The sequence below is a fragment of the Talpa europaea genome, assembly GCF_964194135.1.
Source record: "Talpa europaea genome assembly, chromosome: 3".
NCBI classification, from domain to species: Eukaryota; Metazoa; Chordata; class Mammalia; order Eulipotyphla; family Talpidae; genus Talpa; species Talpa europaea.
Genome location: NC_140069.1, coordinates 29700360 through 29804586, shown reverse-complemented (window position 1 = coordinate 29804586; position 104227 = coordinate 29700360). Strand labels below are relative to the sequence as shown.

Below are 104227 nucleotides of genomic sequence, written 5' to 3'. Positions count from 1 at the left end.
ATAAGAAGTCATTTTCATTTGTTGAGCTAAACTGTCCTGATTTAGTTTACAATTTTTAAAGAGTTCTTAATCAAAACATTGAAAATGCAGTTGACACTAGTATGGCTTATGAAATTATTTTTGATAGTCTTACATTACTTGAATTGTTCGAAGTGCAGTATATTTTAAATTAAGAGAAAGGTAAACTATGATTTGTTTTTATACTTTTAAGGTTCAGACAGACTCACAAATAATTGCTCTTGTTTATGATTTGAAAACTCAAAATCCAACTTACATTTTTCTTTTCTGTAGCAATTACTTTTTTCCAGTGTCAACTATTCTTCGTTACTAATACTTTTTGACTTTAAAAATGAAATTTTTCACAAACTAGTTATACAGACAGAATTTTGAGTATATGATGGAGAGTGAAAAACTAGAGTCAGACAGCTTTAATTGACATTGTCAAGACCTCCAGTTATCAGGAATACATTTTTTTACTGCCTTAACCTGTAGTGCGTAGAATATGCATCAATTTCTTGAAGGGGATTCGTGTTTTTATAAGAATTTTCATGTAATTATTGCAATTGTGGTCAAATAAGGAACGTTTCCTGCTTGAAACTGTATTGATTTAAATGATGTGTGAGATGTTCCACCATTTTCAGGCACTGTGTAATTCTATTGTAATAAACTGGCAGGTATCTTTGTAACTATAAATAGTGCATGCTCAGCCATGTACACTGTAAATAGCCTTTACCAAACGTGTTTGACATGGACCATAATTAACATCACTTAGTGAGTTGTGAAAAAAGAAAAAAAAGCCATGATTTATTTGATGTGATTGGCTTAATTGTTTTTATGTGGCGCCAAGAATGAAACTGTTTAACAGCTGTAACCAATGGTACTGATCTATCCATCCAATGTCATCTTTATTATCTTTGTGGTTTGATAGTATTGCATTGTGAGACTAGGAAAGCTAAAGGAACAAAATAGTTTTGGTTTTGCTGAAAACTGGCCTTATTAATGGACAGCTTTCCTAATAGGTGATTATTATCAGGTGTTAACATCTGTTTCAGGAACATGGCAGTATGTTTACATGTCAGAAGTTTCGTTTAATTCTATGATATTTCTAAATTGATTTGTTTAAATAAATTCAGCAAATGGATAGCATTGTTTTGATCTGCTTCAATATTGGGGTAAATAAGCTGAAGTGCCAGGAACAGATTTCTTCAAATGATTTTTTTTTTTTGTTAGCTTTTCATAGTGATTTCCTAAATAGACCCAAGCATTCTAAGTTGCCAGCACTTTGTAAGGGTATCATAAAGGAGAATTTGATAGGGAGTCTGTAATTTTAGAATGTGCCAAAAGGTCTGTGCTCAAAAAATAATTGAACTCTCTCAACTCTACCTCACCATTTCTTTATCTTAGAATTGTGTTGGCTATGTCAAATGTTGGACTTTATTTTTCCAGCTTAGCATCTCCCATTCAGCCACCTCTGCTGGGTGATAAGAAACACCACCTATCAAAGAGAGATGTAGTTGAAGATTGAGAAGAGTGTTGCTTAGTTGGGGTGGATCCAGCATGGAGATACCTTAGTCCCTTCTCTCTGCCTCAAGAGCTAGGACATGGATTTTGTTTTAAGAGATGGCAGCTGTGAGTGATAAGATCAGTGCATTCATTGTTCTTTACCTGTTCCAGAAGACCTTTATGTCACCTTAAAGCATTTTCTGGCATCTGAACAGATGAACTGCTTCCATCACCAATTCAGAGTGCACTAAAATCAAAGTAATGATTCTGGGAGGTTTGGAGTAAATTGTGCTCAACGTAGGGAGATAATTGATCCCTTTAGCCTTCACCAAGTCTGGAGGGGAACCTTGTTCTGATTAGCAAACAAGGCCACTAGAGAAACTGTTCAAAACTCTAATCCTGACCTGTCTCCATATACCTAATGAAAATCCTCCCGTCTTCCGGAGCAAAGAGTAGTAGTTTAGGATTTCCCAGACTGGAATCCTACTTATCTATATCCTGGATTAAACAGAACAATAAATAGTTGAGAGAGTCCAAAAAAAGGCATTGAATTAAAATGTCATTAATGTAATTTACTATTGTTTACTTTGTGCATGCGTTTTATTGGGGAGGGTGGAAATGACTCATCCAAATCTAACAGTATTATTTCATAGACTAATTTGGTTTGTACTTGGGTAAAAGATATTTAAGAGCAATATTTAACTACAGAGTTTAGTTTTTCTTAATTAAAAGCAGTCCTCTATTATAGTGTGAACTATCTTTTGAAATTTAGAATTTAGGTTTAAGATGTCTGATAGATGTCTTAAGACTTACCTGTAAACTCATTGCACAAACTGGAATTACTTTCCAAAAGACTTAGGGAATGCAAATATGTTATTTGTAAAATGCATTGAGTATTGTAAATAAAAAAAAACATTTTTGTTTTGTTAAATTGCTCTTTATAGTTCTCTTGCGGGAAGGGACTTCTCAGTCATTGTGTATTCTAAGGTAGTCTAAAGGCAATTCTTTGTGTTCTTGTTGTTTTTCTGAATCCATAGGTCCACGTGTAGGCTTTAGCACTGGGAGAATCGGTTATTTAAGCATTCTTACAATATCCCTGTTTGTGACACACAGTGTTCTCTGTGGGAGACATCTTCGCAATAGATGTAACTGCCGCCACGTGCAATATTATGATTTGTGTCAACTTTTTAAATTAAGAAAATTAGATTCAAGTTTGGCACTAATGCGTTTGTATATAATACTTGAGCTGTGTCCCAAACTGACTTAAACAAGAGAGTTTATTTCTCTTGCATGTAAAAGCCTGGGAAGAGAGTCCAGGGTTACTATGCCACTTGCTGCAGAGTGTGGGGTCCAGGTTCCTGCTTTATTGCACCTCCCCGTTCTGAACCTGTGGCTTTCACATGGTTGCCGAAGTTTGCTCCATCTAGAAACTTCATATCAGCATTTCTACCAGCTGGAAAAAGGCATACCCCCTTCCTTTAATACAAGTTATTCGCACCACTTAGGCTTACCAACCCAAACTCAAATCATTTGATCCTACTAACCACAAGAGGGGATGGGAAGGAAATAAGTCTTTACTGTAGGCTCTCATGAGCCAAATTAACATTTTAGGATTTACTACTGAGGAAGCAGTGACGAATTGGATATCAGGCACAGATAAAAAGTCTGTCACAGGGTTGACATACGCTGTATAAATAGTACCCAAGCATCATTTCTAAGGTCGGGTTTTAGCTTTTCTAGATGACCAGAAATTTTGAAATCACTTGAATGCTGCTCAAAGTAACAGATAATAATGTTCCAATTTACAGATTATCCAATTTACATGTAATATAGATTCTGGAAGAAATTTCTGTCACTCAGTTACTGCTTTAAATTCTAGAGATGGGCTAAAGGAAACTTCCCCCCACACACACAAGAGTCTAGATGATAACGGATTTTAGTAGAATTACCCTGTGTATAAAGTGATCTTTTAAAAACTATTTAAAAGGCGCTACTACTATTCTTTTTCAAATACTTTAACAGAACAATGATTTCTAATCCTAGCATCAAGCCAGCCTATAAAGTACATTATAAGATGTTTGCTAACTAATAATAGTTATATAATTGAGGTTTATAAGTTGACTAATATGAAGAGAAATATAAGTAGATTCAAGGTCATCCCCATGATAATGGCATTCTTATTTGTATATTGTGTTTTCCTTTATTGTATCAGACATTCAAAATGAATATATGTAACATGTACATAAATTAAAGCATAATAAAATGAACACCTCTGAAACCACCATTCTGCTTAAGAAATAGAACATTACCAGCAGGAGGATCTACTGGGGGCAAACCTGACTTTCATTGTTCTTATTCTGATTTGGTAATAGGTTGGTGGGGAGAGGGGCCAGTGTTGGGGAGGGCATGGATGAAAATTGCTGCTCTCAAATGTGCTAACTTGACAGAGGTCCTTTTTGGTGCCAGAACTGGCTAAGGGCTCCAGGTAATATCTAGCCTGGTCTTGGGACTGTGTCACGGCTGCTGCACTGTAGCTCTTTTCTCAGGTTTTTCCACTGACATCTGCTGGGAAATTGTGACAAATACACAGAGGCACGATAGTTCTGTGTGCATGCCGTCCCCAGAGTTGTGTAGTGCATGCTAAGTGGCAGCCTTTCCAGGAGGAAGGATGCCAAGGCTTTCTAGTAGGCAGGAGCTTCTGGGATTCAGGAAAGCAGCACCTGCTCCGCTTAGGGGAAGAGTTTCTTTTTTTTGCTTTAATTTATTTTATTTATTTATGCATACAAGAGCTGGGGTATAGGCCAGAGGTACAGGGGGTGAGAGGATTCACCAAAGACAAAGTGGGGAGCAGAACAAGTGGTTTGACTGAAATATACTGCTGAGGGGAGCTGTGGGTGAGGCAGGAGACATTTGCTGAGGGGAAGGGTTTCTTGAGTTGTTACCAGGCTGGAAACTGACAAACACCTCAGGGGGGGAGGGGTGGCAAAACAGTATGAGTTATCAGTACCTGAAGAGAGTGGAATTATAAATTTCTTTGCCTTATAAATTGTCTAAGGTAATTAAAAATATTATGGGTTTATCTGGAAAAGTTACCTATTTCCATTTCCAATCAAAATTCAAATGACCACAATAATGAAAACTGGGGAAAAAACTTAAACCCAAACCAGGAAAAGGGTACATCCAAATGTCAGAAATCTGTGGGTCTTTCTTTTATTAGGTAATAAAATCCAGCAATTTCTCAAAAGAAGAAAATACCAATCAAAGATGCAAGTGTGGACTGAGGTAAGGAAAGAATTAGCATTTCATCATAAAATAAAATTACAGCAGATTCTGCTGAAGGGGTATTTTACAAAGTCAACAGCCATTCCCGATTTAGGGTTTTAAAAAAAGTGAATTATTAAGGACTTCTTAATTAAAATCAAAGTAAGGGAAAGTTAACTGCTAGTCAACATGGTCTTGGAAAGGTATTGATGCAATAAGAAAATTAAAAACTAGTGTAACAGAAAAGACATTCCTTTTATTTTCTGCTTGTTTCCTGGAAAACCCAAACGATTCTAATAAAAAGCTATGAGCACTAGGAAGAGAATGCATTAAGGTGTCCACAAAAATCAATAGAATTTTCTGTACTAGAATAAGCAACCAGGGAAGGAAATGGGGAAAAAATTTCAATAACATCACAACTGGAAATTCATACCTAAAAATAAATTTTCATGAACAATACAACCAGGTGAAAACTGTCTGAAGTCTTATTGAAGGACAGAAAACAATCAGCTGAAAAGCTGCATCGTTACTTTGGAAAACAAAAACATCAATTCTTCAAAAATTAACAGAAATTGAGTTCAGTTCCAACTAGACTGCAACAGATTTTTTTTTAAAGTCCACCACCAGCTGAGTGTTCCGCAGGCGTCTCTGCCCCACTGGAGGCCACCCCACCACCTGTGGGTGTGCAGCTGGCTTCTGCTCGGCCTCCTCTTATGTCCTTGCTTAGTCAACTCGTAGCAGAGACTAGATCATAGCCGTGTGTGACAAGCAGCCAGAGGTACTGGAAAATGAATTCTGTCTATTTGGGGGATTGATTTATTAACAGCCAAACCTGATTACTGTCCCTGACTGTTTCTGCTGCCTGCTCCACCTAGAGTATCCTTCCCATCTCCAGATAGACCAGTTCTAAGAAAGAGCCACTATAGAACCTTGTCCATGATGGAACTGTCCCTGCTGTCTGATATGGAAGCCATTAGCCACAGGAGGCTATTGAATACTTACGATGTGGGTGTTGCCATGAGGAGCTAACTGTGTCATTCAGTTGTATTGTGCTGTATTGGAAGAGTCACGTAGGCAAACACTTCAAGATCAGTTTAAATACAATCTGCTGGAATTATTGTCTGACAACTCAGTACTCATTCCTGTCTCTCTCTGTCTCTCTGTGTCTCTTTGTCTCTTATACACACACACACACACACATTTAAGGACACAGTCACCCCGCACCCCAGCCCACGGTGCAGCCCTGACCTGCCTCTGTAGCACTATTGATTTTACTCCATTGTACTTATTGTTGCCCGATCTTCCACACTTTCCTCCAGTGAGGAAGGTCTTCTACATCTATTATTCTTCTGTACCCTTAAGAGTGTCCCTCACACAGCAGGACTGGAAGAGCCATCTGTTAGACTGAGGGTTTTTAAGTATCACAAGAATAATCATTAACATTTAAACATACAAATTGGCCTGTGTGCAAATGTCAGTCTGCACCTGCATAAGTTCAGATTTTATCTAGGTTACTTTCATTTTATGCTGTTCTTCTCCTCACATCAACTTCTAGGAGCTACTGATACCAAATTGCTTTCTTGATAACAGAAGCAATTTCTATCTTTCCTGAGGCCTGCAGTTATATTTTGCAGTGCATGCCTTTTGTTCTTTGCGACCAATAAAAACTTTTCTTGCTCTGTAATAGTTTATTGAATTTAAGCTGCAGTATCTTTAAAAGCAAACTTTTTTTAATTAAACTTTTATTTTTGAGATAATTATAGATTATATGCAGTTGAAAGAAATAATATAGACCCCTTTACCAGTTTCCCTCAAAGGTATTATTTTGCAAACTATAGAACAATATCACTAGCAGGAAACTGAAAAGAGAAAAATATATTTATTCCAATAAAAAACTGAATGTGAACCTGTTTTCTCAGCGTTCAGGAGTAGGGGAAAATGTCTTTGACGAATCCGTGCAGAGTGAAGATGGTAACTGGGGCCTTCCAGGCCATCCCAGACCTTTAAGTTGGGACCAGAAAAGGTTACACTAAGGGATGCTGTGTACATCAATTCATTCTAAAAAGTTATTCGGCATAAATTTCTGCAAAAGCCAAAGTTCAATGGAAAATAGTACATAGTGTTACAAAGATACATTCCAAGAAGGAAAATAGAATTTATATCCAGTCCTTATTACGCAATTGTTCACTTCTTTGGGGCTATAAAACTTAAAAGGGAAGGATGATCAAGTAACAATTTTAAAGAGGAAATTGGAATGATAATGACAGATATTTAAATCCCCCACTCTGTCCTTCTTGTTTGAACCAACAGCTGAATTGAGATTTACTGAATACTTACTGTAAAAGGCACAGAATTAAATTTGCCTGAAGGAAAAAGGAAGGTGAACCCAGCAAGGCTGAGATCTGCTGCCAGGAATTTATTCTAAACATAGTACTGAATAAAAGACCTTGCCTGTTTAGCTCACCCCTGTCTCTCTGGCACTTCTAACCAGTAATGAACCTGATTTAGGTATTAAAAATATATTTGTATGTTCACTGACTCCATAAATAACCAAACCCATATCCACTGTATTGACTATTTTGTAAAGAAGGTGCACTTAACAATGTCACCTCTTTCCCAAGTTAACAGTTAACAAACTAGGTTTTCTTTCACAGTATTGAGTAAATACTGTGTTCAATGCTCTGTGTTAGGTGCAGGACACAACAGTCAACAAGGAAATACGACCAATCAGTCCCTCATCTGACCAATTTGCCTTTAGCGAGATGACAAATAAGATAGCAGGGAATCATGGGACATGAAGAGAATGCCAGCACAGGAAGTGTGGGGTACCGGCCACACCCTGGTTTATTTGGCAAAATAAGGCACCCTCCTGGCTTCTCCTGGAAGCTAGTTGTCAAGAGGACACTAGTTATCACTGTGTGCTGCAATGTCCTGTGGCCCAAATAGCAATGCTGCCCAAAGGGCTAGAGCTCACTTGGTGATTTGTGTTCATTCCTAAAGGAGAATGAGTGGTGATGTGGACAGGCCAGTACCATTGAAAAGAAAATTTGTTATGATGGTTCCTGAGAGCAGCACGGGCAACCAGCCACGCAGGGCCACGTGGGGAGCGCCAGATTCCATCAGGAAGCATGAGCAGGAGCAAGAGGAAAGTGTAGGTCATGATCTTAATTGTGTTTTCTGGGGACAGGCACGATTAGGATTCGCTAGTTTGTATAATTCCAGCAGGCTTTGAGACACGGGGACTGTCTTCACTTGTCTGCTATCCAATCCCAGGATGATTTAGGGCAGGGGAAATATTGACTTGCTGTGTGAGAGTTAAGTAAAAGAGATGGTTCAGAGTATAAACCATCAGGATTCCAAGGTAGATGTCATTTGGCCCTAGAATTAATGGATACTAATTAAACAAACACAGCATGTAAAACACTTTGCCTGTACTGTGGACATAATGGCTGAAACAGTCAGCCTAGACCAGGAGGTGACCCACACTAGGATCTGGATACAGAAAGACAGGCCTCTGGGCTCCTGATGACTGCACAGCTGCCCCACCACTCTGGACCAGCTCCCTGTAGGGTAAATGATTGTCAGGCTTTTCTGCCCTCCAGCCATCAGGATAGATGATGGATCCCTCGGTCCTGAATGCATGCCTGATGGCGGGCACCTGGAGCAGGGTGTGGGCAGACGTAGGTGGGTACACCTGGGCGGAGACTAGGGCGGCATCACAACAAAAGGAAGTGAGAGGAGAACAAGCAAGAGATGGAAGAGAACCAGTGGAGAAGGAGAGACCACGAGAGAACCCCGGAGAGCCCAGAAAGAGTGAAGACTTGCTGGGGGCTGGGAGGCCTGCCAGCCCCCCGGCCCCCCAGCACCCCTGCCTGCCGCGTACCTGGTAAAATCCCAATAAAAGCCTGCAAAAGCCACCGAGGGCTCCAGGACTCTCCTTCAACCACCTGCAGAGGATCATAAAGATCCTGCCCTGTGCCCTTCCCGCCCCCACACTCCCCTTGATGCCGGCGTGTGTAACAACTGCTGCCGTTTTACCACGAGTTCTTGTCTCGTGAAACCGGAGAAAGGAATTCACAGACTTTTTGAAGTAAGTAAGCAGAGAGAGACAAATCTTGTCTTTGAAAGAAAAGTTTATTTAGGAAGAAAAGAGACAAAGGAGAAAGACTCCCAGGTATAAGGTACCTGGGAGGGGCCAAGATGAGCCGGTACGGGATATTATGTTGGCAATATATACTTTCTCTCCCTCATTATGTTTAAGTTTTACTTTTTCTCTCCCTGATTGGATAATTCCCAGAGGGTCTCACACTTACTAAGTGAGAGATTTCACATTCCTTATCTAACAGCTTTCCCTTTCCCCATTTGTCATGCTTGTCACTCTATCTTTATGGCCTAGTCCTCTGGGTGAGCATCTCTACACTTTATCTCTACACTTTATCTTTATGGCCTAGTCCTCCTGGTGAGCATCTCTACATTGAAGTTAAACAGCTGCCCTCCTAAGTTGTCCATAAATTAAACCACTCTCCATTTTGCTAGTCTCCACCTCCCTTTATCACCTGAAGAAAACCAGGACCATCGTTAACAGCATTAATATTGTCTGTGGTTCTGGGGTATTTGTTTTTCCTAATGGAATTGGTTATATCTCTGAAGCCTCCCTAAATTCTTCAGAGGTCCCCTCCTGCACTGTCCCTAAAGCTGCCTAATAACCCTAGCTTGCCCTGTGTCTCACCCTCACAGTTACTTTACTTGAAAAAGCATTGAAGTTGTACCGTGTTGAGCCAAAGCAGTCATGTCTCTTAAGGGTAACCAAAGAAGTCATCCTATAGCTGGAGTTCCCTAACTCAAGTAGTGTCAATCAGAGCAGAGCAGCCTGAGAAGGTGATTGATGTCAAAGGGAGACCGTGGCAGACAAGTGGATGGAGCAGTGTTTCAGTGAGAGGGACTGATGTGAGTGGAGATGTCTGGGGACCAGCGCACCTTCTGCCCAGGCAGGGGAACTGGCGTGGCTGTGAGCGCAGGACAGCTGCCTGGGATTGGGGTGGCAGGGAGGAGAGTGTTGATATGCGATGAAACCAAGGAGACGGCAGAGGATGACTCATGAAGACCTTGAATGCTCTGTTAAGACACTTAGCTTTAATAACAGGCAATAAGGAGACCATCAAAGGGTTTCTAGGGGGAGAGTGACATGACCAAATTTGTCTGATCTTTCTGGCTTTTCTCTGGAGAAAGATCAGAAGGGGAATTTGATGATGCAGGGACACCGGGTAGGAGGCTGCTCAGAGTAACCAGTTTGTTGCTATTTGCCCAGACTTTCCTAGTTTTAGTAATGGAGGTTCTGCATTATGAGAAATCGCTCCTCCCACCTCCACCCTGAGTCCCGGGACAAGCAGAGACAGCTGGTCCCCCTAAGACGGCTGCAGGAGTCAATGGTGGTGGGATGAAGGATGCCGAGAAAGTTCCAGGTACCGCACAGCAAGGCACACACTCCTCACCTGCTAGCCTCCAACAGTGCTCCCTTGCTCACAAATCATTCCAGGGAACTGGGATGAGCAGGAGGCTGAGCAGGCCAGAACTACGGGGCCATGGAACTCCAGGAGGGGGGCAAATAATGATGCTCAAGATCTAAGAAATTCTACTCTCAAAAAAAATATCATTTTGCTTTGGATGCAAACAATCTGGTGTCCTAGTCTCTATTATTCTTGCCTTTTCATGACAATGATCTTCCTTTGACATCATTTGACCTGCTCATGACCAGGATACTAATTGATGAATAAAGCACAGCAGATGCTGATCTCTTGTCCTAATGTAACCCATGCCTGAAGCCAAAGACTGCTAATGGGTGGGGCCCCCTAGAGGGGTGTGTTGGTGAGGATGGATAGGCCCAGGAATGCTGGAGGCTGGCAGGTAGTGGAGACTGATAAGAAATCTAAAGGACTGCAGAAGCAGCCCTGAGCATTTAGTGTTTGGGATTCAGGGTTTGAGATTTCAGCATTTTCAAATGTTCAGGGATTCCAGGCTCAGCTATTTCTGCCCCCACCATGCTGAGGCTGTGGTGGGCCTCTGAAGAATGTGGAGAGGTTTCCAGCAGCCAACCTCAAAGGCTTTGCAGGTAGCCGAGCAGCTAAAACCGTTCCTGCTTTTGCAGCTGTTACAGCCTGGCAGGGAGCAGACCTGGAGGGTCTCACTGAGCTGCGTGAGTGTGGCCTTTTGTCGGGTCCTTCGGCCACGGCAGCTGCTATTTTGAGTGTTGCTTTTCTGGTGGTGTGCTAGGGCATCTTGGCAGCTCCAGAGAGCATCTCCTGTTGTGTCTTCTGTCTTGGTGAGCTGAAAACTGGCCTATAGTCTCGCTGCTACATGTCTGCAGGGGTGGGAAGAACCATCTTGAAAGTGTGGCCTTTTGTCCGGGATAGGAGCTCCGTGTCCTCAGGGCACGAAGACACCATCTTGAAGCATTTGTGTTTAGGATTTTAACACGGACACTGCTTCAGGTGAGGTAAATGGCCATTTTTGGCCTCAGTAACGCTTTATTTTTCCTGGTTTGTTAAGTACATCCCATTATTGTTGTTCTCTGAACCTAAGTAGTCTTGCAATTGCATGCACGGATAAAAAACTCAGGTGGTGACCGGTAAGCTATTCAGGCAGTGTCCTTGGCCAGGTTTAGTGCCCCTTGCTGCCCTGTATCACTAATACCACATTTTAAGGTCCATCTTTTAAATAAAGAAAAAATGGATATGCGAGCCTCCAAACACTTGGGAATTCTGTCTGAGTACAAATGTGTTTGTTAAGCTCTCATCTCATATTCTACAACCCTTCCCTGGAGCTGTCTGGGCTTCTTGAGGAAAGCTGTACTCAGATGAGCAGTGTCTAATTATTCTTTTTTATTACAAATTTTATACATCCCCTGGAATACAACAAAAAGTAACTGCAATAGTTGATCTGAGAATTAGAGCACAGGGGAAAAACTAGCTCAAGGTCATAGGAAGTTTTGCTATGTGACCAAATGCTTTATGGGGCTAATAATGGTTTGCTGTCAAGTAACCAAATATATTACCCAGAGCACAGAAGAAATATTTGAATTATGATTGGACTAAGACTTCAGTAAACTATTTTGGAATTGTGTTGCTAGAAAAGGAATAGATAATGAAGGGGGGAGTTGATTTAATAGGAGACCAATGAAACTTAGGAATATTTAGGAATTTTATTTCAATCATCACTTAGTTAGCCCAACTCTAAAAATGTGTTTTGGAGGGAATTCAATATGAAAAGTGCTAATTCAAGTTCAATCTTCCCCACAATGGCTACCCAGTAGGTCTTTTCCAAGTGTTATCAATGAGAGAATTCTCTTTTTTTTTTTTTTTAAAGAGGCATGCTTTATTTATTTATTTTATTTGTTTGTTTGTTCTGTTTATACATGCACTGGGTACAGTCAGAAGCGCGGGAGGGTGAGAGAATTCACCAGAGCCAGAGCCGGGAGCAGAGCAGGCAGAAAGACCGAAGTACACTGCTGAGGGGAGCAGCGGGCGGCAGGAGAGGTCTGCGCGCCATGTGGGACCCTCCTCCGGTGGCCGGGGAGCAGCCGGGGATCGAACCGGTGCTGCAGAGGCTGCGGGCAGCTTCGTAACCCAGCGCTCAACCGCTGCGCCACCGGGGAGGCCCTGAGAGAATTCTCTTTTGGTCAAACGCTTAGTTGGGGACTTGAAGAAGGGAGAGACCCCAGAAGAAGCAAGAGCAGGAGCTGGGGAAGAGTGTTCTCGCTGGGACTCACAAGTGGGTCTCACTGTGAGAATATTCTAGTCTATGGCTCTTCCCCTGTCTGATTCCAACTCAGGGAAGGGAGCGCCTGCATCCTAATCACTACATGTCCCACGGTGGAATACAAAGCCATTACCAACAAATGCTATGGACATGAACTGAAAGACCCCCAATAACTAACTGGGATCCCCAGCGCCATTCACATGAGGCAGTGCTCCTTGCTTAGTCTCGGGTCAACTGAAGTGCTACATTGGCATTTTAAACATTAGAATTGGCAAATTTACTGCATTTTTGCATTGAAATCATTTCCTAATTTGTACAGAACATTGGGGAGCTCTCATTCCTGTATGCTTAGCACCAAACCTAGACCCAAAAGTCTCATGAAATATTCTCCATTATTCATCTATCAAATAACAATGTAGACTGCTCTTAACTGCTTAACGTTGCCTGTATTTTTCTTTTTTTTTTTTAAAGATTTAATTATTTATACAAGCACTGGGTACAGTCAGAAGCGCGGGAGGGTGAGAGAATTCATCAGGGCCAGAGCGGGGAGCAGAGCAGGCAGAAGGACCGAAGTACACTGCTGAGGGGAGCAGCGGGCGGCAGGAGAGGTCTGCGCGCCATGTGGGACCCTCACCAGTGGCCGGGGATTGAACCGCCACTGCTGAGGCTGCAGGCAGCCCCACAGCCCAGCGCTCAACCGCTGTGCCACCAGGGGAGGCCCTGCCTGTATTTTTCTTTGTCAAACAGTATGATATATTTATTAACTGTCAATTTCTGAAATATTTTGTAATATCCCCCAAATTTGCATTATAAGTATCAAGACCTTGAGAGATCATAGTCAAGAATACATTGATTTAACTGTAAAAGATTTTAAGTAAGGGGTGACAAGGGAACTGTTATCAAAACACAATTTCAAGAAAAGTATAAAATTAAGTAAACTATAAAGCAAAAACACAAAGGGCATTCTTGGCAGAACAATAAAGGCTTAAGGAAAAGGAAGCAAAGATCAGGGTTAAATGAGAAAAACATTTTAAGTAGAAAATGGCATATTTCTTTGCTTTAAATCCCTTAGCCAATAAAAACTTTTTTTTCATTAAGTGCCAGGAATTCAAAGAGGGCATTTCCAAAATGAGCGCATAATGCACTTTCCGGAGTATTACAGGTTCATTTAACTTATTAAAATATTGATTTATCAATTTTGCATTAACTCAGAAAACATCCTTTCTCCTCTGTAAGGATGATGTTGATGCTAAATTACTTGGCATAGGCGGTACCACAGCAAATCAAGAAGTCTCCAAAAATTTTTGTTTTTAACAATTGCACATTTTAAAATGTGTCTAATGATGTCTTAAAATAATTGTGCTCGTTCCTTATTACAGCAGTTATTTTTTGTCTTTTTTAATGGCCTTTATTTTTAGAACAGTTCAGATTTATAGAGAAGTTATGGATACACCACAGAGTTCTCATACACCCCACACTCAGTTTTACCTATTATTATTAGCATGGGACATTAGTATGATATGTCAACACAATGAACTGAACCAATGTTGACATGTTACTATTAATGAAAGTACATATTTTATTTAGGTAGCTTTTCCCTAGTGTTCTGTTTCTGTTCCAGCTAAGATCCCACCCAGGATGTCACATTATTATATGCCCTTAGGTTCTTCTTAGCTGTGACAGTTTTCGCTGATCTTGACAGTTTTGAGGATTACCTGTTAGATATTTTGTAGACTGTCTCTCAATTGGGATTTGTTGATTTTTTTTTTTTCCCAATGAAATTGGAAGAAGATCACTGCAGCTGGATGCCTTTCTATCACATCCTATCAAAGGTACATACTATCAAATGACTTACCACTGTTGATGTTGACCTGGATACTAGGCTCAGATCCTTCAAATCAGACTTTTTCAAGGTATTCTTTTCTCCCACTTTCTGTGCAGTGCTCCTGGGAAGGAAGTCACTATGTGTAGTCCACTCAGAGAGTGGGGAGTGATGTCCAACTTCTTGCTGGCAAAGGAGCTACATAAATTATTTGGAATTTTTCTGCACCAGGGATTTATCTTTTCTTCCCCATTCATTTGTTTATTCAATCATTTGTTTATATCAGTAAAGACTCCTGGATCTTAGCACTGTTCATTTTTAAAAGTGCAATATTTTTGTCCATGGGGAAAACGGGAGAGGCTGCCAAACATTTCCATAAACAAAGTGCCCACAGTCTTTTTCAAACACATGTTGGGAATGTATGAAATCCTCTGTGTAGCAAGGGACTTGGCATAGGTAAAGAGGGATTGCTTCATGCCATCTAAAATGGTTGACTCACTAAATTAAAATACTCATGAAAACTTCCCTGTAGTGACTTAATCTAAGTTCCTCATTTCTTTTTTTTTTTTAAAGAGGCATGTATTTTTATTTATTTGTTTGTTTGTACATGCACTGGGTACAGTCAGAAGCGCGGGAGGGTGAGAGAATTCACCAGAGCCAGAGCTGGGAGCAGAGCAGGCAGAAGGACCGAAGTACACTGCTGAGGGGAGCAGCGGGCGGCAGGAGAGGTCTGCGTGCCATGCAGGACCCTCCTCCGGTGGCCGGGGAGCAGCCAGGGATCGAACCGGCGCCGCAAAGGCCGCGGGCAGCTTCGCAACCCAGAGCTCAACCGCTGCGCCACCGGGGAGGCCCTTTTTTTTTTTTTTTTTTTAAGATTTATTTTTTATTTATACAATAGCCTGTGGTACAGGCCAGAGGTGCAGGAGGGTGAGAGGATTCACCAGAGACAGAGTGGAGAGCACAACAGGCAGAGGGACTGAAAGCACTGCTGAGGGGAGCTGTGGGCGCTACAGGGGAGATCTGCTTCGCATGTGAGACTCTCCTTGGCTGGCCAGGAATTGAACCTATGCTGCAGAGGCTGCAGACAGCTTCAAAGCGCTGTGCTCAACCCACTGTGCCACCAGGGGGGCCCCTAAGTTCCTCATTTCTAGAGGGAAACAAAATGTAAATGTATTCATTTCTGAACATTATTTAAACAACAACAAAATAGAAATGAATAAATTTTTAAAAAAAGAAGACAGAAAATCTCCTCCAAACTATAAAAACAAAACCTACACAAACAACAATGCCCGTGGGTAATATGGTGAGAGGGAGAGAAAAGAAGCAGCCTTGCCCTTGGCACCTCACAGCTTTCCAGAGCTTCAGGCCCTGACACCTCAGTTTCACTGAAGGTTTTACTGAGCCCTAAGGTCAGCTCAGCATTCTGGTGATGCTCCTGGTCATCAGGGTGACCCGGCAGCAGCAGCACTTGCCTCCCAACAACCACTGCAAGCCAGGGCCTCAGGGTGCAGGCACCAGGCATCACCTGGGAAGGAAACCTGCTCCCCTCTCCCACAGTGACCTCCAGCACCTCAGCATGGTTCATACACCTCATGTACTCTCTGCGCGTAGAGCTGGCCTTCCCCTCCCAGTTGCTCTTCCCTACTATACAGTTCTGGAAAGTGACACTGTGTGTGGTTGAAGCTCCAGCTCTGACTTTGGGCGGGGTGTTTTGCCTCTCTCAATCTCAGTTTCTCATGTAAAATGAAGACACTGGTTCAAGTGGACTCCAAGTGCTTCCTACTTCTGAAATGCCAACACGCTCTTTTAACCCTAAGGACTAGAATAATACTGTTCCCCGATTCTGTGCAAGCATAGCTGGGTAAAACAGCAATGAGGCCATTAAATATTGTCTAAATATTGTCTTCCCTCAGTTCATCCTCTGACTGACTGGCATTATTAGTGTTTATCATATGTTTACATCTAGATATGTTAAATTGTGTTTCTTGTTTTTTTTTCTTTTTTAAAGATTTATTTATTTATTTATACAAGCACTGGGTACAGTCAGAAGCGCGGGAGGGCGAGAGAATTCACCAGAGCCAGAGCAGGGAGCAGGGAGCAGAGCAGGCAGAGGGACCTAAGTACATGGCTGAGGGAGCAGCAGGCGGCAGGAGAGGTCTGCGCGCCACGTGGGACCCTCCTCTGGTGGCCAGGGAGCAGCCAGGGATCGAACCGGCGATGCAGAGGCTGCGGGCAGCTTCGCAACCCAGTGCTCAACCGCTGCGCCACCGGGGAGGCCCAGTGTGTTTCTTGTTTTTAAACGTGCTTCTCAATTTTGCCATCAAAAGTGTGGTTTTTTTTTCTCCAAAGTGGGATTTTCATTTTTATGGTTTCTAGTTTTTTTCAGTGATAAAATATCTGAATTATAAATGTAGACTTTCAGAGGGAAGTAGATCAGGGAGGGATAGGGAGAAGCCTGAACTAATTGCATTGGTACGATTTTATTTCTTTAAAAAAACCAGGAAACCAAAAGGGCAAAATCCTAATAGGTGGTGAAATCTTTGTGATGGATACAAAAATTGCTTATTATATTACTGAATATTTTTCACTTTATTCAAATCACTTATTTAAGAATAAAAGCTTAATTCTCATATTTTTTCCTGACCATTTATTAAGTCATCTGGCATTTAAATATGCATAAAGAAACCATGAAAATAGGACAAAAGAGACAAGCATGCCACTCCATCTAAGCTCCTCTCCATTCGTAGCTTCTGTTGGGTGCTATGAAGTCTTTCTGCTCGCCCCAGTCTCCCATGGAAACTTTCAGCCAGTTTCCTGGTGGCTTTGCTGTAGATGCCACTTTGGGGCATTTACCCTGCTGCTTTTTAATGCTCTGTTTGGGCACCAACCACATTTTCACGTGTGACGCAGGCACCCTGTATCATCAGGACAGGCAATGTCACTATGCTAGGAACCATCCCACACGTCATTTCTTGCCGACACTCCATGTCTCAAATGGATGGTGGTGGCAGGATCCACATTGTCTTCACCCTGGTGCTGCTGATGGAGCCATCTTCCCTGACATCAGGCCTGTTTCTAAGTAGAGCAGGCAAAGGCTTGGTCTTATCAAGTGACTCCTAAAAACTCCACCCACCTGGCTTGTAGCCATAATATTAACCCATCAAGGGGGAGGGTGGGGGGGACACTGGAGTATGAGAGGACAGGGATGTCTAATCTTCCTGCTGGGAAGAGCACCACAGAGAGGAGCGAGAGGATTTGGTGAACAGGTCAGTAATACAATCTCCCACACACTCTTAGGAAATGTAGTTTCTTTGGTTGAATTTGAACTTTTATCTCTCAGTTGACGAACAACCACTCTGTGACCTCACCTGTCAGTACTGCCAATTTCAGCATCATTGCCCTCGGAAGAAACTATTTATGCAAGCACTTAAATGTTTTATTGCATTTTAGCCCTTATTAATCTATAACCATGAATGGAAAATGGAAAATTAAAGTGCTGAGATGAGTCATGAGAAACTTAGGTCTCATAAAGTTAAAACCCTTAAGAGGAATCTTTGTGCCAGAAGCTGTGAAAATCTCAATCAGAGGATCCCTGGACAATCCAAGCTAATAGACTCTGCTCATTTGTGAAGAAAGTACATTAAGAAACTTATATAAAAAAAAAAAAGCTAGAGCAATGTCATCAAAGCTTGTGGTTAAAAGTTGGGGTGTAATTAGAAAGATTTTTAACTCCCCAGGAACAGAAAGTATTACCTCAACTTTTGAACTTTCTAGTTTCTTTCTTTCTTTCTTTTTTTTTTAACCTGGTGACAATTTGTGTAATTTAATGAACCACTTCTAGTTTCTTATATATATATTTTAGGAACATATTGTTCAGGGGCTAACTGACATAACTGACATTTTTATTTAGTGCTTTGTGCATGTGCTTTGTTTCATTACATTGTAAATACCCGAGGAGGATCTTAAGTGGCAGCTTGAAGGACAACTTGAACTCAGGCTCTATAGTGAGACCGTCCTCGGTCCAAATCCCAGCCCTGGCACTGCTAAGCAGCAAGACTCAGGACAAGTGTCCTAAGGGCACCAACCCTCAGTTTCCTCATCTGGAAAAAGGGGCTTTTAACACCTAACTCACAGGTTTGTTATGAACCTTACCTGATACATGTAAAACACTAGCATGTTCATCTAAATCTACCATTTATTACACTTACTGTGTACAAGCATGTAACATGCTGTACTCTATAATAACTTCCCAACAATAAAAATAGGGTTAGTATCCCCATTTTATAAAATCCAGAGATTGATTTTTCCAAAGACAGAATCATTGCCAATTTGAACTCGTATCTTTTTCCTATAACTCACAAATTGACAAGGGGGGAGATTAACTGGTCTTCTGTTCATGCTAAGGCACTGTAAGAGTCTGTCTTTCTAGAAATGCAAATGATCAATAAGTATGAAAAAAAGGTTCAACATCACTAGTTAGGGGGAAATGCAAATCAAAACCACCTCACTCCAGTAAGAATGAGCCACATTAAAAAAAAAAACAAACGGAAACAACAAATGCTAGAGAGGATGTAGAGAAAAAGGTACCCTCTTACACTGCTGATGGGAACGTAAACTGGTCCAGCCACTATGGAAAGTTGTGTGGATGTTCCTCAGAATACTGAAAATGGATCGACTATATGATCCAGTGATTCCACATCTAGGAATATACCCAAAGGTACAAAAACACTAATTTGAAAGGAACTGCACTCCTATGTTAACTGCAGCACTACCTACAATAGCCAAGATAAAGAAACTACCAAATGCACCAAAATGGACAGTTGGAGCAATAAATTGTGGTATATTTATACAATGGAATATTACTCAGTAATCAAAAAAGACAAACTCATGCCATTTGCAGCAATGTGGATAGAACTGGAAGGGATTACGCAAACCAAAATTAGTCAGAACCAAAAGTAAATACTGGATGGGTATCACTTATATGTGGAATATAGGGAAGCCAAACAAAAGGTCAAGAAAAAGTCAAAACTAGCAAGATGACCACAGACCTGAGGCAGACAGCAAAGGAGGGGGAGGAAGAGGGGGGGTCAAAACAAGGGAGGGAAGAACACAAGGGAATATGGTGATGGTTCATGGGTGATATGGTAGCAAGAGAACTATGGAGACTACAATGATGCAAGGAAAAATATTAATAACAAAAGAATGAAGTCAACGTAGGTCCAGCTCCATAACTTTTTCATCATCCCAAGGGGAAACTTTGCACTCATTAAACAGTAACTACTCATCCTCTCCTCCCCCTAACCTCTAGTAACCTCTGCTCTACTTTCCACCTCTATGAATTTCCCCACTCTAGGTACTTCATATAAGTGGAATCATACAGAACTTGTCCTTTTATAACTGGTTCATTTCACTTTATAGTGTTTCCAGGTTTATCCATGTTGTGGCATGTATTAGAATTTTATACCTTTATTTTTTTAAGATTTATTTATGTATACAAGAACTGGGATATGCATAAAGATTTATTTATGCATAAAGATTTATTTATGCATTCAGAGACAGAGTGGGGAACAGAACAGGCAGATTGACTGAAGTACACTGCTGAGGGGAGCAGTGGGCAAGACAGGAGAGGTCTGCTGCGTCCTGTAGGTAGCTCCTCGGCAGGGGATCGAACTTATGCTGCAGTGGCTGTGAATAACTTCATAGGTTGCATCTTAACCTCTTGTGCCACCAGAGAGGCCCAGAATTTTATACCTTTAAAAATATTTTTATTATTGTAAGAAGCACATAAAATCTACCATTTTACCTAATTTAACAGTTTAGTAATGTTAAGTATATTCACACTGTTGTGACACAGACTTCCATGAAAAACATATATGGAGGGCGTCCCTGGTGACCTTGGGGTTAAGTCTCAGTGCTATCACCACTGCGGCCTGATTCGATCCTTGGCCAGGGAGCTACCCACATGGCATGGCAGACCTCTCCTGACTTTCTCGCTACTCCCCTCAGCAGTGTATTTCAGTGGATCTATGTGTTCTGTTCCCCACTCTGTCGCTGGTGAGTCCTCTCACACACACACCCCCCCATACTACCCCACCCTATTGGCCTATACCAATTGGCCTATACTCTTCTACATAAAAAAAAAAAAAAGGAAAAAGAAAACCACATATATGGACAGTATCTCCTCTTTCCCCCTCCTCCAGCTCCTAGCAACCACCATTCTACTTTCTATGAACTTGATGACTTTAGGTTCCTCATGTAAATGGAATCAGGCTCTCTATTCCGGATGGATCGATAGCAGCCTCCTCTCGTGCCATGCCTGAGACACCATGGTGAATGTCAGAGTGAACAGATTTGACTGAACTGGGCAACTGGTCACCAGGGCTGCCTGATGTCATGGAAAGTGGCCATCAAGGACTACTTCATTGACTTCAGCTATGTGGTCTAGTGTGAGTCACCCATGGCAATCTCAATGGCAAAGTCAAGGCTGAGAACGGGAAAGTTTCCATCAATGGAAAGTTCATCTCCATCTTCTAGAAGCGAGATCCTGCCCAACATCAATGGGGAGTCCTTCCCCAATCATCCAATATACTGGGAATCTCCTGACTGTCATGGTTCCATCCAGATCCCCTAGAAAAGGGCAGGAGCTTAGAGCGCCCTGCCTTATCAATCAAGTACGCTGTACCCAGCCAATCAGTAAATAAAAGTGGAATCAGAAAGTGTTTGCCTTTTTTGGTAACTGGTTTATTTCACTTAGCACAATGTCTTCACAGTGCATCCATGTAGCGTTGCCACAGGGCAAACCTGGGGGAAAGGGGCTGTCCCAGTTCATGAGGACTCACCCACATACTTAAGACTAGAGGACAAAAGCCAATTGATATCAAGAATGAGAAAAGGGAGAGAGAATGAGAAGAAAATGAGTTAGCCCACATGTGGCAGGATGTCTGTCCTACCAGCGCAGAGCCTCAGCTAGCAGAGACCAGTGTGCAAGTGGAAGTTAAAGAAAGCAAGCAGCCCGCCTGTGTTCAGTCTTCTTAAATTCCACCTGGTAGCTGCCCTCTCCCCCTGGGTCCCAACAGCCCCCATTCAGGGAGTCAGGGGGTGGAATCTGGAAAGCTCCACCTTTTGTCATCAAGCTGGCTGTGAGCACCACCTACTGGCTGGGAGATTGCGCCTCATTATTTTCTTCCAGCATGTTACATGAGTTCCTGCCTTTTGTAAGGCTGAGTAATGTTCCACTACACCTATGTTAACTGGAGTAAAAGTCTTTTTTTTTTTTAAGATTTATTTATACAAGAACTGGGGTACAGGCCAGAGGCACAGGAGGGTGAGAGGATTCACCAGAGACAGAGCGGGGAGCAGAACAGGCAGACAGACGGAAATACACTGCTGAGGAGAGCCGCCCTTCCCAGCAGGTCTCACCCCTGGCCAGGGGGGTGGTGGCAGTTTTATTCCTGCTTTTGCCAGCCGTTAAGTTATCTTTCTCTCATACCTGTCTTCTTGTCTGTCTGCCACAATGGTAAGAGTTAAAGATTTCCTTCGATGGTGAGACACAACACTAGGACACCCCAGTAGATGGAATGCAGCTTTCATTGTTCTTCCTGCTCCAAAGGAGGGAAGGTTGCACCTAGGGATGGAGTGACAGCAAGCTGGAACTGCAGGAGGCGGCTCGCAGAGCAAGCTGGGTGTGGTTAGCCGGGTTTCCAGGCTTACTGGGGATGGGATAGTTTGAATAATTGTTCAGACCCCAGGAAAAAAGGACATCCTGTGTGTTAGGTATTGGCTCTCTGATCTGGGATGAGTACTTTGTAATCTAGGCGTGTGAGAGCCTGATAAAGGAAGTAGTTGGATGAGTTTAGCCAACTGTCAGGAGGATTTGGGTTTTTAAGCAATGACTTCAAAACTGGGTCAAGAAAGTACTTGTGAAATATTTTATTATACCAATTTCCTGTATTATGCCTCTCCCCCTTGAAATATCGAGAGCAGTTTCTACTTTCCTGACTGGACTCTGACTGATATCGATGCATTTGATTGCATTCTAAGTTTTTATACATTAGATAGAGTGCATCTTAATATCACTATTAATCAGAATACTCTTGCTTTATTGTTAGCTGCACTATCCAGCACTAATAACTCCTTCTGTCCCTCTTTGTCCCTTTCTTTATTTTAGGAGGAGGCAAGAATTTGTCTTATACACATATAACCTCCAGTCCAGAACCTGACCAACCCCCAAATGGGTGCTTTAATAAATATATGACTAATTACATGGGTCTCTGAGAGCGTACCAATCATAATTTTTGACTTCCACCTTGGCAGCCATTCAGCACTGGAGGCAGCTCCACGTTCTGACCTTCACAGTCCTGACCCCAGACTGGGACAAGTTCCAGATTCTTTAATGAATCATCCGGCATCCTACTTATTTTCTTCCACACACTCCTATGAAATTGGCATTTATCACAACTTTCATGAAGCAGTTCTTTGTTATCTGACAGAAACAAGAGGCAGCTATTGCCTTTTTTTTTTCTGTTTAGTTTTGTTTTTAGTTTCTGACAGAGATATGGGCCTTATCTTCAGGGCCAGCTTCATGGGCACGGGACCCGGGCAGGACAGGGTCCTGCACTTAGGAAGGCTCATGCTTAGATTAACATTCCACTGTGGCCATCTTGAAATTCCTCATACATTTCAAACAAGAAGCTCCACCTTTCCATTTTGCACTGAACCCCACATAGGATATATATGGCTCTGCCACTTTCATTTGTATGTACCTTAAACTGGTGAGGTTAATTTACTATCGATTCACATGGGTTTGATATTTAAGAAACCCTCTGTGATTCAGAGTTCCTCATTTTCCACAGGAAATATACTTCAAACCTCTCAGTGCAGGATGGCGTGAAAAACTTCTCATCTCGTTACCTCCTTCACCTACATGGACACCCCTAGTGCTTCTTTAGCCTCATCTTTAGCCTCATCTCTGTCCCTCTCCTTTTTAAATGTTAACTCCTAGCTATTGTAATACTGTGGTTCCTAAACTTGTGAGCTTCTTGCAGGGGAAGACTACTTACCTCAAGTTCTCTGAGGTAGTAGCCAGACTCAGCTCCAAGGAGTACTCAGTAAGTTCCTGTTCATTGAATGAATGAATGAATGAACAAATGAACAAATGAACAGATGCCTGGTTTATTTGGAGAATGTATGAGAGCTATAAGGTTTTCTTTTGTCTCACCTAGAGATAGCAGTACTTTCATTATTGAAGAAGAGATTCAACAGTACCCGCTGACATGGGCACATGGATTCTTTTTGCAAAGCATTAAAGAAGGCATTGCCTCCCTTTTTTCCTTTCCAGGAAAGTTAAATTACAATCGCTTTTTGAGTTTTTCATCCTTTGAGAGGGGCCCCCGGGTCTCCCTTGGGATAAACTCCTACCCATGTCATGGAAGTAGCTCAAGTGAAATCTTCCCTACTCTTACCAACTGCCTGGCCCTTTGCAACTCCCTGGGGCAAGACACTCTCCTTCACCTTTTCTAGTCTATGTTCTGGTCACTGTTTACAAAACCCAACCGAAACACTAACTCCTTATAGTTACAATGTAATTAATCCCTCTCTGCTTTCCCACTGAATTGTATTTTCATCTGCAGCGCACTTGCATACATTCTGACTGCCCTAGTAACCGTGGCCACTGGACTAGATTACAGTATTTGAGGGATTGAATAAAATGTTCTTGTCTTTGTAGCCTCTAAGTCTTTATGTTTTATACCAACTCATTACTCAAATTAACATTGGGTAATCTGAATTTCTAACAAAAAGATAGAAATATTAGTTATAGAAAAAAAAAGAGCTTTGAAAAGGGAAGGAGAGTGATTTTATCCAATGGGGAAAAAATTTCCCCCAACTCATTGGAAAATACCTGAACGTGGAGGAAAGGAGTCAGGGATAGATATAGGGAGAGAAAAGGTGGAAAAAAGAAGACAAGGGAGGGCCTCCCCAGTGGCGCAGCGGTTGAGCGCTGGGTTGCCGGGCTGCCCGCAGCCTCTGCAGCCCCAGTTTGATCCCTGGCCACCGGTGAGGGTCCCATATGGCGCGCAGACCTCTCCTGCTGCCCGCTGCTCCCCTCAGCAGTGTACTTTGGTCCTTCTGCCTGCTCTGCTCCCTGCTCTGGCTCTGGTGAATTCTCTCACCCTCCCGCGCTTCTGACTGTACCCAGTGCTTGTATAAATAAATAAATAAATAAATAAATAAATAAATAAATAAATATTAAAAAGAAAAAAAGACAAGTCATAAAGGTACAAAGCTTTTAAAATTTGGTAACGAAGGCACCATGGAGACAGTGAAGAATGGGAGAAGTGTGAGTAGATGCAGGGCAAACTGATCAAGGTCATGGAGGCTGTCTGTCCTCTGCTCCAGCAGAAATGGCACAAGCGTAGTCCTAGAAGTTGAGGCTTCCCAGGATGAAAACAAGGCCGTTTTTTGTCTTAAAAAACGTACTATTGCAATCAGTATTCCATCTAAATATGTTGCTGTTGAAAACGAGTAACCCAGGTGTGACTAAGTTCCTTGAGAAATCTGTTCTTCTTTTGGAAGCCAATCCCCATATTTCCTTGCATCCAAATAAATACTACTCAAGACACTGACCTTGGTTTACTTAAACTTTGTCTGCAGATGTATTATTTCTCTCTTTCTACCTTTTTCTAGCCATGTTTCCTCTGCTTTCTTTTTTAGCTAGAGTGATCTGGCAACTGCCTGTAAGTTCAGATCATGAATAGCAAGCTTTCTGAAATGTAGAATTCCCTTGAATCAACAAGTCATTTGCTTAATGAATATGAAATTTTGGTGGGGAGCTGTAGGGGCAGGAAGGACCACTGAGCAGGTTTTCTAAGATCCCATGCAGACAGGGTAAAGGAAGAAAGAGTCCTGGAGACCTCGGTGGTTTTTGCAGGTCTTTTATTTAGATTTACCAGGCATATGGCAGGCAGGGGTGCTGGGGGGGCGGGAGGCTGGCAGTCCTCCCAGCCCCCAGCAAATCCTCACTCTATCTGGGCTCTCTGGCATTCTCTCTGCTTCTCTCGGTTTCCTTTCTTTTTTGGCTTCTGCTGGCATCCCGGTGATGCCGCCCTTATAAACTCAGTCTCTCAGCCCAGGTGTACCCACTTCAGATGCCCGCCATCAAGCATGCATTCAGGGCCACAGGGTTCCCTCATCTATCCTAATGGTGGGAGGGCAGAAAAGCCTGATACTTTTTACCTTACCCTACACATGCCCATCCTGATTTTCATATCTCTGTTCCTTCTGCAAGCATTAATGCTTGTCCTCTAGTTGGTTTAAAGTAGCTCTGGATATAATTATATATTAAATGGAAGATCCCAGAGAGAAAATTATCTGTAATGTGAAAAGAAACAACCTTGTTATGAGAACACAAAACAAAAACTGAGACTTTTTCATCAGTATTTCTGAGGAATTCCACACTGATATTCCTTGTTCTGAATGGGGCTTGGTGTCCAGGAGCTGGTCCCCAGGGGGCTCTTGGCTCTTGTTTCAGCATGGAAAGAATTCCCATTAAGACCGGAGTTAGGCAGAAAAGCAAGAGGTTTATTGTCAGTAAGAAGTAGGACAGGAAAGCTCTCTGAGCAGAGAGGGGTCGTGAGTGGGCAGCAGCTGAGGGGTCAGGAAGCAGGTTTATGTAGGTATGTGAGCAGGGGGTGGAGGTTCTGAATTTGGGTCCCTGGTGTATGTCTTGTTGAGGCCTGCTGGGTCTCCCAGGTTACTTAGTCTGTTTTCCCCATAAAGAGCTTTGGTTTGTTGCTTTGGCGTTGTGTGGGTTTTCTTAACACTGAGTTTTTACTGGGTTGGGGCACCCTGACCCTACCCTGCTGCCTATACCCAGGCTTACTTCCTCATTCAGATCTTTCTGATTAAGGATCCTCACCTGACATCTCTGGGGATAACGCAGGTACCTTTAGATTCCAGTTTAAACTACACAGTAAGATTGTGACAACTTTATGACCACGTAAAACTAACCACCCCTGCACTTAAATAGTCTTACCTAGCATTCCTTTCTTCTAATAGAACACATCCAGAATTCAAATCCAACCAGTTTTTCTCTTCTTCAAGTCTGAAATGAAACTCTGACATGTGCTGATAACCTAAAATTTGCTTTAACTGTTACTAGAGGCCAATCTAGGGCAAGAGCGCTGGGAGACAAAACACCAGATGGCAGGAAATAACTCCAACCTGGAGTCAGCTCATCTTTCAGTATCTCTTTAGCTGTGACTTGTGTCTTCCAGAGACCTTGAGGCAATATTGACTTGATTGTTTCTGTAGAGCCGCCGTCAGCGATTAAAAATGCCCCTGAAGGCCGAAGGCTAGCGGGATGTCCTTGACACACATCCTATTTTCTGGGAAGAGATCACCACCAAGTAATCTCGCTGGGCAGCCGAGACAGAGAGCTCTGGGCTACTTCGGCAGTGATTCAAAGAACTGCATCTGACCGGAACCACAACCTGCAATTTACCCTCCTCCAGTTTTCAAGATAAAAGCAGTGATAGCATTGCACCTGCAGCCTACCTGCAAGACAGAAGTGGCACGGGAGAAAACTCACAACCACACAACAATCTCAAACTCCTGATAGAGGAACACAAATGCTGGAGCTGCACAATGAGCCGGACTCTGGGATCTGCCAGGGTGCCAGAAGGCGGACTTACTCGCACGGGGCTCGCAGCTGCCCGGACCCCCCCAGCTGGCTGGGGTCCCCCGGCTGACATCACCGCCCGAGGCGCGGGTCACGTGGCCCGCGGGCCCCTCCGCGGGCTCCACCTCCTGCCCGCGCCCTCGGAGCGCCAGGTCCGGCCGTAGCGGCCGCGGGAGCTCACCGGGGAGACGCGGGGCGCGGGGCGCGGGCGCGGGAACAGCGCGCAAAGGGAGCGGGGCAGCCGCGGGCGGGCCGGGGCCAAGCGACCAACCGTCCTGCAAACTTGGGCTGCGGCCGGAGCGATGGAGATGGTCGCGCCCCGGACGCCGTCTCACTCCAAGCCCTGCTGCCTGTGCCGCCTTGCGCACACCCGCACCGTCCTGCTCGGCGTCTGGTACCTGGTGAGCGCGGCACCTGGGGCGGGCGCGGGGCCCCCGAGGCTTTCACGCCCCCTGCTTCGGCCTCTGGGTCGGGTGGCGCGGCCGCTAATCCGCTTAGAGTTGTATTGTTAGAAACTTCATTCTCCGGGCAAGCCTGTCCGCGAGCCACCCCCTGGCCCTCCGATCCGCCAGCCTGTGGGGGGTCGGGTCAGGGCTGGAGTTAGGGACATTTGTGGGGTGCCGGGTGGGCGGGGGCGCGCGAAGCCCGAGCGCTTCTGCAGCTCTTTGGCTGCGGCCGCGGGGAGAAGCCGCGGTGGGCGGTGAAAAGTGCCCTCGGTGGCCGGAGAAGTCTGGTGGTATCTGCGGAGCACGTGCGTCTTCCTTTCTGCTTTCCACCCCTGGGAGTGTGTGTTTCCACAGGTGACCGGCACGTTTTGCAACCCCTGCGGTTGGGACTCCGCAGCCCCGACCCCGGCATACCCAAGCTCCCGGCCCACCAGACTTGACTTTGCTGCCCAGATCCCCGCACACGTTTGTTTGCATCCCGAATTGGAATGGGGTAGGAGACATTATGGGACTGATTCCCCGCACACACACACATATGTAAAACCCCTACCTAGGAAGGGATTTGCTAGGCTGCGTTTCAGTCTGCATTTGATACCCGCTTATTTCCTGGGCATTGACAGAAGATCCGGACTTCTCTGGACAGACACCCGCAGGCAAATCTGATGATTTTTGTTGTTGTTATTTTATTTACTTATTTTAGTCTGGAGCTTTTAAGATCTTGTGGTTATCTGGGGCAGTGAGGCAACCTGAGGAATCCTGCCCTATGCCTGTTTCACGTTGATTGTTGGCACCGCTAGATTGCACCAGTATGACTGATTCCTCTGCATTTTGGGTTTTGTGACATCATGAGGAAGAGTAAGACCCAAGCCACTTTGCAGTCAGTATCACTGAATCATGAGGAAATACTTATAAAATGGTAATAGGAGGGCATGTAAAACTTTCTAGTGAAAATGCATTTTTTAAAAAAGATTATTTATTTATACAAGCACTGGGTACAGTCAGAAGCGTGGGAGGGTAAGAGAATTCATCAGAGCTAGATCGGAGAGCAGAACAGGCAGACTGACGAAGTATACTGCCGGCGCAGCAGGAGAGGTCTGTCTTGCCATGTGGGACCCTCAACCGGAGGCCGGGGATCGAACCAGTGCTGAAGAGGCTGCGGGCAGCTTCACAGCCCAGCGCTCAACCACTGTGCCACCAGGGGAGGCCCTGAAAATGCATTCTTAATCATCAGGTTTTTGTTGCTTTATATTTAATTTTTTTGATGTAATATGAACATTATGTCAAATTATGAACTCTGTTGTGCCATTTTTAGCAAAACATCCCTCCCATATGGTATTCTCTGCTACTTATAGTTTAAAGTTTCCTTTGCCTATTCACAGGCTGTATAATAGAAATTTTTGGTCTTAAAACTTTCAAACAGATCTTTGCTACCTGTGACTTCTTACTGTGCAGTGTGAATGCAGATAAAACATCACCATATTGGCTCACCCCTGACTTTGCTAAAAGTCAAGAAATCTTTTACAGAAATTTTGAATTATAGCAAAGGGATAGCAGAAAAATAGGGCTTTTTATTGATCTTCAACACAATTTTATACAAATGTTTTATGTCCTCCCTGAAAATGTTCAAATCTGCAGACTTGCAAGCACATCAGTGAATTGTAATTTGTAAAATCTAGGACACTGCATTAGGCAAATGCACTACATGATCTACTGAAAAGATAAATCTACTTGAGCCCTGTTGTTGGCTGTAATCCAATCAGACAGGACTGGTGTGTTAAAAGGAGAGTACTCTGCATGCTTTGTCTACTGTCTGAGCATGCTGCTGTGGAAAGTACTTTACTGCTGTGCATGTTTTAGCCTTTAGAACTATACGGCCTTTTGAAAGATAATTAGAATGTTCTTTAGCTGATATGAATAGGATCGCCACTTTGGGCAAATCTAATATATGGGAAATAGTGTAAGTATGGGTAATGTATAAAAATTCCTTTGCTTTTCATAAAATTTAGACTTTAAATGTTGAATTTAAAAACAACTGAGTTTCCTTCATACCTTTAAATATAATTTGGTTATTAAAACTTTGGTTTACATGAACATTTTATTTTTTTTTTAATTTTTTAAAGATTTATTTATTTATGCATACAAGAGCTGGGGTTTAGGCCAGAGGTGTGGGGGTGAGAGGGTTCACCAGAGACAGAGTGGGGAGCAGAACAGGCAGACTGACCCAAGTACACTGTTGAGAGGAGCAGCAGGCGAGTCAGGAGAGGTCTGCTGTGCCTTGTGGGCAACTGCTCCTGGCGGTAGAGGATCCAACTTGTGTTGGAGAGGCTGCAGACAGCTTCATAGGTTGCGTCTTAACCACTTGTGCCACCAGGGAGGCCCTGCATGAACATTTTAAAGATGAGGGAACCAGAGTCACTGAAAAACACGGCACCCTCCTTTCCTGTCCCCCTCATCCTACCAACCTGGATGAAATGGGGTCATTTATCAGAAATGGGAGAGTTTTCCAAAGAAAAGGATAGGGTTATGGGCAGTTATTCAAGTAAGAGTCTCCTAGAACTCTTCCTTAAATTAGTAAGTTGTTTGTAATGCCAGATGGCAGTAAGTGGACCTTTTAAATGTGTTTTCTCATGTTTGTTGATACCACTACCATTTTTACTAAGTTCTATGTGCCAGGTAATCTACTGGATACTTTTCATAAGCTTATTTTTTACATACTCCTGATGAGGTAGAGTTTTTATTCTCAATTTACTCCTGAGAAAACAGACTAACAGTTCAGTTGAGTTATTAGGTCACATAGTTGGTTTGTGAACTGAGTGATGTTTTAGTCTGTCCAATTTCTGTTTTATCTTTTGAAAGTGATGTGTTTTGGGGCCTCCCCGGTGGCGCAGCAATTGAGCGCTGGGTTGCGAAGCTGCCCGCAGCCTCTGCAGCGCCAGTTCGATCCCCGGCTGCTCCCCAGCCGCTACCCGGCCACCAGAGGAGGGTCCCACATGGCGCGCAGACCTCTCCTGCCGCCCGCTGCTCCCCTCAGCAGTGTACTTTGGTCCTTCTGCCTGCTCTGCTCCCCGCTCTGGTGAATTCTCTCACCCTCCCGCGCTTCTGACTGTACCCAGTGCTTGTATAAATAAATAAATAAATCTTTAAAAAAAAAAAAGAAAGTGATGCATTTTGTTTATGCCTTGGAGTAAGTAATAAAGGTATCCTTTAGTCCAGTAGCAAAGTACCTGGTTTCAGGTATTTATATTAGAATTTGTTTTTTGTTCTATTACTCTTTGTATTATTTTTCCTTTTTTTATAGGCATAATTTACATATGGTGTAAATTTACATAATTTACAGATATTAAGCCTGCAGTTCTTTGAGTTGAGAAATGCATCGCCTATTTAACATACACCTTAAAGAACATTTCCAAAACCCAGAAATGTTTCCTGTGTCTCTTACCAGTTAATCCCTTGTATACATAACCTCACCCTATAGTGCATTTTATCTGTTTGTAGATACATGGAATTATATTGGATATATTCTTTTGTATCGGTTTTTAGAATAAAGTCTTTCAGATTCATTCATTTTATTGGAGTGCTTCAATAGCTTGTTTCTTTTTAATTGCTTGAGTATTACTTTGTTGTATGAATATAACACAATCTGTTTTTTCATTTGCCAAATGTTTTCAGTTTGGATTTATGATAGATTAAGCAACTCTGAACTGTTTTACATAAGAATTATTGTGGATGTAAGTTTTTCTCTTCCTTGAGTAAAATCCTAGGTATGATTGCTGGTTGTTGGGTAGAAATATGTTTAACTTATGGAAAACTACCAATCAGTTTTGTAAAGGAATTCTTCTATTTTACATTCCAATTAGCAATGTGTGAAGTTCTAGTTTCTCCATAACCTTGTTATCTTTTAGTGTTACTAGACTTTTTAATTTCAGCCTTTCTAGTAACTCTTAATGGCTTTAGTTAGCTTTTCCTTTTGACTAATGATGTGGATTAGTTTATCTTTGCTTATTGGCTAATCAGATAACTTCTAAGCCCCACTTCATATGGAATAGGGCTTATCATCAGGACCCGAATTTCTCTCATCACACTCAAGCATACTTTTTCCTTTGTATTATATTTAATTGCTTTGTCATGTGACTTTCTTAGTATGCTTTAAGAAGTGGTAGTGATGTTTGGAAACATCTGTCATATCCACCTGGGATGGCTCCCCCTTTATGTATATAATACTTTTTATCATTATCAAGTGTATCTTAGGAACAGTCTTTCAGCAGATACATGGAATGCCTCTAAGAGTTGGACACTACTCATGGCGTAGTTGGCCGTATGTCAGATTATAAAGGATGAGAGGAGTCACAGTGTCTGACCACATTCACTCTATGACCTAACCTTTCAAATGATCAATTAGTTCACTTTGAACATCATGGCTTGCTTGTGTACATAGACCTGATGGATTCTTTTTGTATCCTGAGAAGTTCTGGTGTGATAGCTATTGATTTTTTGTCTGGGGAGTAATACTGGATAGCAAGACTGACATATTTGCAGAATGACTGATAGTTTTCTTTTTTTAAAGATTTATTTATTTATTTAAACAAGCACTGGGTACAGTCAGAAGCGCGGGAGGGTGAGAGAATTCACCAGAGCCAGAGCGGGGAACAGAACAGAGAGAAGGACCGAAGTACACTGCTGAGGGGAGCAGCGGGTGGCAGGAGAGGTCTGTGCGCCATGTGGGACCCTCCTCTGGTGGCCAGGGAGCAGCCGGGGATCGAACCGGCGCTGCAGAGGCTGCGGGCAGCTTCGCAACCCAGCGCTCAACCGCTGCGCCACTGGGGAGGCCCATGACTGATAGTTTTCAATGGACTTTCTCATTTGCTCTTATTTAGACTTCAAAGAAACCTTGTGATCAGGCCTGGTTGACGGTGGTATGCTTATTTAAGATTAATAGTTTATTTTTAGCTGTCGGATTTTTTTAAAAAAGATTTATTTACTTTTTAAAAAAGATTTATTTACTTATTTACTTACTTTTAAAAGATTTATTTATTTATTTATGTAGCTTTACTACATACAAGAGCTGGGGTGTAGGCCAGAGGAGCAGCGGGCAGGATAGGAGAGGTCTGCTTCACCATGTGGGTATTTCCCTGGCCTGCTGGGAATCGAACCAGCACTGCAGAGGATGCAGGCAGCTTCACAGCGCTGCGCTCAACCCCCTGCGCCACCAGGGGAGCCCTATTCTTGTTTTCTTGAGGAGTCTCCATACTATTTACCATAGTGGCCACATGAGATTACATTCCCACCAACAGTGGATGAGGGTTCCTTTTTCTCCGCACCCCCATCAGCATTTTTTGTTTCTTGTCTCAGAGGTGTGAGGTGAAATCTCATTGTGGTTTTCATTAGCATTTCCATAATAATAAATAATGATGAATATCTTTTCATCCGTGGTCCATCTGTGATTTTTCTTTGGATAAGTGTCTATTCAACTCCATTGTCCTTTTGTTGTTGTATGAGTTCTTTATGTATTTTGCATATTAACCTCTTTTATGATTTGCAAATATCTTTTCCCATGGAGCAGGTTACCTTTTTGTTTGATGATGACTTCTTTCACTGTGCAGAAAGTTTTTGGTTTGTCCCATTTCTTCATTTCTGCTTTTGTTTCCCTTGCCATTGGAGACAAGTCCAAAAAGATTGCTGACTAAAATCTGGTTCTTGCTCTCTAGGGAAGAATTTACTGGAAGTGCTAGTTCTAGTTGAACTAGGCATGGGTTCAACTCATGCATGAGGAAACCAGCTTGGGAAAGGAGAGTATCACCTTGCTTTTGGAAGGAAGTTAGGATGAGGTATGTAAAGTGGGGAAGAGAACAGCAACATAGCTTGTTAGGGTTGGGCTACGTCAGGGCACGCACAGTTTGGTAACATTCCAACTACCTGCATGCGTGTGGGCTCTCCTCCTTCTGGAGACTGTGGGATTATCATTATTCAGATCTAATGCTTTGTCTTATCAAGGTGCCTCATGGTCAGTGTAGTGGGCTGGGTTGTTCGGACAGGGCTTGCAAGATGATGATTTAGTCCGCCTGTTCTAACGGGATGGGACCACTCCACTTATGGGCTTGCAATTTCTCTTACCTGGGCTTTCTCCAAAGGAAACCCTCTGTTAATGTGTGGTAGCAGCAATGGAGGAAGGTTACATAGGAAAGAAAAGAACTCAGGGACTTGTGGAGCGTGGCACGTTTCTTCCAGCAGGTCCGGAAGGTGGCCAGGAGTCTAGGGACAGTCAACCACAAGACTCTTGATACATTTCTGGAATATTTACTTTCTTATGCTATTATCAATTTAAAATGACCCGAGGGTATCAGGCACTGATGTTATCAGCATCCTGTGACAGAACAGAAGTATTTCCTTAAGCATTAGGCAACCCATCATCTGGCCCCAAGGAATGTAGCACAAGGGTCAAGTTATTCTTTGTTCAGGCCTGACCACAGTTTGGGTGCTTAAAAGCTTTTCCTGAGGATAGTCTGGTGAGTCCACAGAAGAGATAAGATTGAGGACTAAACAGATCAAGTCTCTGGGCCTGGAAAATGCATTTTCTTCCAGCTGTGCTTAAAGAGAAGGGTTTGCCTTACGGATAGTCCTTTGTTGAGGTCTCAGTTTTAATTACCCTGCCCTTAATTGGAATGCATATATCTATGCAATTAATTACCCCTGATCTAAGAGTCTTTTTTCCCCCTTGTCATAGTTTTTAAAATGGCACTGGATTCTTGAAAACATTATTTTTTTTCTTTTTCATAAACGTCTGCTTTCACCTATATATTTATGGTTTAGATAAAGCTGTTGTAATATATGCAAAAATGTAGTGTTTACCTAAGACTGAAGTTTATTTCTCTCTTGTTAGCTGACCAGGGAGGTTAGCAGACTTTTTCCCATGAGGCCATTTATAGGCCAGGCTGGTGGTGTAGTTGTGCCATCCTAACTGCAGACTCCTCTAGTTCTAAGAAAGCTGCTTCCTTTATCCTGGTCTTCATGGCTTAACAGCTCAATGGCACCATGTTTATGTTCTGGCCTGTGGGAAGGGGAATAGGGTACCTGGAGGACAAGCAACTTTATTTTTTTAGCATGAGAAGTGGAACTTGCACACAGTGCTTTCTCTTATATCCTAGTAAGCAAAAATAGGACATTTGACTTAGCTGCAAGGGAGGCTAGAACATGTTATCTTTTTTTTCCTTTTCTTTTTGCACACTAGTATTAAATGGGACATGTTATCTTTAACTGGGCGTTTGTATATTCAGAGAAGCCTATTGCTGTGAAAGCAGTGGAAAATAGACTGGGGGTGTGTGACAGGGGCATGTACAATTCTAAGGGCAACCTAAATAAATAATTATTAAAAAGTATCCCAAAACAGTAAAAACAAGTCATAAAAAGTTATGACTATGAATAAAACTAGTATCCAAATGAGAATGCATTTTTCCCCATGTGTGCTCCATTAATGGAGTTTTTAATGGGATGTTTTAGGAATTTTCAAAAAGATAAAATGAGGATCACACGAATTGTAATTTCTGTATGGAACACATGTGTATAAGACACAAAATGCTGCTAGCTTACGGATCTGGAAACCATAGCCATGCTTATGAGACAGGGCAAGCTAGGGTTATTAGGCAGTTTTAGGGATAGTGCAGGAGGGGACCTCTGAAGAATTTAGGGAGGCTTCAGAGATAAGGACAACCAAAGAAATATAACCAATTCCATTAGGAAAACAAACACCCCAGGACCACGAATAATATTAATACTGTTAATGATGGTCCTGGTTTTCTTCAGGTGATAAAGGGAGGTGGAGACTGGAGAAATGAAGAGTGGTTTAATTTATGGACACATTAGAAGGGCAGCTGTTTAACTTCAATGCAGGGATGCCCATCCAGAGGACTGGGCCATAAATTTAAAGATGCAACTAATGGGGAAAGAAAAAGCTGTTAAATAAGGAATGTGAAGATCCCGCACTCAGTAGCAAATTAAGTAAGACAGCTGAGAACTAACCAATCACAAAGAGACTGGTGAAGTTTTAGAATAATGAGGGAAAAAAGGTATATATTCCCTAAGACACGACTCTACTTTGGCTTCCTTGCCCCTCCCAGGCCTGGTTCCCTGGCCTGGGAGTCCCACTTTATTTCTGCTCTTTTTCTCCTCAATAAACTTTTTCTTCTAAACAAACCTGCCTCTTCTCGCTTGCTTGCCTGAGCGTCTGCGAAGTTCCTGCTGCGGCTTCGTGAGACACCAACCCGTGGGGGTCTAGTGGCTGGGGCTCAGCACTGCCCCTGCAGCCTGGAATCCGTTCCTGGCTGGGAGACTAGACCTGACAATTCCGGTATCACTTATGAATCAGGACTTTCCTGCTAAGAAGATAATAATTATGGAAAATTTAACCTAGAGGGAATGCTGATACTTGTCCAGCTTTTCTCTTCCTCTAACCCTCCTTCCTTTCATTCCTCCTTTTCAAAATCAGTTTTATTGAGAAGATTTGTGTGTTAGGAACCTGTATTAGGCTTGATAAAAGTCAGAATCTAATTTTAAGTACAGTATATAAATATAGTCGCAAGGAACATGTTTCAAATAACAGAAATACTGCAGAACTTTTGTGAAAATGTTTAAAAAATTTAAGTTAGTCAATTACAACAGGTGCTTTCTCTGTGTGGTTTTTATTTTTTTTTGGGTTATTTTTATCTGAGAATATTTCTTTGCCTAGTTTTCTTTTCTCCCAGCAGTTCCATAATCTTACTTTTTGTTCTTATATAAGCATGTAAACAGGAATAGAATCTTAAAAACAATGATGTTTATACTAGTAACATAATTAATGAATTTGCTAGATTATCTTTTCATTAGTTTACTTTGAGAATCCTTAAGAACAATGGTCTTTACAGATTATTTACTTTTGAAGTATTCTGATATTGTTTTAAGTAAAAGTAGCAAAGTCAGATAGTGACGTCACCTGCAAGAATCTTGTCACTTAGATTCATAATAATGAATATTTTTCACATACACTTTATGCACAAAAGAGAAGAACACGCAACAATTCAGCATTATGATGATGAAACATTTATTTGTCTAAGAGATGGTTAGAGAGCAATGTATCATTGCGTTTAATTTTTTTTAAAGATTCATTTATTTTTATACAAGAACTGGAGTACAGGCCAGAGGCACAGGAGGGTGAGAGGATTAACCAGAGACAGAGCAGGGAACAGAACAGGCAGATGGACCGAAATACACTGCTGAGGGGGGCAGCGGGCGCGACAGGAGAGGTCTGCTGCACCATGTGGGTATCTCCCTGGCAGGCCAGGAATCGAACCCGCACTGCAGAGGCTGCAGACAGCTTCACAGCACTGCGCTCAACCCGCTGTGCCACCGGGGAGGCCCTCATTTCATTAATTTGGCAATTAAGGCCTTTGAAAACTTAGTTATGCTGGGCCTTCCCTGTGGTGCAAGGGGTTAAGATGCAGCCTGTGAAGCTGTCCGCAGCCATTGCAGCATAAGTTCAATCCCTTGCCAGGGAGGTGACCCGAATGGCCCAGCAGACGTCTCCTGTCTTGCCCGCTGCTGCCCTCAGTAGTGTGCTTTGGTCGATCTGCCTGTTTTGATCCCCGCTCTGTCTCTGGTCTGTGCCCTAGCTCTTGTATGCATAAATAAATAAATCTTTAAAAAAAAAAAAAACTTTAAAAACTTAGTTATGCAATTTTACTCTAACATCTTTTCTAGACTTGCAAGACTGTTTGATTCTAGAAGTTTTTGTTTTTTATTTAACAGGAAGCAGTAATATCTCTTCAAATGGTCTGTCAAAACAGATTTTATGATAATTCGTTTGTTGGAATAGGATGGTTACAGATACAATAGACCTAAGAATAGAGCACGTTAGAATACAAAGCCCCATCTCTGTTGTATTAAAAAGTAAATTTAGCCACTTTGCACTTCAGATTTTCTCTACATTTTTTTAGACGCCAGCTTTCTAAACTTCTAGTACTTGAGTCATTTTTTTTTTTTACTACAGTTTAAATCTCCACACCTCATCCTAAAACTTGGCTCTGGACTAGGCCTATCACTTCATAATTCAGTGATCCAGAATGTTCTCTAAGATATAAAAGAGAACATGTTTTTTCTCTACTTGGACACACCTGACTTCTGGGTCTCCCAGTGGCTCTCAGTAATTCCTCTTTCTGGAATTACAGTAATTCCTCTTCCTGGATTTTGTAAAGAGAGAATCTGTTGCCTTTGTCCAGCGTCCAGACATCTTTCTTGGTAATCATGTTGGTTTTGTGTTGGAAGAGCATGTAATGGTGCCTGAGAGTGAAGGTCAAAACCCAATCTAGTCCATTCAGAGAAATTTGGGGTTATTTCTGCTTGGGTGGCAATCGGGTTCATTTTGCTTGCAGACCTTGTGTGATAATTGAGAATGACTGTTTGGAACATTCCCTTGAAAAGAATTCCCAATCTGCTGCCAGAGCATTGGTTAACACATTGGCCAGGGCTTGCAGCAGGGTGTGGTAACTTTGGGGAGGAACCTGGGAACCTTGCTGGAAAGAACATTTATATTCAAAGGACCAATGATTGGGGCACAGTTGAAAACAGATAGGATTTCCTCTAGAGTCAGTTTTTATCTGTAGGCTGTTGTAATTATAATCACTCTTCATAGGGGAGGCAACGTTGCTTTTATATATAATATGGTATTTGTAGTGTTGCAGAAATAAATTCTAGCCTTTTACCCAGGCAAGGGAAGAACAAGCAGTACTTCAGGAATGGTGAGGTCAGAAGCTTTATTACTCATGCATGAGGTCTTAGACCTGGGTAGCCCCCCCCCTCCCCCTGTAAGGTCTGAGCACTGGTCTAGAGACAAAGAGTTTCTTTTATACACAACCACTTTACATTGATAACATTGGTTAGTTAGCATACAAATTCTTGACACAGGAAAAGGGGAAGGATGCAGACTTTTGAGGATGGCCTGGGAGATCCATCAGCCTAGCAGGCTGCCAGGCCTTGTTTAGATATTCTTATTAAAGAGGCAAATTGTTATTTACTTTACATTTCCAGGTCTATGACTCTTTAACAGGGAAAGATTTCCTTTTCTTCTGCTGTTCCCTTTCAGTAGTGGTGGTGAATTCTTAATTCCTCTCTCATGCGGAAGACTTGGTAAAAAGAATGGCACTGTAGATTACACAGGTGAATGAGAATGATCTCATTGAATTTGCAAGAAACAAATCCCTACCATACATTTTCTAATTTGCCTATGCCTACTCTAATAAAAGATAAAAACTTCCACTTTACTGCTTAAACAAACCTAGAGACTGCCTTTTGATTTGTAGCTTCCAACATCAAAACATTGCCTGTAATTTAAATCTAACTCAAATGACTGCCAAGAGGGGCTCATTTTTATGTTTTTATTTCCTTGGCTTTTTTGCTTAACATTTCATTCTTAGTCACTTAGTCTGATACCCTAAAATTATTTGTGTTCTACTCTTTGTCTCTCAAGGTTTCCAGAAGTCTGTTACTTTCTGGTGTGAAGAAAGTCATCTTCCTGTGAAGTTTTTCAATTGTATCCCCTTCTGCCCAAATTATTAGAATACCAGAATACCTTTCACTCTGATGGAACTTGTATTGAACTGTCTTTCCTGTTAGACAATAGGCTACCCTGAGGGGTTTGCCACCATGTAGGTGATATTTACCATAATGCCTGGCTTATATTTGTTGCCTAATTTTGAACAATAGAATTAATGGCTTAGCATTTATTCTACATTTTATTTGCCTGTTGATGTGTGTTTATCCTGCTGGCTACTAATCCTGAGTGTGGGGACCAGGTCTCATTCATATTTATTTATTTTAAAAGATTTATTTATTTATGCATACAAGAGTGGGGTACAGGCCAGAGGTGTGGGCGGTGAGAGGATTCACCAGAGACAGTGGGGAACAGAACAGGCAGATTGATCGAAGTACAGTGCTTAGGGGAGCAGTGGGCGAGTCAGGAGATGTCTGCTGGGCCATATGGGTTGCTCCCTGGCCAGCTGGGGATCGAACTCGTGCTGTGGTGGCTGCGCACAGCTTCATAGGTTGTGTCTTAACCCCTTGCGCCACCAGGGAGTCCTCTTATTCGTATTTATGTAACTCAGTTCTAAGCAGAGCATTGGGCACATAGTGGGTGAACCAATTATTCAATTTCTTAGGCAAATAGGGTTTTATGGTAGAGCTATTTTACCCCCAGACTATATTAGCCATACTTGTTTGAATTGAGTAGCAAGTGTCCAGAATTTATTATCAGAACAGGATCATATAGACTGAGGCTTATTTGAATAAGAGAGCATATTTGGATTAGAATTCTAAAATTTGGTTTAAAGAAATGTCAGGAAAACTCTTGTACTCCAGCTCTTGATTCTGTTACGAAGCAGCCCCGATATAAAAACGGGTTGCCTGGCTGTGGGTCCTCACCTGCACACTTAAAAGGGACTTATTTATACTCCACTACAGGCACATACAAAAGGTTAATAAAAGGTTTATTTACAAGGGAAAGGGAAATGAGGAAATGTACAACTCTGGGAGAAAATAGAGAAATAAAGTCTTTAATGCGTCCTACCCGATCCGCCGACCTGGAAACCCAAAGGCACTCTCAGAGCTGGCCTTGCTCTGCGAGCTGGAGGGGAGCCAAAATGGGGAATCCCCCAAAGCCCACATGTCTGGTTTTATACCAAACCTGGCTGCTTAACCCCACCCTCAGGTCCTAGCCACCTTCCCTTTGGTGGTGATGGGATTTGGAGTTCCCAGTGTCTTTGGCTTTGACCTGGGGTGGGGGTGGAGTCCACAAAGCCTGTATGGAATTAGCTTTAGGACATCCTTTTCCCCCTAACAATTCCACGGCCCTGTAAGACTTCAAGGGTGCTGCTCAAGCTCTTAGTTCTCATTCATTTATTTTAGAATCAACAAATGCACCCAAGGGATCTCCTGGATCTTAGCCCAGTAATTCTTCACTGTGTTGTTAGTTCTCTGTCTTTGTATATTGTTTATATTTTGTCCAGATTTTCTAGTTGTCCTCAGCCAGAGGATTGTTTTCTATTACCTAGTTCACCATTGTTAGTTATTAGTATTTTATTTTATTTTACTCTGATTTTTCTCCCTTGATTGACCTATTTCCAAATTTTGACTTGATGCCTGCTCATATTTGCTTGTTTTGGGTCTTCTTACTATTGTTTCTCGCTAAAGAGTCAGACTTAATAATATCCTATAACATATTTTATATTAAATATATCTTTGAAATTTTCCCTGACTATAAAAGCAATTATACGCATAGGATACCATGGGAAAATGTTAATACAATAAGGGTATAATGATACTTAAAGTACAAGCCTTCTGCAAATCTGGCATCTTTTATTTCGATACAGAATCACTCTATTTCTTTCCTGTTTTCAAAATAATTTAGAATAATTTAGAGCACTTTTAAGTTCACAGCAATATTTATCAAAAGGCACAGATTTCGCATATGCCTCCTGTCCCCAACACATGTTTAAATATCCCATTTTCCAAGTCCCTTACCAGGGTGGAATTTTTATTATAGTTGATGAACCTACACTGGCACATTATTATCACCCCAAGTCCATGGTTTACATTCAGGCTCATGTTTGGTATTATAAATTCTGTGGATTTGGAAAAAATCATATTGAAATTTATCTACCAGTATAGTGTCAGACAGGGTAGTTTTGTTACAGAGCAGCCCCGGTATAAAACAGGTTACCTGGCTGTGGGACGTCACCTGCGCTCTTAAAAGGGACTTGTTAATACTCCACTGCATGCACACACAAAAGGTTAATAAAAGGTTTATTTACGGGCCTCCCTGGTGGCACATCGGTTGAGCGCTGGGTTGCGAAGCTGCCCGCGGCCTCTGCGGCGCCGGTTCGATCCCCGGCTGCTCCCCGGCCTCTGGAGGAGGGTCCCACATGGTGCGCAGACCTCTCCTGCCGCCCGCTGCTCCCCTCAGCAGTGCACTTCGGTCCCTCTGCCTGCTCTGCTCCCCGCTCTGGCTCTGGTGAATTCTCTCACCCTCCCGCACTTCTAACTGTACCCAGTGCTTGTATAAACAAAACAAACAAATAAATAAATAAACAAACATGACTCTATAAAAAAAAAAAAGGTTTATTTACAAGGGACGGGGAAATGAGGAAATGTACAACTTAGGGAGAAAATAGGGAAATAAAATCTTAAATGCGTCCTACCCAATCCGCCAACCTGGAAACCCAATGGCACTCTGAGAGCTGGCTGAGAGCAGCGAGCTGGCGGAGAGCCAAAAGGGCACCCCTCAAGGCCCACGTGTCTGGTTTTATACCAAACCTGGCTGCTTAACTCCACCCTCAGGTTCCAGCCACCTTCCCTTTGGTGGTGACGGGATTTGTCTTTCCCAATGTCTTTTGGTTTTGGTCTGGGGTGGGGGTGGCGTCCACAAAGCCTGTATGGAATTAGCTCAGGGCATCCTTTTCCCCCTAACAGTTTCACTGCTCTGAAAATCCTCTGTGCTCTGCCAATTTATTCCTTCTTCCCCCAGTATTAGTAACCACTGATCTTTTACTTTCTTATACTTTTGCTTTTCCAAATTGCCTTCTAGTTGGAATAGCCTTTTCAGATTGGCTTATTTCACTTGGAAGAGTTACATTTACTCAGTGATTAATATGAGGAAACAAGTAGTATGCACCCTGCATTCTGGGTTATCTGATGTTATATAATTTAGTGTTTTTAGTCTAGTTTATATAAGTGACCATCTATAAACATAAACAATAAAGTTGGAATCATGTAACATTTTTATGCAGCACTTTTATTTACTATTATTATACTGTGCAAAATTTCTTGTCATTAATATTTAAATAGGAGTTTTAATGCTTATATGGGATTCTATTATTTGGTTATAACACTTGTTTCATGTTTTCACTATAGATAAGCCTGCAATGATCATATTTGGACACAAATTTATGCAAATTTCTAATTGGTGTAACTTATCTCTGGGTTTGAATGTTCTTAAGATTCTCTTATTGAGGCTTTAAAAATGTGAGCTGGTGATTACAATTTGCATTTTCAGTTGTTTAGATTAAAGCTGCACGTCTCACTGTTCATTTACAATCTGATATACAATTTCAGGGTGAAGAGCACTTTGGATCCCTAAAGTATATAAAAGGGCCTAACACCACTTAAGTACTTGGACAGAAGTGGAATTTTATTTACATATGGAAGTAATCATTGTCAAGAACAAGGGAAAAAAAAATATGTGACACCACAGGAACACTTTGTAAATAGAACAGGGACAGCTTGTAAACAACCTACCAAAACAGACAAAGAAAACCCAGATGTAAGTGGGTGAGCGTTAACTGAACAAAGAACAAAGAATATAAATATGCCCTCTTTCTTTAAGTTTGGATTAACTGTGGTCATTACATAATCTGCTCCTGGCAAGTTTTACCATCTTCTTGGTTCTCATTTGTGGTGAAATTTCATCCTTGGTCAAAATTGATGATTGGGTGGTTTCCATTTTCTCTCTTTTGGGAAGACTTTTTACCCAATGTTTTTTGGACTTTGACTTATATTTGATATTTGACCCTTTCTATACAATTGTGTTTAGGATCTACTGTGACTACTTGTAATCCAACCCCTTTGCACACCCTAGGTCCTCCTAGTTGCCTTAGTGTATTCATATCATCCGTGATATGTCAATTCCCACCCAACAATTAAGGCTTTACACAGTAATCAGTAAATGTGTGTCACAGATGTTCAGTTATGAATATTTCCCTCTGATTAAAAGAAGCACAATTGGGGCCTTCCTGGTGGCACGGGCGGTTGAGCGCAGCGCTGTGAAGCTGTCCGCAGCCTCTTCAGTGCCGGTTCCATCCCCGCCGGCCATGGAGCAACCCACATGGCGAGCAGACCTCTCCTGTCTTGCCCGCTACTCCCCTCAGCAGTGTATTTTGTCAGTCTGCCTGTTCTGTTCCCTGCTCTGTCTCTGGTGAATCTGCTCACCCTCCTGCGCATCTGACCTATACCTCGGCTCTATTTATACAAGCACTGGGTACAGTCAGAAGTGTGGGAGGGTGAGAGGATTCACCAGAGACAGAGCGGGGAGCAGAACAGGCAGACTGATGAAATACACTTCTGAGGGGACAAGCGGGTGGCAGGAGAGGTCTACACACCATATGGGACCCTTGCCCGGCAGCCTGGGATCGAACCCACACTGCAGAGGCTGCAGGCAGCTTCGCAACCCAGCGCTCAACCGCTGCGCCACTGGGGAGGCCCTAAAAATAAATCTTTAAAAAAAAAAAAAAAGAGCACAATATTGCTTCATTTGTGATATGTGCAGACCTAACCATCATATCTTTGTTTTATCTATGTCTCTTTTCTTTGGACTATTTCATGAAAAACTAGGGCACTTGGACTTGGCCACAGGTCTGTGGTATGTGAGCACAAAGAGAAGGGGCATGGGACTAGGCGTTACAAGGTGGAGGACAGTAGTTACTGGAGCAGCTAGAGCACAGCCAAGTAAGGAATTAAGCCCCACTCTGGAGTGTGAAGAAAACACCAGTGGACTGGTAGCCAGAACTCTGTTGTCGGGGACATGTGCATGTTGGGGACTGAGCAAGAGAGAGCAGGAATGCATATAAAGCTGGCAACTAGGCTGTCAGAACTTGAGTAAGCAAACAGAAGAACAGAGGACAGACGTGAATACCAAAGAGTGAATAAAAAGAGTGTGAGTAACCAGATGGGCAAGCAGAAAAAGAATGAATTGGACACCCTGCAGATACTTTTCAGCACAGTGCATCTAAAAGCAACTTCATCATAGTCCTTCAAACAATCTTCTAGGCTTAAAATCTCTCTTTTTAAAGATTTATTATGTATACAAGAACTGGGGTATAGGCCAGAGGTGTCGGGGTGAGAGGATTCACCAGAGACAGAGTAGATAACAACAGGCTGATGTACTGAAACACACTGCTGAGGGGAGCTGCGGGCAAGTCAGGAGAGGTCTGCTGTGCCATGTGGGTAGCTCCCTGGCCAGGGATTGAACATGTGCTGCAGTGGCTACGAATAGCTTCATGGGTTGCGTCTTAACCCCTTGCACCACCAGGGAGGCCAAATCTCTGAGTTTTGTTTGCTTTCTTTATCTTTGCATCTGTTACCAAGGCTCTAATAATCCCATCTCCATGTGGAAAGGCCTTCAGGTTCAAACCTGGACTTTTCCATATAGGATCTAATTTATAAAGTGATTTAACTTCTCACACTAACTCATAAGATTACAGTCTTACAGAGTTGTCATAAGATTTAGAGAGAAATTGGATAAAACCCTTATTACCTTTCCACCAGACTATGCGATGGTCTCCAGATTGGTTTCTTGCCACCATTTCAGCCCCTAGCCTCTTCCAGCGTGATCTTCCTAATGACATAATTCTGTTCACCTCACATCTCACCTCAGACACCACCATTAAGACATATTCATGAAGAAATTAAAAAATTCTTTTAATTGAATGACAAGGAGGACACCAATATCCTAAATGTATGGGATGCAGCAAAAGCAGTAATAAGAGGAAAATATATAGCAATAGAAGCTCACATCAAGAAACAAGAAAGAACTCAAAGAAACAACTTAATCTTGAAGCTCAAAGATCTAGAAAAAAGAACAACAAAAAAACCCCAAAACCAGTAGAAGAAAAAAAATAATAAAAACCAAAGCAGAAATAAATGAAATTGAAACTAAAAAAACAATCCAAAAGATCAATGAAACCAACAGCTGGTTCTTCGAAAAAATCAATAAAATAGACAAACCCATAGCCAGGCTCACAAAGGAAAAAAGGGAGAAAGCACAAATAAACAGGATCATCAATGAAAGAGGAGAAATCACAACGGACACAGCAGAAATCAAAAGAATAATCAGTAACTACTATGAACAGTTATATGGAAACAAGTTCAACAATCTAGAGGAGATGGACAAATTCCTACAACTCTACAATCACCCAAAGCTAGATAAAGAAGAAATAGAACACCTAAACAGACCAATTACAATTAGCGAAATTGAAATGGTAATCAAAAACCTCCCCAAAAACAAAAACCCAGGACCTGACGGATTTACAAAAGAATTCTACCAAACATTCAGAGACGAATTAGTGCCTATCCTTCACAAACTCTTCCAAAAAATTGAGAAGGAAGGGACAATACCAAACACGTTCTATGAAGCCAACATTACACTAATACCAAAACCGAACAAGGACAACACAAAAAAGGAAAACTATAGGCCAATCTCCCTAATGAACACTGATGCAAAAATCCTCAATAAAATTTTAGCTATCAGAATCCAACAATGTATCCATAAGATAATTCACCACGACCAAGTAGGATTCATTCCAGGGACACAAGGATGGTTCAACATCCAAAAATCAATCAACGTTATCCAACACATCACCAAAAAGAAATATAAAAACCATATAATATCAATAGATGCTGAGAAAGCTTTCGACAAAGTACAACACCCATTCATGATAAAAGCTCTTGAAATTCTTGGGATACAAGGAACATACCTCAACATCATAAAGGCCATCTATGACAAGCCAACAGCCAGTATCATTCTCAATGGTGAAAAGCTGAAAGCAATTCCATTAAATCTGGAACAAGACAAGGATGTCCACTCTCACCACTGCTTTTCAATATAATACTGGAAGTCCTAGCCAGAGCAATAAGACAAGAGAAAGACATACAAGGAATCCAAATAGGAAAAGAAGAAGTCAAACTATCACTATTTGCAGATGATATGATAATATACATAGAGAACCCCAAAAACTCCACAGAAAAACTAATTCAACTCATCAATCAGTTCAGCAAAGTGGCAGGATACAAAATCAACACGCAAAAGTCAATAGCCTTCCTATACACAAACAATAAATCTGAAGAAGAAGAAATTAAAAAAAAACCATCCCTTTTATTATCAAAACAAAAAAAAATCAAATATTTGGGAATAAATCTAACAAAAGAGGTAAAGGACCTATACAAAGAAAACTATAAAACACTGTTAAAAGAAATAGAAGAAGACACAAAGAAATGGAAAGACATCCCCTGCTCATGGATTGGAAGAATAAACATTATTAAAATGGCCATCCTACCAAAAGCAATATACAGATTCAATGCTATTCCAATCAAAATTTCAATGTCATTCTTCAAAGAAATAGAACAATTATTGATGAAATTCATATGGAATCACAAAAAACCCCGAATAGCCAAAGCTCTCCTGAAAAAAAAAAGAAGGGAATGGAGGCATCACACTACCAGACTTCAAACTATACTACAAAGCCATAATCATCAAAACTGCATGGTATTGGAACAAGAACAGACACACAGACCAATGGAATCGAATAGAAAATCCAGAAATAAACCCACAGATTTATGGTCAACTAATCTTTGACAAAGGAGCAAAGACTATGCATTGGAGCAAAGAAAGTTTGTTCAATAAATGGTGCTGGGAAAACTGGGTTGCTACATCAAAAGAATGAAGCTTGACCACTACCTCACACCATACACAAAAATCAACTCAAAATGGATTTAAGAACTAGACATAAGACCTGAAACCATAAAATACATAGAAGGAAATATAGGCGAAACACTACGTGATTTGCACATCAAAGACATCTTTACAGACACATCACCCAAAGCAGTGATAGTGAAGGCAAAGATAAACAGCTGGGACTACATCAAATTAAAGAGCTTCTGCACAGCAAAAGAGACTGTAACAAAAACAAAGAGAAACCCCACCAACTGGGAGAAAATTTTTGCACACAACACTAATAATAAAGGACTGATCACAAAAATCTGCAAAGAGCTGATGAGACTCAGCAACAACAAAGAAAATAATCCAGTCAAAAAATGGGCAGAAGAGCTAAAAAGAAACTTCTCTAAAGAGGAAATGCAAATGGCCAACACGCATATGAAAAAATGTTCAACATCACTTGTAATCAGGGAAATGCACATGAAAACTACCATGAGATACCATCTTACACCAGTGAGATTGGCACATATTAAAAAAACTAGCAACAACAAATGTTGGCGAGGGTGTGGAGAAAAAGGAACTCTCCTGCACTGTTGGTGGGAGTGCAAACTGGTCCAACCACTATGGAGAGCTTTGTGGAGATTTCTGGACCTACTAAACATAGAGCTTCCATATGATCCAGCAATTCCACTCCTAGGTATTTACCCAAAGGACACAGAAACATCAATTCCAAAGAACACCTGCACCCCTATGTTTATAGCAGCACTCTTTACAATAGCTAAGCTTTGGAAACAGCCCAAATGCCCAAAAATAGATGACTGGATCAAGAAGATGTGGTACATATATACCATGGAATATTACTCAGCATTCAAAAAAGATAAACACATGCAATTTGCAGCAACATGGATGGCGCTGGAAGGGATCATGCTCAGCGAAATAAGCCAGAAAGAAAAAGAAAAATACCGGATGGTCTCACTCATAGCAGGAATCTAGAAAACTTAAATAAGGGACCAGGAAAATGAATAACTATAAGAAAGTGAAAATCAAAATCAACAAACAACTATGAACCAGAGACACTTTCTGGGGGGGTGGGGGGCGAAAGGGGAGGGATTGGGGTCAAAATGGGGGGATTGCAATTGTATGGGGAATATAAAAATAAAATTTATTATTTAAAAAAAAAAAAAGACATCTTCATGAGCTATTCAAAAAAAGCCCAGGCTGCCCTGGTTTTGAGGACTCTGAACTATCTAGGCCCAGCCTGTATATCTAGTGTCAGCCTCTAACACTTCCCTTCCAAGACTGTGTTCTCACTGAATTGAACTACTTGCTCTTTTCAGTATAGTTCCCTGTCCCAGTGACCTGGCTTATACTCAAAACTCTTTTTCATGCCTTTGAGGTTTTAAAGCCTTGTCTTTCCTGTCACTATCCAAATGCTACCATGTTTATTGCACCTTATCTTTCTGAACTTCTGTAATTCTTGTTCTGAACTCTTGTCATGAGCCTTCCGCTTTGTACTTAGTGTTATTTGGGTACACAACTTATTTAAACTCATTTTCTGAGTCCCAGAGAGTTCTTCCAGTGCCGGCTATGCCGTAGGTAATTAGTAAGTGTATTAGAAGTAAACCTGGCAAGGGAATAATAATGAGCTGATTAAGAGTTGACAGGTTCATTGGAACTATGAAGGTAAGAAAGCAGCTGAATAGCTGTGTCTTGGAGGATCTAGAAAACAGGTGATTTTCTGCTCTCAGACAAGAGCTTTTATATGGTTCTTGTTAAGGTGTGAAAAAGTAGGGGACTCATTTGAGTGGCTTTTTAAAAAAAATTTATGCATGTAAGAACTGGGGTGTTGACCAGAGGTGTGGGGGGTGAGGATTCACCAGAGAAAGTGGGGAGCAGAACAGGAAAATCTACTGAAATACACTGCTAAGGGGAGAGGCAGGTGAGACAGGAAAGGTTTGCTACACCATGTGAGTCAGCTCCCTGGCTGGGATCGAACTGGTGGTGTGCTGCAGTGGCTGGCGATAGTGTGACAGTGTTGTGTCTTTAACACCTGTGCCACCAGGGAGGCCTGAGTGGCTTTTTTATGCTAATGTTTTTTCTTTTTTCTTTTTTTAAAGATTTATTTATACGGGCACTGGGTACAGTCAGAAGTGTGGGAGGGTGAGAGAATTCACCAAAGCCAGAGCGGGGAGCAGAACAGGCAGACTGACGAAATACACTGCTGAGGGGAGCAGCGGCCATGGCAGGAGAGGTCTGTTGCGCCATGTGGGACTCTCACCAGCGACCGGGGATCGAACCGGCGCTGCAGAGGCTGCAGGCAGCTTCGCAGCCCAGCTCAGCCGCTGCGCCACCAGGGAGGCCCTATTTCATCTGATATTATTTCAGCCTATAATCTTTCACATGCCCTTTTCAAAGAGAGGTACATAGAGGGAATGAAATGCTGAGAAAACTTGACAATTTATCAAAGAACGTCTTTGCCAGACATCATATGCCAGTGAATGGGGCTCTTGGAGTGTAGGAGCCAGACCCCAAGGGGCTCTCCGTTCTTGTCTCGGTGAGGAAAGAATTCAACGTTGAGACCAGAGTCAGGCAGAAAAGCTAGAAATTTATTGTCAGATAAGAAGTAGGACAGGAAAGGTCTCTGAACAGAGAGGTGTCCTGAGTGGGTCGCCACTGAAGGGGTAAGAGGGAGTTTATATGTGTTTGGTGAGCATGAGGTGGGGGTTCAGAATTTGGGTGTATGTCAATGTCATTGTGTCACTGTTCATTGGATGTGGCCTGCTGGGTCTCCCAGATTACTTGATCTATTTTCCCGGAAGGTGCTTTGGTCTGTTGCTTTGGCGTTGTGTGGGTTTTCTGAACATTGAGTTTTCTCTGGGCTGGGACACCCTGATCCTACCTGACCGCCTGTAACCAGCCTCACTTCCTCATGCATCATTTGTGGTACTAGCTTGTTGCTTCCTTTAAGCCTTAGATATGTTCTGAAAAATACTCTCAAATAGAGTTTTGCTAATCACATGCTCTTTAAAATGTGCTAAGAAGTTTCTTGGGTCTTTGGAAAGAAACTGAAAACTGGCAGTTTTAATAACCTCCTTGGGGAGGGTGATTGGAGGCTAGGAACAGGAGGGAGGTAAACTTTTCACTAGATAGCCTTCTCTACCTTAAATATTAACCATATGCTTGTAGTCTAGTAAGGTAGATGTGTATTCTGGGAAATTGCTATTGTCATTATATATTCCCCCCACCCCCCCAAGAAGGTCACATTAGACTATTCGAACAGATGAAGAAAAAAAAATTCCAAATCCTATAACAATTGTAAAACAACCTCTTGGAATTACCATTTCAAAATGGGCTCTAAGAGTAGATCTTTTGTAAAATAAACAACCTGACTATTTGAAAGTCTCTTGTAAATAGATTATTACTTCCAAATACAATTTCTATAGTAGGTTATGCCTTTAGTGTCAGTAAAAGGATTTTCTCTACGTATGAAGGTATACATCTTTTTTCTCCACTTTGACAAGAGTAAAACATCTAGCTCTCTCATAAGTTTCTAAACTGAGAAAAAAAGTAGAAACAACAAACCACTCTCAGCCTGAGCCTCACTTAAGTACTAGAATACCTGGGCCCCAGTGGCGCCCTGCCCCCCCTCCCCCCATCAGAGTTGGTACTTATGTGTCTCACATAGCAAGGACAGTTAGAAAGAATAAAGGAAATTATAAATGCTAAAGTAGAATGGCCAGAATATTGCAGGTGGTTGGTTAGGGGATAAGGAAGATGGTAAGCCCAAAGATAATCAGCTGTCAGGTATGAACAGGAGACTGCATGGATTCAAATTTCTCTTTACAGTTTCTTGGCTGCCTGAGCTTGTTCTTAACCCTGAACCTCAGTTTTCTCATCTACCAAATTGGAATAATTTTAGCACTTCATTAGGTTATTGTAGAACTTTAAGAGGGGATCTACATAAAGCACTTAGCACAGTACCTGAGTGTATCCCACTTTTTTTTTTTTAAAGATTTATTTTTTTATCTATACAAGCACTGGGTACAGTCAGAAGCGCGGGAGGGTGAGAGAATTCACCAGAGCCAGAGCGGGGAGCAGAGCAGGCAGAAGGACCAAAGTACACTGCTGAGGGGAGCAGCGGGCGGCAGGAGAGGTCTGCGCGCCATGTGGGACCCTCCTCCGGTGGCCGGGGAGCAACTGGGAATCGAACCAGCCGCGGCCAGCTTCGCAACCCAGCACTCAACCGCTGCGCCACTGGAAAGGCCCTAGTGATGCTACTTTTTAGATAGAGAAAGGAGGAGCAGAGGTAGGAGTGCTAAGGAAGATGATATCCACTTAGCTGAGTTTGAAGCACCTGAGGAATAGGTGTTCAACAATATCCAGAAAACACAAATGTAGGCCTGGGACAGGAAGGGCCTCACATGTACTACTGCAGGAGTAACCGTTCTGGCTCTTTAAGTTGCTTTGCATTAGTCTTCCAGAACCTCTCAAAGCTTCGGAACCTGTGAAAAATATTTGATCACCTGAAAAAATTTGTGGTTGCTCATTAGAACATGCACGGTGCCCGAGCGTTCTTGTGCTATTTCAGCGGCAGATGTCAGGGCTGCTTCCTATATTCACTGCTCTGGGTGCTCAGCGGAGGAGAGCAGAGAGGGGAAGTCAGCTGGTGTCCACATACCAGGCCATACATATGCCCTTGGCTATATCTGAATGGACTGGTGTGTTTTTGCCTTGGGACTGTTCCTCTGCCTTAAGGAGTGGGACTTAGTTGAAAATTAAGCAGTTGTTGAAGTCGAAACTCCATGCAGCCAACATAATTTTCTGTTGCAAGGACCACATCCTGGGGTTACTTACATTTTTTCCCTTTCTTGTTGCAGATCACCAATGCTTTGGTTCTGCTGATTCTGTTGAGCACCCTGGCTGATCCAGACCACTACTACTTTTCAGGTTCTGCACTAGGAGGTGTCTTTGAGTTCATGAATGATGCCAGTAAGTACATCACATAGCAATTTAGATATTTTGGTTTTTCAAGGACAGGGAATCAGGCTGCCCGTTCTTTTTACTAAATTCCAAATATTGATTCATGGGCCCATTTGAACTGATACTTGACTTTCTTTCCATCTTTGCAAATCAGATCAACAGATATTTATGTTCTGCCCCATGCTCTGTATCTGTTCTTTTTTTTTTTTTTTAAGATTTATTTATTTGTTTGTTTGTTTGTTTATACAAGCACTGGGCACAGTCAGAAGCGCGGGAGGGTGAGAGAATTCACCAGAGCCAGAGCGGGGAGCAGAAGGACCGAAGTACACTGCTGAAGGGAGCAGCGGGCGGCAGGAGAGGTCTGAGCGCCATGCGGGACCCTCCTCCGGTGGCCGGGGAGCAGCCGGGGATCGAACCGGCGCCGCAGAGGCTGCGGGCAGCTTTGCAACCCAGCGCTCAACCGCTGCACCACCTGGGAGGCCCTGCTCTGTATCTGTTCTGAGTGTGAGAATCTAAACAGGATCTCTTATTGGTCTTTTCATATTAGGATAAGTTACCCATTTTTTTAAAAAATTATTGCTTTGTCATAGACTTTATACCCTGAACCTTTTGGCCTTTGGGGGAGAAGGAGAATAAATGATGGATTTGGTAGGATGTTATTTTGGACCTGTGAACACTATTATCATGAAGTTATATGGAATTTTATTTAGTGTTCCCAGATCCTTCCAAATATCCTACCAAATTATACCAATTAGGAATGTTCTACTTTTAGATAGTGGGACAAACCTGTAACTAGAAACCTGTAGAGAAATGTGAATGTGGTGTAAATAGGGAGGAGGTTAGGCTCTCAGCAATAAGACCCTGGAAATATGAACATTTTTGAATTATAGTTACATTGTGTCCTGTCCTTGCTATCTCTGAAAGGGTCAATGCTATGCATAATTGCACAAAAAGATCATGCAAATTGATTTCTCAGTGGCTTTGATTTATTTTAAATGCATTTGAAAAAAATATGTGACTAGGGCTGAGTAAGAATAGGAAATTGACTCAAGATGCAGTTTTAGAGATAAACCAAGAACATGCGAAGGACATAGTGAGGCTTGTGGATTTTATTCTCAGAGAGGGAAAAAGTATTCCATGGTTTTAAGGAATTCAGTGGCTTTGCACTGATGAGTTTTAAGAAGACCCCTCTTGTTGCTGAGGGGAGAGGATGCATTTAGAGGACTGGATGTGTGAGCACAGGATCCAGGGAACTAAATTCAGGTACATTTCTCTGCAATCCCAGCTACAACAGGGATGCAGAAGAGGGTGAATTTTGGAGGTGGGATTGCCAGAATTTGCTGGTATGTGCAGTGAGGGGAAGGGAAGGAATCAAAAAGGACTCTTGCTTTCTAGTTTGAAAAATTGACTTGCAGCTTTACTGGGGTGGGAAGAGTTTGAAGTCAGGAAATGGGGTAAACCTGTGGGGAAAACTTGACTTTGGTTTCAGTGATTTAGCTTAGTAGTTAGGGCAGATGCTGAAGCCAAAAGATCTTAGTATGAACTGACCTTGCCATGTATAATGTGTTAACATTGGACTAGTTTCTTACCTCTATGTGTTCTAGTTTCCTCCTCTGAAAGATAATGATGATCATAGTATCTACCTGGTGGGATGGTTGGGTAATTAAATAAATTGATACATGACTCTACCTTAGAGTAGAGTCTCCTGAAAGTGTTCAGCATATTTCACTCTTACTAGCTATTCTTATTTAGGTAAGGCATAGTTGAAATGTGAGCTATCTTAAAAGCAGAGAGTTTAAAAGGTATCAGAGACATGAATCTGTAACTCAGACATTGTCTGGGCTGACAGAAATTTGAGACCATCAGCCTTAAAATGGAATTTATGTTAGGTAAATAGTAAAGAGAATAGAAGAGGGATTCAGGGTTGAACCCTGAACGAGCCCCAACACTTGAGATCAGCATGAGGAGCCTGAAAGCAGCCTCTGATAAGCTAAAGCAGGAGGCTAGGAAGCCACCGCTGCTCTGTAGTATGTGCTAGGAAGTCAGGTCATTGTATTGTCCTGAGTTTGTGATTTTGTCCAACTGAGACCAAACTGCTGTGTAACATTGCTCATTCTCTCTAGTCTGAATAACCCTGCTACACTTATGAATCCTTCCAGAAAGGATACTGAATTCATTAATATTAAATTAACATCTCTTTGCTTGCCTTCTCGGAGTTAAAAGAATATATAAGCCATAAATAACAATGTTTGATTGACATTTAAAAATAAATTATCGTTTACGGTTTCCAATGGCAGGATTCCTTTTCTAAAAAGGTAATTGAAGTTAGAAAAAGAATTTTGAAATTATATAGCTGTGATTCTATCTGTATTGAATAGTAACATAGCTGTCTTAGTCTAACTGCTAGAGGTAAAGGGGTAGAAACTATTTGACAGTATAGATTTAATTTAGTTGACTTCAAAGACTTGTTGCTGGTATATAAGACTTTAAAATAGTAATAGTTTTGTCATGTCCTGGATATTCCAGTACATTTGAGGTTCCTTTCATATTTCATATATCTGAAAGGAAGGAATGGTTTGTATTTACTTTGAGGATTTTTAACCATAAACCAGGCTAAAAAGGTACAAAAGAGTGGATTTTCACAGAAGTGAACTTTTTTTACCTTTTATCTTATATTTTCATGTTTTGATGACCTTTCTATAATAAACTTGTAGGTCAAAGGTCATTGTTTCTGATAAGCTGTTCTATATTCAACTAACACTGGGATAGAATTAAAGAGTCTTTGAATTGAGTACAATTAATTACTTACAATTTCTCTTGAAAAATATAGAATATAGCAATTTTAAGCTGATATATTTTTGGAATGGTGGTAGCCACCTGAGGGCTTTAATCAGGAGGACAGAGCAGGAATGTGTCTCAATTTTCCATGTGATCTTTTCTGAAAATGATCTCTTAGAAGAAAGCTGAATTCCTCTTATTTACATTAAAATGTAAATAATATCCACTGGGATAAAGAATGTAGGGATTCCTCTGTTTTTAAATCTAATCCTGTAGCTCTTGTATTTCTGTGTTTAATAAATACAAAAATATTAGTAATAACACATTTAAAATTTGTAAATAAGTGCAAGTATTTTTTTTAAATAATAAATTTTATTTTTATATTCCCCATACAATTGCAACCCCCCCCCATTTTGATTCCAATCCCTCCCCTTCTGCCCCCCACCCCCCAAAAAGTGTCTCTGGTTCATAGTTTTTTGTTGATTTTGATTTTCACTTTCTTATAGTTATTCATTTTCCTGGTCCCTTATTTAAGTTTTCTAGATTCCTGCTATGAGTGAGACCATCCAGTATTTTTCTTTTTATTTCTGGCTTATTTCGCTGAGCATGATCCCTTCCAGCGCCATCCATGTTGCTGCAAATTGCATGTGTTTATCTTTTTTGAATGCTGAGTAATATTCCATGGTGTATATGTACCACATCTTCTTGATCCAGTCATCTATTTTTGGGCATTTGGGTTGTTTCCAAAGCTTAGCTATTGTAAACAGTGCTGCTATAAACATAGGGGTGCAGGTGCTCTTTGGAATTGATGTTTCTGTGTCCTTTGGGTAAATACCTAGGAGTGGAATTGCTGGATCATATGGAAGCTCTATGTTTAGTAGGTCCAGAAATCTCCACACAGCTCTCCATAGTGGTTGGACCAGGTTGAAGTGCAAGTATTTTTTATGTTATTCCTCAAAATGGACTATACTAGGAAAGAATGAGGGACTGTCAAAGATTGGAGAAAACAAAGGAGACACAACTACATGAAACATGAGATCCTGGACTAGATTCTGAAACAGAGAAAGGACATTGAGGGGGAAAACAGGTGAAATTCACATGAGGCCTGTACTTTAGTACCATTAAACAAATGTTAATTTCCTGGTTAACTTCCAATGGTTTTAACAAGTACACTGTGGTTAGGTAAATTGTTCCTATTCTGGAGAAGCAGGGTGAAGAATATATTTAAACTACTGTTTTTGTAACTTTCTTGTACATGTAAAAGGGTTCAGAACTAGAAATGAAAGAAAAAAATAGATCAGTCTATTGACTTAGAAGATCAAAAGATGATTGAAAGGTTATGTATATGTAGCATATTATATAGACACTCATAACTGAGTGCAAGTAGACTTACGGGATTTTATTGTGGAAAAAAATTTTTATTAAAGATTTGTTTATTTATAAAAGCACTGGGGTACAGGCCAGAGGCGCGGGAGGGCAAGAGAAATCACCAGAGATAGTACAGGGAGCAGAACAGGCAGAAGTGTTACAGGACAGGGAGGGCAGCACCCCAGACCCCCGCAAACCTGTCTGATCTGAATAGGTTCTGCCATCCGCTGCATCAACATAAAACATATGAGACTTTAATGGGAAGGAACTTTAATACAATTAGGAAACAATACAGGAAAGGCAAAGAATATAGTTTCTAAATCAAGTACCCAAAGTTACCCGTCCCCTCGTGGGTAAAAGTCCACCCAAGCAGGATTGGCCCAGAACAAGGCCCCAAAGCCTGCCACAAATCTAAAGCACCTTCCAGTGGGGACCCACAGAAAAGGCTCAGAAACAACCAGACAAGTCTGGAAGGAAAAGAGCAAAATCAAAATCAAGACAAAAACTGTCATTGTCACCTCCCCACGGGTCTTACCCACATCTGTGTCACCCAGTCCACGACCAAATGGCAAGTGTAGTTTCTTCACATGTCTCTCTGCTTCATGTGCCTCCTCCAGGGCTCCTCCTGGCTCTCCATCCTGCTTCCTTCCTTCCTCAGTCTCCTCTGCAGCTTCTTATCTCCCTGCTCAGCTCCACCCTCCTTTTGGGTAGGTCGGGAAACCTGGAACCTCCCCCTTCCCTGGGGACTACCCTGTTACTGAAGGACTGAAATACCCTGCTGAGGGGAACAGTAGGAGAGACAGGAGAGGTCTGTCGCGCCATGTGGGAGTCTCCCTGGCCAGCTGGGAATCAAACTGATGCTGCAGAGGCTGCAGACAGCCTCATGGTGCTGCGTTCAACCCACTGCGCCACTGGGGAGGCCCTATTGTGAATTTTTTTTTTTAAGTATTTATTTATTTACACACACAAGAACCGGAGTACAGGCCAGATGCTCGGGAGGGTGAGAGGATTCACCAGAGACAGAGCAGGGAACAGAACAGGCAGACTGACGAAATACACTGCTGAGGGGAGCAGCAGGCAAGACAGGAGAGGTCTACCACGCCATGTGGGACCCTTGCCGGCCGGCCGGGATCGAACCGGTACCCACCTGCGCCACCAGGGGAGGCTTCCTATTGTGAATTTTAATGGATTAGCAAAAACTATAACAGAATGCTTATTCCCAAACAGCAGATCATCCAAATTAATTTTTGATTAGTTTTTTTTTTTAAAGATTTATTTATGCATACAACAGCTGGAGTACAGGCCAGAGATGTGGAGGGTGAGAGGATCCACCAGAGACAGAGTGGGGAACAGAACAGGCAGATTGACTGAAACGCACTGCTGAGGGGAGCAGCAGGCGAGACAGGAGAGGTCTGCTGCGCCATGTGGGTTGCTCCCTGGCAGGCCAGGGATCAAACTCATGCTGCAGAGGGTGCGGATTGCTTCATAGTGCGGTGCTTACCTTCTTGTGCCACCAGGGAGCCCCCAATTTCTGATTAGTTTTGCAGCAAATTTGTCTTTCTGGATAAACTTATTTTATTAACCAGGTAAACACACCTACCCTGAGAAATGAATTGTCCAGAAAAGTAATCAAGAATTGATGGTTACCTGAAATGGTCACCTGATTTAGAATAAAAACACCAATACTTCTGTTGGAGAAAGGATGGCTTCTGTTCCTGCTTAACCGGTGGAAAATCTAGGCCCTCAAACAAAGCAAGGTATTCCGTAGACTTAATGTATCTAATTTTGAAAAGACATTCAAGAATTTTTGGGATATTTTTGTCAGCACAGTGTGAAAATGTGTAACAAGCAAAATGTCACTGAAACATTATGGTTCTTTTTCCCACTGATGATATAAGTAATTCTCCAGACAGTGAGCGATGAAGCAAAACAAAAGTTTATTCAGTGGTGGAAGAATGGAGAAGGTGAGCTCATGCTCTAACTTCCTTCTCTGTGAGACTGGGCAGTAGCTGCAGTTTATTGAAAGGGAAGGTGAGTTGAGAGGGATGGGTGGATTTGTGCTGTGCCAGATGCAAGTGCACCTAGATGGCTCCAGGGAGTGTGGATTTTACTATGCTGACTTGGTAAAATGAGGAGTTGAGGTCATGGAGAGGGTAGTAGGGTAGAAGCTGATTGGGACTGGCTGTGTGGCTAGAGATTTTGTAATGAATATTGGCTGGTCTGTCTTAGTTTCTTCTGTGCAAAGCAGATGGTTTTCTTAGAATAAGCTGAAAAGGGAAGGTCATGACTTTGGTGCCCCAGGAGACAAGTTCTCAAAAGCTGACAAAGACCCCCTCTGTGGGTTTGCTCTTCTTTGGGGGCGGTGGGGGGGGAGTGTTGAAGACGATTGTCCTTATTACAGAGTCTAGCAGCACTCATGGCCTTAATTCTAGAGTCAGAGTAGCTAGAAATGTTACCAAATGCGGGCCTCAGTTTCCCTCAGCCAATAAAAGGAAACAGAGTTTGAGGAAAAGGAAAGCGGTTTTATTTGTCCACAAATGAGCAGGGCGGCAGACTCATGTCTGAAAGACCACCGTCCTGCTCCTTGGCAGTGGGCAGGGGTATTTATACTAGGGGGAGATGAGTAAGGATTTGCCAAGGGAAAAGGGAAGGGGTCTGCACAGAGACAAGTGGGCGCCACCTCGACAAAGAGATGGGGAAGGGGTCTTCACAGAGGCCGATGGGTGTCAACTCATTCATCTTAAGGGAAGGGGAAGGTGTCAGCACAGGGACAGGTGATTGCCAGCTTGTTTTCATTAGGGGGCGGGGGAAGGGTCCGCAGGAAACTGGTGGGCGCCAGATTGTTTTTCTTCTCAAGGGGAGGGGGAAGCTGCAACAAATGGGAAAGACAAGCTATTAATCCTGTTAATGCTAGATAAGGAGGAATTGCAAGAAATGGGGAAAAGACAAACTTGTTAACTGTATCATAATGACTTCCTGAGTCTTTCATAGCAACTTCCTGCTATGATACAGGGTTGCGCTGGGGCTGGTTAAGGAATGCAAGGTTTTCCTAGGTAGGTCTGAGTTGCCTGGTTGGAGGCCTACTTGCTTTACTCCTTGGATAATGGCCATTTGAAGTTTGATAGCCTGGAGATGTTTAGAAACAAAGGAGACCAGACAATTTAAGATGCAGGATCAGAAAAGCAGCAAGAGAATAATGACTGAGAGGATCTCTAGGAAATGGAGAAACAGGGTAAAGCCTGTCTGATTCCCTTCCAGATGTGATCTGGATACCCTGTGCCCTCTTTGGTGATGCACTTGACTTATTCTAAAACAGTGGCCACACGCTCTTCTATTGCTCCACGGGCACTGGTGTACAAACAACAGAAATTGTTAGCCAAGGTACAGACACCACCTCATGGGCCGCAAGACAGTCCAGAGCTATACAGCTATTCAGGAACATAGTTGCAAGTGAACTTTTGCAAGAGTTTAAACTTCAGACCTCTTTCTTGGGCAACCAACCGCAACCACGGAAGCTATGGGAGACGCCTCCCTGGATGCCACCGTTGACGTTTCATGGCGATGGTTAATGTGCTATAAATGGTCTGGGTTGTCAACCCTACTAGAGAGCCAATTAAGGCAATGAGTTCCTGCTAATATTAGGCCTGCTGCCCTTATTCTCAGAGGTAGGTGAAGACAGACTGGAGGGAAGGGGGTGGGTTGGCGTGCAAGTAAACACCTGTGTGAGCCTGAATAGGTCTTGCCTTTTCGACTCTCTAAACTCCCTGGCCTTTTAGTACCCCAAGCACTGTGACACCATCCCAGCCAGTCATTTTAACTACTGACAAACCATGCCAGTGGTATTTTTCTGTTGGTTGGGTTTATGGTAGAATTGGTATTCCACTCTCCTGCCCCCCCATGATGATTGCTGGTCATGTAAACCTTGTACTCCAAATATAGCACAGTAAGGATAATTACAGCCTGGATGTCAACTGTCTGCCCGCTTTTTTGGGGGGTTGAGGGATTTTTTTTTTCTTTTTCCATTCCTTGTAATTTTGATCAAATAAAATTCAATTCGTGCCGCTGGACACATTGTGGAAGTCCCATCAGGCAGACCTAGCATTGTATAAGCTGCACTTATTTCTGGAAAAGAGCAAATAACCCTCTGGACTTGCCAACTGTACATACCAAGGAACACAGGTGAAGTTTCAGGTTAGGTTGGAAAAGCATGGGTTAATGTTGGTGTACCATGAAATGTAAAGAGTTTGAAAATATCAATTACCACTTCCATCTCATTCCAGACTTTTCTCAATTTGGATGACTATGAAAAGGTTGTCTACCCTAGCATAGCCCCAATAAACAGAGCATCCAGAGACCTTGGAGTTGTCAGTGGGGCTTCCACCTGTACGTTGCCCCATGTCCTGGGCCATACTGATAACACCCAACAAGTAAAATCTCTTTTGTGTACTGTGGTGGTGTTATAGAAGTCGGTCCTTCGTGAAGTTATCTTAGGAATAGCTGCCAGAAAGAAGAGCCTTCATAGGGGAGGAGTCACCGTGCTAAGCCAGGGTATTTAAGCAGTTGTGGACAGACTTCTATGGCGGCACCAAGTCAAAGTTCAGAGCAGTTCTGGTAGGAGCAATTCTGCCATGGGGCAGAGCTGGTTGAGACTGTTTCTGTGATTAAACATTCAACAGCAGGTATTGGCTATTCTGCCTCAGTTCCTTCTGTGCAGAGCAGATGGTTTTTCTTAGAATAAGCTGAAAAGAGAAAGTTGTGACTTGGGTGGGGCCCAGGGGATGAGTTTCCAATAGGTGATGAAAATAGTCTGGTTAAGTGGAACTTTCAGACACCAGTCTTTCATTAGCCTTTCCAAATGCGTTTTCCCCACCTAGTTTTCTGTTCCTAGAATTAGTGGTAATGATTATGAGACTTTGTGAATATACTAAAAAGAAAAACCCACTGAATTTTACAGTTTTTAAAAGTATTAATTTTATGGTATATGAACTATATTGTAATTTAAAAAATTGATGTGTTAAGTCAATCTAATACCCATTTTCTCTGATCAATCCTTATCATTCCCTTGGTCTGAAAATAATGTCTCCTCTGATATGAACCACCCTAGTTTTTCATCTCCTAGCACCTACTAAATTCTTCCTTCTCTTCCTAGTAGTGCCAAGTGTCTCAGAGCAAAGATTATGTCCTTTTCATCTTTTTTTTTTTAAAGATTTATTTATTTTATATAGGAACTGGGGTACAGGCCAGATGCGTGGGAAGGTGAAAGAATTCACAAGGGACAGAGTGGGGAACAGAACAGGCAGACTGACGAAATACACTGCTGAGGGGAGCAGTGGGCGAGGCAGGAGAGGTCTGCTTGCCATGTGGGTTGCTCTGAGGCCAGTGGGGATGGAACCGGCACTGCAGAGGCTGCGGACAGCTTCACAGCGCTGTGCTCAACTGTCTGAGCCACCAGGGGAGGCCCTAATATTTTATTTTTTGAATAAAGACTTGAATTAGTCTGCTTGTTTATGTCTTTTAAAGTCTATGAGGTAGTCAAAGAATAACCTATTTTTCTCATTAGAAATAATAACCTATTTTTCTCATTAAAAAATACACTTGTAAAAATTTGAAAGCCATTAAAGTAGGCAAAGAAGAAAAATAATAAACTTCTGACTAAGTTCAGGTTTCAGAGATTGCTACAAATTCTAATAGGCTTTGCACATAGTAGGTACGTATTGATGTACAGCTTCTTTTAGGGAAAATTATGATTTTCAGCATTTGACCTCCCCTATTTCATTTGATCCACCTTCTTCACAACTAGGTAGCATACCAGCTAAGGGTTTTGACTCTGCAATTAGTCTTGTTGGATAGAATATCTTGTTTCCACTCAGTAGCTGGTCAGCCTTGGGTAGGTCATTTGCCTTCTCTTAGTCATCTCTAAGAAGGGAATAATGGCAGAACCTATCTCTTAGAGTTACTAGAAGGATTAAATGAAAGAACACAGTGCCTAGTTGACTGAGGAAAAAAGCACACTTCTAAGTGGGGAAAATAGGAAATGGTGGTCATTCCATTGTGGTGATAACTTCATGCAGGAAGCTTAATGTTTCATATGCAAATTACAGAACTAGAATGCACGTGTGTATACTTACGCATATGTGCATGTGAAAGCAAATAGACTTTCTCTTTGCATTTAAGGAGTTAAGTCTCTTGAACTTGGATTTGCATGTAGAATTCATTCATGTTTATACCTCCCATTGAACCTGCAAGGAAAATTACTTTTAAATTATTAAATTATTAAATAAATATTAAATATTAATTTAATTTTTCCTCCTTGCCCTGAGGGAAGTGTGAAATTTCCTTGTTGGTATTTCTTCCTTTATAAGTAGGAAAAGAGAAGTTATTTTAGCATTAAAATCATAAAATTAACTAAAATGTATAGGCATTCTAAAAAAAATCACAATCTTGAAAGTACTGACTGGCGTTACTCATTCTTTAAGACTCTTATAATCTTTATTTTTTTACTTTTAAGAGGATCAAATTTTCACTCATTTACTGGCAGTCATCAGCATTGTTGTGACTATATTGAATTAAATGTAGGTCAATTGAGGAACCTTTGTCTTTTTAAGAGGGCAAATGGTCTTTGTTAATATGTCTGTATGTCTGTGCTAGAATGTCCTTTTACCTGTGTTTCTGTTTGTAACATTCTCTCCTCTCTGAAGCTGAGGATGCAGACAGGATGGATCTAAAGTAGAATAATTCCTTTTGGAGAGATAGCTGTAGGAAGCGGCAACCCAGATTGGTCCATAGGTCAGTACTCAAAACTTAAGTAGAAGCAGCATATTATAGTAGGAAGAGAAATACAAAATAGTAAGGGCAGGATTAATAATAGTTCAGCCTTTTGATACAAATGCAAATCACATTTGTTATCAATTCACATAAGCTCAGGGCCCTAGCTTTATAATCTGTCTGATGGGAACAGTCTGTCCAAGAATTAGGAAGATGAAATGATAGATCTTTAAAAATGCCTTGGAAACTGTGATCACTATCCTGTTCCTTTATTGCATGGGTGTTTGTGCTCTCATAGCCTCATGATAACCCTTGCCCTAGGAACCTCGTCATAAACCCAGTCACCCCGTACTGCAAATCAGAATCTCCTGGAGATACAGTCCATGACCTCTTGCATGAGTGCTTTGTTCTGGATTAGCACTGCTCAGTAGAAATATAATGCAAGTAATTTTAAATAAAACACATGTAATTTAAAAATTTCTTGTAGCCTCATTAAAAAAAAAAGGAAAAAAGAAACAAGTGAGATTAATAATGGTTTATTTTTTAAAAGTTTATTTTATTTAACTCATGACCAAAACAGTTTCAGCATATAATTGGTATAAAAATTATAAATGAGATATTTTACATTTTTTTTGGTGCCAAGTCCTTAAAATCTGGAATATAGGGCCTCCCCTGGTGGCGCAGCCGTTGAGCGCTGGGCTGTGAAGCTGCTCACAGCCTCTGCAGCACTGGTTCGATCCCCGGCGAGGGTCCCACATGGCGAGCAGACCTCTCCTGCTGCCCGCTGCTCCCTTCAGCAGTGTATTTCATCAGTCTGCCTGTTCTGTTCCCCGTTCTGGCTCTGGTGAATTCTCTTACCCCCCTGCGCTTCTGACTATACCCAGTGCTTGTATAAATAAATGAATAAATCTCAAAAAAAAAAAACTTTAAAAAAAAATCTGGAATATAATTGATGCCTACAGCACATTTCAGTTCATGTTGACCACATTTCAATGCCCTCGTTTTAGTAGTAGCAACTGTATTGGATTTCAGTCACCTTTTTGATATTGGGGCTGTAGTAGTGAACTAGCTAGAAAAAAAGCCTTTCCCTCAGGAAGTTCCTCTAGCAGAGGGTGATAAACAATACACAGCAAATAGAAATAAGGTGCTAGTGCTCTGTGTGCTGTGGAGAAAACACATTCCAAGGTGGAGGTGCTGAGAGGCTACTTGAGCTAGAATACTCAGGGACCATCTCTTAGTGAGCTTTTCTTGTGGTCAGTGGGAACTACAAACACAAAGCACTTCATTGGGATGATCTTGCTGTGTAGGGAACCAGGAGGTGTGACTGGATTATAGTGTGCAAGAAAGTGTGGAGACATGGGGGGCTGAGATTAAAGAGGTGGGCATGCTTAGGATAAACAGACATAAAGGCTGTGATAAGAAATTAAGCTTCTATTTTAAATGAGTTGCTAAGCCAGTAAGCATTTTATTTATTTATTATTATTATTTTTTTTTAAGATTTCTTTATTCATTTACACAAGAACTGGGGTACAGGCCAGATGCGCGGGAGGGTGAGAGGATTCACCAGAAACAGAGCGGGGAAAAGAACAGGCAGACTGACTGAAATACACTGCTGAGGGGAGCAGCGGGGGAGACAGGAGAGGTCTGCCGCCCCATGTGGGACCCTTGCGGGCCAGCCCAGATCACACCAGTGCTGCAGAGGCTGTGGACAACCTCACAGCGCTGCTCTCAACCGTCTACGCCACCAGGGGAGGCCCTGGTGAGCATTTTAATAGAGACTTGACAAACATAGGTTTATAAAATATAAGTCAGACTCCTATATGTTAGAAGACTACCTGATTCATTTTATATATATGTAGAATTCAGTGGGTGGAAAGACTAAGTTTTTTAAAAAATATCCATAACCATTGTCTTTCTATTTTTGAAGAAACTTATGTGTAAATTCCATCTCTTAATTAGACATTAATATGATGTCTACGGTGACCATCTTTGGGGCATTTAACTTTCATTAACTATCATCTTCTCAAAACCCAGAAGAACTCTGGTGGTTTACTTAATGTAAAGCTCTCACTTAGAATTGGTTTATAAACAGAATGCATTTAAAGAAAGACTGCAAAATCTTTAAACAGTATTTCCATTACTGATTATCTTTTTTTGTTATTGTTTTTACTTTTTTGGCAGAAATGTGGATTACTATCGCAGTTTCTCTTCTCCTATTCCTGGTAGGCGCAATGGCTACTTATGGAGCATACAAGGTAAGCAGCATTGGAATAAGGTGTCTTTTCCCCTGTCCCTTTTTTGTGTGATCTGTGAGGAATAGTTATTCTCAGTTTCCCATAAGAATATTTGCAAGATTAAATCTCTCACTAATATTACGCAGTTTTGGGAAAACCAGTATTATAGTAGCAGAAATGTTCACTGAGGCTCATTTGGACTGCTTCTCTCTGGCGTGCCAGTTGCCATTGAGACCTGGTTCAATGAATTTCTAGTCCTCCATTTCCATTCAGATTAAAAAAAGATGTCTCTGAAGTCAGCTGCAAGTGTTTTGTAATATTGAACACATGCATGTCCTGTTTTCTCTCATGTTTAGCAACACGCTGTTTGGATCATCCCGTTCTTCTGTTACCAGATCTTTGATTTTGCCCTGATCACCTTTGCTGTATTCACTATGGTCGTTTATCCATACTCCACCCCGGAATTCATCCGACAGCTGGTACGTGGTGTCCCAGTTACTGTGTCTCTTCATGAAACGTGGTAAGGTACGGAAGCTGTAGGTATGGTGATAAGCGTACACACACAGGTTAATCTGTGGGCTTTTCACTTGCATCTGAGTTAGTGATTAGAGAAGCTTGAATGTTTTCTTGAAGATCCTTAGAATGCTTTTTGGGAAGATTGAGCTAGCCTGAGAAAGGTATCTGGGCTCTCTCCTGAGGCAGATAAGTTGGGGACTATGATGATAATATTAGATTCACCTACCTAAATTACAAACTAATTATTAATTATCTTAATGTTAGTCAAATACAATTTACTCCATTTATTAACAAAAGATGGCTTTTGTCTTTGCTGTTATGGGAAAAGTAGAACTCTACAATAGATCCCAAACTTATTTAACCTTAGAACCCCCTTTTTTTCTCCAAGCATCTTTGGATCTAATTTTCCCTTAAATGTCTGTCCTTTGTGCCCACATAAGCAAATATTGATGACTGCGCATTCAGAAGCTTGTGGCGGTATGAGATCAGAAAACTTCTGTGTCTTCACATTTTTGAAATTTTCTCTTTTAAATGGAAATGGTGAAAACCTTAACATTTAATTTTTTCAAAATCTTAGAATGTTTTAAATAGACCTTTCACTCTTTGGAGATTTTAATGGTATTATCTAAGCATGAGGGGAGGAGCTAGACTTTTCTGAGATGTGAGAGTTGAGGTGGGGTATTCAATGTGACAATGGAGGTCAAGAAATTCAGTGGAAAGAGAGACATGGAGTGGGTAGAGGGTATAGAGGTGGGGCTGGAGAGATATGGCAACAGAAGTTTTTGATCTTGCTGGCAGTAATGCCCCCAGATCATTAACTGAGATCCAGCACACTTAGCTTGAAAAGTTTCGCTTCTCGAAAGTCATTGTTGTGGCTGTCATGCTTGTTAGTAACTGCTTCTCTTTATTTTAGGAACAGGTCCATGTTTGGGTGGAATGTAGTATTGAGAATTTTTAAGTATTTCCCATGTACTAATTTTACATATTGTCCCAGGTGGTACAGCCAAGTGTTTCTGCATGAAGGGGCTTATCTTTGATAAGCAGGTTGTAGAATTACCTCTGTCTTTTTAAGGTCTGGGTTTTTACTGTGTAACGATGATCTGGTACGGTTCCTAAAATCAACCTTGGAAGCATGAGAGAAACATAATCTCAGCACAGACTGCCATTTGAGGGGCTGGGGAAGGGTGACACTGGGTAAGAAAAGCCATGTGGCAGCCCCAGGACTATATGATTAGTGTATTGTGTGCTACGTTCCATCTATTACAGAGATTTATAAGGAGTACAAAGCCTAAAATGTAGGCAAGCGTGCAGAACATTAGAATACTACCTACACTTTCATCATAGCCCATATTGTTCAGTTACTCCATACTCATTTGCTTTAGAGCCACCAGTGGTAAGCTGATAGTGTTTGTGATGCTCACAGTAATTGTGTTATCAGTTATCAAAAAAGTCACCGCCCATTTTTATTTGCAGTTGCAAACCAAATAATACAAGTAAGTATCTTCCATGTGTTCTAGTTAAAGATCAGTCTAGATTGGGAAGGTGAGGTCTGCTGCAAGGCCTCAGGGACAGCAGTGTCTGGAGTGTTAAATACCTCTGGTATGAGTCCCTTGTTGACAAGTGGAGAGATGAGTCTGGAGAGACTGTTATCTGAGAAGGGTGGGGGAGCAGGGCAGCAACTGCTTAATTCTAATGCCTGTTCTGTTTATGTGAAGTCTTGTAAAATGCAGTTTAAATAAGTTGTGCATGTGGTTTTTTAGGTCTGAACTGGACATAGAAACTATGTTCAGTTTTCTGGGGGAATAGAGTGTAGAGATCTTTTTGGATAGGCTCACATACTCCCACTTTAACCCTTAACCCCTTTTTCTATCATACATGGAACAGTAGATTTCATGCTGGTCTTGAGAAAGCAATAATTTGTTTTATTATTACCCTTTATTATCAGTACAACCAGTATTTCCAGGCACCAAGGGGAAGGACCAATTTCATGACTAGATAACAGAGTGACTTTGATTTTACTTTTTAGGTTTTTTTCCCCAAACTATTGGATATTGTTCACGCTGGGGAGGAGGAGCCAAGCACAGAAATCAAGAGCTTTCTTCATAGTCTTCCTTAACATTTCCAAATTGTGTGTTATGTCTCAGAATACTGCTAATGTGTAATCCAAACAGATAGCATTGCATGATAACAGTTCACATAATATCTTGGTCTCCCTTCCCTGCCCATTTATCTAGGCCAGTTAAAGGGAGGACTTGGATCAGTGCTGTGCAGTGGATTCACAGTGAAGTTCTGTGACACTGACCATAGTAACAGTTTTTAATCCTCATCATAAAGGTTTCTTTTGACCTGGTAATTAATTCGTGTGGTCAGGTGGTAAGTCTTGACCTTTTTTTTTTTAATGCTGTGAATACTACCTACTAGTATAAGAGATTTTGCTTTTTGAAACAGCATCAGCAAATCACTCTCTATATAAAGACTCTGTTTCAATAGGTTTTGCCAACTTGCCCTGCAGATTTTTCTTTTTGTGAGTGATTGTCTGATAGGAACAGACTTATCGTTCCCCCAACATACTGTAACTTCGTAATTAGTAGAGGTAAGGTAGGAATATTGTACTGGTCTTACCTGATAACTCTGCTGCTTTAACTAATTGCTTTCTGATAAGTCCCTCTAGTTAATGCTGATGGAATACAATGATAGATTGATTCATGAGGTTTGCTAATGAGACATTTTCCTTTGCAGCCTCCTAATTTTCCCTACAGAGATGATATTATGTCAATGGAGCCTCCCTATTTGGACATCATTATTTTCCTGTTTGTCATCGTTATCTTGTTAATTAAGGTAAGCATAAATAATTTATTTATGATTTAAACATTATTAAACATATTCATGAATGCCAAAGGAGTCAGCTGTCTTCACTCAGTCCGTTCAATATCTTGCTTTAGGTAACTAAGTAAGTGTTTTTTGATTTCCTAATAATTCTGTTACTCTTTTATCCACATTAGAGATAAACACTAACAAAGCTTCCTTAGGTTAAACAAGGGTTATTCCAGAATCTATTTGGATGGGAATAAGCTAATATGTTGTACATTACCCAGCATGTATAGTATAGCACAGCATCCAACACAATGTATGTAAACATACAAAAGAAGTTTTTATGATGTGATACATTCTGAATATTATATTTCAGTCTATTACATGAATTTATCATTTTTTAATAAATTGCCTACTGCTGGACAGGACAATAAGGTGGTTTCTACTTTTTCTCTGATCATGGTGCTACAATGAATATATTTCATGCATCTCAAGATACATCTCTTAAAGCTAGAATGTATGCATAATTTGAAGACTTTGATAGGTTGTCAGATTGATCTCCCCCAAAGTTGACTTAACACCCTCATCAGCAGTGTTTCCCTTACCTCATCAATTAAGTGCTGTCTACCCTTTTTTGTCTTTGTCAACCTAATAATTAAAAACACCATAATTTGGGCTTGCCTGATGCTAGTAATTTCAGAATTTTCAAAAGGTTACTAGACTTTAAACTTTTAATTCTTAATATCCTTCATTTGTTTTGTCATAAATTAACTAATTCTTCAAAAAGCAAGTCTTAGTATATTTGTGGAAGCTGAATGTAGGGAGAAAAATCATTTTAAGAAGGAAATATGATGAAGAGAAGTAGAAAGAGAATGAAAATCGTTTAGGTCTATATTTTCCCTCATAAAACAACATTCTGAATATTTCAATATTTACATGTCCCCAAGCCAGGACATTTGCAGTTTCCTTCTGCCCAAAGACAGTAAAGGGAGCAGTGCTTCCCCCCTGGCAAGTAGATGATGGATGTAGTATGTCAATGCAAGTTTGAGAAATATATTAAATATTTATTTCTCTATTCGAGATTACAGAGCTGTCAAGTAAGAATAAGGTCATTAGAATAATGGAATATTCGTTTTTGAGACAACAGGCCAGGGTTTATTTTCCTTTTTGGAGTGTTTAATAAGTGAATGCACCTGGTGTTGCAAGGGGTCCTGGGAATTCTGGGCTTATGAAATTCCAGACCCTGGGCACTTCCCTTCTGCTGTTTAACCTTTCTGTTAAGAATGTCATTCTAGGGCCTCCCCTGGTGGTGCAGAAGTTGAGCCCCTGCCCACAGCCTCCACAGCTCCAGTTCCATCCCTGGCCACCGGCAAGGGTCCCACATGGTGCGCAGACCTCTCCTGCCGCGCCCACTGCTCTCCTCATCAGTGTATTTTGTCAGTCTGTCTATTCTGTTCCTCGCTCTGGCTCTGGTGAATTCTCTACCCTCACTTTCCTTTTTTATTTGTATTATAATTCTCAAAAGGTCTAAGGATTTTTTTATTCAATAAAGAAACAGTAGCATTGTTGAGTAAATGGAAGATTTAGTAAATTTGGGAGTAAGGTTGTTTTTTCCAACTACTTTTCGTTAGAAATTTCTAATTTTGCTCTCAGTGCCTCTGCCAACTTTGAGGGTAGTGTGATAGAACAAAGCTACAGTAGTAGCATCTTTGCTAGGAAGTTACTAGACCCAATGATTGTATATTTCATTTCTTTTTTTTATTTTATGTGATTCTTAGATCATTTTTCATTTTTGCACAATGTATGCATTTTCATTTTGGTTATAGTCCCCATACAATTGCACCCGCCCCCTTATTTTGACCCTAGTCCTTCCTCTCCCCACCCTTAGTGTGTCTCTGGTTTATAGTTACTTGTTGATTTTGATATTTGCTTTGTATTAATTAGTCTTTTTCCTGGTCCCTTATTTAGGTTTTCTAAATTTCTGCTATGAGTGAGACCATCGGTATTTTTCTTTTTCTTTCTGACTTATTTCACTGAGCATGATCCCTTCTAGCTCCATCCATGTTGCTGCAAACTGCATATGTTTATCTTTTTTGATTGCTAAGTAATAGTCCATTGTGTATATATACCACATCTTTTTTTTTAATTTAAATTTTATTTTTATATTCCCCATACAATTACAACCCCCATATTTTGACCCCAATCCCTCTTTTCCCTGCCCCCCATCCCCCATAGAGTGTCTCTGGTTCATAGTTGTTTGTTGATTTTGATATTTTCTTTCTTATAGTTATTCATTTTCCTGGTCCCTTATTTAAGTTTTCTAGATTCCTGCTATGAGTGAGACCATCCGGTATTTTTCTTTTTCTTTCTGGCTTATTTCGCTGAGCATGATCCCTTCCAGCGCCATCCATGTTGCTGCAAATTGCATGTGTTTATCTTTTTTGAATTCTGAGTAATATTCCATGGTGTATATGTACCACATCTTCTTGATCCAGTCATCTATTTTTGGACATTTGGGTTGTTTCCATAGCTTAGCTATTGTAAATAGTGCTGCTATAAACATAGGGGTGCAGGTGCCCTTTGGAATTAATGTTTGTGTCATTTGGGTAAGTACCCAGGAGTGAATTGCTGGATCATATGGATGCTCTGTCTTTAGTAGGTCAAGAAATTGCCACATAGCTCTCCACAGTGGTTGGACCAGTTTGCACTCCCACCAACAGTGCAGAAGAGTTCCTTTTTCTCCACACCCTCGCCAACATTTGTTGTTGCTAGTTTTTTTAATATGTGCCATTCTCACTGGTGTAAGATGGTATCTCATGGTAGTTTTGATTTGCATTTCCCTGATGACAAGTGATGTTGAACATTTTTTCATATGCCTGTTGGCCATTTGTATTTCCTCTTCAGAGATGTTTCTTTTTAGCTCTTCTACACATTTTTTTGACTGGATTCTTTTCTTTGTTTTTGCTGAGTCTCATCAGCTCATTGTAGATTTTTGTGATCAGTCATTTATCATTAGTGTTGTGTGCAAAAATCTTCTCCCAGTCAGTGGGATTTCTCTTTGTTTTGGTTATTGTCTCTTTTGCTGTGCAGAAGCTCTTTAATTTGATGTAGTCCCAGCTGTTTATCTTTGCTTTTACTGTCTCTGCTTTGGGTGATGTGTCTGTAAAGATGTCTTTGAGATGCATATCATGTAGTGTTTTGCCTATATTTCCTTCTATGTATTTTATGATTTCAGGTCTTATGTCTAGTTCTTTAATCCATTTTGAGCTGGTTTTTGTGCATGGTGTGAGGTTGTAGTCAAGCTTCATTCTTTTGCATATAGTGACCCAGTTTTCCTAGCACCATTTATTGAACAAACTTTCTTTGCTCCAGTGCATATTCTTTGCTCCTTTGTCAAAGATTAGTTGACAATAAATCTGTGGGTTTATTTCTGGATTTTCTGTTTGATTCCATTGGTCCGTGTGTCTGTTCTTGTTCCAATACCATGCAGTTTTGATGATTATGGCTTTGAAGTCTGGAAGTGTGATGCCCCCATTCCCTTCTTTTTTTTTTTTTTTTCAGGAGAGCTTTGGCTATTCAGGGTTTTTGGTGATTCCATATGAATTTCATCACTAATTATTCTATTTCTTTGAAGAATGACATTGAAATTTTGATTGGAATAGCATTGAATCTGTAAATTGCTTTTGGTAGGATGGCCATTTTAATAATGTTAATTCTTCCAATCCATGAGCAGGGGATGTCTTTCCATTTCTTTGTGTCTTTTTCTATTTCTTTTAACAGTGTTTTATAGTTTTCTTTGTATAGGTCCTTTACCTCTTTTGTTAGATTTATTCCCAAGTATTTGATTTTTTGTTTCAATAATAAAAGGGATGGTTTTTTTGATTTCTTCTTCTTCAGATTTATTGTTTGTGTATAGCAAGGCTACTGAGTTTTGCGTGTTGATTTTGTAGCCTGCCACTTTACTAAACTGATTAGTTGAAGTAGTTTTTCTGTGGAGTTTTTGGGGTTCTCTATGTATATATCATATCATCTGCGAATAGTGATAGTTTAACTTCTTCCTTCCCTATTTGGACTCCTTGTATGTCTTTCTCTTATTGCTCTGGCTGGGACTTCCAGTATTATATTGAAAAGCAGTGGTGAGAGTGGACATCCTTGTCTTGTTCCAGATCTTAATAGAAATGCTTTCAGCTTTTCACCATTGAAAATGATACTGGCTATGGGCTTGTCATATCTGGCCTTTATGATGTTGAGGTATGTTCCTTGTATCCCAAGAATTTCAAGGGCCTTTGTCATAAATGGGTGTTGTACTTTGTCAAAAGCTTTCTCAGCATTTATAGATATTATCATGGTTTTTATATTTCTTTTTGTTGATGTGTTGGATAACGTTGATTGATTTTTGGATGTTGAACCATCCTTGTGTCCCTGGAATAAATCCTACTTGGTCATGGTGAATTATCTTATGGATACATTGTTGGATTCTGATAGCTAAAATTTTATTGAGGATTTTTGCATCCGTGTTCATTAGGGAGATTGGCCTGTAGTTTATTTTTTTTGTTTTGTCCTTGTTCAGTTTTGGTATTAGTGTAATGTTGGCTTCATAGAATGTATTTGGTATTATTCTTTCCTTCTCAATTTTTTGAAAGAGTTTGTGAAGGATAGGCACTAATTTGTCTCTGAATGTTTGGTAGAATTCATTTGTAAATCCATCAGGTCCTGGGCTTTTGTTTTTGGGGAGGTTTTTCATTATTATTTCAATTTCTCTGCTTGTAATTGGTCTGTTTAAATGTTCTATTTCTTCTTTATCTAGCTTTGGGTGATTGTAGAGTTGTAGGAATTTATCCATCTCTTCTAGATTGTTGAACTTGTTTCCATATAACTGTTCATAGTAGTTTCTGATTATTCTTTTGATTTCTGCTGTGTGTGTTGTGATTCCTCCTCTGTCATTTGTGATCCTATTTATTTGTGCTTTCTCCCTTTTTTTTTTTTTTTTTTTTTTTCCTCTGTGAGCTTTTTCCTCTGTGAGCCTGGCTAGGAGTTTGTCTATTTTATTTATTTTTTGGAAGAACCAGTTTTTGGTTTCATTGATCTTTTGGATTGTTTTTTTAGTTTCGATTTCATTTATTTCTGCTTTGATTTTTATTATTTCTTTTCTTCTGCTGGTTTTGGGGTTTTTTTTTGTTCTTTTTCTAGTTCTTTGAGCTTTGAGAATAGGTTGTTTCTTTGAGTTCTTTCTTGTTTTTTGATGTGAACCTCTATTGCTATATATTTTCCTGTTATTACTGCTTTTGCTGCTTCCCATACATTTAGGAAATGGGTGTCCTCCTTGTCATTCAACTCAAAGTATTTTTTAATTTTTTCTTTGATCTCCTCATTAGTCCAGTGGTCTTCCAGTAGTGTGGGTTTCAATCACCATGAAGTAGGAGAGTTCCTTGCCTTCTTTTTATGGTTTATTTCTGGTTTGATGCCTTCATGGTCAGAGAAGATAGTTGGTATGATTTCAATCTTGATGTATCTGTTGATGTTTGTCTTGTGTCCCAGTATGTGATCGATCCTGGAGAATGATCCGCATGTGCTTGAGAGAAATGTGTACTCAGACTTTTTTTGGTTTTAGTGTTCTATAGATGTCTGTTAAGCCCATGAGCTCTAGATCCTTATTTAGAGCTTTAGTGTCCTTACTTATTTTTTGTCTCGTTGATCTATCCATTGTTGATAGTGGTGTGTTGAAGTCTCCTACTACATATGTGTTTTCTCTGATGTCAGTTTTCAGAGATGATAATAGTTGTCTGATATATTTTGGTGCTCCTTCATTTGGTGAGTATATGTTTCTTCTTGAAGTATTGTCCCCTTGATCATAATGTAATGACCGTTGGGGTCTCTTCTTTACCTTTTTGAGTTTGAAATCTGTTTTATCTGATATAAGTATAGCTGTTTCTGCCTTCTTTTTTGGTCCATTCGCTTGTAGGATTGTTTTCCATACTTTAACTTTGAGTCTATTTTTATCTATTGTAGTTAAATGTGTTTCCTGGAGACAGCAAAAGGTTGGGTTTTGTTTCTTAATCCAACCTGTAACTCTGTGTCTTTTTATTGAAGAGTTTACATTTAGAGTTAATATTGATATGTTAGCATCTGTATTCGTCATTGTGTTTGTCTTTCCTCTGATTTTATTTATTTGTTCTTTAATAACTTTTTTTTGGCCTTATTTTGCTGTTATTCAGCCCTCTGTTGGTTCTGGCTTTAAGACTCCTTGTAGTATTTTTTGGAGTGTGGGTTTAGTTGTAATGAAATTCCAGAGTTTCTGTTTGTCTGGGAAGGTCCTTATTCTTTCTTCATAGAGGAAGGAAAGCTTTGCAGGATAGAGTATTCTTGCTTGGCATTTGTTGTCTTGGAGTCTGTTTACTATGTCCCTCCATTCTCTCCTTGCCCATAGTGTTTGTTTGGAGAAGTCTGATTGGTTTTCCTTTGAATGTTATCTATTTCTTCCCTCTTGTCGGCTTCATTATTTTTTCCTTGTCTTGGATTCTCGGGAGCTTTACTGTTATGTGTCTTGCTGTATTTTTCCTTTCATCATGGAAGTTTGGTGTGCTTCTTGTATGTCTATTTTCAGCTCCTTCTTCACGTTTGGGAAGTTCTCTTCAATTATTTCTTTGAATATTTTCTCTGTTCCTAGGTCTCTCTCTTCTCCTTCTGGGATTCCTATAACTCTTATATTTCCTTTCCTCATGGAGTCAGATAGTTCCCAAAGTCTTTCTTCAGTCTTTTTCATTTGTACTTCTTTTTCCTTTTCTGTTTTGCTTCTTTTTATTTCTGGGTCTTCGAGAGTGCTTATTCATTCTTCCATTTCATCTATTCTGTTATCACTGCTTTTCCCAGGGTTCTTTAGCTCTTCCATTAATCCTTTGATCTCCTGCATTTCCTTCATTTCCCTCTTTAGGGACTCAATTTCATTTTTCTAAGTGTTGTTTTCTTTAATGACTTCTGTCAGTTTTTTCATCATGGCAATTTTAAATTCTCTCTCTGGAAGGCTCAGAAGTTCTTCCAAGTCACTGTTGTTGCAATCTGGTGGGTGGTTTTCTTTTTGTGGTGTGTCTTTTTCCTGAGGAGTTGCTAGGTCGCATGTAGTTTTTCTTCTCCCTGCTGCCTGTTTTCTAATTTGGCCCATGTGTTGGGACACTGGTCGCTAGTACTGGCCGGCATCTTTTTGATGTTCTCTTTCTGGGATTTCGGAAACTGGCGGTCCAAACGAGTCAAATACTGTTATGCCAGAAGTCCAGTGAGGCAGTGATATTTTGAGTATGTTAATGGTCGCTGTCACAGAATATCTCCTCCTTCTATGTTTGTTTAATTCCAAAGGTGAGTCTTGAAGTCCCACAGACTTCCCTGGAGGAGGGGTGGCTGGATTGCACTCTAGGCTCCAAATCGCTGAATCCCCCTCTGGGCTCCAACTCCCTGCCAGGTGGAACCAGGCTTGTGGGGGCCTTCAGCTCACCTCTGACTGCACAGGGAGCCTTATTCCTGTTTCAAGCAGTCTTTATTGAAGGAAGGTCCCTATTATAAAATGGCAAGGTGGAGACTCACTTTCCTGCGCGCATGGTGTGCCCCGGCCTTGGCTGCCTGCTTCCCCTCTGGGCTCGGACTGCTGACCAGGTGGGGCCTGGCATGGGGGTGCTTCCCAGCTCACCTCTGCTCTGCGGGGATGTACATTTCTTAAACACATTATTTTGGTTTAATACTTATTAAGTACATTTATAATTTATGTAAATTGAAGCTTTAGAATATACCTGTATCTATTGTGGTGGTTAAAATTGCCTGAAGTTTGAAAAAAGAAGATGACATAATCACCACTACCTTTCAGCTTTGCCTGATCAACTCTGTTTGGAACTGCTACCACTACATCAATGGCAGGAACTCCTCCGATGTCCTGGTTTATGCCATCAGCAACGATACTATGGTAGGTGTGAAGTCTGTGGACATCTCCAAACACCTGTGTGATGACTTCAGAATGTTCCTAGTGTTTGCTGTGTTCTTACTGTTGAACCATTCTCATGAGCTGATTAGTCATGAAAGGATCTTAGTTGGATGAAATTTGTTTCATTTTCTTTGTTGGATATTAAAATCTAGATGGCTCAACCTGTGGTATATTTTTTTAAATATTACAAATAATATCTGTACCTTCTCCATATTTATGGGTCTTCAACCTGAATCAATAAACTATGACACATAATTCTAGAGCTCCATTCTCCGTAGAATGACTGTACCCTTTCACATACGAAGTCAGACTTAGAAATGTGATTTTATAGGTAGCAAAGAATGACAAAGCTTACTGTATCTTTAGAACTTGCGGTGTATGAAAACCTTATCAAAATAATTTGTGATCTCTATTCTATTACTAGTTGTTCATACTTAGAATTTTTAAACCTACCAAATATGATTTTGGACAATGTGTCTTCACTGGAAGAGTCTTTGGAATAATTTGCACTTTGTGTAAATTATCTTGAAACTGCCATATGGTAAAGATAAACAGGCTGAAGGTAAAGATGAAAACACGAGTCCTCTAGGTGTCAACCTCCCTGTCACTCCTTCATCTTTTCATTCAGCACAGTTCCCAAGACAATGCTTGCTACAAGTAAGTAAGTGCTCCAGGGCTGGTTAGTGGAAAGATGGTGATGGGTGATGTGAGCATGTGGAATGGGTCAGAATTGACAGGACTGGACAGGATAGAATGGATGCGACAGATAAGGGGTAAATGGTATGTGAAGTCTAACCTGGAACTGAGTTTATTTATATATATATATATATATATATTAAATCCTGGTAGCATGTTCACTTAGTGAAATGATTTAACCTGTTCCTGATTTTATATTCCTGCATGTAAAATGAGAACAAAACAGTTTCATGTTATGTGAAATATATAGCTGCAAGCTGGCTTTATTGAGAACTGTGGGATTGCTGAGAGCAAGCATATTAGGCATGAATAATTTCCCTATGTGCTCATCAAACATTTGTTGAATGGAATCGAGTACGCATGAGCAGCTGTTTAAGAAAAGGCTCTGCCGTGAAGAGGTGCAAGGCCAGTAGGCGGGTGCTGCAGGGTCCTCTCCTGGGGTCTGCATATGCTGCACACTGATTACATTACACATGTTTACTCGACCCTTTAAAGAATTCCTCTTTAGTCAGTAAGAATCTTGAAAAAAGTTGCTGTTCATGATGACTGATTTGGATAAGATTACTACTGACTTAAATGAATTTTTTCCCTTCTTTCTGAGTTTCTGGGTATTTAGGAAGTTCATTTTTTCTGTTTTGTTTTTTTTTTTTCCTAAAAAAAGGAGTCTTGGGCCAACCCTGGTGGAGCAGGCAGTTGAGCGCCGAGCTGTGAAGCTGTCCACAGCCTCTGCAGCGACGGTTCAATCCCGGCCAGCCGGCGAGGGTCCCACATGGTGCAGCAGACCTCTCCTATTGCACCTGCTGCTCCCCTCAGCAGTGTATTTTGTCAGTCTGCCTGTTGTGTTCCCCACTCTGTCTCTGGTGAATCCCTCTCGCGCATCTGACTACACCGGTTCTTATATAAATAAATAAATCTTTTAAAAAGAAAAGGAGTCTCAGTACATTTATTGTTCTCCTGAACTATCAGATGTCTGCACAAAGATTGAGATTTTTGAGTTTGAGGAATTAATGAATCAATAAACAAGCAAGGTACATTAGAAACTTGCCCTCAGTAGCACGATGTGTGGGGCTTGTGACACTGCCATGTTTCTCAGGAGCCTCAGAGAAGATCACACCTGTGCAGTATGTATTTTTTTTTAAGATTTATTTTTATTTATACAAGAACCAGGGTATGGGCCAGATGTGCGGGAGGGTGAGAGGATTCACCAGAGACAGAGTGGGGAGCAGAACAGGCAGACGGACCAAAGACACTACGGAGGGTAGCAGCAGGCGAGCCAGGAGAGGTCTGCTGCGCCATGTGGGTATCTCCTTGGTTGGCCGGGAATCGAACCAGCACTGCAGAGGCTGCGGACAGCTTCACAGTGCTGCACTCAACCCGTTGTGCCACCAGGGAGGCCCATGTGTTTGTCTTGATATACTTTGTGTGGTGGTTTTTTCAGTGCTTTTCTAAAGGCTTGTGTGTAACATTTTCTTTGTGTGTGTGTGTATTTTCAATAGAAGCAAAATGGGTGGGCTAAAAATATACACATTGTATAGATATACCTCAAATCAAAGGATATTCTGAAATTTCTAGAAATTGAGGTACTTAGAGAATTTAAGACACCATGAATAACTCCCTAAAATGTAACCCACTAGCTTTGTAAAGGAAACTTCTTTTTTTCCTTATCTGACTTTTAAAATTAGGTATGGAATAGCAAGTAAGTGTTATTAGGCTGAGATCAAATTGTAGTAGTTGTATATTTCCACTACACATCTGCAGCTCTTTTAATAATAGACCTCTTCCGGGAGGTTTCCAGCCTGGCACTAGTTTGTAGTAAGTAGGATTTGGGACTATGTACTAGTGCCAACTATGATTTTTTCCCCCCTATGGTGTGTTGCCAGAAGATCCTTGGAAATAGTTTGACGAATGTTATTTGTCATTATTTCCTCAATCGTTCTGTATCAACCTAACATTTTTAAGATGAGGAAATTGAATTACTGATAACTACTTTCTCAGTGTTCCCAGGGAATTTTTTTCTTTTTTTGAAAGAGTGATATTCCCAGGAAAGGGAGATTTATGATTTCTCATAACTTTGTTGTACTGATAGTCCACTTTAAAACTTGGGGCTAGATCATCAATGGAATTTTCAATTTTATGACAGTATTAAAAAAAATAGAATGGTATTGTACTTGTTTTTAAAGTGTCCTTACTATACATAAGATACCTGTTATTCCTATGACAATTCCTTAATATCATTAAGTATCCAGTCAGTGCTCAGATTTCTAATTGTCTCATAAATGTTATAATTGTTCTAACAAACAGGAGCTGTAGGTCACTATGTATTTTAAGACTCTTTTTGTTAAAGAAACTTGTCAGTCGGTCCCACAAGCTAGACTTTTCTGATTGCATACATATAATGTAGTCCTCTGAATTTCCAGTAAAGTAGTATTTGGATCTAGAGATTTCTCACATTTATCACCCCCTTTTTTTGCAAGATTAATTCTATCTATTTTGGGGGGGATATCAATGACCATTGTTACCTGATGCCTAATGCATTGATTCATTGGGGGTTGTAACATAACTGCATTCTGTCACTCATTTTTCATTTATTAGCTGGAATAGTCCTGTAGAAGAGCTTTCCCTCATGTGTAGTTTGGTTGATCCTTGGTACTTGTGTTTGATTCTGTTTATTTGCTTGCAAAACCACAGATTGGTCTGTTGTTCTCTAATGATGAGGTTTTTCTTATTTATTTTCTTAGGAATGAACTAATGAGGGCCTCTCTGTAGCCTATTGATTAGGTCTCAGCTCTATCATGGCTATGGCCTGAGATAAATCCCCCACCAGGGATCTAACCCACATGGCGCAGCAGACCTCTCCGGTCTCACCCGCTGCTCCCCTCAGCAGTGTATTTCAGTCAGTCTGCCTGTTCTGTTCCCCACTCTGTCTCTGGTGGATCCTCTCACCCCCTGCACCTCTGGCCTGTACCCCAGTTCTTCTATGCAAATAAAAAAAGAGATAGAATGAAGCAATGAAAAGGGAGGTGGGAGTGTCCAGTGGGAAAGTACATCTATTTTAATAAATTTGATCAGTAAGCCTAAATTATTACCTATTATTCCAGACCTACTGTGACCCTTTCAAAGGAGGCAAGGATGTTTTCTCTAAAAAGCTAGCACTTTATAGTTAATATCCTGATTAATGCTTACACTGTGCCTTCTTTGGCCAACTGGAGTGCCTCCAGACTGCCACCCCAGTCTTTTGCCACAATGTTGTTGGTCTTCCATGACAGCCTTGCTCTCAGGTTGATGCAGCATTCTAGACTCATCTTTCCATTTCCTGCTCCAGTCCTGGAACCAGCCATATGTCAAGGAGCCTTCCTTCTTCTTCTTCTTTTTTTTTTTTTTTATAGAGGCATGTTTTTTCTATTTTTTTATTTATTGTTTGTTTGTTTGTTTTTGTCTAAACATGCACTGGGTACAGTCAGAAGCACGGGAGGGTGAGAGAACCCACCAGAGCCAGAGCTCTGGTGGGAGCAGAGCAGGCAGAAGGACCGAAACACACTGCTGAGGGGAGCAGCGGGCGGCAGGAGAGGTCTGCGCGCCATGTGGGACCCTCCTCCGGTGGCCGGGGAGCAGCCGGGGATCGAACCGGCGCTGCAGAGGCCACGGGCAGCTTCGCAACCCAGCGCTCAACCACTGCGCCACCGGGGAGGCCCAAGTCTTCCTTCTTTTTGGTGGAGACCATAAGCTGGATCTCTGGGGCTGGAGGAACATTTTGTTTGTTGTTTTTTTTAAGCAGGGTTTTGCATATGTGAAGATTGTTTTGAATAGAACTAAAGGAGTTGATGCAACTTTCTGACTTAAGAAAACCAAGTATTTTGGAGATTCACTGAGACCTTAAATGGGAGGCAGAATGATCTAGTTTTGTCATCTCCGTAGTTTTGTCATCTCCCCTAGTCTCCCTGGCTGTATAAAGATCCTCATAGTGTGTAATAACGCTCAGTCCTCGTCTGTCCGTGTCTTCATTGGGAATCCTCACTGATAAAAAAAATGTTTTGTGTCTTTCACGTCCTACCAAACATTAGGCCAGATGGGTTTTCTCCCAGATTCAGTAGTCTCAGGGTGCCCTTTGTGGAAAGGTACTGAATGGGGTTCTTGGTAGAAAATAAATACACCTTTTCTTTTCTAAAATAGTATACATATTGTAACCGGAAGACCGGAGTGCGGGCTACCTGTCACAGAATGCCAATAAAGTAGAGACAGGAATTGAATCTTTAAAGTGAGTTTTAATCAGACAGGCAGCAATCTGGAAGACGAGGAGTTAACACCCTAAAGAAACCGCCTTAACATTTCATTTCCATCTGCCTTTTTATAGTGAGTTGAACAAAGCGAGTTCGGCAGCAGTCAGCAGGCCTTCAGGACTGCCAGGAGGTTATAATGTCCAGTCCCTGGAGCTCCTTATTGCCCTCCTGGACACCTGCTCTCAGGCTCATCCCCCCATGCTGAGGCTGGTCTTCAGATAGCACTGCCTCCTCGCACTCCTCCAGACGCGTCCTTGGGCTGGAAAATGAACTCAGAGCAGACAGGCTACAAACAATATGTGTGTGCAGATTCCTACTATCCCAGCTTAGTGTCTCACCCAATCTCCTCCCCCTTCCCAGCCCCTATCAATATTATTAGCCAGATGCGGTTTTCCAAATACTACTCACAGGGAGGGTAGGTAAGAGTTTATTAGATATTGGCCATTGCTACCTAAGTTAATCTCTCCTTCAATTTCCCAACCAAACCAAAGCAAAAAATCTTTAAAAGACATGCCTAAGGCATAGGGGTTTCTGTTAGTTCATAATGATGTATGGTCTCGGCATTTTTCTCATGGTGCCCTTAGCCCAAAAGAAGTACATACCTATCCTTTCATTAAGTTGTTGGGCCCAGACAACTTACGAGTCCTAGTTATATGACACCTAATTGGTGTCGCTTTGCCCCTTTGAGCCACTGCTGCACACTGCTGGGAACCCTGGGAAATGCCACCTTCCTTTCAGAACATTGTTGAGGAAATCACATTCTGCACACATGCTATCTAACACCACATCCTCTCACCGGCTCCGTCAAAATTTGCCGTAAGTGGAAAAAACATTGTATTAAAGTACTAGGAATATAGATTACAGAAACAGATTTCTTTCACATTAAAATGTATGCAAATTGAGACATTAAAAACTGTTCTATGCAACCTTGTTTTGCTAATACTGCTAATATTAATGAAGGTTTGAATCATGGTTAAGACTTGCTAAATCCGGCCTCCCTGGTGGCGCAGTGGTTGAGCGCTGGGTTGTGAAGCTGCCCGCGGCCTCTGCGGCGCTAGTTCGATCCCCGGCTGCTCCCCGGCCACCAGAGGAGGGTCCCACATGGCGCGCAGACCTCTCCTGCTGCCCGCTGCTCCCCTCAGCAGTGTACTTCGGTCCTTCTGCCTGCTCTGCTCCCTGCTCTGGTGAATTCTCTCACCCTCCCGCTCTTCTGACTGTACCCAGTGCTTGTATAAACAAACAAACAAACATAAATAAATAAAACATGCCTTTATTAAAAAAAAAAAAAAGACTTGCTAAATCTGGGCCTCCCCTAGTGGCACAGGCAGTTGAGCACCACACTGTGAAGCTGTCCGCAGCTTCTGCAGCAGGGGTTCGATCCCGGCTGGCCGGCAAGGGTCCCACATGGTGCGGCAGACCTCTCCTGTCTCGCCTGCTGTTCCCCTCAGCAGTGTATTTCATCAGTCTGCCTGTTCTGTTCCCCACTCTGTCTCTGGTGAGTTACCCTCCCGTGCATCTGGCCTGTACCCTGGTTCTTGTATAAATAAATAAAATCTTTTTAAAAAATAAATAAATAAAAGACTTGCTAAATCCAAATCTAAGAAACCCAGCTTGAGGCACTTTAAAAGGAGTGAGATTAGTATTTAGCCAAAATGGTGTCTAGCATTCTGATTCCAGATAAAATAATCAGATAAAATACTTGAGTCATGTGGGAAAATTCCAAATATTTAGGGATAAATAGGAGAAAATTAAACTTCTTTGAGTCTGTTTTGCCATGGTATTTTGTAGGTTCTAGTCTTGGTTAAGACTCTACTAGCTATTGTTTTGCATTCAAAAAGTATTTGTTGTGTGGGGCATTCTGTTGAGTTTGACTGCTTGGAAAACACAATTAAGAGACAAGTTAGTGACCTGGGTGAAAGCCAGATTATCTCCCCAGCAGTCATTTCCCATTAGATTCTCTTTGAGCTGCCAAAGGTTAATTAGACTGACCTTGGGCTGTCAAAAAAAATTCTCAGTTGACTGAGAGAGACTGGGGGTGGGGAGGGAGTTAATAGTGGTCTCAAGGACTTTCAAAAATTCATAAAGAATTCCACTGGTTTTTTTCCTCTCTGGTTGCTTTTAAAAGTCAGGCTGTTCATTACTTCCTAGGTACAGGTTGGGTATGATTAGAAACAAGTTCTTGCATAGGTAACATGAATTTTGTTTACTACCTCCTCCAGTGTGGAGAGACAAAAAAAAAGAGAGGGAATGAACTAACTTGACTACCGGAGAGAGTTTCTATAGACTTCAGAAGTTCCTTCATACCTGAGAAGCTAGATTGTAATGCTCATCATCTTGCAGATGCTTTAGAAAAGGCCTAACTTTTCTGAAATGGCTTGAAAAGGCCTTCACCTAAACACTGGTAACCAGACTGGCTTTCATTTTAAGATCTCTTTCAGTCCTGGCCATTCCAGACTTGTGCACTTAAAATGTCCATGACCAAAGCAAACCTTTCACTATTGTTATCTGCCTGTATGAACCAGAGGACCCAGGAGTCACTAAGGGTGGGGAGAAGGAAAGAAGGTTCTCAAGAACAAAACAAAGGGGTTGAAACTCTAGCCTGTGATTTCTTGGCTCTGAAACTTCTAGCTTGTTAAGTATTGGAATATAAAAGGGAGCATCTTCAATTTAGGTATCTCTTTTCCCTTGTAATTTAATAGTTTGCATGACTTCTCCCTCTGCTCCCTTAAAAGACCAGAGCAGATATTGTAATAGGGTGGTCCCCAGGAAAGGGGGAGGTTCCAGGTTTCCTGACCCACCCAAGAGAGGGTGGAGCTGAGCAGAGAGAACAAGCTGCAGAGGAGACTGAGGAAGGAAGGAAGCAGGATGGAGAGCCACAGGAGACCTGGAGGAGGCACATGGAGCAGAGAGATACGTGAAGAAACTATACTTGCCATTTGGTTGTGGACTGGTTGACACAGATGTGGGTGAGAGACCCGTGGGGAGGTGACAATGACGGTTTTTGTCTTGATTTTGATTTTGCTCTTTTCCCTCCAGACTTGTCTGGTTGTTTCTGATCCTTTTCTGTGGGTCCCCTCTGGAAGATGCCTTAGACTTGTGGCAGGTTTTGGGGCCTTGCTCTGGGCCAATCCCATTTGGATGGACTTTTACCCACAAGGGGATGGGCAACTTTGGGTGCTTGATTTAGAAACTATATTCTTTGTCTTTTCTGTATTGTTTCCTAATTGTATTAAAGTTCCTTCCCATTAAAGTCTCATATGTTTTGTATTGATGCAATGCAGTGGATGGCAGAACCTGTTTAGAGGAGGCAGGTTTGCGGGGTCTGGAGTGCCCCTCTCCCTGTCCTGTAACAGTATGAGAGTTTAATATGCACTTGGTGAAATCCCAGATAAGCCAAGAGAACAGCCCAGAAACTATTTCCAAAGTCAGGTTACTTTATTTTTTTTTTTAAAAGATATATTTATTTATGCATACAAGAGCTGGGGTATAGGCCAGAGGTGTGTGTGTGTGGGGGGGGTTGGGGGGGTGGGTTGAGAGGATTGACCAGAGACAGAGCGGGGAACAGAACAGGCAGATGTACTGAAATACACTGCTGAGGGGAGTAGCAGGCGAGTCAGGAAAGGTCCACTGCGCCATGTGGGTTGCTCCCTGGCTGGGGATCGAACTCGTGCTGCAGATGCTGCAGATTTCTTCATAGTGCGGTGCTTAACCCCTTGCGCCACCAGGAAGGCCAAAGTCAGGTTATTTTAATGATGAAGTTGATGAAGTTTGGATCCAGGGCCAGAGCAGAGGGAATGAAGAAGAAGCAAGGGACTTGAGAAAATTGTAGGAGGTACACATGACAATTGGTAATTGAGGGGATTGTGGGTAAGACCATTCTGGAGGCTATCTCATGTGTGACTGTAACTGCAGAAAAATCACTTACCTGAAAGGTATGACAGGGTCTTGAAAAGTTATCTGATCTAGCTACCTCTTAATGCATTCATTTCAACTTTTCCTGCAAATGTCATCCAGCTAAAGACTCAATAATTACAGTGCTGTTCTGCTTTTATCTCATCTTTTCTACTTTTTCCTCTGTAGCTTTTGTACTGTAGGTTTCTCCCCAAATGTTTATATAGTGGTTGCCGCCTGCCAGGCTCCAGGCCAGGTGCGCTACATGTATGAACTCTTTATCATACAAGTCCTTGAAATAGACTCTTAATCCTGATGTACAAAAGAAGGAAATTGAGGCGCCAAATGGATCACTTCCTGAGGTCACATGACTAGTGAGTTGGCAAGATTATGATTTCAGCATCTTGGCTGGTGAAGACAGTTTGTAGTAGTTTTGCAGTGAATTTAGGATAAAATGACCTATCTTATCTACCTTTGGGAACAAACAATTACTTTATTCCAGGCTGAGATAGGGGAGGAAATAAGAGTTTGTTGGGGAGAGCTTCTCAGAATCATCCAAAATTTGTTTCGTCCTCTTGGCCTCCTGGTATTTTCAATTCATTGAATACAAGATGCCATCAGTTATACATTGTATCATTTTGGGGGCTACCTCTTATTTGTAAGGTGTTCCTCATTATAAAATACAACCTTAATTCAGAGATATTAAAGCATACAAAAATGTGTAGCCAAAATATATGGCACTGTGTGTGTTTACTTACCTATGTTATAGGTGGGGGGCAATCAAAAACTTTGGAGACAATTATTCTATTTTTTTTTAACTCAGACTTCCTTTTGTGTTGATCCTATCCCACATGTGCCCAAATGGTTATTTCAGTTAATCATGGAAGCTGATGTCTCCCCTTGCCTATCTGGCCTGAGTAAAGGAAGCTCATATCTAAATCGGTAGATGTGCCCATTATGCACGTGACCAAGCCTTTGATAGACGTGCTGCTTGTTTTAAACAAGATAAATTGTACACTGTTAGGGGTATAACATGATGAAGAGAAGAAAAGAAAATATTTAGGCTAAAGTGCCTCTGAATGGCAAGATTATTTTGGCTCTGTTTACTTTCGCGTCTTATATTATCATATCTTCCAAGTTCAGAATTCAGGATAATATTTTCCCTTAGTGCAGGCAAAGGCATTTTTTTTTCCTACAAAGGGCCAGATAGCAAATATTTTAGGCTTTGTAGATGATATGGCCTCTGTCATAACTGTTCAGGTCTGCTATGGTTGTATCAAAGCAACAATAGAAAGTTGGGGCTCCCTGGTGGTGCAAGGGGTTAAGCATAGCACTGTGAAGCGATCTGCAGCCTCTGCAGCATGAGTTCAATCTCTGGGCCTGCCAGGGAGCTACCCACATGGCTACCATCTTCTGTCACGCCCGCTGCCCCCCTCAGCAGTGTATTTCAGTCTGCTACTTCTGTTACCCACTTTCTCTGGTGAATCCTCTCACCCCCCCCAACACACCTGGCCTGTACCCCAGTTCCTGTATGTATAAATAAATAAATCTTTAAAAAAAAATACAGTCAAAAGTGTGTTGGGGTTCCAGTAAATATTTATGAATACCAAAATTTAAATTTTATATATTTTTACATTTCACTAACATTCTTCTTTTAAACAATTTAAAAAATATAAAAAACAATCTTGGCTTGAAGATCTCAAGAAAAACATGTGGCTGACCAGATTTGGCCCAGATAGTCCACAAATGCCCTGCCTTCATCAAAATTTGAGCTTAATTTTCTAGACATTTGTAGCTCAACTATTTGAACCATCCCAGGAAATCTAATAACCCTGCTTTAAGGCTAGATAGACCTCAAAGTTGAGTCCTTTCCTCTTGAAGTTGGTTGACAAATAACAGGACCTCATCTTTTCATTCCTTTTAAGGATATATTTTTCCTGACAATGTTTTCTCCCATAGTTATTATTTTTGCCTACATATCTAAATCAGGTTTATGTTTATACACTATAGAGGAAAATCAATAAAAGAATAATTTGCTTGAAAACCCATAGTGAAAGTGACAGCTGTCCGTGCGGTGTTAGGATCACCTAGGATGCAAAGATTCATCCTAGAAAATCCTGTTTTAATTTGCTACCAGAAAAATGTAATATTCACCTTTGTCCTCTTTCCTTCTCTTTTCCTTTCTCCCTTTATTTATCTATATGTCTGTCTATTCAATGGCATATAGAAGTAAAAATTTCATAACCAAAAAATGTTCATTTTGCCTTATTTCTGGGTCCTTTTTAACACTCAGTTGTCTTATTTTGCATTATTTCCAATAGCACAAGCCATCTACTGCTTTCACAAATGTATAGAATATAGTTAAGATTTGTTGAGCCTTGGTACATGCCTTATATGGTGCGAGGCACATTAATTACTTGGCCTTACATTTATTTCCCCAACCTTGTGAGATAGAGCCTGGTTTGTCCCCATTTATTGTTGGAGGAAAGGGAGGCATGAAGGGTTGGAAAGTGGTGCCCCCAGATGGCCGACTCTGCCCACTCTCAGCCACTGTTTTTCTTAGTGTAACAGATTCCCAATTACCCCTACAATGACATCAGTCTCAGCTGTTTGCAGCCTAATATTTTCTGGATGTGAGAGGGGGGAGTGGAGCTGTAACTTCATCCTGCCAAGTCCATCTTGGTGAAGCAGCTTTGATTGACTGTTACTGAGATGGTACCCACAGCTGCAGCCCTTGGGAGCAACTGTGCTTTCATGAGCACCATGCCCTCGCTCCCTCCCTCTACCCCCAATGGAAGAAGGAAAAAAAGAAGAAAGAGAAGTCTCTGTTTTATAGTGATATTTTCCTTATCTTCCCATGCTTGTCAGGAGAGAATAGTTGACTTCATGACAACACATCTGCATGTGCCCACAGCAGTCTCACTGAGGGACAGCCCCACAGCTCCCCAACCCCCCAACATGGTGAGGACCACTAGCTCTCACAGAAGAAGGTCCAATTCCCTGTCATTGCTTCCAAGGCCAGTTGGGATGTTGCCTGTTGTTCCAGAGTCATCTCTCCTAATCCCACCTCCCACACCTGGCCCTCTGACTACAGCACACCACCTACACCTATACCTGTGTGTCTTAGTCCTGTGTGACATGCAGCTTACATTGCTTCCCCATGCTCCTGTGATGAGCCCTGCCTGGTTAAGACCAGGTATCCTGCTCCAGATTTCAGTCACTTACCTACACCTCTGCCTCCCTAGCACCCAGCACCACAGCCCACCTCAGTGGGCCACTTTGCCTCACTTATATCCTTACCATAGTCCTTCCTGTTCTATAGATTACATAGATGTAGAAACTAAAGTCCAGGTAGATTTAGTAAGTTAGGGCCTTGGGGTTCATACATTTTAGATCTGGAACTTGAGCCTTGGTCTGTTTTCAGAGTCCTTGTGTTTTGTCCTTTTTTTTTTTTAAGATTATTTATTTATACAAGCACTGGGTACAGTCAGAAGCGCCGGAGGGTGAGAGAATTCACCAGAGCCAGAGTGGGGAACAGAACAGGTAGACTGACGAAATACACTGCTGAGGGGAGCAGCGGGGCGGCAGGAGAGGTCTGTGCGCCAGAGACCCTTCCCTGTGGCTAGGGATCAAACCAGTGCTGCAGAGGCTGGGGGCAGCTTCACAGCCAAGGCTGCGCCACCAGGGGAGGCCCGAGAGTCCTTGTGTTTGATTCTCCACCACTACATTGCCTCTGGTTTTAAGCACACAGCTACTTTGTGACAGGACCTCAATTTAAAACACCACTATCTGGGAACCAGTGATGTGAAAAGATACAGATGTCTAAGACTTTGCCTTTTAGAAACTTTTTGCAGAAGAGAAACATAAATGCATACAAGTCAGTTAATAGTAGTATAAGATAGCATGTCCTTTAATTGATAAATTATGTAAGTGCTTCAGGCAAGTGATTTTATATGTGAGTTCAGCGGGCCATACTATAATGACCATCATTTCGAGCATCATTCTTATGACTTTATATTATCTAAAAAGAATATGAACATATCATTACAGTGTTTTGATTTTAAGGACATTTTTATTCTGCCCTAGCAGAGTATAATTAAAGAGGAGAAGGGAGAAAGTGAGGTTGGAATATTTCACCTCTCAATGTTTGAAGTGAATTTAACTTGAGCCTTGGGTTGTTTGGACTTTGTATGCAATGACATAAGAAAGAAAAACATTCCAGGAAAAAAAAGTCACAAGAAAAGGGAGTCAGATTGGTAATGAACATGGAAATAAATTATGTAGGATAAAGTCAGGTTTGGGGCTGCTGCTCGCCTGGGCCTGAGTGGCACAAGGGATGTAGTGTTAAGTAAGGGAAATGCTTGTTTTCCCATTGGGTGCATTTGTCCCCTTGGAGACACCTCACGGCAGTTAATGCTCTGGCTTCGCTTGGTGTTTGGGGTCACTCTCTATTGTGTTTCAATGTGGAGATTGAGCCTTACAGGACTGGCCGCGTGTCTTGAGTTGGTGAGGGCCAGGTCTTGACCAACTTTTCTGCAAAAACAGATTTCACTGTGTAGGCCCTAACTTCAAACAGCCCCTTGCTTCCTATTACCTTGTTCAGTGTCTGTACTGAACTTGTCTGGCCCTACGCCCTTCCTGCACTGAAAGTGGCATCTTTCACAAGTTGGAGCTATTTATTCTAGGCCCCTACAGAAGCTCCTATCAAATCCACAACTCACCTGCCAACTGAGAAGGTGAAAGGAATGAGGTGGCTCTTTGCTTGTCATCCTCAGGTTGACAGCTGGCTGCCCCTTGAGACTGACTTCCTCTTCCCTTCAAGACTCCATGAGTGTTTGTGAATGCAGTGTTACATATATATATATATATATATATATATATATATATATATAGTTCAGATCCACAGTATCAAATGTGTTTTGTAGTATTCCTCTGACATTCTCTTTCTTGCCCTTCATCCACTTTTACCCCAGCAGAAAATAATGTAAAATCTTTTGCTTGTTTTCCATCATATTTACCTCCATATTTTAAAATACCTTCACTAATTTTTTGCTTATCAACTTCTCTTTTGGCTTATTGTTGCATGGGATTTAACTCTTACTCTCCTCCCCATAGTCTCTGCTGCCTTCATCCTCCTGATACCAGATTTTTGGTGACAACATCAGTTAGTGTTTACTTTGTGCAAATATGTGAACATTGTTCAGTGTAGAGCTCCATGGTGTACATCCCCTTTCTTAAGCAATTTTTTTAAAGATTTATTTATTTATTGATTGATTGATTTATACATACAAGCACTGGGTACAGTCAGAAGCGAGGGAGGGTGTGAGAATTCACCAGAGGCAGAGCGGGGAGCAGAGCAGGCAGAAGGACCGAAGTACACTGCTGAGGGGAGCAGCGGGTGGCAGGAGAGGTCTGCGCGCCATGTGGGGACCCCCTCTGTGGCCGGGGAGCATCCGGGGATCGAACCGGCACTGTAGAGGCTGTGGGCAGCTTCGCAACCCAGCGCTCAACCGCTGCGCCACCGGGGAAGCCCATCTTAAGCAATTTTTTAAAAAAATATTTATTTATGCATACAAGAGCTGGGGTACAGGCCAAAGGTGTTGGGAGGGGTAAGAGGATTCTCCAGAGGGTGGGGACCAGAACAGACAGATTGACTGAAATGCACTGCTGAGGGGAGCAGTGGGCAAGGCAGGAAAGGTCTGCTGCACTATGTGGGTTGCTCCCTGGCCAGCCAGGGAATCGAATTTGTGCTGCAGTGGCTGCGGACAGCTCCATATAGGTTGCGTCTTAACCCCTTGCGCCACTAGGGAGGCCCACAATTTTTTTTTTTTAAAGGCTATCACTTTAAAAAAAAAAAAAATTATTCATGCATACAAGAACGGGGTACAGGCCAGAGGTGCGGGAGGGTGTGAGGATTCACCAGAGACAGAGTGGGGAACAGAACAGGCAGACAGACTGAAATACACTGCTGAGGGGAGCAGCAGGAGAGACAGGAGAGGGCTGCCGCGCCATGTAGGATTCTTGCTGGCTGGCCAGGATTGAACCCATGCTGCAGAGGCTGCAGACAGCTTCACAGCACTGCACTCAACTACCTGTGCCACCAGGGGAGGCCCACGCAATTTTTGTTTTTGTGAAGCAAAGATTGGCCTTGTTTTTTCAGCTGTCAAGTTACCAGTTAATATTATTTCCCTAATGTTAGGCTCTATAAGATAATCTGTCTACTTTCTGTCTTTCCTGGTACACTCTCCCTCCATCTCCAAGGTAGACAAAAATGTCACCCAGCCATCAGATTGGGCCTCAATTTCATTTTCCCTTTACCTAATCACCCTTGTTAGGATGGGGGCCAACACAGACTTCTGGTACGAAGTGCCCTGTACCTTGTCCTGCCTCCTGGCCCTGAATCTCCAGAGGTGGTTCTTCTAGCATCTGATGAAAGTTCTAAACACTCCCCAGGAAAATAAACGTATAACACAAAATTCGGCATATCATTTTGTGAAAGTATGTCTGAAGAAATTTATGTAACATATACATAATACTTTTGGGAATTTAATCCTAGCAATGGCGGCATTCCAAATAAGCCTTTACTGGCTTAAAACTCTAATATTACAGTAAATATCCACAGTCCCTTAACATTTTCCATTTTCACCAAGTAGTTCTTTCCTCTTGAGCATTTTGTCATGTCTTAATATTTGATGGAGTGGTTTAATGTCCCAAGTTTTAGTAACTTGTGGGCTTACACCCAGTTGGAATCATTTCTACACCAGGGTGTTAGATTTTGTGACCTTTGATGTAAATTTATGTCTCCCTCCAACTGTTCTGTGTGTTGATGTGACTAAAAAGGATGAAGTTCCCCTGGTAACAGTGAATATTTGTTGAATGGAATTGAAATGAACCGAGAATAGCTTCCCCACCAGCATGCTGTCACCTAGAATGGTGATTACCAATTGAGGAGCCACTATATTTAGATAAGATGTTAATCTTTCTAATTGATGCCTTCCAGGGTCATTGACAAGAGGGAGGTTTTTTTTTTTTTAATCTGTGTGGAAGAGAGTGACACCATCATGCAGTCACCCTGGTGTTGAGATGCTATTCAGCAAACTGCAAGGGACTGATTTAGATGAGAATGTGATTATACTGAATGTTGCTTGAAGCAAAGCAGTGCATTTGCCTTCTCTACTCACTGGTAGCTGCTGTTCACCAGGCAATGACTTTAAAGTGGGACCTGGCCTATATTCTCAGTCCTCAGAGATTATTTTCAGTTACTCATTGTGAATGATTCAATTTTAAAATTAGAAAATAAAAGACTGGGTTTAACTAAATGCCAACTTGTAAAAATGTCAAAATAAGTTTTCACCATTTTTGTTTTATGACCTCTAAATTGGCATATGCTCCCTCAATTGACCCTGCAGTTATTTTCTCAGATTTGTAAGTGCTTCATTGATCTTAGTTGAAAAGGAAAATAACAAGTGAGTTTAATCAGTATTAATATTCTGCTCTAGATACAGGATGGCAATCCTTACTTCACCCCTACCTTTAAAAATCAGTAATATTAACATCAGTTGGTTAGAAAGATGACTCTGTCCCTTAAGAATTTAAAACTAATTCCATTTGGAGAACTTTGGAAAGTAGTGCAGTAGCACGAGATGCCTGGTGAGACGATTTTGCATTCAGCAGTTAGAACGTGGTAACGAGAGGTGAAGACAAGTCAGAAACTTGAGTGAAAGGAAAAATGTCAGGCTCTTCTGCCCTCCTGCCATCAGGATAGATGATGGATCCTTGTGGTCCTGAATGCATGCCTGATGGCGGGCACCTGGAGTAGGGTGTGGGCATAGGTAGATGGGATTCACCTGGGCTGAGACTGGGCTTTTAAGGGCGGCGTCATGGGGACGCCAGCAGAAGCCAAAAGAGAAGCCAAGAACAAACGGAAGCTGAAAGAAGAAGAGAAGCAGAGAGAAGGCCAGAGAGCCCAGATAGAGTGAAGACTTGCTGGGGGCTGGGAGGACTGCCAACCTCCTGACCCCCCAGCACCTCTGCCTGCTGTGTACCGGGTAAATCCCAGTAAAAACCTGCAAAAAACTACTGAGGACTCTGACTCCTCCTTTACCCGGTCTGCTGGATCCTAGAAAACCTGTTCAGTGTCCTGTCCTGCCCTTACAGACACCTACAGACACCTCGACTTTGGATAAAGGGTCTGAGGCATAGACTCTTGGGGAGATAAAGCCTCTAGGATATTAAAATACTGATTTTAAAAAAGTTTGAAGTCAAATAGCAAGAAATAGTGACAAATTACCAAAATTAATGGGAAAATAAATTTATTTAAACAGACACATTTGCAATACACCTTTTTTTTTCCCTTTAAGAAAATTTTGTGTTTAATCTTCTATGAACACTATGGGGGATTTGAGTGTTCTATTTTGTTCAGGGAGATAAATAAGTTAGACAGGATGGCCGATGTCTTTTCCTTTTTAAGTAGTTCAGTGTTTTAGGCAAACTTGTCCAAGAAGATCATGACAGATATGACTCAATCCGTTGTTCAATGAGTTTGTGGAGCATAATGCTGGGGTTATGTAAAAGTTAACATTTCTAGTGCTGATCACAGCAGTTGATACACCACCATATCTACATGCACCCACTGAGGCTGATTCCAAAAGTCAGATGATCAGCCCCCAAGAGGAAAGCTAAGGCTTTGCTATAGAGAATTCAGTTTCCCCCCCGGTGTGTTAGGTATTTTACACACCTCTAAGTCTCGGGTATTTCTATTTTATAGACATGGAAATTGAGGTTGAGTAGCTTGAGATCACGCTGATAAAATGGGGCTGAGCCAGGCTTGGAGTACAGGCTGATAGCACAGGCACATCTGGACTGGTTTGGGAAAACTCAAAGGGTCAAAAGTCTCATCCCATTTGCTTCTGTAAGGATTTTCAAAGTCTCTCATCAGTGTTTCCACTTGCTGCAAAGTTGAAATTGGTACAGGTTGTGGAAATGTTTAATTGTGCAAAAGTCCAATTAAAAAGCTCAGGGGAACCTACATGCACTTTGAAACACTGACCCTAATCCTCTCTTTCCTCTCAGGTGCTGTTACCCCCCTATGATGATGCCACTGTGAATGGTGCTGCCAAGGAGCCGCCGCCACCTTACGTGTCTGCCTGAGCCAGATGCTGGGGTGGGGCCGAGAGCAGCAACTTGAATTTTCAGAGTAGTAGCTCTTTGATTTCACTTCTGAGATGAGCTCTCTGAGCTTATTTGTTGCTAAAATGCTACCCTGATAAAATTTAGATATTAAGTTGAAACCCTCTGTAGTCATACATGTGCATTTTAGCTGGAGGACTGTGATAGATTAATTGTGGAATTCTTTCTGTAGGGGTAGGGTGTAATGGGCTTCCTTGGTCTTCTATAGGCATTGAAACCTCCCAGTAATGTGGATGAACCTTGAGTTAGAGGAATCTGTTTTTGTACCTGCTGTGCCCCAGAGTTAGGAATTAGTTAACACTTTATTTCTCTGTTCTCTGTTGTCTTTTTTGAGTGTGTAAAATAAAATCAAAACTAGATACTGCTTTTTCTTCAGTCTTCTCTTTATATAGGAGAAACCCGTATAAAAACAGGAATGTTAACTCTGTAATCATTGCTCTAATTAGGCAAGTAAGAGTCCATCTATCTATTAAAAAAAACCAAGAATTTCCTAAAAGATCCTTGATGAATTAAATTCAGTGACATTTTGACTTTGCTGGCCAAGGCAAAGTTGAAACCTATTGACAATCCCAACTGTCTTGTACCCCAAGTCTGCAGTTGAAGGGTGGGGCTGATGTACTGTCACTGCGTGGGATCTGATGCTCCCTTTCTCCAGGTTCCCATCCCACCTTAGGCCCCTGACACTGTGTTCTGCCCTCCCCTCCTTACTTTATCAGTGGAATTGCTGATATGTGTTTATTTTGCCTGATAACAATGATAAAGGTTTTCATCTTCTCTCCCTGCAAGGCACACCCTACTACTTTAAGCTTCCAAGTGAAACTCATCATCTTTTACAATGTAAAACAGTCAAGAAAATGGGGAGGGGTGCCTTGCTCATGCCTTGTTTCTTTTCTTGACTACCTGAACTTCAAGGGACTTTTGTATGTTTGTATGTCCAAAAGTCACAGCTCTCCTGTTTGTTCATTATTGAATGTGTTGTAAATGAAGCCTTTTGCAATTAAAGTGAGATTTGTCCTCATTGAAGAAACAACTTTTTGGCTCTGTGTTGATTATGGCTCCGGACCCTTCCTGCCTGCATGTGGCCTTGCACACACTCACAGTTCGGCCTATGGGGCCAGCTATATGCCTTGTTTCAACATATGCATTTTTTTCATATTTCAGTGCTGATAAAATCAGAATTGAAACAAACAGACCCAAGTTTGAAGATTCTTAACCTGCCTCTACCAAGCTCTGTGTGCTCGATTGTTTTGCATATGATTGCTTTATGCTCATAGTGCACTTTTTAATAAACAGTTCAGATTTTACTACATTCCAAAGGAAACTAAAATAAGAAGGGGGAGAGTCAGCTCCAGTTATTTCTTTTGGCATATCTCATTAATATTCCTTGGAAAGCCAACCTAGGAAATTCTGTTCCTTGAAGCTTTATGCCTGTAAGAGTCACACTGTGTTAAACACATTATCAAATGGTTTTGTCAATCCCCCTGGAAGGCACATAGGAAGTCAGTTATTTGCATGTTCCTCTCCATAATTTCACAGCTCTTCACCTACTAATCATTGCATGGAGTGCAACATGGAGTTGCGTGCTGATTCTGATGGAGCATGTAGGTGCCTTGAAGAAGATCTTGTTCATGTGACACTCAAGTAGCAGCATAGACACAGGGATGTCACATCATTCTCAGAACCCTGACAATACTGATTTTGTCCCATCTTATAGATGAACCAGGGCTCAGCTGCAAAGCTGCCTCCATATTTACCTCTGCAAAGGAATTACTGTCTTGGCTCACTATGGGGAGGTTGTGATGTGTGGATTAAAATGACTGCAGGGCAGATCTTGTGTTGAATTCACTGTCTTTCTCTCATTGCCAATATCCAGCTATACACCTCTCTTTTCAGTGTATTTAAAACCCCACTTTAACATGTGATCCCTTTCTCCCATTTTGTTGTCTGAAGAGAACCCCTAGCAGTCTATACCTCAGTTGTTCCTATGCCTTCATAGTTCTTGGTCACCTCACTGAAGAGAGCTCCTCAGTTTTTAATCATTTAACAATCCCTCCTCACAACCCCAGCTCTTTTTTTTCCCCAAGATTTATTTATTTATACAAGCACTGGGGTACAGGCCAGAGGCACAGAAGGGTGAGAGAATTCACCAGAGACAGAACAGGGAGCAGAACAGGCAGAAGGACCGAAAACATTGCTGAGGGGAGCAGCAGGAGAGACAGGAGAGGTCTGCCACGCCATGGGGGAATCTCCCTGGCCCGCCAGGAATCGAACCACCTCTGCAGAGCCTGCGGACAGCTTCACAGCGCTGCGCTCAACCCCCTGCGCCACCAGGGAGGCCCACCCAACTCTTATTTTAAAGTCAGGGGCATTCAGCTGAGCACTACAAGGTAGGTAAATGGATCCAGCCTGTGTTAGACAGGGTCTTAATTGTGTTGCTGGGACAGATGGTTTATCCACCCAAGAAATTGTTATATTTCCAGAATGCCAAGTCACATAAAAGAGTTATAAGCCCTTTCCTGCACTTTCTTCCCATGTAAACATTATTGCAGCATCTCTCCTGAGTCTGATACCCTGGCCCTGCCCCCTCCTTATCTATGTATCTCCAAAATTGCAGAAACTCCCCTTTCCCTTCTTAGCCCCCAATACCTTTTTACTCTGTTCCAGCCCTAAACATTTGGTTGGACTGCGAACCCAACTATATCCCATTCCAGTTGTCTTTCCCCTCCACCCTCAGTTCATTAATAGCAATGACCTCAATTAGTAATGCCTTCAATAGACCATCTTTACAGGGTGTAACCATTAAAATTGTTTTCTCTGTAGAAGAATGTATTGTATTTGAAATAGTTCACATTCAAGAAAAAAGTCCTGCTGTGCAAACTGAGCTTTTGTGGTAGGGGAAAGCTAATGAACCTAGAAAAACTTTATTAACTTTTTTTTTTAATCATGGTACAATCAGTTTTCCCTTATGTAATAAACTTGCTAAAATGGGAACCTCTTGAAATCAGTAAATGAAATTATATCCCATCAACTCCTTGGTCCATTTCAAAATGTCCAGAGTCTGGTGTTGTAATAGAGCAAGGAGAATTTGGAAAGAAGCTGTGAGCCCAGGCAGATGGGGCATAATTGGCCCAGCATAGAGACTTTGAGCCAAATTTCTGTCTGGAAAGGCTAGCATTGAATATGTCGTAATTTTTGCCTGCTGCTTGCTAGTTACATGTCCAGTACAGTGGCATCTCAGCTCCCACTACGGTACACACACACTGAAAAGTCATATGCAATGACAGGTCCCAGATTCCTGGGGTGCTAGATTCAGGGCATCCAATCCAATCCTGGCCTTCTAAAGAGTCTCTGAGGCTCCTTCCACCTGTGATTTCTCCACATGAGGGGCCTCTTGGTCTGGGAAAACCAGAACAGTGTGTCTAGTTCTCTGAATGACCAGCAACAGCACAAAGGGGCCCTATGTCCTATGTTGTGGTCCTCAGATACAGTTCGATGACCTTTGTGTGATGTCACTTTTCACCCAGTGTTCATTTTAGTTAAAGGAATTTGGTTTTATTCTATTTTACTGTCACAGTATGTTTTTTTACTTTCTTTAGTTTTAGGCCTTTTTTTTTTTAAAGATTTATTTATTTATTATTTATACAAGCACTGGGTACAGTCAGAAGCGGGGGAGGGTGAGAGAATTCACCAGAGCTAGAGTGGGGAGCAGAGCAGGCAGAAGGACCGAAGTACACTGCTGAGGGGAGCAGCGGGCGGCAGGAGAGGTCTGCGCGCCATGTGGGACCCTCCTCTGGTGGCAGGGGAGCAGCCGGGGATCGGAACCGGCACTGAAGAGTCTGTGGGCAGCTTCGAAACCCAGCGCTCAACCGCTGCGCCACCAGGGAGGCCTTAGTTTTAGGCCTTTTTAATTCAATTTATCTTTCCTCCATGTGGTCCCCTTGTGTAAATAATAATGGCAACTCTAAACCAGCTTTTATCAGTGCTTCCAGTCTTTTCTAACTTCATGACCTACTGACATTTCATACTCATTGTGCTCAAAATGGAAAACTGGCCTCTGTTTTCCCCAGATCTGCTCCTGTTAACTTGCCTATCAGGGAATAGCCTCCCATCATTCCAGTCATCCTGACTTGAGATCAAAGATCTTTGCTTAGCTCCTTTTTCTCTCCCCATATCTAATAAGTCCCCAGGACTTCTACCTGGATATCAAAGCAGCATTTACTGTTTGCTGAGTCTTTCTTATGAGCCAGCCAGGCTGGTAAGCATTTTACACTCAATTCTTATCTCCACTTTACAGTTGAAGAAACAGTCCTAAAGAAAAATAACTAACCCCAAGTCACACAAGTGGCAAAGCCAGGGTTTTAATGCCAGTTGAGTCCATCTAGGAGGATGTTGCACAATTTTGAGATACCTAGAATTTCAGAATCAGGCTCAAAACCTCTCACATCTTACCAACAATGGTTGGAATTACTACATCCCAACTAACTGGGATTAATGCATCCCTAGAAACAAAGCAAGATGTGAACTTTGTAAGCGTTGGATATATCTTTAACTTAAGGCTTGTGTTGAACAACCAAAGCTGTCAATTTTCTGTTTAATTAGAATGGAAAATGTTCTGCAAACATGAGCTTTTAATTATTGTAAAGAATTTATTCAGGCAGGAAGAAAGATCAATAGGTGGGACCCTCATAGTGCTTGTAAGTGAGCACTTTCTTTTTGAAGAAATTGGGTGCCATTTTAAACTGCACTGATTTGTCTTTTTTGAGAAGAATGCTAAGAATGTTAAGAACAGTGTCATGATTTGTTGGCACTATCTTAGAAGAATAGCAGGGGGCCTCAACACTCAACTTTCCTCCTGCCTCTGTCCTGGAAAACCTATATCATGATATCTGTTTTTGCATCTATAAAATGGAGACAGAGTAGAGCAGTCCTTTCCTTTGGGGATAAAGGATATTTCCTCTGCCCTGTGAGGTTAGTGCACTATATTATCTGTATCCCTGAGAGGTGACTTCATTACACATCTTTTTTTTTTTTTTAATTTTTTAAAAGATTTTTATTTATTTATTTATACAAGCACTGGGTACAGTCAGAAGCGCGGGAGGGTGAGAGAATTCACCAAAGCCAGAGCAGGGAGCAGAGCAGGCAGAAGGACCGAGGTACTGCTGAGGGGAGCAGCGGGCGGCAGGAGAGGTCAGCGCACCATGTGGGACCTCCTCTGGTGGCCGGGGAGCAGCCGGGGATCGAACCGGCGCTGCAGAGGCTGCAGGCTGCTTCGCAACCCAGCGCTCAACCGCTGTGCCACCAGGGAGGCCCTTATTACACATCTTAATAGAGAATCCAGGTAGGACTCCAGGTTCAGGAAACATCATAAACTCATAGGTTTTTTAAAAATTATATATGTAATTTATTGCAAGAATAATAAAATAAAGCTAATAATTCACTCTTTGAATCTCAACTTGAATACTTCATCCTTTGAGTCTCAACTTGAACATTGTGGAAGCCCTCTAGGATCCACCAGTCTGAGAGGTGTTTATTTTAGGTTCTCCCACAGCATATCCAGCAACCCAATCAAGACTCATGCTCTCTTGTTCCTCTTGCCTTTTGTCTGTAACCCCCCAGTAAATATAAGAAACTCAGAGTCTGCCCCTGTGTTCCTTATGGTTCTACTCAGAACATGGCATTTGTCTGGCTAATAGAGGGAACTCAAAAATAATTACTAAAACAAAAAAAAATAAGCATACAAAAGAAATTAAAACTACCTGTAATCCCACCCATGGCAATGGGAAAAGAATTAAACTATACCAATACTTCACACTATACACAAAAATCAACTCAAAATGGATAAAACAACTGAACATAAGACCTGAAATGATAAAATAGTGACTAATTCTTAAGGAAAACTCAGTGAGGCTCAAACTCTACAGAAACCACTTCTCACAGAAGAGCTGGGGGGCCAGATAAAAAATCTCATTCTGGTAACTGTGTAAGGAAACCAAGGTGGGTCACCAAATCCTACCAAAGCCACAACTGGAGCAACATTTCCTGGGTAGGTGTGTGGAGGGGGCATCTTGACTCCCGAAGGAAGTTGTTGATGGTGATAAGCAAAACCCAGCAACTTGGTGACAAAGGGGTTGCTCTCCAAAGAAAAATGAAAGGACAGCTCAGTTGAGAGGCTAGCTAATGCTCTCCTTTAATTTCAAATTAAAAGGAAATCACATTCTCAATTCTTAACTATTGTGATCAAATTCCTTTTATGTGAGCTTAATTCAGTGAGGTTTTGAATGAAAAGTAAATTGATCATTGTGTCCTTAAAGCAATCAACAACCAATCTGAGTCTCTGGGGGAAATTCTGAATAGCTGACTTGTGAGGTGTTCAACTGCTTTCTAGACACTTCAGTAAACTCCCCGAAAGACGGTGTGATAAAGCATGTGTGTCATTCATTCTTTACAAAAACATCTCAGGATTCCAATAGGAAAGGCATGTAAATTTCCCTGTACAGGAAGGAACCACAGTACAGGAAGCCCCTCCAGAAAGTACTGCAATGTAAAGCAACAATCATTGGAGGGAGTGCAAACTCCAGGAAAGGTATGCAATAGATCAGGACCAGAAGTCAAGGAGTGGAGCAAGTCATTCCTGCCTATAGGTGAGACATTGGTTCCAGGAAGGAGGGTCTTCAAGGGCAGGTGTGCAAACGAGGAAGAGGATCCGCCTGGTTCCAAAGGAGCCTTAGTTGTTTGCATGAGGACTCGGAATTAAAACCTCTTCCCGTAAACCAAAACTTCATTAATATATAACTCACATACCACAGAATTCACCATTTTAAAATGTATAATTTCATGTTCTTAAATGTTATTGAGAGTTGTAAAACCATCACTAGAAATCAATTTTAGGACATTTCATTACTTTTGAAAGAAACTCCAAATCCATAAACAGTTGCACTCCCCATTTACTGCCAAATTTCTCAGTTCCAGGCAACCACTAATTTAGTTTCTGTCCTAATGGATTTTCCTATCTTGGGCATGGACGCATGTAACGTGCTCTTTTTGATGTACTCTCATTTTTCAATATTTATCAAGAGTTATTCATTTTATGATATGTATCAGATTTTGTTCCTCTTTATTGTCAAGTAATATTCCATTTTATGTATCCACTCATCAGCTGAAGAACATGTGGGTTCTGCTTTCTGGTTATTATGAATAATGCTGCTATGAACATTTTTATACAATTTTTTTTGTGGGCATGTTTTTATTTTTCTTGGGTATATACCTAGATGTAGGCTTGCTGAACATGATAACTATATGTTTAATTTTTGAGAACCTGTCAAACTGTTTTCATAGTGGCTACACCATTTTATATGCCCCCTCAGCAGTGTACAAAGGTTCATTTCCCCACATTCTTGCCAGTACTTGTCATTGCCTGTCTTTTTTATTGTAATCATTCTTGTGAATGTGAGGTGATATCTTATGGGTTTGATTTGCATTCTCTGATGACAAGAGGTTGAAAATATTTTCACTCACTTATTGATGAATTATATATTTTCTTTGGAGAACTGTCTATTCAGAAACTTCACTCATTTATTAATTGGGTTGTCTTTTTAATAATGAATTGTAACAATCCTTTGTATAATCTAGATGCAAGTCTTTGTAAGAGTCAATGATTTCCAAAAATTTCTCCCATTCTGTGGATTTGCTTTTCTTGGAACGTCCATTGAAGCATAAAAGAAATTCTGTTGAAACTAAAAGAAACTTTCAACCCTTTAAAACTTTAGTTATTGCATCCTGTTCTCGATATCCTTTTGTTCACAGATATTGTACCTCTAGCCAACAATGTTCTGGCACTTTTCATACTTGGGAATTGCTTTGCCAATTCTTGGTTTAAATGAGTCAAGATATTTCCATTGCTTCTTTTTCAGAAATTGCTTTACCAATGAAATTGTTCACTTTATCATATCTTATTTTTCTCCATCTTATGGTTTATTTGTCACTCTTTAACAGTCAGTCACCATATTCTTTCTAGTGTTTCCTCTTTTTGTTGGACCTTGGTAATAACCATGGGTCAGTTATTTTCTCCAGCAAGAGAGAATGTGGAAATGTCCTGACTTTGATATATTTGTTATTTTTGAGTTGCTATTTTGACTCTGCCTGCATGCTCCAGGATTTTACATACAGTTACACATACTCTTGCCCAAGTATCTTGCAATTTGATTTAACACCAGGCAAGTGATGCAGGCATAGACTCATTAATGGCATTTCGAGGAGGTCGTTGAGTGTCACATGAATGAGGCTGCTAGCTTCAAACAGCAGCTCAGTTTGTGCCAATTCCTAGATTTAGGGATGAAAGAAGCAGCAGTCTGTGTTGCTGAGTGATGCTCTCACCCATAGCAGGTTGATCCTCCACTTCAGAAGTGGAAACTAGTGTCCAAGGAAGTAGGCAATGTTCCAGCCTCGTCAGTATCCAAGAAAACAAATTGGATTTTCACTCACCCTTTAAGGCCTCCCTTCATCAGCCTGATGCCACAAAACTACAAGGCTCTAAACTCCAGGTTAACACCACAGGAACCGAAGCCCATCCCCAGCATGGCATAGGGCGAGATCTCTAAATAAGGAAAAGCCTGGACCCTGTTCCCAGGATCTCATGGTTCAAGTTCAACATTGGAGTCCCTCTTTCAAAAAATCAATAATAAAAATACCATATGCTTTCTTTAATTATTCTGTTTCTGTGTATTTATCCAAAGAACACAAGACACCAATTGGAAGGAATATATGTAGCCCTATTTCATTGCTGCACTGTTTACAGTAGCCAACTTACAGAAGCCCGCTGATGGGTGAATGGGTACAGAAGTGTTCTGTATGCACAGTGGAATACTACCCACCTATTAAAAAGGATGAAACCTTGCCATTTTTGACAATGTAGATGAACCTTGAGGGGATTACACTAAGTAAAACAAGTCAGACAGAGAAATACCATATAAAATGTGGATAATAAAGAATCAAAGAAAATGAATAAATACAGGGGCCTCCCTGGTGGTGCAGGCGGTTGAGTGCAAGCGCTGTGAAGCTGTCCGCAGCCTCTGCAGTGCCAGTTTGATCCCCACCAGCCGAGGAGCAACCCACATGGCACAGCAGACCTTTCCTGTCTCACCCACTGCTCCCCTCAGCAGTGTAGTTCAGTCAGTCTACCTGTTCTGTTCCCCGCTATGTCTCTGGTGAATCCTCTCAAGCTCCCGCACATCTGGCCTGTACACTGGTTCTTGTATAAATAAATAATAAAATCTTTAAAAAAAAAAAAGAAAATGAATAAATACAACAAAACGAAAACTCTTAAATCTGACAACAGAATGGTAGTTACCAGATAGGGAGGAGGGATGACGGTGATTAAATCCCACAAAGGGGGTCAATTGCATAGTGGTAGAAGGAAACTAGACTTAGGGTGATTATAATGTAGTATGTACAGATATTGAAATACAAAATTGTATACCTGAAACTAACGCAATGTTACAGACCAATGTTACCTCAATAAAAAACAAAAACAAAGGATCAAAAATAAAACATTAGCATCCGCTTTGAAATGTATATTGTTTTCCTGAACAAATTTGTGACTTGTTAGGTTTTTCCCTGATCACTTTAATCTCTTTCCAAGGAGGCCTATTTTTATTTAGAAATTATTTCACCTGGAACAATGGTGCCCTCAGCCAGCTGTCTTCAAGGGGACTCACTGGACATGTGTCACCCATGTGGAAGACATATCCAGAAGGGAGCAGTGCCCCCATTAGGGCTGGAGTAGAAACCCAG

At 41.5% G+C, this 104227-nt stretch overlaps 1 protein-coding gene across 1 annotated transcript; it reads left to right on the top strand.

Annotated features, from left to right (window-relative positions):
• Positions 1 to 27319: 27319 nt before the first annotated feature.
• On the top strand, positions 27320 to 94399 carry LAPTM4B (lysosomal protein transmembrane 4 beta; the record flags this gene model as incomplete). Its single annotated transcript, XM_084230533.1, has 7 exons — positions 27320 to 27418; positions 51845 to 51956; positions 65040 to 65113; positions 65449 to 65571; positions 68348 to 68446; positions 76272 to 76367; positions 94322 to 94399. The coding sequence occupies 7 exons, from the start codon at positions 27320 to 27322 to the stop codon at positions 94397 to 94399; spliced, it is 681 nt and encodes a 226-aa protein (XP_084086659.1).
• Positions 94400 to 104227: the final 9828 nt, after the last annotated feature.